The sequence below is a fragment of the Budorcas taxicolor genome, chromosome 1, assembly GCF_023091745.1.
Source record: "Budorcas taxicolor isolate Tak-1 chromosome 1, Takin1.1, whole genome shotgun sequence".
NCBI lineage: Eukaryota > Metazoa > Chordata > Mammalia > Artiodactyla > Bovidae > Budorcas > Budorcas taxicolor.
In genome coordinates, this window is record NC_068910.1 from 176621436 (window position 1) to 176765614 (window position 144179).

Here is a 144179-nt window from a genome sequence, read left to right on the forward strand (position 1 = left end):
AGTGCCTACCTTTCTAGAGCTGTCTGTCATCAGCCAGCACTTAAGTAGCCTCGGGAAAAAAAAAAATTAAAAAAATAAAAATGAAGAAGCCCTAACCAATGCAAATATGAAACTTACAGGTATTGTACCTGAAAAAAATCAAGAATATGCTTGGCATTGCTACCAAGGGCAATAGCATTTGCCAGTGTAACTATCTCTTTAATGTTTGAGCACTGGGGTAATATATCTTTTTTATGACACACTTCTGAGGCTGAAGTACAGAAGTTCCTGAGAACATAGCAATTCATTAGCTTGCCTAAGGTAAAAATAATACCTATAAATAACCTTTCAGGAAAACGCAATGTGCCAAGTGCAGTAAAATTTCAAGGCTGTCTTATGATTAGTATTTCCTCAGTCCTGGGTTTCTATTTTCTCAAAGCTTTGACTAAACAATTTACATTTTAACTACTTTAGTGGATAAAGCTATAAATATTTTCCTGACATATTAGTGCTTATACAAGGAAGGTCCTCTTCATGGTTAATTAGTTTGCATGCTGAGATGAAAGGTGGGTGATAGGCAAAGCTCGTTAAGTGTCAAACACCTAACTTCTTTAAGATAGATTATGTTTATTTTATAAAGGCCAATGTTGGATTCTTTGCATGAGTGAATCAATTATGACTACACACATTAGTTGAGAATAATGGCAACTCATATCTAGTTATCTCAAGCTGGTGTTGTATCCATATACTTCACTATCTAATAACAGATAAGCGAAGAATAATAAATATCCTTTGACCAACCTTTTATAGTTGTATATATTTTGCTATTAGAAGATAATAGTGAATATCGTGCATTTTCTGTAGCTGCTGCAACAAATTAACACAAAGTTATGACTTAAAACAACATAAATTCATTACATTACAGTTCTGTAGATCAGAAATCGAAGAGTGGTTTCCCTCAGCCAAAATAGTCCCTGCTTGTCCAGTCCCTCCTGAAGGTGTGTGGGAAGAATCCACTCCCTCACCTTTTCCAGCTTCTAGAAAAGGGTAAGGGTCACCCCTTACCTCATGACCCTCTTTGTTTATCTTCAATCATCTACAGCTGGTCATTTTCTCATATTGCCTGGCTCTGAATTCTACCTCTAGCTTCCCTTTTAAGAACTCAGGTGATTACACTGGACCTACCTGTAATCCAGGTTACTCTCACCTTAAGATCAGCTGATCAGCAAAGTTAATTGCATCTGCAAATTTTAATTCACCTTTACCCCACGCCCTCACATCTTTACACGTTCTAGAAATTAGGATGTGCATCTCTTTAAGTGGGGAGAGGGGTGTTATTCTGCCTACCACAGAATCACAGGACAAAAATACATTTACATTTTTACACTTTACTTCTGAGCAAACTAAGCTTCAAAGGAGTTAAATAGCTTTCCCAAGATTTCTGTGCCAATGCCATTTTCCAAGCAAAGTAAAGGTACTTGCATAACTGTTTTCCCCCAGATTATCATTTCACTCAAAACTTTAATTTTGTTTTGAGTGTGCTACTTTTGCTTTTTTTTTTTTTTTTTTACTTTTGAAGAAATCTTTTGCTATTTAAAGGATGCACGTTTTTTGCCTTTTCTGTTTCAAGAGAGTCTAGAGAGAAAAATGATTCGACAGGGATTAAGTAAGCGACTCACCTAGAGCAACAGAACAAACAATACGGTAAAAATAAAAATCTAGTCTTTAAGCCAAAAGCCCTCATGTTTTTAAAGACCTACAGGTTTAATCAAGATATTAAATTTCAATGTAGTTGAAAACACAATTTGCTGGCAACTGGTACAGTAATCTTTCCATAGAGGTATGTGTAATTATGACCATTTTGAAGAATAAATTGAAGCTTAGAGGAGTCAAATGTTTGCTGTGTCAGCATTTGGCTAGTCCTTGCCCTGTGTGTCCCTGGGTCTATATAGAGCAATCTGGATTAAAATTTTTCCACAACACTGTGACCTAGTTCTTCTGCACTGTAATATCTTTAGCCATCTCCAAAAGGTTCGATTTGGAAAACATTCAATCTGCCTGACTTCTGGTTTAGAAAAGGCCTTGATCTTTACTGATTTTAATTCTGAGTTGATGGAAATGCAGAGAAATTATTTGCTTAATGCAGTGATTTAGCAACAGAACTGGAATGAGTAGTATTCTAAATTCCCAGTAGTAGAAACAAATGTTATCTTTATCACACAAATTCTGGCAAATGCAAGAAACGCACAGAACTTCTTTCAAAGTAAAATGATAGTCAATAAACTTTGAGAATAGTTTAAGATTCTTGGGGGAAAAAAAGCCCTTTTCTTGGTACAAGACATGTCAAGAGCTGTGAATAATGAACAATTGTGTCAGAATGCATACTCTCCTTGGCTGTGTCCTTCTAGAATTAGCATTGCTGCCTAGAGTAATTGGGTTCTCATGTACTTTAGTTGCCTAATTTTGTATGAGGTGTGTGTGCGGAGTTGCTCAGTCATGTCGAACTCCTTGTGACCCCATGGACTGTAGCCCACTAGGCTCCTCTGTCCATGGAATTTTCCAGGCAAGAATACTTCAGTGGGTTGACATTGCCTACTCCGGGGTCACAGAGCAATATTCTTTATCTCATTTTCCAACTGTCAAAACTCCATCCATCCTGTCAAATACAACATATTACTTCTAACAGAATGTCTTTGCCATACTAGGAAAATCCCTTGAATTCTCAAGTTGTGTTTTCTCTGTATTTCTTGGCACATGACACATTCAGCTGCATAAGTATTTGTGTACATTTTAATGTCTGTACTAAAAGTCCAGCTGTTTTCATTTATTTTTATCTTCTAATGATCCTACTAGAAGGTAATCTTCTAAGGACTCTTTTATATGCAATATACTGCATCACACATAAAAGGTGGTCGATACTTGGTCAAAGAATAAGTGAATGTGTGTAATGGACAACTGCAATGCCCACCAAAGAGTATCACTTTATCTTGCTTTTTTTCTTATTTTTATTTTGTTTATAATAGAGTACCTTGAATATAGCATATGCTCAATAAGTATTTACTGCTATAACTGTTTAAAGCACTGAATATTCCTTTAAAAATAACAAAGGCTTATATAAAGTAATAAATTGGAAACTATATTGTTTCCTATAAAAGATAATTGTTTTGCCAAGACATGGCAAAAGATAGAATCCTGATGAAAACTAATGAATAAAATTACTTAAGCTTTAAAAAAAAAAAGATACATTTTGGGAATTTAGCTATAAGTGAGTTGATATTGATAGACTAAAATGCATTTTAGAGTGACATAGAAAACTGATAGCAAATTTATATAGATTTTAGACTTCAACATATCTTGATTTGGTCCCTGGCCTTGTCATTTACTATCTTTGTGAATTTGGGCAAATTAGTTAAACTCTCAAACTCAAATTCACCATCTCTAAAATATGAGTATTAACATTAACTCACAGGGAAGTTACAGTAAATGGAAACTTCATACAAACAACCTAAATCATAGACCTTACTCATAATAAAATATATTCTCTGCCTTCCCACCCTCTTATTGAAAATGTATTTAAATATTGTATCTAGGTAAAATGCATGTCTTCATTTGACACATTCAGAATATAATATGCACAGTATAATCCAAACTGAGGCATTTTGCAAAGTTTTAAAGAAATATCTAGTATAACTGGCATTTGGGACATCTGTGTCTTCCTTTGTCTTCTAGGGACAGTGCTTTTCTTCTTTTGGGAAACTGCCCTTCTCCTACTCTGTAGGGAATCAATGATCATAATTTCTATAACCTCCTCACTTCCCCATGACCTATTCACATGGGTAGGCATGTTTCCAAAATGGGCCAATTGGTTTTCTCCAGGATTTGTCAAGTGTATTGTAGCTAGAGGCTGTACTTCCCCTGGGAAGGAAGCAGAGACTCTTTGAGCCTGTCATGGTTGACCAGCAAGGTTTCCTTTTGGCAAAGTTGACTGGCAATCATAAAGTAAACCACATGGAAAGAAGCCCCAGTTATTCTTGTTATTTAGCTGCTTAGCCATGTACAACTCTTTTGCGACCCCATTCACTGAAGCCCACTGGGCTCCTCCATCAGTGGGATTTCTCAGGTAAGAATAATGGAGTCGGTTGCCATTTCCTACTCCAGGGGATCCTCCCGACCCAGGGATCAAACCCACATCTCCTGTACTGACAGGCAGATTCTTTAACACGGAGTCACCTGGTACTCCTAACTATCCCAAATTTGATTATGGGATCAACACAATCTCCAGTTTTGGCTAAAGTAGAATTTGAATTTCACATTTATGACTAAAGTCAAATAAAAGCAGTGGCTCACCTAGAATTAGCTGTATCCTGGTGTTTCCTCCTGCTCAGTCTCTACACATTAGCACTGACCCCTGGTAAAGCATTTAAGTCTGATCACTGTATAGTTTACTGCCTTCTGTTTCAGTCCTAGGCTGCATCCTTTCCTTTGGTCAGTGTTTGGCAAATGACAGCATTTTGTATGGAGGGAGACCAACGGGAGAGTGTGGCCAGATCAGTCCTTTAGTATTTTCAGGGGAAAAAAAAACCAAGCAGACCTTCCTCGAGTACATCTCTGTTCTCACAGAACCACTTCAAGTAGTCAGTGGGAAGTCCATCAAAATCTCCTGCCCTATGTCAGGCAGCGTGTGTAGAAGCCACTTTGTAAATCTGAGAATTAGCCTGTTTTGTGTGTGCTTGTGTTGCAAGGCAGGTGAAGATGAGGGAAGGAAGCTCCTGACCCAGATTTTCTGCACTGAATTCCTTGAATCTAAGTAGACTGAGATACCAAACTGACTAGCTTCTTAAATAAATCAACATAGCTTAAATCCAGGGGAATTATATTTCTCTTTTCTGATCATCCCTCCCCTCCATCATTCTTTCCCTACCATCTTTGCTCCCATACTTCCTCCTTTCTTCCAAATGGAAAAATGTACCATTTTCACATTATAGAAATATTAAAAGGCAAGAAAAAAAGGAAATAAGAACCACCTGCAATATCATCAACTGGAGATACTCCCTACTAATTTCTGCCATATATTCTTCCATCTCTTTTCCTCTGCAACTGTATTTAAACATGATTGAAATCATAATGCATACTCAGCACTGTGTCCTTTTCATATTTTCTTTGAACAAATCTAAACATTTTCTGCTGTTTATTTTTTCCTTCAGTATCATGGATAAAGTTGTGACCACCATTTTAGCATTCACTGCATCTTTGACAACATATTGTAGGGAACAGAGAGCTTGGTGAGCATATGTGTTGAAGGATTAACACCAAGGTAATCAATATTCTTGCCTGAAAGATGCCACGGACTAAGGAGACTAGCAGCCCAGAGGGTCACAAAAAGTCGGACAAGACTGAGTGACTTCACTTTCAATCAATAATTCAGGTATGTGACAAAATCAATAATCCATTTTTGTCTTCGTGGATGTAGAGTAGATTTTCAGGATACATTACAATTTGAGATGATCAGGTCAGAAATGACAGCAAATGCATTTACCAAAGTTGAATCAGATGTGACCTGAAAAAATGATTGTTAGTTTTGGCAAGAAGTATAAAAATTAGTCATAATGGCTAGATGTCATCTTTCTTTACTCCCCAAGCTGAGAGTCCATCCTTGTTTCCAGCAAGAGCCAATGTCCATTCTTCTGCTAGACTTCACTTGTACAACCTAGAGGATGTGCTTTATCAAACAAAATAGAAGCAGTTTGGCCATGAGGTTGAAAGTGCTAGTAGTATTTCTCACTGTTTTAGAGGAAATGCAAAAACAAACAATCCCCCTCCTCCAAACAAATAAACAAAGGAGTTGAAATGAAGACAGCATTGTTAAAGACTAGAATGTAATAAACACGTGCCACTTGGACACCAGTCACATGTGGCTTCTCTCTTCTCTTGATCAACCAAAAGTCAAGTCTCAGTCCTGGTACACTGCACAAAAACACTTTGGTTCCTGCCTAAGTCATCTGATTATACCTGTAATTCTCTATAGCATTTGGCAACCTTTTTTCTTAAGTTCTGAAAACAAATCAGATCAGAAAACTATGGTATCTTTGCAAGATACGTGTGGTGAAAACAAGAAAATACAAGTCAAATAGCATCTGTCATTCATTTTTAAAAGATTCAATTTGAAGCTAGCAGGAAGAATAAGATTAGAGTGACAAATGCTCTGTTTGGCCTTAATGTTTTTCAGGCATAAATGCTGTGAGTGTTTACATGAGGGGTGGTGGGAGGCTGGAACAGAGAGCAGAAATAAGAGCAATAGTATGAAATATATGTGTTTTCACTGTATATTTTTGAGACTGGAACCTGATAACAAAGGACTCCTCTCCCAGGATAGCATCCTTTCCACTTTGCTCCTAGAATTTATGTAGACAGTGCAGCATGGAGCAGGCACTTCACCAAAGTTATTGCCAAGAACTTTTCCCTATTTTCATTCCTGAGTAACATCAGCCTTCAGTCCTTAGTGTCTCAGCTTATGAACTCTTTTCTTGACCAGGATTCAAGCGTGGTTAGACTTATCTGTGGGATCATTACAGATAGCTTTTAACTGATGGGATAATACCAAGTGATTGGGCATGGGTAAGAGAGATCATATCATCCCATACAACTCAGCACAGTGCCATATACAATGAATGATGTCCACATGTGTGAGGGTAGGGAGGTACTGGTATTCTGACTTTGGTCTATCCAGTAGTCTTCTATTTCTAGAGATAAAAAGATCCGCTTGACAGTTGGGAGAAGGGGCTTCTCAGGCACTGGTAATGTTAAGTTTCTCAGAGTCCTAGGCTACAGGATGTGTTCAGCTGAAGAAAGTTCACTGAGTTGTACACTTATACTTTGTGAAATTTTGGTATATGTATTTCAATACCATTAAAAAATGTAAACAGTCATTTTTCAAGAGGTAGGAAAACCAACACTTGTATTTTAGATATTCCATTTTCATGTTTCACTAGGAAAAATAAGGATTTTGGACCCCTTCTGTAAAATATTACTCAAGTAATGAACTGAACTAGCCAACAGGACAGGAAAAGAGAACAGAAAAGCCTCAAGAACTGAACTGCTATCAGGGACTAGATCCCTGCTCCCAGAACTCTAAGTGAGTTAGAATTTTAGAAACAAGCCCACTGGATATGCAAGAAGCCTCTTATTTCTATTCAGAAATGCACTTCCAAAGCTGGACGGCTGGCACAATAAGCTTAGTGAATAATGGGTTCACAATTTCAATTTATTATCAAAATATTTCCATCATGACAAATCTGAAAAGACAGGAGACGCAGAGCTACATAAATGCAGTTGTGCCCTTTTATCATAGCCACCCTCAGAGAAGATTTCATTTTGAAAATCCTGCTTATAAACTACAACTCTTATGTACCTCTAGCCAACTGTCCCGGGGCAGTTTTTAACCCAAAGTTTGTGCTTAAAGCTGTTCATCAATATGATTTATAAGTTTAAAAAGTCTCAAATTTTTATCTGTACATCACTTTACAGACCTTGTTGGTTCATTAACTATTTATCTTGGTCTGAAGCTTCAATATTCAATGGTTACTTATAATAACAATTATTTAGTCATAAATGTAGTTAACAATTAAATATAAAAATTATTATTTATACATTACTACAAATCTCTTAAAAAGACCAAGTTTTGAGAGAGAACAAGAAACTGCTTAGAAAATTGCAGGGAGCCTCAAGAATCTCATTATCAGTGGAAACAGGTACAACAAAAAACAGTTTTAGACATTCATTTTAGCCCTAAGAGTGCTTAGAACACTCTCAGAATGAATAACTGATAACTGGTAAAATTAGATTAAAACTATGTTGAGTCCCAAGGCCCCAATATGTATAAGATTTCTTTGGAAGAGTTCTGAAGGAGTGTAAATGTTGCAAATAAAGGTAAAAATAGGTACACAGGCTTCATGTTTTTAGCTCTTATGCTACTGCTGTACTTTTGGAGCCAAGTGAATTATTCTACCTTTTCTTTCTCCCTTTGATTAGAAATTCCGGTCCACATCAAAAGACAACATCAAATTAGCAGATCATATGGGAAACCGAGATGAATGGTAATATTCTGTCTAGAGATTAAGCATAATTTACACAGTGAGAATGAGTGATTTGATAGACCCCTCCTCCCTCCACACCTTTTCCAGAATAACCTAACTTCATTTTTATTGCCATGTTCTCACCCCTGTGAACTACCTCCATATCATCAGTGACCTCTCTGACCCCTTCTCTCTCGGAAAGAGTTCCCCATTTCTGTGATTTGGGCAAGCTTAGCCAAGGGCTGCACCACTTCTGAAGATTACCAAACCCGGCATTTCTTTTCTGGATTCATGTATGAATTCTTGCGACAATGGAAGGCTTCTGAAAACTGAGGAGAGTTCTGCAAAGTCCCAATAATCCTGAGAAACAAACAAAAATCACCATCAGCATTTGACACTCATGTCCATACCATGTAAGAGCTCTACAGAATTTATGTAGATCAACTGAGTGAGTTTGGAACTTTCAGTTTAAAAGGAAATTAAAACAAAACAAAACAAAAGTGGTAGAATGAGCACACTCCTTTTCATTAACAGAATGTTTAAATAGGGAGATGGCAAACTACAGGGGTTAAGTGCACAGATTTTGAAGACAGACCACATGCTCTGAATCCCAGTTATGAGCTGTTTTTATTTAGCCTGTCTGTGCCTCAGTTTCCTTTTCTGTAAAGTGCGTATAATAATATTACCTGCATTTTAAGCTTGGTTTGGGGAGTTAATTTACAAATACTCTATATATTTTGGTAGGATAAATGAATAATTCAAGTTTGGAAGTGCAGTTATTTTAAGAAGAATTTGGTCAAAGAATAAAATTATGATTTCTTAAAAAGCAGAGACATTACTTTGTCAACAAAGGTCCATCTAGTCAAGGCTATGGTTTTTCCAGTAGTCGTGTATGGATGTGAGAGTTGGACCATAAAGAAAGCTAACTGCCAAAGAATTGATGCTTTTGAACTGTGGTGTTGGAGAAGACTCTTGAGAGTCCCTTCGATTGCAAGGAGATCTAAGCAGTCCATCCTAAAGGAGATCAGTCCTGGGTGTTCATTGGAAGGACTGATGCTGAAGCTGAAACTCCAATACTTTGGCCACCTGATGCGAATAACTGACTCATTGGAAAAGACCCTGATGTTGGGAAAGATTGAAGGCAGGAGGGGAAGGGGATGACAGAGGATGAGATGGTTGGATGGCATCACTGACTCAATGGACATGCTGCTACTGCTGCTGCTGCTAAGTCACTTTGAGTAAACTCCGGGAGTTGGTGATGGACAGGGAGGCCTGGCGGAGTTGGACATGACTGAGTGACTGAACTGAACTGAATATATCTTGAAAGGTATCTCAGTGTAACTTTATGATAGACTTTAAATAGGTATCTGTTGATTTAATAGGGAAAATAACAATTATTTTCCCTTCCCCCTCAAAGAACCCCATAGACATCAGAAATTGGATTTAGCCTGAGAAACTGGGAAGGGTTGGCAAAATGCCAATTTCCTCTTATCTTTGAACCCCAATAGGCAAAACAACACTGTCCAACTCACTATTGGCACCAAACATTATTTGAAGGACACGGGTCAGTACAGTGATGGAGAGGTGATGTTTTCCCATCAACCATGAACCAGCTCCTTCCCTTCTCTTTCCACTGGGACCATCCCACCTCAGCCACCTTGGGTTGGGGGCATGGGGTTAAGAGACAAGCTAACTGGACTGGTCAGAAGACTATGAACATGTTCTAACTTGCTGAGACCTCCCTACATGGGCAGATATACAAACTGCATGACTGCTGTTTCGTTACTAAGTTGTGTCCGACTCTTTGAGACCTGTGGATTGCAGCCCATCAGGCTCCTCTGTCCATGAGATTTCCCAGGCAAGAATACTGGAGTGGGTTGCCATTTCCTTTTTTGAACTGTATACATCCCAACATTTCTCTCCCCCTCTAACCAATTTTCCACACAGCAGTCAGAGTGATGCTGTAAGTCAGAAAGAGAAAAACAAATATTGTAAATTAATGTATATATGTGGAATCTAGAAAAATGGTACAGGTGAATCTATTTGCAAAGCAGAAATAGGGATACAGATGTGGAGAACAAACCTATGGACACCAGGCAGGAAAAGGAGGGGTCAAGTGAATTGGGAGACTAGGATTGACATATATACACTACTATGTATAAAACAGATGATTAATGAGAACCTACTGTATAACACAGGGAGCTCTACTTAATGCTCTGTGGTGACCTAAATGGGAAGGAAATTCAAAAAAGAGGGGATATATGTATGACAGATTCACTTGGCTGTACAGCAGAAAATAATACAACATTGTAAATCAACTATACCGCAATAAAAATTTTAAAAGTATTTAAATTAGTAATTTTTTACTTATAACCTTCTAGAGACTTGAAGAAAATCCATCCTCCCTTCCATCATCTCCAATGTCCTGATGGCTCCAGCCTACCTTCCAGCCTCCTCATGATCTGTTTCCCCTATTCCTCATTAGGCTCAAACTACATGGATCCACCTTCCATTATGCAAACTGGCTAAGCTCTTGCCCTTGTCTGGCATTGTGCCTGCCGACCCCACTCCCTGCAAAGTTACTCCCCAATGATGATGCAGCTAACTCCCCATTGACTATGCGGCTAACTCCTCAACCCCTGCTTCAACACATCATCTTAGAGGGCTTCTTGGAATACTGTCCATGTGAGACCCTCTCACCTGTACCAGCCCCATCACAGCACTTATCATGAAATGTGATCACTTTTTTCTCCTTCTTTCCTTCCTGACATACTCTCGACACTGTAATCTCTATAAGGACAACATATGGAGTATACTTTGCTCCCTGCCACTCCACCACAGGTTAGCACAGTCCTTGTTTATTGCAGAACTCCAGAAATAACAAATGAGCCCGTCACCTGGTCATGGTGATTATATGTAGAGAGTAACAGGATATTATGAAGAAAAACAAAACTCAGTGTTTTCGGTTTATTTATTACAATGAACCAACAGGAGGGAAAAAAGAAAGCATTTCCTCCCCCTGTTTCATTTCACATCGAATTTGTAAAAGTCCTACTTCCTAATGTGTAACCCATCACCATATCAGTTATTTCTCAAATTTTCCATTCAGGGAAGATGTAAACTTTTTTGGTTGTATGTTTTTGAGGACTCCTAGAGCAATCTTGGGGCTACCCTAGTGGCTTAGACAGTAAAGAACCCGCCTGCAATTCAGGAGATGCAGAAGACACAGGTTTGATCTCTGGGTTGGGAAGATCCCCTGTAGGAAGGCATGGCAACCCACTCCAGTATTCTTGCCTGGAGAATGCCATGGACAGAGGAACCTGAGCCCATGGGACTGCAAAGAGTCAGACACGACTGAGTGATCTGTCATGCATGAACTCAGAGCAGTATTAAAGATCAAAAGGAATCTTGCCAGCATGAAGTGGAGTAGGGGAGAGGGGTAGAGCAGAAGAATTTACATCTATCTGTTCACTGGCTGAAGAGGAAGGTCTCCTCAAGCCTGAAGAGGGGCCCAGTAAAGGCAGGTTGTGTGAATGACAAGGATGTGTCTGCCTCTCTGAGCAGGGTCCAGAGAGGACCCCTGATATGATGGTACATGGCTGTCAGTGAGGCTGAACATCAAGAGTAGTGGTTGCTGTCTAGCTTCACCATGACCAACGGGAGGAAATGGAGCCACTTGACTTCACATAGGACGAGAGGACTGCAAGGATGCCAGCACCCATGGCAGGCCAGAGAAAGAGCTAATTCCCTTATTTCTAGGCTCATGAGATGCCTTTGGATTCCTGTAGGACCCTAAGAAGGAGTACACTGAAAATGACTGAAACTGAATTTTTCACCTCCTGGCTTAGGGTGGGAGCTTAGAGTTTGAATTAATTTGATTAATAATAATAAAAATGTCCATGATGTCATTTCTTACACTTGAAAGTTCATGAACAAAATTACTCGATACCTGGTTAAAGTGATCATACATATAGCAATAAGAAAATTTCAGACATCAGGGATTTACAGTAGGTTCTAGGCTCATAGACTCGGAGTTAGAGAAAGGCTTTGGTTCATTTAATCTGATCCTTTTCCTTCATTAGAAACCCTAAGTGCTTGCTGAGGGACAGTATGCTGGTGGTCTGACTATTCTTCTAACTGAGGAGCGAGCTCCCTGATGGATGGGGTCATGAGCATTTGAGCATCACTGGCTGGAAGAGCTGCTCTCTTTGCTCTTATTTTATTAATATTTTTTCAAGAGATAGTTATCTTAGATATCACCACATGGGGATAAGTACTTCAGTAAAAATGTCCAAACCCAAGACTTAATTCTACCTTTCTCTTAAAAATATTAAAGACATTTAAAGGAATATACCTCAAAACAAGAAAGCCCACAAAACACCAGTGGGAGTTGGCCATGCAATGACACCCAAAGTAAGGAACACTCAGCCCTCCATTTCCATTCCAGTTCCTTTCTTTCCATCCAAAACTTCAGATAATCTGATTCTGAAAAATTAGGTCAACAATGTACCAGGGCTTCACTTACTTTCCTAGGACTCTGATTAATGCTTGGTGGTTTATAACATCAGCTCTTTGGATGGATGACATAAATAGTATATTTCAAAAAGTAGATACATTATTGATTAACATAAATTTCTTCTCCAAGAATGGGATCATATTTCATAATTTTTTAACACTATATGAAGACTATGCAATGTTTATGTTTATAATAACAGGAGACAATAACATCTTTTATTATTTCCTAAAGTAATTTTCTTGAAAATTTTAGTTTATTCTACAAAATATATATTACTGCTATTTTATCATATTCCTACTGTTTATTACCTTGGCAAATAATCACTTCTACTGAAAATATCTAAGAGATGTGGAGTTGAACATCATGTAATCAAGAATGAACTTTATCTATCACATATCTGACTACTCCTGCTTAAAATTAACTGTTTTTTTAATGACTGAATGAGCTTTTAACAATTTATGAGTTCTCTGAAAATCTTTTGCTACTTTTTTAAAACAGACAACAGGGCTACAAGGTTAACTAGCTTCATTCATGAATAAACTTTTCAAAATTTATCATTAACTAACGTTCGTGATTCTTTTAAGGTAAGGTCACATTGGTCCACATGTGTTCCACTATAAATTCATCAAGAAATGAATGTGTGAATAGATTCGCAGGCATTGGCTAAAGATAAGTAAGTGCTAAAAGAAATTCTACAAGACCCACTAAAATCCACACCATGTATAAATACCAGAAATGAATCCTACTATTTAAAGTAAATGGAGGAAACATCAGTATATCAAGGAGGGTTTAGCTTAGGCATGCTACATCATAGACTGTACTGTGCTGTGCTTAGTCACTCAGTCCTGTCTGACTCTGCGACCCCGTGGACTGTAGCCCACCAGGCTCCTCTGTCCATGGAGATTCTCCAGGCAAGAATACTGGAGTGGGTTGCCATGCCCTCCTCCAGGGGATCTTCCCAACCCAGGGATCAAACCCAGGTCTCCCACATCGCAGGCAGATTCGTTACCATCTGAGCCACCAGGGAAGCCCAAATCATGGAATAATAAGGAACAAAATAGCCACATTACTTTAAAATGTCTATTCATTTTAAATATTCATTAGAAAGAATATTCTTTAAAAAAATATTAGATATTAAGCTGTGGTAAACATTTCTAGCATTAATAGTGGTGTAGGATCTATCTAAGAAAAAGAAATGCAAAAAAGCAAAATGGCTGCCTGAAGAGGCCTTACAAATAGCTGTGAAGAGAAGTGAAAACAAAGGAGAAAAGGAAAGATATAGCCATTTGAATGCAGAGTTCCAAAGAATAGCAAGGAGAGATAAGAAAGCCTTCCTCAGTGATCAATGCAAAGAAATAGAGGAAAACAATAGAATGGGAAAGACTAGTGATTTCTTTAAGAAAATCAGAGATGCCAAGGGAACATTTCATGCAAAGATGGGCTCAAAGGACAGAAATGGTATGTACCTAACAGAAGCAGATGATATTAAGAAGAGGTGGCGAGAATACACAGAAGAACTATACAAAAAAGATCTTCACAACCCAGATAATCACAATGTATGATCAATCACCTACAGCTAGACATCCTGGAATGTGAAGTCAAGTGGACCTTAGGAAGCATCACTAAGAACAAAGCTAGTGGAGGTGATGGAATTCCAGTTGAGCTGTTTCAAATCCTAAAAGATGATGCTGTGAAAGTGCTGCACTCAATATGCCAGCAAATTTGGAAAACTCAGCAGTGGCCGCAGGACTGGAAAAGGTCAGTTTCCATTCCAATCTCAAAGAAAGGCAATGCCAAAGAATGCTCAAACTACTGCACAATTGCACTCATCTCACACACTAGCAAAGTAATGCTCAAAATTCTCCAAGCCAGGCTTCTTCAGCAATACGTGAACCGTGAACTTCCAGATGTTCAAGCTGGTTTTAGAAAAGGCAGAGGAACCAGAGATCAAATTGCCAACACCTGCTGGATCATCAAAAAATCAAAAGAGTTCCAGAAAAACATCTATTTCTGCTTTATTGACTATGTCAAAGCCTTTGACCATGTGGATCACAATAAACTGTGGAAAATTCATTAAGAGATGGGAATACCAGACCACCTGACCTGTCTCTTGAGAAACCTGTATGCAGGTCAGGAAGCAACAGTTAGAACTGGACATGGAACAACAGACTGGTTCCAAATAGGAAAAGGAGTACATCAAGGTTGTATATTGTCACCTTGCTTATTTAACTTATATGCAGAGTAGATCATGAGAAATGCTGCGCTGGATGATGCACAAGCTGGAATCAAGATTGCTGGGAGAAATATCAATAACCTCGCATATGGAGATGATACCACCCTTATGGCAGAAAGTGAAGAAGAGCTAAAGAGCCTCTTGATGAAAGTGAAAGCAGAGAGTGAAAAAGTTGGCTTAAAGCTCAACATTCAGAAAACTAAGACCATGGCATGTGGTCCCATCACTTCATGGCAAACACATGGGGAAATCGTGTCAGACTTTATTTTTTGGGGCTCCAAATCACTGCAGATGGTAATTGCAGCCATGAAATTAAAAGATGCTTGCTCCTTGGAAGGAAAGTTATAACCAACCTAGACAGCATATTAAAAAGCAGAGACATTACTTTGCCAACAAAGGTCCATCTAGTCAAGGCTATGGTTGTTCTAGTGGTCATGTATGGATGTGAGAGTCGGACTATAAAGAAAGCTGAGTGCCAAAGAATTGATGCTTTTGAACTGTAGTGTTGGAGGAGAATCTTGAGAGTCCCTTGGACTGCAAGGAGATCAGTCCTGAGTGTTCACTGGAAGGACTGATGCTGAAGCTGAAACTCCAATACTTTGGCCACCTGATGCGAGGAGCTGACTCAATTGTACAGACCCTGATGCTGGGAAAGATTGAGGGCAGGAGGAGAAGCGGACGACAGAAGTTGAGATGGTAGGATGGCATCACTGACTCAATGGACATGAGTTTGGGTAAATTCTGGGAGTTGGTGATGGACAAGGAAGCCTGGCATGCTGCAGTCCACGGGGTCGCAAAGAGCTGGACATGACCGAGTGACTGAACTACTACTACTAGGATCTATAAAATATACTTTATTCTGGTTGGAGGATGATCTCAAGCAATCTAAGTATCTAGATTAGCACCCATACTATTTAGGAAGCAGACATGGGTATCGTTTTTGTCTATTTGGATTTACTTTAAAAAATGATCAGACCCTTATATCTTATATAGAAATATTATATCTGAATACCCTTAGAAACATATTTATAGATTGTATAATAAATAGTATCATAGCAACCATTCCCTGAAGTGAGTGTAAAGAGCTAACAAAAACTAGATTTCAAAATGCAGTCATTTAAATTTCTAGAATATCAGGAGGAAAGGTTTTTACTTTAAATACTAAATTTTAAAGTACATAAGACTTTAGTTAGGAGGAATAACATTAATTATAGCCTAAACCTAGTGTTGTGTGTGAGCTTCCCAGGTGGCTCAGTGGTAAAGAATCCACCTTTAATGCAAGAGATGCAGATTTGATCTGTGGGTCGGGTAGATCCCCTAGCGTATAAAATGGCAACTGGCTCCAGTATTCTTGCCTGAAAAATCCCATACACATAGGATTCTGGCGGGCTACAGTCCATGGGTTACAACAACTCAAACACAACAAAGCAACTGAATGCGCATGCACACGCACACGCACACGCACACACACACACACACACACACACACACACACACACACACACACAATGTGGTTCTATAGATTCAACTTTATAAAAACTATACTTGGCCTTATACTTTTGATAGTGTGGTTATGTAAGCATAAAGTTACAAAATCTCCCTTCATTTTAGGAATATTTCTACAGAAACCACTACACACAATTTTTCAATAGCAACTCAGTGTCTATTAGTTTTTAAGATTCTTTAAAAAAAATGTATTTTACTTTGTACAGCCAGGAAGCAGCCTGTTTCCAAAACTAAATGTGACCTCAACCTTTTGCCAAGGAAATCCCTTTACCTCCAGAGAAAATAATAATTTTCCTGGAAAAAAGATTACCATTCCATTTACCCTTTTATAAAAAATCAACACATACTTCTCTTATTATGAATGAAAAATAGTCAAAGAGGCATCTTTGGGCCAGAACAAAGAAACTAAAAGTTACAAATAATTTTGCATATTTATAACAAAATACTATTTTCAGTTTAAAATTAGAGGTGGAAAAAAATTCCTTGTTTACATATATGATCACTTACTGGTGATCAGTTATTGACATTTTGAACTATGCAGACATAAGAAATGAGAAAAGAAACCCCCAAAACCCTTGACTGTCAGCTAATAGGGAATGTCTGCAAAGTCCATATGCTTTATTCAGAGGAACTCTTATTCTGTTCACATTTCTCTCACATAGAAGTAATTCAGGTACTAATTTTCAAGCACATATATGCAATAGAGATTTTATATACATTAACATTAAACCCCCAAGCAACTGTCATTATAATTTACTTCTCATTTTATATATCAAGAAACTGAAACCCAGAGGTTAAGAAACAGCTCATAAATGGCAGAGCCCTGAATGGAACTCAGCGTTTTTCTTAATTTAAGGCTTGCATTCATTTTCTACCATAACCTGTAGGATATGTTTTTTGAGCCAACAGGAATGGAGAAGTGGGATGGCTGAAGGCAGGCAATTTCATAATAAGAAAAAAAATACTAGGGAAGAGACAAGTAAAAATCCTAATAAAAAACCTTAACTGAAAAGTCAAAAAAATCACTATAATGGCTCTATAGTGTAAGAGTAACTCCACACATTACAGCCTCTGAGGCCTTCACTAACCTAATAAACAGTGAAACCGTAAGTATTACTCATAACAAAATCTGCATCATCAAAAAAGAAAGCTGAGGTTTTCTTCGGGATACTGTGTTAATAAGGCAGGAAGTTGGAAAATTTATTTTAAACACAGAAATTTTAATCCACTGGTTAAAATGAAAATGATAATAATAAAGAGACAAACATTAGCTGTCAAAAAATTAATATGCTACCCCTTGTTCTTTGAGGATGCTGTACATACAAAGTACTGGATTAAAATTATTTAAATTAACCTTGACTTTTTATGGATATATGCTTTGGTTCATGGTGATATATAGGGCAGAGCTTTGACAGATTAGTTATGATCATTTGTGTGAGCTTATAAATACTCTGTTATCCCCGGATTGTTAGACCTTAAGTTCTAAAGACTTCAGTAAGGAAAAAGACAACCTTAAAACATTAAAGCTATTGAATCACTGTTTTGCAGCAGGAATTAACGTGGTATTGTAAGTCATTTATACTCGACGTATGATACAGGATGCTCGGGGCTGGTGCACTGGGATGACCCAGAGGGATGGCATGGGGAGGGAGGTGGGGGGGAGGGGTTCAGGATGGGGAACATGTGTACACCCGTGGCGGATTCATGTTGACATATGGCAAAACCAATACAATATTGTAAAGTAATTAGCCTCCAATTAAAATAAATTTATATTAAAAAAATTAAATAAAGAAACACACTCAGGAAAATCTATCAGATTTGTGGTTATCAGGGGGAGGGGAATTGGATGAAGGTAGTTGAAAGGTATAAACTTCTGGTTATAAAATAAATAAGTACTAGGGATGCGATGCACAACATGACAGATAAAACTAATACTTCTGTATGTTACACATGACAGTTAAGAGAGTAAGACGGAAGAGTTCCCATAATAAGGAAAAAGTATTGTTTTGTTTAATTTTGTATCTATTTGAGATGACAGAAGTTCAATAAAGTTATTAATGTTATGGTAATCACTTCATGATGTATGCAATTTGAACCACCATGCTATACATCTGAAACTTATATTGTGCTGTATGCTAATTATATCTCAATAAAACTGGAAGTAAAATTTTAAAAATAAAAATAAAAAAAAAACTAAAAATTACAAAACCATAATGAGAATTGGTCCAGGGATTATGCTGCTCATGGCTCAGACAGTAAAGGATCTGCCTGCAATGCAAGAGACCGGGGTTCGATCCCTGGGTTGGGAAGATCCCCTGGAGAAGAGAACGGCTACTCACTCCAGTATTCTTGCCTGGAGAATTCTATGAACAGAGGAGCCTGGCGGGCTGCAGTCTGTGGGGTTGCAAAGAGTTGGAGTGACTAAGCGACCAGCACTTCACTTTTTTATGTAAAAAAGAACCTAATTTGTACATCCTAGCAAGGATAAATTCAGTTTGCACTAAACATATAATAGGCATACAATAGTCAATTGTTGAATAAATTTGAAAAAACTGTTAGGACAAATATTAAATGGTGATGATGATACAAGAATAAGATGAGTAAATTCTTTAATTTTAAATATGCTTTTTTATTATTTCACAATTGAATGTGTATTTTTTTCAGGAGTGAATGATCTGGGTAGTATGTTTATGTTTGTTTTAGGAGAAGCTTTTAAAATTAGCCCATGAGTTTTCTTTTGTTCTCAAACTGTTTCCCAATAAGCCTACAGAAATTTTAATTTGTTTTTCACACATTCATGCCTGAGAGGTGCTGCTGCTGATCAGTAAGTCGGTGATGAAGAGTTTAGTACCCAAGGAAGGGGTGGGAATTAAGAACTCAGCCCTAAAACAGACACACAGGGATTTACAGTTTAACATTCAAATGACAGTTGGTTGATCTTCTTTCAATCTGGTGTTCTATTAGGTTTTCTGAATTGGGAAGGACTTTGCTGCTGCTGCTGCTAAGTCGCTTTAGTCGTGTCCAACTCTGTGCGATCCCATAGACAACAGCCCATCAGGCTCCCCCGTCCCTGGGATTCTTCCAGGCAAGAACACTGGAGTGGGTTGCCACTTCCTTCTCCAATGCAAGAAAGTGAAAAGTGAAAGTGCAGTCGTTCAGTCGTGTCCGACTCTTTGCGACCCCATGGACTGCAGCCCACCAGGCTCCTCCGTCCATGGGATTTTCCAGGCAAGAGTACTGGAGTGGGGTGCCATTGCCTTCTCCAGGGAAGGACTTTAGATACCTTATAATTCAACCTTCTACTCTGCACAGAGTAGAATTTTCCTCCAGCCTCCCTGCCAGGCTGTTCTCTGACCTCTGCTTCATCATACTCTTTCCTGGAGTTTTGGGAACAACTTTACTCCAAGTTGGGACCTTTTAATTACTAGAAAATTTTCCTCTGTGTTGAATGGAAATCTTTTTGGAACAGCTACTCACTGGTAGCTGGTTCTAGACCTGGTTCTAGACCTGGTTCTAGACCTTTGCCTTTTGTAGCCTCTTAGAAATGTCTCTGCTAGCTTTAAATAGAGCCGCTGTTCTGAGGTGACATCTTTGTTGGAATTCATTAACAACTGGGCCTGGGTCATATACAGTCTGAGCATAAGAGCAGTCCAGGCTATGCTTATGTAAACATGACATTTATCTTGATGTGTTTGGTTAATTCTTTCTGAGACCCTCAAAAAACAAAAAGAAAAAAAAAAAAGGAAAAAGAAAAGCACTGGATTTCCAAATTGTACAGAATCAGAGTCAAAAACAACCCTCCAAATCTGAAATCATGGAGCCAATATTGGAGCACTTTGACACTATTGATATCCACACACCTGAAATTGCCTGGACTGTGCACGTCTGTTTTAATGGAGTTGAGTGCATACTCTGTCCTGTAGGTTCCACACCACACCTAGGGATAGAAATAGACAAAGGAAAGCAGTGAGCTCAGGTTGCATCAAGGATTATTTGTTTGGGCAGTTTGGAAGAAAAGCAAACTTCCTATTGCAAAAATTAAATAGAAATTCTGCATTCCACAACCAATTACTCTTCAAATAATGTTTAATAATAGGCAACCAGAAACATAATTATCATTAATATGGTCTGACAGACTATTACACACAATGAAAGTCAGTCAATCAAATGCTCTGCCACAACTGATTAAAATAAGAAGACTCAGTATGCAATATCTAACTTAGTATGAAATTATAACTCAAAATGATTTTCATATCTATCAATCAAGAAAGATAACAATACCTGGGCAAAATTCAGGAAGAACAGTTGTCTGTGATTTAGGTCAAGTCCAGGAAGTAATTTTTCTTCACCATGCTTTTTAACATAGTTTTGATAGGCCTAGGCAGTTAATGAAATAGAAACATGATGTTTATAATTTCTAAATTTATACATAAACCTATTTGAAGATCATATGACCAAGTAATTAATATCAGAATCACCATAATAATACATTTAGTTATGGCAACCTTCAAGTATTTAATGGATTAGAAAGAAATCTAGAATTTATTTACAAATACTCTGAAAAGAATAAGATTAATGATTAACAGATGATAAAAGCCTAGCTAATGTCAGAAAATCAACAAATGCTAACTGAATGAAAGGATGGATTTACATAAGTGATGGAAAACTTATCTAAATGTTGTTCTATAGATGAGTAAGTCTAGCCAGTTGGAAGAAAGAGTAGCCAAGAGAATCTGTAATTGCTATACTTGACTGGGTTATCACTCTCAGTAAAAAGATTCACAACAGATTTCATTTGAGAGATTCTTGAGAAAAGTTAAGGGAGTCTCCTGAGATTCCTTAGAGGTTTAGCACCATATGATTCTAAGAATCAGTTCAGTTCAGTTCAGTCGCTAAATTGTGTCCGACTCTTTGTGACCCCATGAATCGCAGCACGCCAGGCCTCCCTGTCCATCACCAACTCCCAGAGTTCACTCAGACTCACGTCCATCCAGTCAGTGATGCCATCCAGCCATCTCATCCTCTGTCATTCCCTTCTCTCCTACCCCCAATCCCTCCCAGCATCAGTGTCTTTTCCAATGAGTCAACTCTTCGCATGAGGTGGCCAAAGTACTGGAGTTTCAGCTTTAGCATCAATCCTTCCAAAGAAACCCCAGGACTGATCTCCTTCAGAATGGACTGGCTGGATCTCCTTGCAGTCCAAGGGACTCTCAAGAGTCTTCTCCAACACCACAGTTCAAAAGCATCAATTCTTTGGCACTCAGCCTTCTTCACAGTCCAACTCTCACATCCATACATGACCACAGGAAAAACCATAGCCTTGACTAGACAGACCTTAGTTGGCAAAGTAATGTCTCTGCTTTTGAATATGCTATCTAGGTTGGTCATAACTTTTCTTCCAAGAAGTAAGCGTCTTTTAATTTCATGGCTGCAATCACCATCTGCAGTGATTTTAGAGCCCCCCCCCCCCCAAAAGTCTGACACTGTTTCCACTGTTTCCCCATCTATTTCCCATGAAGTGATGGGACCGGATGCCATGATTTTAGTTATCTGAATGTTGAGCTTTAAGCCAACTTTTTCACTATCCTCTTTCACTTTCATCAAGAGGCTTTTTAGTTCCTCCTCACTTTCTGCCATAAGGATGGTGTCATCTGCACATCTGAGGTTACTGATATTTCTCTTGGCAATCTTGATTCCAGCTTGTGCTTCTTCCAGCCCAGCGTTTCCCATGATGTACTCTGCATATGAGTTAAATAAGCAGGGTGACCGATTAAGGACAGGAGGAGAAGCAGACGACAGAGGATGAGATGGCTGGATGGCATCACCAACTTGATACACTGAGTTTGGGTGAACTCTGGGAGTTGGTGATGGACAGGGAGGCCTGGCATGCTGTGATTCATGGGGTCACAAAGAGTCAGACACGACTGAGCGACTGAACTGAACTGAACTGAACTGAATGTGCAAAGATGCCAGGGATATAGAAAAGACATGAACCTACTCCTCTGAGGGAGTTCACAATCTACCAAGAAGTATTACAAGTCAAGACTTCATATATAATAATATATTTGCACAATTGTAATTTGCTTTGTTATTATAAACCTGTACTTGTTCTACATGAGGATCTCCATGGAAGTACCCTTAACCCAGACTTTGGCTGAATTTTTACAGCAGTGATTCTCAATCTGGTTGTGTATTAGAATCACCAAGGACTAATAAAAGGGTCAGTGCCTTCTACTTCCAGGCAAGATGGAGTGACTGAGACTGAATTTATGCTTCCACTGAAACAACGAAATGATAGACAAAATATATTAAACAATGGTTTGCATGACGCTAGACATCAGGCAAAATCTGATCTCTAGGAGACGGTAAACAAGAGGAGCCCTATGACTGCCCTAGCTTATAACTTGAGCACTCTGGACAACAAAATAGAGCAGGAAACCCCAGTGGAGCCTGGTAGACTTCTTGAATGGGTGAGGAAAAGGCATTGAGAATTCAAGGACCCCAAGGACAGGTTGAAGAGGAGAAAATGCAGAGAAAAAGACTCTCAGAAATCAAACATCCCCTCAATAATCAGCTAAGTACCTGAGTATACATGCGGGCAAACTATCCAAGGCTAGGGAAGGGACTGCAGAAAAGGATTAGAGATAAAATGTCTGGTACTCACACAATACAAGAATAGCAGACCTCTAGGTTCACACAGTATACCTAACACAATGCAAAAGCAAGATATAAAAGGATCTAGCCATTTCTGAGGGATTTAACTGCACCCTAAAATAAAGCTCAAGAATATTAACAGGAGAACAAAAATTTTCTCCACCCAAAGATGCAAAATGCACAATGTCTGGCATCCAGTTTAAAAAAGAAAAAAAGATCAAATATTCAAAGAAGCAGTAATCTACCATCCCCCAAGGTCTTGGCTGAGATTCATTCTTTTGGAAAATTTTCAGCCAGATTTATCTCCCAAGCCTCACACTTTGATCATCCTGGGTCACTGCCAATTTACAGGCCTCAGTCACCTCTCCCACATTGTTCTGATAATTCCTTTTTCCTGACCCAACCACCAAGTCTCTTCTCCCCTCCAACCCAAACATCTCTGTGGTGAACAAATAACACTACATCTTCATCCACTACAATGAATATTCCATCCATCTTATGTCAGTAGCCTGATTCGATCCTGTGGACACCTTGTCCCCTGTGTCCTCTCACGTAACCTCTGCCTTTTTCTCCTACGTGTGGGCTATCTCAGGGTTGGGAAAACAACTCAAAATCATACTCACTCCATATTTACTTCCAAGACCATTATTCCCCCACTATTTTGTGAAAAACTCTACTTTTTCCTGTGCACGTAGCATCCACTAGGCCATCTTTAATCCTGGTTCAAATCATCAAATAATGGCATTTTATGAAGGGTTTGAAGCTGGATCTCTAGCACCAAGAATAGTGCCCAAAACAGAGTGAAGGCCTCAGAAAGTATTGTTGAATGCAAACCTAAATGAGATTCTAAGGGATATTCCAACAAAATACTCCTCTGCGTTTACAGTATGGACCATTACAAGGCCACATGCAGGAACCATATCACTTCAGTCCTTCACTTATCACTGTAATTGGACTGGGTTTATGTTATCATTCCCAAATACTGCTTCATCTGCCAAGAAACTGAGGGTCTTGTTCAGTACGTCAATGAATGATTCTATAATAAATCTTTTTGTAGACTATCTTTTCTGAAAAACTATCTCAGAGATTATTTCTTAGAAAAATGTTGCCTCCTCTATGGAACTTGCATACCTCCTCAATTCTGTCATTATAATATTTTGTTTCCTTTTCTCCTTAGTTTCTTTGAAGCTTAGAGAATGGTATTCAGCTCAATCCTATCAACTGCATTGCCCCCTCTTATTAGCATATATACAATCACCTTTCTCCTTGTGTATTTTCAATTTTCTATTGTTAAATGTATCTTTTGCAAAAGGCTTTAAAATGAATGATTAAATGTGATCAATATGCACTCTAACCACTAAAATGGAAAGAAAATATTACTCACTCTGTATGCTTGGCCAATACCACCATTATCAGCAATGTTTTCTCCCAGTGTATTAATTCCATTGAGCTGTTAAAAAAAACACACACACACTTAAAGATCCTTAACTATGTTTGGATTGTTAAGAAAGCATCAGTAATTCACTTAAGACTGAATACAACTTTTCAAGAGAATGCTGATGACATACATGCTCTCCATTTGCTAAGTCCCAGGAGAAGTTCCCATACTGGTACACCATGCATTGGGATAGGTCTTTAAAATTATTTGCAGACTGTTGAGTCCACCAGTCAACGAGGTCTCCATCCTTGTTAAAATTTCTGCCTGGAATATATATTTATCTAAGTAAAATGAGAACTCATTACATCAAGAGCTGCAATAAGATATCTTTAATTCAAAGTGCAAGGACTGAAATACCAAGTATGCAAGAGAACATTAACCTGGACAGATGAGTAGATAAACTGTTCTGCTTTCTCATCTAGAGTTGATAAAAACCAGACCATTGGGGCTTTCTTTGCTGATATGCCCTAGTATTAATCCAGATTAATCCAATTTTACCCACTTGGTTGTTGATGTCTCAGCCAAGGCTACCAGATAATTACTCCTGAAATCATGACTTGTTTCTGTTGGATGATTTTTGCCTGAACCAAGTCTGTTTGCTTTGATGTTTTAAGATTTTTAAAGAGGTCAGTATTTCACTATGGCATTCATTTGCTATGAATTCATTTCCATTTACTAACCTTTCATTAGTAATTGTGGACTCATAGTTTTGCCCTACTTCAAGCACAAACAAAAAGTCACCTTTAGTCTTGGAGCTTTCTTGTTGATCCTAACTACTTTGATCTTTCTCCTTCTTGAGCTTCAGCAGCATTTATATACATTATATGTTTGACACTTGATTTTGTCATCTTTTAAACAGTTATCTATGATGTAGTGAATAAGGTAAGGGCTATAAAGACAGACTACCTGAACCCATATCCTGGTTCCACCAACTCCCAGTTTTGTAACTTTAACCAAGTCTTATGAGTCTATATTTTTCTGTTTGAAAAATGAAAACAGTATTAATACCTACCTGTGAAGATTGCTATATAGTTTAATTGAGTTAACAGACCCTTAGTATATCCCTCCTGTCTCCTTTTCTTCCTCTGACTTTCTGAAGTTGGGTTAAGGCTTATTTATTTTCTCTCTACTGTTCTTATTTTCTTTCCAATTATAAACTGATCTTTGCTACAGCTTCAACCCCTACCTCTTTACATGTCTCATGTCTTTACTTCCATTCCTCTCAACTTTCACTGAAACTTGAAATCTATGTTGCTATTTGGGGCAGCATGTAAACATTTAATTTCCTACTGTTTGCAAGGCTGTGAACTAGATAGTAGGTGTGAGATGCAGTCAAAAAAAAAAAGTCTCTGACCACAGGAAGTTTAAAAGTCCTGGGGGCACCTTACTTTCTGAGCTTACGTTTAATTTTAAGACATGGACTCTGCCCTCTAAAATTCTGGAGAGATAAGACATAATCATGAAATAAGAACAAATATTATCATCGGTGTTGACAAATATCAATGTCTTCTCAATGTGGATATTGTTTTATTCTGTCAGAGTGAAAAGCACACATTGCTAAACCTCACTATTAGAAAATTCTGATCTTCTAAAGCAACAATTTAAAAGGAACATTAAAAGTGCAGTGATTGTTAGGCTGATGAATAAATGTGTTTTATATTGATACATTATTAAAACTCTTAATTAAGTTTACTAGGGTATATCTCAGGCAAATAAAAGCATCAGTTGTACTTTACCATTGTCATCGAAGCCATGGGTGATTTCATGTCCTATGACCATGCCAATGCCCCCATAGTTCAATGACTTAGGCTGCTGGGCACTGAAAAAGGGTGGCTGCAGAATGCCAGCTGGGAAGACTATAAGCAAAGAAGATGGTTAAAGATTGAGTGTAGTTTTTTTCTGTAATGACAGGCGTTGGATTGGCTGTTTGCCTGCTAAGCTGCTTTCCAGTATGTCGGTTTCACTTAATTGTATACAAAAGTCTTCTGTGACAAAAACAAATGCAGGTCATCTATTGGTAAGATGCTGTTATTTCTTTATATTTTATTTTATTTATTTTGGGTGCACCACCAAGGCAAGCGGGATCTTAGTTTCCCAACCAGGGATCGAACCCATGCTCCTTGTAGTGAAAGAGCAGATTCTTAACCACTGGGCCACCAGGGAAGTCCCCAGGTCATTTATTGTTGATGACAGTAAAGAGTTTATCCCAGAATGCACCATATCTGTGATTTATAATCACAACTGACTGTATAACATCTGTTAAGATAGTTTTCATGCTATAAGGAATTTAGAGCAAGGGAAAATTATTATCTCATTCAGAAGGTCTTTTCTCCACTGCAAATATTTGGGAGAAATAGTTAATAACAGAAGTATTGTTTTAACATGTCTAATAGTTTATACATCTACAATAGCTTAGTAAATAAACAGAGACAATCAAAAGTACCCCCTAATCACATAACCTCTTTAAAATTTCATTAAGGCATGTGACTATTTATTTATTTATGGTTGTTTAGTCCTTCATTTTTCATGTCTTCCTCAAAGCACCTCAAGTATTAGCTCTTTGAGAGCATGGGTTTGTTTGCACGTACATGTATTTGTTTATTTGTTTTTGAGTCCATTTGAATTTTTAATTATCTCTAGCACCTTAAATTGGATAGTGCCTGGAACATAACAGGTAATAAATCAATAACTGATGAAGAAATGAGTGAATTTCTTACAGTGTCTTAAAGACATAAATAAATGAATTGTAATTTTTATATCTACCCTGAAATCTGTCTTAACTAGCTAATTTTCTATACTTAGACATTTCACACTGTTTAAGTTTCATGTGTCACACATCAAACTCCTCATTTCCCTTCTAAGCGATCTGAGTTTTATTATTTCTGCTAATAGCATGTGAAGAGTCTCAATCACCCAAAGTGAACATTTTTCTGTTTATCTTTCATGTCTCCTTTCTTTTTACAAAGTCCTTACATGATCTAGTAAGGAAAAAATCAGGTCCTGTACCTTCTTTCCAGTAGCATTTCTTCTGTTTATCTCCTCCCATCAGTCCTACTGGCCACCTTCTAAGTTCACACTCTCATTTCTTACCTGAAGAATTACTTAATTTCCTAATTGGCTTTCTTAGGTCTTCTTCCAGTCTCCCCAAATTTCAATCTATCCTAAATCTACTCTACCCTGCTTGCCAACTAAAGTGCCACTGTGGTCATTATCACTATCCTGCTAAAACACCTTGGATGGCTTATCATTGTTCCCTAACTAAAGACAGCATATTCTTCCTGGTCTTTGTCTCTATGGTGTTCTACTTCTCCACCTCCCCTATGCCCTCCCCTTCCCTCATAACATTCATAGTTTTGAGATTTTATCTTTCACATTGTAAAATTCTAGTATCCACTGAAGCATTATGTTCTGTAAGCAAAAATAAAAAATCATTAGTATCAACATCTACTACATGTAAAGGCCTGGGCTATTGCTGCATGGAACATCAAGAGCACAAAAGAAAGGCCCTTATTTTAAGAAACATAAGACCTAGTTAATACAGAGTAGCAAACATTGTTTTTTGTCATTCAGTTGGGGTGAGTATCACCTTAACTTGTAAGTGTTTCGGGGATAAAAACGAGCTATTTACAGAGCAGACTTTAAGATATACACTGGGCAATTTAAGTGCTCTTTAGATGTTTAAAAAATATCTGGAAAGTTGTTTTAACAATCAAAATGACTAAGTTAAAAAAAAAACACACACACAAAATTTTTGTCCTTGGAGAATTCTGATGAACATTATACGTCACATGTAGCTGCCTGAGCTATCAACAGTGCCAAGAAATTATTTTTAGCTTGAAATATAAAAATTATGTGCAGTACTTTATTAACTTAAAGTGAGGACTATCTCCCACACTATGTACTTTGATTAAAATCCATCCATTACATAAAATGCTCTTATGAAACACAATATTAAGACTAAACATTAACTATAAAGATCCTGCTGCTTTAATTATACCCTGATATACTTTTTCAGGCAAGTGATAAGATTTTTACGGCTCATATTAAATACTAGTCTTCAAGTTCAACTTTGCAAATCATGATTTCTCCTTCTACTCTGTCAGCTAAATATTTATGAGGATTTTACTGATTAGTCTTATCATTGTTACTAGAAGACATCCCAACTGTTGATAATTACCAACTGCTGAGTTGTGCATTTTTATGTTCATGACTGTCAACAAGTTAGTTAGTTAAATACACCACTGGTCCATGAAACAAAAGACAGTGTTTCTCCTCATGCCTATCCCCTCACTTTCCTGGTTTATTTTTTTAAGACTGCAAGCAACTCAATTTTAGAATCTTTGATATAAAGCTCAAGAGTGCAATCAGATAAAATCAATTTTGGTGGAAAAATTAAACATTGCTTTGTCTAGAAAAATTTACTCTTAATTCTCAAGTCTGAAAATAAGAATCCTAATGACACCACTCTTATGGCAGAAAGTGAAGTGGAACTAAAAAGCTTCTTGTTGAAAGTGAAAGAGGAGAGTGAAAAAGTTGGCTTAAAGCTCAACATTCAGAAAACGAAGACCATGGCATCTGATCCCACCACTTCATGGGAAATAGATGGGGAAACAGTGGAAACAATGTCAGACTTTATTTTGGGGGGCTCCAAAATCACTGCAGATGTTGACTGCAGCCATGAAATTAAAAGACGCTTACTCCTTGGAAGGAAAGTTATAACCAACCTAGGTAGCATATTCAAAAGCAGAAACATTACTTTGCCAACAAAGGTCCCTCTAGTCAAGGCTATGGTTTTTCCTGTGGTCATGTATGGATGTGAGAATTGGACTGTGAAGAAAGCTGAGGGCTGAAGAATTGATGTTTTTGAACTGTGGTGTTGGAGAAGACTCTTGAGAGTCCCTTGGACTGCAAGGAGATCCAAACAGTCAATTCTAAAGGAGATTAGTCCTGGGTGTTCACTGGAAGGACTGATGCTAAAGCGAAACTCCAATACTTTGGCCACCTCATGCGAAGAGTTGACTCATTGGAAAAGACACTGATGCTGGGAGGGATTGGGGGCAGGAGGAGAAGGGGACGACAGAGGATGAGATGGCTGGATGGCATCACCAACTCGATGGACATGAATTTGAGTAAACTCCGGGAGTTGGTGATGGACAGGAAGGCCTGGTGTGCTGCGATTCATGGGGTCGGAAAGAGTCAGACACGACTGAGTGACTGAACTGAACTGAAGGATGAGTAAGACAATTTTACAAAGTTTAATTATGTCAAGGTAGTCACAGATCACTCAGGCTGAATATATTATAAATTACCTAAAATTGGAAAAGAATTTTGTTGTTATTGAAAAAGGAGAATGCAGCAGTAGTAAGACTTCTCAAATGACTTGTCATTTCCTTGGATAAGACTTGAAAGTTTAATAAGATGATTGGATAGTGCCTGAAATTTACAGAGAAACACTTGACAAAACATTCAAGTGCAGCTTTTCTAATGACATGAAAGGTCCCTAAAGCTCTATGGTACAATTATACAAGGAAGAGGAACAAGTCAATTTACCACTTTCCGCATGCCTGCCTGTCCTGAAAGTTGACTTTTTGTTTTTGAGAAGGGGCAAGGGTGCATGAAAATTGGAATGTAGCCTACATGTGTGAGTTATGACAAAAAGTGGTGGGAACTGAATTAAAAAGTAGAAATTATTAATATGAATAACTCCCTATATAATAATAAAAGAAGTTCTTTTTTTACCATAACATAAAAAGATCAATCCCACAAGAAATTGCATGTGATATAGTTTATGGGGTTTGTGTGAAGGTGGGAGGGTCATTTATGAGACATGTTATTCTATACTAGTTCTAATTCTGTGATGCACATGATATCAACTCCATTAAGAGAGTGTTGCAAAAGCCATATATCTAGGTATGGATGGCCATGGATAGGCACACAAATACACTTTTATGAAGAAAATGAGAGATCAGGATCTTCAATTGTTTTTAGTTAAGACAATCCCCATTTTGGAGATTTAAATGGATTGTCAAGGAGAAAATGTACACGTCAAAGCGTTCTCATGCATGACACTTTCCCTTTCTCTGAACGCTGTTATTAGCAGATAAGCATATGAAAAGAGGTTAGCAATTTTTCAGATTTCTTATTTCCATCAAAGGAATTTATATTAAGCATCTTTTTTTTTATATTAAGCATCTTTAAGAGGTCTTTCTTATACATTAAGAATGCTTATTACAGCCAGTTCTTGATTATTCAGATGATAATTGTCTGCTTTGTGAGATTTCAGGCCACTTTTAACTTCTTTTTCCTTTTGCTGTAGCTTGTTTGGTTTGAGGGTATTAAATTCAAAATGAGAACATACCCAGGTCTTCTCTGCTCAGGGAATCTCTGAGGCAGACCAATTTTGAGTCAGCTTCAGGAACAAGGGGTAATTTAGAGTCTTGAATTGCTCTAGAGGATTGAGAGGATGAACATGCCAGAGTGGTCTCTTGGGAGTGCTTCAGCACTAGGTCTGATAGGATCCTGAGCTGGATGAATATAAAGCAGTATCCTTTAGTCTGCCCTAATGCGCAATTGAAGTTGAGGCTGCCTCACTTTGCCTTGGGAATCCTTTAAAAGTCAATTATCCTATTTAGTCTAAGTCTTGAATGAACGAGGAGCTTCCCAGATGGCTCAATAGTGAAGAATCCACCTGCCAAGCAGGAGATGTGGGTTCAATCCCTGGGTTGGGAAGATCCCCTGGAGAAGGAAATGGCAACCCACTCCAGTATTCTTGCCTGGAGAATCCCATGGACAAAGGAGCCTGGCAGGTTATAGTCCATGGGGTTGCAAAGGGTTGGACATGACTTAGTTGACTAAACAGCAGCAGCAGCAGAATGAACTAGACTTTACACCGACAGACCTACTGAATATCAAAGAGGTCTCCAAAGTAAAGACTCTCCAGAGAAAAAGCAAAGGTCTTTAATGATAAAGAGTTTCCCTGGTGGCTCAGATGGTAAAGAATCTGCCTGTAAGGCAGAACTGGGTTCAATCTCTGGGTCAGGAAAATCTCCTAGAAAAGGGAACAGCTACCCAGTCCAGTACTCTTGCCTAGAGAACTCCATGGAAAGAGGAGCCTGGCGGGCTACAGTCCATGTGGTTACAAACAGTTGGACGCGACTGAGCAACTTTCAGGAAAAGGTCTGAATGGTTTCTAGGAATACTTTACAAAGGATAGACTGCATGGGTTCTGAGTTGATCATTAAACAGGCTCTGACCTAGGTTCAGGTAATCATTTTACTAGCTGGGAGATGTATCAGACTACTTTTAAAAGCAATGGTAAAAAGTATCATCAAACTTTACCTTCCCACCTGATTTTTGACTATGCATAGAAATGAAGGGCTGGACTGAACAAACCTGGAGAAGCTGGCTATACTGTTTAGAATACTTCCACTGAAGTACTAAATCAGTTGGTTGTCTTTCTTCATACTAAAACCCTTGGGGCAGGGGGAATGTGTCTATTTGTAAGATACTTAAGAGAGAGCTTCAAGATGTCAAGGTATTCCCAGGAAGAGAAAAAATATATCTTTGTTTTATTAAGCTATTTCATTATTCATAGTATTATTCACTAAGGTATTAATTTCTATGCTTATTTATGTGATATTACTACTAGTGAACATAAATTTCTGGGGGGATCAAAAGTGGTTAAGTAAACACAATTCCACATGGTTCAACCTAGTAAAACCAACTTTGCGGCTTTCTGAGCCTCTCTCTTGGAACATTCTAGGAGAAAACAATGATACAGAGCAGGACCATCTCTACCAATGCCTGCATACAGAACTGAGAAAACAATTGGATTTCTGAAACTTTGGTTCTTGAAACTTAAACCACTTAAGATGCTGATGCTTAGAAAGTCCTAAAGTTAACATAACTTTATGGAGATATAAGGGGATTTTTTTAAAAAGAAGGTTGAAATAAAAGTACTTAGCAATAAGATAAACCATTTAGCTATAAATGAGAATGTTATAAAAGAAACAAAACCACTTGATGTGACCTATACTGATTTAAATTTTGCTATTATAGTGAAAAGAGGTACATGGATACATTTACTTCCAAGGAGGATATTCAATAAATCAGTAACTCGGCCTCAACAGTGCTTTTATAGGGAATATAATAAATTGGTCATGCAAAGCACTAAAGCGTGGGACCAACAGAGAAATATTATACAATTATTTAAGAACAGACCTTACCTATCTGATTTCTGCCTGAAGAGTAGAATGCATTGACTACAGCTGCTCCGCTTATCCACCTATAGAAAACATAAGAACTTGTTACAAAAGATACTAAATTATCTGATTCAATCTGTTCACCACCATAAAAGCATTATCACTATTCCAAGATGAATTTTAATTTTCTGTTTGAAATATGATCAACAAATTAAAATTAATTCACTAGATGAGAGCATTCATTTAAAAATATTTCCACTTCTTGAAAAATGAGACTGTACACAGGTCTGCAATCTGTTATTTAATTTGCAAAAATTTTTAATGATGGCATCTCACAGTGCAAAACCCATTCTAACGCATCTCTTTGGAAACTGCAATGGATTAAAATTATATTGAAATTTATTTAGTTCTGTGTTCCTGATACTAGGTGACTATGCCAACAATTCTGGAACAGTTGACAGAATATAGAAATAATGCTAAAATTTCAATTCAGCAAATTTCAAGTTGCTAAAAGTACATTTAAACTTTTTAAATTCTTGGTTTACAAAGAGCCTTTTTGGGGACTAAGAGATCCCCTTGACAGGTATTTATCTTTGGGTAGTGAGCCTACTCTGATTATTGTCACTTAAATTTTTTTTAAAAAAACATGACAGGTAAGTGAGCAAAGGTATATTTTTGCATAATGACTGCAAAATGAAATCCAGGTGATTTAAAAAAAAATCTGTCTGTATATGCCATGAATTAGGCTCTATATTGGACCTAGGGATTTTATAAAATACAATTCTTGACTTCAGAAGACCCTAGTTGAGGAGATGATAAAGAAGCATAAATAACTTATACAAGAGTGAGTGAGAAAAAAACCAACAATCCAGTTCCCCAAACAACAATCTGAGAGCAGCGGTAAGGTAAAGGATGGAGCCAGTGTTCCCATATCTTTCTGCGAAGATGTTATGAAGACTGCATATCAACAATCACTGTTAAGCACTTTTGTGCAACAGGAGTAATATTGTCTTGATAGGCTGCATTCTTATATACTCATTAATAGGCACATATTCTTATATTGAAAGTGTCAATTAAAAAATTGACACTACTTGAATTCCGATACCTTCCTAAATGTCAGCACACACATATACACACACTCAAAACAACCATATATTGTTATCTAATAGCCACATAGTTACCCCACTTTTAGGGCAACAATTCAAGTGACAATTATTATCCTACTCATGAAACGAGTTTACAATAATTAGCACAATGAGGTTAAATCAGAACTGTTTCCAGACCCTGATTTGCAAGGTAAGCAGTCCAAAGTCAGCTGCCCAAATCAGCATTTTAGTTAAAATTTCAGTCTACACTGGGATGTCAGATGTAAGTCCTATTTTGATCTATTAAAAGTAACTCAGACAGGGTCACATATAACAACTGTTGGATAAATTCTAATAAGCATGAGTTTTACCTCCAATAATAAGTCTAAAACACTCATATGAAGGATATATGCCTTTAAAAAAATCCAGATAGAGTTTCTGTAGATAAAAACAATTCAGATAGAATTTCTGGGAATTTTTCTTTAGGAAGAAAATAAGTTTGGAGGGTTTGGGCCGGGGGATGGTCAATCAATGTGTTTCTTCTTTAGTTTTATTTTGTTGTTTCAAACAGAGAAAAACATTTTCACACAGGATGGTATGACCAATATTTCAGTCCTCCCTAATTTCACCACAGCTGAGTCATCAATATTTTAATTTCTTGCAGGTTAATGATTATAAGCATACAATTTTATTTATTTTAATTAAACTTGACTTGCTTCCCACGTGCTTTGTAGTGACTCACAACAAAAACACGTATTTGTAAACCCAAGGATGTTAGACTAAAATCTTGATATCAGAAGCTACATAGAAAAAGTTGATTTTGTGTGACCCTAAAGTATTATGAAAGAAAATACATAAATAAAACTCATGATTAGGAAAAATGATGCATTAGGACTATGTTTAAATAAATTCACCAGAACCACATGAGTCACATATGGTTCAAGGCTATCTGGCAGGAGCAGAAAATAGGAAACATGCTCACCCCACTCCTGAGGAGAAACACTGTTCCTTGTGGTGACTTTAGAGATATTTCTGATGTGTCATCAACATTCTGAAAGTGTAAGACAGCAAAACTTGCCACCCCCAAAAAGTCTCTTTGGCATGAATATAATTTTGAGATGAAAACAAATCTCCCAAAAGACTTAGGAAGAAACTTTGACCTGCCCCATAACTGCCTAAAAAATTTAGATAGAGGAGGCCTGTTCCTGAAAAAGAGCCATCACCAGAGGGATCTTCAGAGAATATGGGCCAGATGTGGTGGGGGAACTATTCAGAGCCTAGAGATCAGAGTCCACTCTGTATCCCATTGTGACAGCATGACGCACTGAATAAGCGTTTCCTGAACATTTGATTTTCCATCTTCATGTGAATTGCCTTCCTCCCCTTTGAGGTCCCAAACCACTATTCCCAACATCCTCTTTTGTCTTTAGCTGAAGATGGTATTTAGGGTTAGGGGTTCAGCCTTCTTGGCAAGTTACTCAGTTTTCCTGGGTCTCTCTTGTGTATACATGGTATTAAACCTTGATTTTTCTCCTGTTAATCTGTCTCATGTCAATTTAATTCATAGACCAACCAGAAGATCCTGGAAGGGTAGAAGAAAATTTCTTCCTCACTGATAAGAGCCAACATAACAGATTTTATGCATAAATAGCTTATACTTATTAGAATTTCAATTGTTGAAAAATTACTTTAACATATTTCTAGGCCTCAGTTGTTCAGTTGAACTTCTGATTTAGTGATAATATACTCTGCATGGACATTAGTGGGTAATCACAGATAATATACAAATTGCTGGTTTTGCACTCAGGCACAGGACTAATAATGAAACACAAAAGGTGCCAATTCAACATGTTTTCTGTTTTAAATTAGTATATTAGAGAGGAATAGAACTAGATACAGGAATCTGATGTTGCAGATAGCAACAGATCTCAAAAGTCGGACATAGGCGAATGGAGTTTATATTATCCATCTCATGTTTATTGCTTTTTGTAAAAATAAATGTCCCACCTGGTGTTTTAATGATTTTTTCCCTGCTCTTCTGTTTAAAATTACACTTTGATCAATGTTTGTAACTTCTTAGCAGGGAAAGTTTTACATATTAAAATGTCCATTGTGAATTACACCTTCAAGAAAATAGGTAGCTATTTATGACCACAAAATACTCACATAAAATTAGAATCATAGTGGTTAGTTTCACAGAGCACAAGTGTGTAGTGTTTGCCTTTTCTTCCTTGAGACCTTTCACCGTGCATCCTCAGGCTACCCGTGGGTAATTATCCAGATCCAAAAGCACAGGGCACTTTGTCCCTGGGAATGACCAGAACTTAAGGTACAGTAATTGGATCATTTCATCTTAAACTGATGATAGCAGTTACAGACTCAATGTCTAATATTTGTGGTCAATCATGAAATATCTCACTATGTTACAACAAAAGCTAAATTAAAGGACAAAGAATATAGTTTTTAAAGTAAATGGTGATATAACAAAAACTGTAAGATCTTCTGATTTGGATGCAGCCTCAGAGTTTCAGGAGAAGCTTTCATTTATGGAAAACAGACAAATGTGACCCTGAATAGCAGCACAGAAAAGAGAAAATGCTCAACTAACGAGAGAACGAAGCATCCAGTAACAAAATGGATAGTGCAGGTTATCTGAAGATACCTTTAAAGTATGGAGGCCAGACACTAGCATCTCCTACAGCAAGTATTGGACCTGAGAGAGAGTGCATATCACTCTGTTCTTTGACTTCTCTTCCTGCCTCCACTATTTGGTTGCAGAAGAATGGGTATGTGTGGTATAAAGTGAAGGGTGGGGAAGCAAGAAGTAAGCAAACTTTACTTTCCATTTCTGAGAAACAATCTTGTCAGGTAATCTTATTCTGGTTTGGGGGCATTTACAGTAGAACAAAGGGCCACTATAAGCAGCAGGGCCCTCAAAGCTGAACTAACAATGTAGTTGGGAAATACAACTGAAATCTCCTGGAGAGGCAGACCAGGTGCGTTTCTCTTCCACCTCTTAATTACCCTGAGGAACCTAAGTGGTGATAAGATGAGAGCACAGGACATTGTTTTACCCAGGGCACTGAAAACAGAAGTCTACAGCCTGATCCTATAGCCTCTTGGATATAATAAACCCACTGGATTGCAAAGACATATGGAATAAAACTTCTTTCACTTATTCGTGCGTAACTTTAAAACAAACTTCTTTAAACAACAAAATCATGAATGCTTCTTTCCCTGAAAACATTTAATTTCCCAGCATCTAGTGGCTTTGAAGCAATTCCTTTGAAATCAGCAGTACAATACAATGGTTTTCTATGTCTTCCTCAAATAGTTCTGGAAAGGAGAATTCTCATTTGTAATGGTAATTACCACTGTAATTCTTTATGTTTATTAATATCCTCTCAGCAAGACTTCAAAGTTTTCTATATATTTTCATTCATCTTTCAAACCACCCATATAAGATAGATGATACCTCAATTTTCATGTATAGAAACTAAGGTACATCATAGATCAAACTCTTTTTCCTAATTTATTTATAGAGTTAGTGATACAACTGGCAAAAGAATATATAAACTATGGAGAAATATGACACCCTCATCTTCCAATCAATCCCCTACTTCTAACATGTAGATCTGTACCATGCATAAAATTTCATTACAAAAATCAATACCATTTCCTTGCTAACCTCTTTAAAAATGAAGGTGTTCACATTTTTAATCTTTTTTAAAGATTTATTTTATTTTTTGGCTATACTGTGCTTAGGATCTTAGTCCCCCAACCAGGGATCAAAACCATGGCCCCTGCATTGGAATTGGAGAGTCCCAGTGCTCATTTTTACATTACTTTATATTTAGGGCTGCCCCTTACCCTAACAAGCTTTAGGATGCTGGCTTATACACCACCCTGAAGTCTCATCATGACCCAGTCATAATGATGGCTACTGTTTAATGAACACCTAAGTTATGTGGCACGCACACTACACAGTACACAACAATGACCTCACAAAGCAAAAGTAAATGCTATTATCCTCAGTTTATAAAGGGACCATTGAGGCTCAGAGGTATCATGGGGGTTGTCTAACTTCACACAGTTAATAAGTGGCAGAGCAGGAATCTTAACTCATGGTTGCTCACTCTCTCTACCATCCACCTCAGCCCCCTGGTTCCGGAGTACAGGCTCTTTCCACTGCTGCATAAAGTGCAATATTTTATCCAAAGGCAAAAGCACAATATGACCAAAGAGCCTCAATCAACTGGTCCTTTAAGAGTTGTTAACAAGCACTCTGAGTGATTCACCTGATCCTCGGAGGTGAGAGCCAAGGCTCCCACTCTAACAGCACAATAAGAAAATTGACTTCTCTTTAAACAACAACAAAAAAAACCCCCAAATCACTGATTTTCTTCCTAGAAGTCATCAGTCGGTAGTGTATGGTTATAAGTTGGCAACAAGACCCAATCGCTTTAGTCTTCAGTAACTCTACATGGGTGTACATGCATGATATGTGTACTCATGCGAACGAAATGTCACATTCAGAGAAATTCACAATTTGGAACATATAGGGGTGGGTGGATTTTTTCTGTTAGAATTTTCTTGTGGTATTTGTTCTCCTGACTGAGAATAATCTTGTGATCTTTCAGGAAAGAACTGAAAGCTCTTACATCCTATATACCCCTTAGCAAGGACATAACATTACAAGTCTATCATCTGTGTAGCTCATGAAATAGTGACTCCATGAAGGCAGCAATGTTTCATGTTTTGTCCTTTTTCTAAATTGTGGCAATAACACTTACCACGAGATCTACCCATTTAATATATTTTAAGTATCTAGTACATTATGGTTGACACTAGGCACAATGCTGTAACTTATTCATCTTGCTTAACTGGAAATTTTTTGCCTGTTGATTAATAACTCATTTCCTTCTCCCCCCAGCTTTTGGTAATAATGATTCCCTCCTTTGATTTTATGAAATTTGACTATTTTAGAAACCTCAAGTGGGTTTGAGGTTTATAAGTGGAATATAAGTGGAATCAGGCAGTACTTATCTTTCTGGGCTTATTTCAATTAGCACATTTTCTTAAGTTCATCAATGCATATTGCATAATTTCCTTCTTTTTAGATACTGAGTAGTGTTCCACTGTATACACAGATATTTTTTTTCCCAACCATTCATCTGTTGAGGGAAAGAGGTTGCCCCCACATCTGAGCAATTGTGAATGGAACCGCTATGAACACGGGACTGCTAATGTCTCTGAGATCCTGAGTTCAATTAGTTTGGCTATAGGCCCAGAATTACTGGGTCTTATGGCAGTTCTATTTCTAACTTTTTAAGGAATGTCTATGTTGTTTTCCATAACTTTTACACCCTTTTGCATTCCCACCAATTGTGTTCCAATTTCTCCACATCCTTGCCAATACTTGTTGTCTTTTTATTTATTTATTTTTTAACAATATGTCATCCTGACTGGAGTGATGTGATATCTCACTAGGGTTTTGATTTGCATTTCCTTGATGATTAGTGGGGCTTCCCAGGTAGCACTAGTGGCAGGTAGACCCAAGAGATGTAGGTTTGACCCTCTGATGGTTGGGAAGATCCGTTGGACTAGGGCACACCAACCCACTCCAGTATTCTTGCCTGGAGAATTTCGTGAACAGAGGAGCCTGGTAGGCTATGGTCCATTGGGTCACAGAGTCGCACATGGCTAAAGTGACTTAGCACACATGCATGATGATTAGTGATGCTGAGTATCTTTCCATCTATCTGGTGGCCCTTTGTACGTCTTTGGAGAAATGTCTATCCAAATCCTTGTGTGCGTGCTCAGTTGCTAAGTCGTGTCTGACTCTCAGTGATCCAATGGACTGTAGCCCACCAGGCTCCTCTGTTCATGGGTCATTTTAAATTGGTTATTAGGATTTTTTTTTCTGCTATTGAATTATAGGAGTGCCTTATATATATTGGAGATTAATCCCTTACCAGACATGTGATTGGCAAATATTTTCTCCCATTTCTTAGGTTACCTTTAAATTTTTTTTTTTTGCTGGGCAGAAACTTTTAAGTTCCAAGGAGTCCCACTCCCACTTATTTATCTTATGCTTTGTTCTTAAAGCATCTCTAGGGTTTAGCACAATATTGAGAACATGAAAGGCATGCACACACATATAGGTCTTGGGATACCAATGAGTCCTTCAAGCCCCAAGAGTACTGACTCTTTTCATCCTGGAAGGGTGATGGGTGGTAAGCCTAGGTGAGGCACTGCTGCCATGGAGACTGTGGAGGGTCATGACAACCAAAAACCACGCACTATCTGGGCATTGTCCTCTCAAGAGGGCACACTGGTATCAAGTTCTAGACTTCTTTTGCAAAGCTCTTCAGTTTAAACCTTTAACTTATTAGCCTTCCTTCTCTATCTCTTCTTTCCCCTCTGAAACAAACATTCCCTGGGTGCTAATTAAAATGCTTTTTTTTTTTACTGATAAGATATATTTTGCTTATAATCCAAAAATGTGTTGAAAAATCAGTCTGTTATCATAATGGGAATCTATATAGATGGGACTTAATATTTTAATATATGATAATAGGTGTAGAACATGAGCACATCAGGGCAGATACTGCCACAGGAAATCAGAGTGACTTGTCCAGGTTTAGTCTGTTAGTCTTTCTGACTAACTAGTACTTGATGAGTGAAACTATCTGCATTACATATCTTCCCATACATCTACACCACGGAGAGTCACTTGTGGCCCAAGTCTCCAGCACTCTAAATGCCCACCCTGCGTGAGTCTTACCAATTTTCCACCTCTGGGCCATCTCACTTCTTCACAGCAATCCTCTATAGCTATTCTTTTGAAATTCAAGTTCAATGATACAAGACTTAATTAGAAAACGGGGTCTGAAAACATCACTGAAGGGGAAATAGCAGAAGAGATACTTTAGAAAGAAGTGAGGTACATCCCTACCTTACAAGACTATGGTCTTTCTCTCTTGGGTCACTTGTGGAAAAGCCAAGGACTAAAACATCTTGACTCTTATCAAAACTTCACAGTAAGGGCCCTAACATTTCAGTGCTGGAAAGAACCTTAAAGATGCTATACAGTCTAAATCAACCTGCTCATTTAACAAATGCCAAAACTTCAAGGCTTTTAAAAGGCTACAGATAGTAACCAGCAGAACTGAGACACTGAAAAAGGGGTAGCAACTCACTGCAGTGGGCAAAACGACAGTGGTACCAGCCACCCTGTCTTTTTGGTGCTCTTGGTCTTTCAAGAAGAACTACACAGAGCCACAGCTGTTGGCCGCCAACCTCTGTAGCACCACTTATCTCAGGGACTAGCAAACATTCAGTTGGTCCAGATTAGAAAAAACAGCAGACTTGAAGCAATAAAGGAGAAGAAATGAATCAATCATTTTGTTTGTTTTGCTCTAGTTCACCTCAACGTTAATTTAAATGCTGACATGTTCCTTCCAGAGAATGTTTTACTAATAAGTAAAGGTTTAATTGCGGTTTTAAAAAAGTGCTATCCTAGCACCTTGCTGTCTTGTAATCGCAACAGCCAACTCGGCCTTTCATCGGCTTTCATTGTTACATACCTGCCTCTCCCATTAGATTGCTAGCTCTGAGTCTTACTCATCTCTATATCCTCTACAGCGTAGCACAGTACTTTGCACACTGTAGCTATTTGGCAAAATGTTTATTGAGTTGGCTGCTGTTACTGTCAGCTTGTTTTGATTTTGATGTACAATGGCAAGAAAGATGCAACAGTGAAATAAGTCATTGTAGTTCATGAAATGCAACTCCACGTGCTCAACAGTCATAACTTACCAAGGCTGGCACTACCTGTCCAAATTATATTACAGAAAATTCTGTCTTGAGAAACTAACAAAATAATGTCAAGTCTAAAATTAAGGAATTCACTTTATTTTGTCCTAGTACATTGTTTCTTTTTAGAGGTTTATGTTTGTTCCATGGAGTCTAAGTGAATAATCATGTTACTGAAAGTAAATTATTTCAGATACTTCGCCAAGTAATTTTGCCAATGGATATTACATTTTCAATCTAACATTATTACTATTTGATAACATGATGTGCTTGAAATTATTTCCAAACTGTCATTAAGTCTCCAGAGAACATGATGTTTGAGGTAATTTTGGGAACATAAGCTAGGTACTCAGAAACCACATGAACCAACAGCCTTTTAAATTTAAATCTTTGTCCTTTGCAGTTGCCAGCTGCTTGAATGGGCAGAAGGAGGTTCTTTTAGCCAAATGACTAACAGGCATGTCACACTCAAACTTTCTGACTTTCTCAATTTTTTGAATTCTTAAGCAGAGAAAACAGAGATCATGTTGGACATAGTGACCAATGATGATGGCGAAATGCTTGGATATATCAGTACTTATTTTAGTGGCTGAGTTCACTTTATCAGCACTGTTACAAATTGACAATTTTATCAATCATTCACTCTATCATCACTGAAGGAAGGTCCACATTCTACTCATCAAAGTTCAGTCTCTGGTGACACAAATACCTGACCTCTGCTTTCTTTCAACAAGGGCTATTCCAGCTAAATGTAACATAATATACTGGCGCTCTGACTAATATATGTGTAAGGTATCATACAAGCACAAGGTGAAGAGAAAAATGTAAGGGATGCATGAGTAAGGAGGTAACACTCAAGAAGAATCACACTAAGTGCAGGGTTTTGTTAAATGAACAAGGGTAGAAAGAGTGGTCCAAGGTAAGGGATAGGAGGAAGAGATGGAGCAGTGATTTTAAAATAATTCCTATGGCTGGAGATTTGGGACAATGCTGTGGGGTAGGGTGACTCTGAAGGGATTCTGGAGTGTGAGCGGGAGATTTCAGAGCTTTGTACAGGCTTCATGAGATGGGCAAAACACATTGAAATGTTTTCATTAGGAAACAACATGACTCAATCTGTGTCTTTAAAAGCTCTCTAAGGTGGTAGCCTGGAGAATTAGCTCAAGATTGACTGCGAGATGATTGAGAAGATGAGGAAAAATATTGTAATCACTCTGGTGAACAATGAGAAATGTCCGAATAAGGCATGACAATGGAGATGTAAGATGGATCCACATGTCCTCATGCCAGTAAAATAGCTAGTGAGCAGCTGGTGGATATAAACATTTTTTAAGATAGGATTTGTAGCGAACATCACAGCAATTGCAGAGATGATAGAAAAGAATTGCTCTGGAATGATGAACCCATGTGTGTGTGTGTGTGAGTGTGTGTGTGTGTGTGTGCGCGTGCGCATGTGTGTGCGCGCATGTGTGTGTACGTGTGTGTGCATGCGCGCACGTGTGTGTACGTGTGGGGGTGTGTGTGTGTGGGTGTGTGGGTATGTGTGTGGGTGTGTGGGTGTGTGTGAGTGCGTGCGTGCGTGTACGTGTGTGTACTGTGTGTGTGTGTGTACGTGTGTGTGTGCGTGGGTGTGTGTGTGTGTGTGTACTTGGGTGTGTGTTAGTCGTTCAGTCATGTCCAACTCTTTGTGACCCACGGACTGTAACCCACCAGGCTCCTCTGTCCACGAGTTCCTCCAGGCAACAATACTGGAGTGAAGTGCCATGCCCTTCTCCATGGGAATCTTTCTGACCCAGGGATAGAAAACAAACTCGTATTGGGACTTCCCTGGTAGTCTAGTTTCTAACACACTGTGCTCCCAGTGCAGGGGGCTTGGATTCCAACCCTGATCAGGGAACTAGCTCTCACATGCCATGGCTAGGACCCAGTGCAGCCAAATAAATAAATAAACATATTAAAAAAAAAAAAGGAAAGCAAACTTATAGTTACCAAAAGGAAAAGGGGGAGGGGGATAAACTGGGAGTTTAGGATTGACATATACATACTGCTCTATTTAAGGTAGATAACCAACAAAGGCCTAGAGTATAGTACAGGGAACTTTACTCATTATTCTGTAATAACCTAAATAGGAAAAGAGTTTGAAAAAAGAATAGATATATGTATAACTGAATCACTTTGCTGTACACCTGAAACTAACACAGCATTGCAAATCAAGTAGAGTCCAATATAAATTTAAATTAAAAAAAAGATCAAAATTCCTAAACTAAGGGTATCATCTTGTAAAAATATCTCACAATATTGAATACAAGCAAGTATGATTCAATATAAAAAGGAATTAACATTAATGCAAAGATTCTGACTTGAGAAGGGGGTGTGGTCCTTAAAAGAATACCAGTACCTGAGACCCCACCTAGAGGCATGTACATCACAATCTCGGGTAGGAGAGCTGGGGAATCAGTCTATTTCAAATACTCTCCAGGTGAATCTAAAGTGGAGTCTAGAGTGTTGAACCCTTGTACTCAGCATACAGGTAGAAGATGAGGAAGGAAGAAAAACTAGCCTCATATGGTAGTGAAGACCTTAAAAGGCATATTGCACTTGTCACCGACTGTCAGAGGCTCATGGAAAGGATCCAAAAAGTACCACTGAGCTGTGCATGCTATTGAGAAAACACTCATTAAATCTTAGATACAGTCTTTGCTATTGATTATCTGTGGTAAAGAGAAAAGAACTCAGAGAAGATCAACACATATGATGAAAAGGAGCGAAAATTACATACTACATTACAAAATTATTATGGACCTGAGACTATATTAACTTCCAAAGAAAACATCAAGCAATAATTCAACAACGATTTTTTAAATTATGAAGAAATATTCTGATGTCAGGTGGATGCAGCTTATATTAGCTCTTTTCAGAAAGAATATTTGATGATAATTGTATACAGGTATTTTACAGAGTGCTAACAATTATTAAATGTAACTATATAGTATATAACTATATTTTGTAAAGAAATAAAAACATTCAGACTTGATTATAAATTTTTCCATAGGGTATTCTTTTTGATGACTTTCGGTCAATTTGTACAGCTAGGATTTGACAACTGAGTATGACAGAAGCCGTATGTACCCAATCTCTTTCTTTCCCACCTGGGACACTAAACATTCTCCGACATTTGCTGCCCTATTTTTAGTACCAGATAACATAACATTTGCGCCAGTGTAAACATAGAGGTCAGTAAAAGAAACTGGTCTCTTTTTCAGGGTTCAAAATGTTGTACAGGGATTGAAATGTATTGACATTTTCATACTGGGAATTTTGTCCAACCTGTACTTGGTTTACTGAGAATAGAATACTCTGTCATCAAATAGTCCTGCACTTTGTCCATTTCTTGGCACATTTCCCTCCTGGAGGCAGTTTATTATAACACATCTTTCCTACACTCTACTATTGTAATATAATGTAATTGAATCAAAGTTCACCTTTGATTTTTCCAGTTCCCACCTTGACTTGTTCAGTATTCCAAAATATTTGCTTAACAAATGTTGGTGAAAGAATAAAGGAATACAGGAGTGAACCATACACTTCACTAGCATGGTATTCGGAGAAGGCAGTGGCACCCCACTCCAGTACTCTTGCCTGGAAAATCCCATGGATAGAGAAGCCTGGTGGGCTGCAGTCCATGGGGTCCCTAAGAGTCGGACACAACTGAGTGACTTCACTTTCCCTTTTCACTTTCATGCATTGGAGAAGGAAATGGCAACCCACTCCAGTGTTCTTGCCTGGAAAATCCCAGGGATGGGGGAGCCTGGTGGGCTGCCATCTATGGGGTCGCACAGAGTCAGACACGACTGATGCGACTTAGCAGCAGCATGGTATTGTGTCCGTTACCACAAAGATCAAGTTAGTATATTTACTTTGCACTTGCTCACTCATTAATTTAATTGAAAATCTCCTATGTATCCAGCACTGTGCTGAACGATCTCCTATTCTCTTGGAGCTGTGTGGGGAAAAGTCCATACAGATAGTTCTGGGGATTTAAGTGCATAAAAACTTAACATTGATAAATACTTTAAACATACCCATTTAACTGAAAAATAAACATTAAGCTGATCATTACTATGATGTACTAACATCACTAATAAGCAGAGACTAAGATCATTTGAAAGCTATGAATGCAACTGAGTCTTGAGATCTCAGATTTGGTTCTCACAAGGTTGAGAGAAGTGTTACGTGGACAAACTAGGTAGGGGACAGAGTTGCAGGATGGCTGAACAATAGAAAGCTAGGTGGGGCTGAAGGTAGATGATAATTCTGAGTACAATAATAGACTCAAAGAAGGTTTGAAGGAGCTAAGGATTACTTAGACTAAAGTGTTCTAGGGAGCTCTGTCCACAAACAAAGTAGAAGAGACAGACAATAATATGAGAAGAAACCAAAGGTAGTCTGACACTTCAAGGAAAAAATTTATATTTTGATTAAATTCTCCTATATTCTTAGATGCTTTTAGAAATACTCAATAGAAAAAGAACATTCCACCTTTTAACGTTTATTCTAAGTCAGGTTCTTAATCCAACAAAGTCCCTCTTCTGAATGAACATATTAGAAAATTGAAATATACATACTCATCCTTGTCCACCTTTTCTCGAAGTTTCTTTAGTTGTCTATTTTGGCCAAACTTCAAGTTTTGAATTATATTCTCAAAGTATTCTTCTTCCTGGTAGCTCAACTATATTAATTTAAAAGAATTTTGAAAACAATATTAAAAACCTGTCTCCAAAGTTTTGCTAAATAGCATTAAGAGATTATCACTTAATAAAGTTAGCAGAGAGCATTAAAACTTGCCAAAGAAAAATCAAGTTCTAATTAACTCTATACAAGTCACTGCTGCTCTGGCTGAATCATTCCTTCAGTGTATTCTTTTCTAATTAATCAAACGAAACTAAGTGTCAAACAAGCTTTTCTATATTGATATCAATCCTTACATGACAGATAACAGCATTCTTATTTACTATGTTATAAGAACACTTATGCTTCTAATCCTCAAAATAATTTTATGAAGATGGGCTGTTATCACCATTTTAAAGTTGATGAAACTGAGGCAGACAAGTCACTTGTCCAAGTTCATTCGTGATGAAGTTGAGATTTGAACCCTAGGAGTCTGACTTTGAGTTGATGCTTTTAGTCAGTTAGTGTGTGGTAGAGCTGAGATCTGAACCCACGCAGTTCAGCTGTGAGGCTATGTGTTCAGCCACTAGACTCCTGCCACAAGGGCCCCGAGGACTCACATGCTACAGTGAGCTCATTTTTAAAAAAGTCAAGCTTTTCTGCAATAGAAAAAGAAATGAGGGCATGTGCCTTGCAAACTCTCTATTTAGGCTAGTAATAAACAATTAGAAATCATCATCCCCGGATCTAGGCAAGGACCACCTTGTCACCAAGGTGGCAAGTAGTCGTGGAGACTACAAGGTTAGCAATAAGCTCTTATCTGATCCTGAAAGCCATACTTCGATCAATTCTGGTTTCATCATTTACATTACACAAGGGGAATAAAACAGTTTCTCATTCTCAAATAATAGATGCTTTTTTTTTTTTCTAAACAGAGAAGACATGATCAGGTTAATCCAGTGGAGGAATAATTAGAAATTGGATAGAAATCTGAAGATTTGACTTTTCAGGCATGTATAAGAAGCCTGAGTACTGCCTGTTTATCACTTAAATATCTATGCTTTAATGCTCTTAAAAAAAAAAAAAACAAGTTTTTATTACTACTCTTAAAATGGACTATATGGAAAGCAAAATAAGAAAACCAAATATAGACCAGGCCAATGAAACAATAAGCTAACACTAAAACAGACAGTTCTGGCTTCAGCGTTAAAGGCTTAATATAATAAGAGCTCTGGTTGTATGCCCACATACGTTCTGCCCCCACCCCATAGCAAGAAACAACATTGCCCCCAGCCTCAGGCATCATCAGCGCAGAGTCTTTTTAAGACTTACCTCAAGGTACTCATTATTCAGTTTGTCGTCATTTGAAATAATGTCATCAGGATAGCCAATTCTTTCTTTAATTGCTAAGGCCTATGAAAATTATAATAGTGAATGTGAGCATGATTATGAACTTTTAAATGTAAACTTTACGATTATGCCCTTGACTGAATTGAATAACTTGATCCATACTGTTTACAAAATGAGTATTTGACCACACTTAACCAGAGATCTTTGCCATGGCTTCTTCCTGGAATTCAAAATAAAAGAGTCCTGAAATTTGGCTTCTAATACCCTATTCTCACAGTCTGAAGCTTGCCCAAGAAAATTAACACGAAAAACTGACAAGTCTTTGTTCCATAGGTATTGGAACAAAGGTATTACAAACACAGGTATTACTCTTATCAACTTTTCTCTGTAAGGCTTTTTTCTTCAATCTTACAGTCCATGGGGTCACAAGAGCCAGACCCAACTTATCGACTTAACTACTACTATGACTACTACTATAGGAGAAATAATATTTAGAACTCCCATTCTAGTAGCTTATCTTTCCACTTCACCAATGCAGCTGAGAAAACAGATGTGGGCTTACAGGTTCAGTGCTAAATATTCTTCTTGAATATTGGTTCCTGGAGTTTTGATGTTCTCTTTCGGTCTCCAGAGCTAGTGTACCCAACTTTCCACAGTTAAATGAATGATATTAGTTAAATGAGTAGAAAACAGGGTTTTCCTTGTTATACCATCTCATATTTACCACTTGCTTACTATTGTTTGTGGATATGCATGCTAAGTTGCTTCAGTTGTGACTGACTCTTTGCGACCCTATGGACTGTAGCCTTCCAGGCTCCTCTGTCCATGGGATTCTTTAGACAAGAATACTGGAGTGGGTTGCTATGCCTTCCTCTAGGGAATCTTCCCAATCCAGGGATCAAACCCGAGTCTCTTAAGTCTCCTGGATTGGCAGGCCAGTTCTTTACCACTGGCATCACATGGGCCGTCCTTAAAATTGTTTGCTTATAATTATTTCATTACCGCTTGCTTGTGGGTGCTAAGTCACTTCAGTTCAGTTCAGTTCAGTTCAGTTCAGTCGCTGTCGTGTCCGACTCTTTGTGACACAATGAATTGCAGCACGCCAGGCCTCCCTGTCCATCACCAAATCCCGGAGTTCACTCAGACTCGCATCCATCAAGTCAGTGATGCCATCCTCCCATCTCATCCTCTGTCGTCCCCTTCTTCTCCTGCCCCCAATCCCTCCCAGCATCAAAGTCTTTTCCAATGAGTCAACTCTTCACATGAGGTGGCCAAAGTACTGGAGTTTCAGCTTTAGCATCATTCCTTCCAAAGAAATCCCAGGGTTGATCTCCTTCAGAATGGACTGGTTGGATCTCCTTGCAGTTCGAGGGACTCTCAAGAGTCTTCTTCAACACCACAGTTCAAAAGCATCAATTCTTCAGCGCTCAGCCTTCTTCACAGTCCAACTCTCACATCCATACATGACTACTGGAAAAACCATAGCCTTGACTAGATGGACCTTAGTCAGCAAAGTAATGTCTCTGCTTTTGAATATATTATCTAGGTTGGTCACTTCAATTGTGCCCAATTCTAAGTGACACTATGAACCATAGCCCACCAGGCTCCTCTGTCCATGGGATTCTCCAGACAAGAATATTGGAGTGGGTTACCAAGCCCTCCTCCACGGAATCTTTCCAACCCAGGGATCGAACCTGCATCTCATGTCTCCTGCACTGGCAGGTGAGTTCTTTACCACTAGCGCCACCTGGGAAGCCCACTTGCTTACTACTTGGTATTTCTATTTTTTACTTCTCTCACTTTTTCTCAAAGATATTTGATTCAATCATACCACGTTGCTCTTAAATAATTTAACTAATTTACATTTTTCATGAGGTATTAAGCTTGCATCTCTGAGTTATTTGTTTTGCCATCAAATGGATGTGGTTTTGTTACAAATCTATTTCATGAGTCTAGGATTTCCCCCAGTGGATCAGACAGATGTGTCAGCTAATCTAACAGGCCCAGCCTATTTTCTTTCCATACTGTCAGCCCATAATAAATCACTCCCCTCTCAGTGGTATTTTATTTTCTAGAAGATGTTTCCCCAAAAGGTATTCTAAGGGATACAAAATCTACAGAAATGGGAGGTACTACATAAGAAAGGATATATTGTAAAATATTGGGGGTAAATACTGTGACCGCTTCCCAGGTGGTTCAGTAGGTAAAGAATCTGCCTTGCTGATGCAGAAGACTCAGGAGACATGGGTTCAGTCCTTGGGTTGGAAAGATCCTCTGGAGAAGGAAATGGCAACCCACTCCAGTATTCTTGCCTGGAAAATTCCATAGAGGAGCCTGGCAGGCTACAGTCCATGGGGTCGATAAGAGCTGGACATGTCTGAGCGACTGAGCATGCATGCACTATGACAGAAACGTGAAGCAGGCTCTTTCACTGAAGGACATCTTAGAGTCTACAATTAAGTAATTGCAAGTATCCAAGAGGATGAATTTGTTTGCCTATTTATTCATTCAATTTGTGTTCTAGGGTCTACAACAAACCAGGTACTTTGTAAGGGGTTAAGGATACAATGCAAAAATTTCTGCTCATGGAGAGTTTATTGTAAAGGTCAATGGTAGGCAATAAAATGAATATTAACTCTCAAGTGTGATGTATGATGCCATAAAATCATACCCTAGAGGCATGTAACCTAATCAAGGGTAGGATCAGGGAAGCCTTCCTTCAGGAAGTGTTGCCTAAACTTTTTGAGTATGGGAGTCTTTCACAAAACCACTTGTATATCCAGAGTTTTATATCACCTTGGGAAATTATTAAATCTAGAACAACTTAATTGGTTACATCAAAAAGAACCATGTTATGACAGCTAGAACATGAAAGGAGCAAATCCAGCCTGAACTTCTGAGGAGCTAGACAGAGTGCTGCAAAGATAGCTATACTGGGGTGCCAAATTCTAGATCTGAGTCATCCAGGGTTCTGTGGCCACTGAAGAAGATGATCCTTCTATGTGATCTAATCCTGAAAGAAAACTAGACTTCAGTTGGATTCTCTTATTATAAATAGATTTATGGACTCTTTCTGTGTTAATTTTAGAGAATGGTCTGGTCTTCCTGCTACTCTAACTACAGAGGAATAATCATGTTGCATGTGAATACTGCTTATAAACCACATGCAGTTTTCACTGGACGTGTTCCTTCTAGTTTTATATAGTTATCAAGACAATGGCATAGTAAATTTAAATTTGAGATTTTCTTAGAATTTCCATTTTGCTTACTCTATGCAAGATGTTAAAAATCTCAATAAAAGGTGAATAGTGGGGGTAAATAAGAATAGTTGATAAAGAGCTCCATCAGTATCTCTGTAACTGTAGGACATCTATAGAATTCAAATAACGTACTACCTCACTTTGGCTTAATAGAAACTTGGTATTATTTTCCCTAGGTTATATTAAAAAAAAATAGCACATTTACAAATTTTTAGCTAGAAATTTGCATTAAAGATTGTTGAATATTGGTAGAAGTCTTTTAAATATGTTTCATAAAAGGAGGAAAAATATGAACCACTGATAATATCTTTTAATGTTTTCTTATTCACTCAAGATTTTTCTTATTTTCTTGGTTTGTGAAGACTTGTTTTTTAAAGAAAAGGAGTTTTTTCTTTCAAAGTTTTGAGATGAACATGGAGAGTAGGAGCAAAGAGATAATAAGATGAAAATCATAGAAAAAAAGCTTCATCCATGAAAATTGTTCCTGTAAATGTTACATCTTGAAAGAGTATGTTTTTATTTTATACAATTCTTGATTACCATATTTTCCTCAAATATCTTAAAAGTTCATCTTTTCTTATGGATTTTTCTTTGGTAGTCAGCTCTGCTTTGCTCTTTACCTTTTCCTCAGCTTTCTTTTTTGTTTCAGCATCCATCCAGGTTAGGTCATCTAAAGTCTGAATAAAAACCTCCCGGATCTGGGCAATTAAATCCTCAACCTTAAACCAAAAGAACAGAGAGCAAATGTAAGCCATGAGATAATGTTTTGTAATAAATATTAAAAAAAATAGAATTATAAGCTGTGTTGATTTAATAATGTTAATAAATCTAAATTTATAAATGATCTAAACAAAGGGACAATTATATTTTTAAAGCAGCACTTCCATTATCAACACTAATGATTGAATAGATCTTAATGTATACATTAATAAAATTCTTCTTTAAAATGTATGGTTTCCATTAGCAAGAAAGAAGAACTAACACAAAATACTAGCTGTCATTAGTATTAATAGTTTAGTTAAGCATGACGTAGCATTCCAATAGATTCTTTCACCTTGCCTTTAAGTTCCTTTGTCTTCACTTCAGTAACAATAAAAAATATAGTACTTGGCTTACACTTCAAATGAACTCTGATTTACTTTCTGGTTTTTTAAGAAAAAATACTAATTCTTAGTCAATTTTGCTAATAGAAGAGACTATAAATGACTATATTATAAGAACATGTGACTAAGTATTGTGAATACACTGCTCCTGGAAAATGGACAATTGCTTTTGGGTTAAATAATATTAGGGTTAGAAACATATGCAGACCCTTGGGGGAGGGAGGATAAGATTTATTGGGAAATAATGGCAAATGGTAATTCAGAAGTTCTCAGCCAATCAGTAAAATTTTAGCAAAATCTTGGACTATTGTGACTGCCCATTGACACAAACTGATAGAGTACTGTGCTGAAAACATTACCACATGTTTACTATCTCCAGGAAATGCCGCTTCCACATAGAGCCTTCCCACGGCATTTTCCATATTCCCATTGACATAGTTTGCACAGCGTCTCCAAGCTGCTGTTTCTGATGTTGTGCCATAAAGAGCCTATGGGAGAGAGAAAGGAAATGGCGTTTGAGCAGGCGTAGACAGCCGAAGTGCAGCGAGAGCACACTTTTCATAGGACTCTACTCTTATGTCTCAAATTCTTTCAATATTCATTGCATCTCCTCACACGTCAGGATGTCCTTGCATAGGAAAAAATGCAATCCAATAGAATTATTACTTATATATGATCTGGAAATAAGGTATATTTTCAGTAGCAAGTCCTAGAAGAACTGTTGGCTACTGCAAGTTAATATCCTTCTGGACCACTTTAGGAAAAAAACTCTGCCCCACCAAATCTCAAAATAATGCTGTTGCCACTGCATAAACATAAACATGAAACAATATTCAATATATGTAACATGGGAGAGACCTGGTATACAAGAAAACACATTGCTGTTTTTCAATGCTTTTGCTGAACTTCCAGTACTTAGAACTGCATGTGTACACATTTAAGTACCAATAAAGGGATACATTTATGAAAGGAAAATTTAGCAAAACACAGCTTTTATCTTCTTTAATTTTTAAAATATCTACATTTTCTTTTAAAGGTAAAAAATTAAAAATTTCAATCAATCAGAATTATTCCCTTCCCATGACACCAACCAATACATTTGTGAGAATTTCTCCTTTTTCACATTAGGACTTTCTCACTCCTCTCACATTAGGACCAAAATGATGATTGTTTAAGTAATATGGGTACAGCCTAATAAAAGGTCTTAAGGGTATCTCCAGGTAGGTGTATTCTCAGTGGGTAGTCCACACAATGTAGTCCATCTGTGTGTATGTCTACTGTGCTGTGAGTACTAGAAAAATCAAATTAATTGAGGTAGATAGCCCTGAAATTACTTGGAACACAACACCAAACCAAGCCAGTACTCTATCATGAACTGTGCAAATAACCAAATGCCCTTCCTTCCAGGGCTATTCAATTATGGTGCCAAAGTAGACATAGGACAACAGAGCACCTGAAACCTGGCTTTCTTAGGGAACATGGCTTGAATACAGGCAAAGCAACCACATTTGGCCTTCTGCCTCTTCACAAAGTTTACCACATTCTAGCAATGGACATGGCAAGCCTTCATAACCATGGATCTCTTTATGCTTTAAGTCTTAAGAAAAGAGAGATTTTTTCTTCACCTTGCGGAAAGCATTTCTGGACTCCTTGTAGTTTCGGCTGAGGCTGCTTACAAGATCCATTATGAACCGCCAGGACATTAAATTTTGAAGATCTCTGTATAAAAAAACCCACCACCCAGCAACAGAAAAGATGAGGCTGCAAAGCTTCTAAAGAATGATATTAAATGCAAACTTTGGGGACATGGGCACGCTGACATACCTACCTGGCAGAATATTTGGCAAGAATGAGCTTAAGATTGGTTAAATATTCTGGAGCATAAACAATCACTTCTTCCTCATGTGGAATATTGATATTCACGGTTGACATGATTTCATTTGTGAAATTTGACCAGCTGAATGGCTGGAAAAAATCAGGCACAAAACATTCAGTAATTATGGACTTTTCTTCTTGGTTCCAAGAATCAGTTATGGTTACAGGATCAGACACGGTTACAGTATCAATTGTAGCACTATATAATCATCACAATGGTCAGTGTGATATTTGTTTGGACTTCTTCTTTAATTGCTTCTGTCAGTTTTTGAATAAAAATTAGTTCTATAGCATAATTATTTTAATGCAGAATTAAACCAACCATTTAAGAGCAATAACAAAGCCTCTAGGAGTCTTATGGTAGAAATCAGGCTCAATGTCATATTCTTGGTCTAGCCCATATGAGAGACAAAGAAATTTAGCTATAATGTTTTCTAGGTTTAAGCAAAATTTTAAATGGGTATAATATGCATATTCCTTAAAAGTGTATGCTAATAGACACTTCGTTTTAACACAGTAATCCATTTCAGTGGAGACTGTGTTGTTCATGAAAGTGAAAGCACTCTATTGCTCTAGCAGAGGTATAAGTAATGGTAATGATGCGACATACATGGTTTCGTGAAGATGGACAAAACGTATTTTATGCGATCAATGTCAGGTCTATATAGACATGCAGCTTTCACTCTTCAGAAGCTGGATTTGGAGTTACTGAAAGATAGAATCTTGTTTCTCTGCTATTCTTTCAGTGGGAATTGTGGTTATTCAACCTCCAATGCATATAAGGGAAGATAGCAAAAGTAAAGACTACGCAAATCTTGCTGAAATGCTACATTTCAATGCTTGAGAATGTTTAAGATTACTGATATATTAGGCTACCTAGAAGTACATAAATACATTGATCACTTAGTATGAGGTGCTATGGCTTTTCTTGATTTCCTTTTGTGGCTTGGACTATTTTCTCAAAACATTTATTAAACACATTATATTAAAAAGCTTTATGTAAGAAATTCCTGGTTTATTGCAATTAGACAATAAACAAAACAACTGCAACTGTTTATTGCAATTCCAAATAGAATTCCATCCCTGAATGTGGTAAGTTTGTAGATTTTATGAATGTTGCTTCATTATCCATTGTGTGCAACAGCTCACACACAGAATATATGCATAGCTTAGAAGAGATTATTAGATACTAGCTAAGGAATTACAACTAAGCAAAAAGATGTCAATTGACATTTATAAATGGTACCATTTATAGATTTATAGATCTTTCTGTTTCCTGTGTTCTATTTCTCCATTATTGCTTTGAACACCTCCATAGATGGCCCTGATGAGAACATGGCAAGTTCTATGAATAAATTATTCTTTTTTTTGGAGGTAAGAACTCTGGTACATATTATATGACTGTCCAAGTCCCATAGTTATATAATGACCTTTCAGAAGGATTTTCCCTTTTAATGTTTCCAAACCCTTTTTTATGATACTTCCTAATACTATTCTATAGCTGCTTTGAAAAGGCTTTTTATCTTTGAAATTCACTCTAATTAAATATAAATACAATGATTTAGAATAGTTTTTTTCAAGTCTTTTGCTAAAGTCAAATGGTTGGTATCATCTAAATTCATTTTGATGTTCAATTTATCTCAATAAACTAAAAAATCATTGACTTTTAACTGCATTTTAATATTAAGTTTGAAAATGACATAAGTACTTAAATCTTGCTACTTACCTTCCCATTGAATTCCAGTGAAAATTTATTTTGGACCTCAGCTAATGTCATTTTGTTATAAAGAAGCATTGGATCATTTCGATCTTCAGATTTAGTTGTAGCCTATGGATTTAATGTTTTATTATTATTTTAGACCAATAATTCTTTTGAAAAATATAACTATATACAAGGGGGAAAGAAATATGGCATTGGTACAACATAATTATATTTAAATTCTATTCTGTATTTGTTTCATAATTTATCTTGTCACATCAAGAAGAAAAGAGAAATTAAGAGATTTTAAGTATACTTAGTAACAATCATCGAGACTTGGTTAGTGTTAAGTATGCGGGCTTCTTTTGTGGCTCTGTCAGCAATGAATCTGCGTGCAGTGCAGGAGATTGCCTGCAATGCAAGAGACCTGGGTTTGATCCCTGGGTCAGGAAGATTCTCCTGGAGAAGGCAACAGATACCCATGCCAGTATTCTTGGCTAGGAAATCCCATGGACACAAGAGCCTGGCAGGCTACAGTCCATGGGGTCTTCAAAAATCTTTTTATATTTTTATAACAACAAACCACATCAGCAATATTTACAGCCCTCTTTCCTTCCATGGCTAATGGGCAGCTCAGTTGTGCCTGTGGCTATTTCATATAATGCTTTTCTTGAATAGTCATTTCCAATTAATCCCTCAAATACTCTGCTGCTGCAACTGCTGCTAAGTCGCTTCAGTCGTGTCCGACTCTATGCGACCCCATAGACGGCAGCCCACCAGGCTCCCCCGTCCCTAGGATTCTCCAGGCAAGAACACTGGAGTGGGCTGCCATTGCCTTCTCCCACTCTGTCTGCTACCCACCACCATTCAGTGTCCTAGTTAAAATTCAGACAGGAAAACACACATACACACACACAATGATTTCTGCCAAGAACTGAAGGCAAGTTGAGACCAAGAAAATCCCTAGTACACAGTGCAGGTAGGTGCCAAATTATCTGAGGAGAGTGCTAGCACTTACTTCTGTGACTGTCCGCTCATGTGGCCTAACGAGTTTAGTGCTATCATCAGCATCCAGTATTACTGTTTTCACTGACTGAAAAAAGAAAATTTCAATAACAACTCCCCAACTAGTGGTCGAAAGAAGTAGAAGCAATTTTAAGTGAAGAGAGACAAAAGGTAAAAATGGGAATTATTTCTCTAGTTAACAATGACTCGTGACTACAATTCACTGATTTATTTACTTCAAGAAAAATGCAAAAAGGCAAAATGGTTGTCTGAGGAGGCCTTACGAAGAGCTGAAAAAAGAAAAGTGAAAGGCAAAGGAGAAAAGGAAAGATATACCATTTGAACGCAGAGTTCCAAAGAATAGCAAAGAGAAGTAAGAAAGCCTTTCTAAGTGAACAAAGCAAAGAAATAGAGGAAATCAATAGAATGGGAAAGACTAGAGATCTCTTCAAGAAAATCAGATATCAAGGGAACATTTCATGCCAAGATGGGCACAATACAGGATAGAAACAATATGGACTTAACAGAAGCAGAAGATATTAAGAAGAGATGGCAAGAATACACAGAAGAGCTGTACCAAAAAGTCTTAATGACTCAGGTAACCACAATGGCCTGGTCACTCACTTAGAGCCAGACATCATGGAGTGTGAAGTCAAGTGGGCCTTAGGAAGCACTGCTATGAACAAAGCTAGTGGAGGTGATGGAATTCCAACTGAGCTATTTCACATCCTAAAAATTACGCCATTAAAGTGCTGTGCTCAACATGCCAGCAAATTTGGAAAACTCAGCAGCAGCCACAGGCCTGGAAAAGGTCAATTTTCATTCCAATCCCAAAGAAAGGCAATGCCAAAGAATGTTCAAACCTCACAATTGCTCTCATTTCACTTGCTACCAAAGTAAAGCTCAAAATCCTTCAAGCAAGTTATCAACAAAAGGTGAACTGAGAACTTCCAAATATACAAGCTGGATTTAGAAAAGGTAGAGGAATCAGAGATCAAATTGCCAGCATCTGTTGGACCATAGAAAAAGCAAGAGAATTCCAGAAAAAAGTCTACTTCTGCTTCATTGATTACACGAAAGCCTTTTACTGTACGAGTCACGACAAACTGTGGAAAATTCTTAAAGAGGTGGGAATACCAGACCACCTTGCCTGCCTCCTGAGAAGCTTGTATGTAGGTCAAGAAGCAACAGTTAGAACTGGATATGAAACAACCACCAGTTCAAAATTGGGCAAGGATTATGTCAAGGCTGTATATTGTTATCCTGATTATTTAACTTCTATGCTGAGTATGTCATACAAAATGCCAGGCTGGATGAAGCACAAGCTGGAATCAAGATTGCCAGGAGAAATATCAACAACCTAAGATAGCAGATGACACTACCCTAATGGCAGAAAGTAAAGAGAAACTTAAGAGCCCCTTGATCAAGGTGAAAGAGAGCGAAACAGCTGGCTTAAAACTCAACACTCAAAAAAAAAGGCATCTGGTCCCATCACTTCATGGCAAATAGATGAGGAAACAATGGAAACAGTGACAGACTTTATTTTCTGGGGCTCCAAAATCACTGCAGATGGTGACTGCAACCATGAAATTAAAAGACGCTTGTTCCCTGGAAGAAAAGCTATGACAAGCCTAGAAAGTATATGTATTAAAAAGCAGAGACATCACTTTGCTGACAAAGGTTCGTATAGTCAAAGCTATGGTTTTTCCAGTAATCATGTACGGATGTGAGAGTTGGACCATAAAGAAGGCTGAGTGCCAAAGAATTAATAGTTTCAAACTATGGTGCTGGAGAAGACTCTTGAGAGTTCCTTTGACAGCAAGGAGATCAAACCAGTTAATCCTAAAGAATCAACCCTGAATATTCACTGGAAGAACTGATGCTAAAGCTGAAACTCCAATACTTTGGCCACCTGATGCGAAGGGCTGACTCACTGAAAAAGACCCTGATGTTGTGAAAGACTGAGGGCAAGAGGAGAAGGGGGTGACAGAGGATCAGGTGGTTGGATGGCATCACTGACTCAATGGACATGAGTTTGAGCAAACCATCATTCCTGAGATAGTGAATGATAGAGAAGAAGCCTGGTATGCTATAGTCCTTTGGGTCACAAAAAGTTGGATATGACAGTAACTTGAACAACAACAACTTAAAGATTATGTTTGTAACATCTGCAGTGATATGCTGAACATTGCAGTGATACACTGAACATTGTTAAAGACACAAAGAATTTTGAAGTAAGATAACAGTAATATTACAGAGCTGAGGCTGATCAAAGCAGCACACAGTCTGATAAGGTACAAGTGGTAAAAACCCAGGGTAATAAACTATGCTTCTCTAAGAATTCTGTTTCCAACACAGAACCACATGTAACCTATCAAACTGCCATTCATCCAGCTGCAGCTCCAACCAATGTCTGGTTCTGATTCTAGACTTTTAGTTTCATGCGGCCCCAGGAAAGCTAAAATTGCCCTCCAAGATCTTTCATTTTCAAGATTCTGATGGCCGACTGCCAAGCAGATGGGGATTTAGGACTGTAGGTTGCTGATGGCAATGTCACAGCTCTGTGGATCCTAGACTGAAACTGACTATGAGATCAGTCAATAACCTGGATGCTGTTTAGATAGAGTTCACTTGCTTGAGACTGCAGATCCTATCAGAGGAATGTCAGAACAGAATGTGCCAACTCAGCCTCTAGGGGCTGACCCAGAACCAGAGGAGTTTCAGCAACAGACCCCTTTGGCTTTGCTGATAAACTCCTCCTGTTAGATCTCCCCTGAGCTAATAAGCAGCCTGACAGTCTGAACTCAGTGAATTTCACACAGCAGTGTGGCCATGTTAAGAGGCTAATACTTCTTTGCAAAGGGATAGAGACAATTTCTGTGGTCACCTTAAATTTTAAAACTTTAAAATAAAGCAAAATTGTATACATTAAAATTAAAAAAGCTTTGCTGAATAGTCATCACATGTGTCCTGAATCTCAAGGGCATCTCAACAACAGTGTGACTGTAAATAGTTAAGATCTTGACGTGATCCAGTTATAATAGGTCATTAAACAAATCTAGTTTAATATTTGTCAAAATTAGTATGTCTCCTGGATGTCTGGAACTTGGTTTACTGAAAAACTCCAGTTTCAAAGGTCCTCTTGAAGTCAATGATCCATTACTGAGCTGTACATTTTTATCACTTGGTTGAGGAGTTGTACATTTTACCCTTAAAATACAATAGAGAGGAGAAAGAAATAAAAAGCAGTTGACATTATTCATTGTATCAGAGAATATGTGTTTTACATTGGCAATTTCTTTTTCCAAATCCATAACTTTATTCATTTCCAAAGAAAGCTGGCTTTCATTTATGGGCAGTCCTCTTTCCTGACGAATCAATTTGGCCACAGAAATCATAAAATCCACATATGCCGTACAAGCCTGCAAGAAATAAATAACAGTACATTACTGAAGAACCTTCTAAATATTCATCATGGCACTTAAAATTAAAATTTATTTTCAATTCAATATTCATTTTTGGTAACAGATGAAGCACAAAATAGAAATTCGTTTCTGAATCTTAAAAGAAATGACCTGCACAGATTCTCAAACTCAGTGTGTCTTTGAATCATAACAGATTCTCAATGTACCTTTGAATTAGAACAGAATAATGAAGGATCGCTCTAAAAGTACTAAGTCATTTAAAACCATTTGGTTATGGAGATTTTATAATCTTCAACTTTTAACAGAGTTATACTGCTTTAATAATACACTCGCAAAACACTTGGTAAGCAGTAAACTAGTATTTTTTTCTTAAAAATACATTCTTTTGCCAAATTTCCTTTTATCAGGTTTTCTCTGCTCATATAAATGTTTTTTTCAACTATACATGAAGAGATGGCCACAAGCATATCACATTATCAAGACATCTTTTAATTGTCTCCTCTAGCCAAACAGTATTTTTTTAAAAAATGAGACTGTTTTCCCACGAGCTCCTCCAAGACAAATCTGTGGGCTTTAGTTAATTCCATAGCTGGTTCTTATTACTGTGAAATTTCTAATATGCCATTTTGACTATCAGCTTTCTTCCAAGAACTCAAATTTTTCCATTTTCTCTTCACACACATTTAACTGTATGAAGATAAGCTATAACCTAATTATGTTATTGACCTTTTACAGAATATATAAAAAGTTCTGACCGGCACTGAACCCAGGAAATTGAGTAACACTTTCATAAATCTCAGCCCATTGCTATTTAGTTATTATCTATCAGCAGTTTAACTAACTTAAAATTTACTCAAAATTTGAAGCCTCACATTAAAATTTACTCAAAATTTCAAGTTCCAGCATCAGTTTGGGAAGGGCTTCCCTGGTGGCTCAGTGGTAAAGAATCCACTTGCCAATGAAGGAGACTAGGGTTCAATCTCTGGGTCAGGAAGATCCCCTAGAGGAGGAAATGGCAATCCACTCTAATATTCTTGCCTGGGAAATCCCATGGATGGAAGAGCCTGATGGGCTGCAGTCCATGAGGTAGCAAAAAAATATCGGACACAACAGCAACTAGACGAATTAGGGAGGCCATACCACACGTTTGGGATCAATGGGTGGTTCTGAGCTTCAAATATATGTCCACACAGGATAAATATGAAGAAGAGCTGAAGAGTACTTAACCCTTTCACAGTTTCCAGGGGGTTTTATAACCCTACTGATTATCAGTGAAAGGGGCATCCTTCTTGTCACTTTGAACGAAAAGGCACATTTAAATTCACAGTGACTCAAGAGGATCACACAAAAAATTTGTAGGGAAATGGAAATATTTTATCAAATAAGAACCTAAGCAAAATGTAAGCTGTTATTAATTTGAAATTCAAGAGGACATCTTTAAGTAACATTTAGATACTGGTATTCCATGACCATTATTAAATGCTAAGTAAATAATTTCCTGTTTACTTAGAGAGAGAGAGAGGGCTCTCTCTTCCAAGGATACGCTGCAATTAGGAGGCTGTCTAACTAGCATCTCTATCCTGGATCTGCTGTTCAATAAAAATTTCATCTGTTTCTGTATTAAACACTTAATCACTAAGGTAACAGGGATAAAAGGATGTTTTTATGTATAGTCCTGCCAACTTCATTCTTTTCCTCTTAAAAAGTAATCAGAATTCTTGTTTCACTTTGAAGAAAACAAACATGTCTGAGTTCATACCTAATGGGACCAACTATTCCAAAGTACAAGCATGCGGTATTTTGAATTAACTGTATTTCAAATCATATAAATTCATCTGCATTCAGCAGGGAATTACTACTGACTGCAAAGAAATGGTAATTTGAATTTTCCAATATCAATCTCTAAGATTTTTTGTACACTATGGGATGCTTTTTTGTTAATGAAGTGAGAAAACAATAGCAAGAGTGCTCTTCTCCATTTCATTGACTCTGCAATGGTGTTACTCCAGTGTCTTCATCCCTAAAGATGTATTTAAAGGCTACAGAACTTGGCAAGCACAAAAACTTTGTACAATGCTTCCAACCTGCTGAACTGGTAAAGTTTCCCAGAAAGCTAGAAGTATATGATATCATGGACTTCTGGGATGCTTGAATATTAAATACAGTTAACATAGAATACACTCTTTCCTTTAATGAGCTCAATTACCTGGCAAAATTTTACAGTGTGACTGTTTAAAACCTGTTTCAGTATCTTTTTTTTTTTAACTGGAGGATAATTGCTTTACAATGTTGTATTAGTTTTTGCCAAACAACATGAATCAGCCATAAGTGTGTGTGTGTATATACATATATATATCCCTTCCCTCTTGAGCCTTCCACCCACCACCACCCCCATCCCACCCCTCTAGGCCATCACAGAGCACCAGGCTGAGCTCCCTGTGTTATACAGCAACTTCCCACTCGCTGTTTTATACATGGTAATGTATGTATTTCAATGCTACTCTCAATTTATCCCACTCTCTCCTTCTTTCACTGTGTCCACAAGTCCATTCTCAACTGCATCTCTATTCCTGCCCTATAAATAAGCCATTTTTTCTAGATTCCATATATATGCGTTAATATGGTATTTGTTTTTCTCTTTGGAGATTTCCTTCAAAAGCTAGGAATAAAACTGCCATATGACCCAGTAATCCCACAACTGGGCATAGATTCTGAGAAACCATAATTCAAAAAGACACATATATACCAAAGTGTTCATCACAACACTACCTACAATAGCCAGGACATGGAAGCAACCTAGATGTCTATTGATAGATAATTGGATAAAGAAGTTGTGGCACATTATGTACAGTGGAATATTGCATGCTCGGTTACTCAGTTTTGTCTGACTCTTTGTGACCCCCATGGACTATAGCCTGCCAGGCTTCTCTGTCTGTGGGATTTTCTAGGTAAGAACACTGGAGTGGGTTGCCATTTCCCCCTCCAGGGGATCTTCCTGACCTAGGGATCGAACCTACAACTCCTGTCTCTCCTGCAGCGGCAGGCAGATTCTTTACTACTGAGTCACCTGGGAAGCTGACAATGGAATGTTACTCAGCCGTAAAAAGGAACAAATTTGAGTCAGTTGAACTAAGATAGATGTCATAGTATCTTGATTTTATCTTCTTTGGATTCCAAATTTATCCAGTAGCTGTCAAAACCCAGGCTTACTGCTGCTGTTAAATCCTTTTTACAAGAGAGGTTTTCCTGGTAGCCCAGTGGTTAAAAATCCACCCTGCAATGCAAGGGACACTGGTTTGATCCTTGGTTCAGGAAGATCCCATATGTCACAGAATAGCTAAGCCTGTGTGCCACAACTACTGAGCCTGTGCTCAAGAGTCCTCAGACCACAACTACTGAGCCCCAGCACTGCAACTACCAAAGCCTGCAGCAGTAGAGCCTGTTCTCCACAAGAGAAGCCGCCTCACTGGGAAAACCACGCGGCAGCAAAGAGCAGGCCCTGCTCACCACAACTAGGGAAAGTCTCATACAGCCACAAAGACTCACCACAGTCCAAAAAAAAAAAAAAAAAACATTAAAAAGTCTTTTCTACAAGATATGATTCTACCTTAAAATATTAATTTTCTTCCTTGAGATACTTCTAGATATGTAAAATGCCAAATAATACCAATTATAATTTGGGGAGAAAGTAATCAACACGTATTTTAACCTTAAACAGTCTATTAGCCAGAATATCTTTTAAATCAAAAACTTAATTTTTATTTTCTGTCACTAATAGAGCAGCTAGATATTAGGACAAGGGTGAGAGGCAGCTATCTTCTTTGACAGTCATAAGATAGCCTAGTTGAAGCTTTGATACAGTGAATCCTTTACATGACCAAAAAAAAAAAAAAAACACACACACACAGAAAACCAAAAACCTAAATATCTATGTAGTCTTTCCTTTAAAAATAAAACATTATAAATCCCAATGCTTGTAGTAGCAAGTTCGAAGATTGGTTTTAAATGGTTGGGTAAAATCCACAATAGCAGTTTCGTGAGTTTTTAAGTTATACACTATTGCTGAGATATTTACCAATACCTAACACCAGGAACTGTTACTCTAATTCTTTAATTTGCAGGACCAGGCAATAATGTTTATATGTTGGCTGTGTTCAGAAATTGGACTCCTTTTGCTTAGAAAAAAAGCTGCTATTTGTTGGAGTTGCCAAAGAGCAAGAGAGCAATGTCATTCAACTATTGTCCTTCACACTTAATATCTTTGTTAATAAGTAACAGCAAGTCCCAGGGAGGAACAGAGAGCACTCTGGAAATACTGCCCAATATTTGTGCACCTTGGTATGCCAACAACCATGGACCAGAGGTTTCATTTCCCGGTTACCTCAGTCTTAGCAATTTTCTACCCTTCCCTTTCCCAGATATTATGTGGAGCATTAAGCAACTGAAAAGTCACAGAACTGTCTTATTCCTAGCCACTGATGCCAGGGGTGTTATTCAATAGTGTTACATGGGATGTTTTGTGAGGGAACACACAGGGCCCCCACCAGGAGAGATATGTTTCCTCTCAGAAGACTATGAAATTTTTTCCACTTGACAAAGCATGTCAGGGATCATGCAGCTGCCAGAACACAGAGGCTTGCTCCCCAAAGATGGATACAGACATACAGAATCACACAGCGATTCCTGGAGACAGGAAATGAGAAAGTCCCCAGATGCTAGCAGGACTCAGAAACAGGAGAAACATAGGACACAAGAGAATCCACTGTGGATAAACATGGGGATGGTCAGAGGCTTTTGTCAGGTTATTAATGAGAGCACCTGCAGATTCACATGAGAATTTATTGTGTAACTTCTAAGGTTTGTTGCTTATGTTTGGGAAGGTGCATGTACTTCTTTTTACAAACTGAGTTCAGTTGATCTAAAAAATTTCCCTTGACATATCCACTAAGTCCCAAGTTCAAAAGCTCCTTTATGTTTTGTTAAACACAGATACTTGGGTGAAACCTCCTGACTATTAGTCACCTGATGCCCAGAAAGAACAAAATGAGGTCAGCAGTTTCCCTTGCAGGATATGTTTTATCAAGTCAACCAAGCAGCAGTCAGAGCAATCCTTTTAAAAAACCAATCCAAATCACATCTAAATTATCCACTGATCCGGAACGCCAGTCATTCACCTTTTATAACACTGCCTCCATTCACCTATTTCCTTAAATTATTTTTTATCGTCTATCTCCTCTGATTAGAACATGAGAATTCTATGTGAATTAAAGACCATTTCTGCCTTGTTTCCTTGATATCCTTCCTGTCCAGAGGAGTATCTGTCACATAGTAGAAGCTCAATAAAAATATAGTTAAATTGTAAGTATACTGAGTAAATTTCCCTCACTGTGTCATCAGCCTCCTAATCGTAGTCCAAGTCCAGAGCAGTTTCTTTGAGCTTGCATTTTGGGTAAGCAGGCAAACAAAATCCTCTCTGGTTTACCCAAGTTCTAAATCCTGCTCATCTAAAGGACTGAAAATCTCAGTTTGTGCTATTTCCAGAGTAGGTACAGCTTAGAGAATTTCCCTGCAGTGTGATTTCTCTTATTCAGTACACAAGCCTTGGATCATCTCTTTTTGGCTTTTAACCATCTCAGCTGTATTCTAAGTCCTCTTTCTTCATCCCTAAAGTGTTTCCTTTTTACCTTTTTTTTTTTTTTTTAATGAACATCATTTTTTTCTAACTGCTCTAAATTTCTTCATAACTCTCACCTCTTCTTCCTACCCTGCCATGCCTCATAGCAATATACCATACAGCTTCTAATCTCAAACTCCTTTGCTACCTCCTCAGGTTTTCGTTAACTAGATGAGAGATTTTCTCACTTTTATTTTAGCCCTGAAATGCTCTATTCAGATGTTTTGTTAATGCATAAACAAGTAAAATGAATCTTTAAGAATGTATACATGAAGGTGTGGCTACACAGATCACTGTCACTGGCACATGCAAAGTGGTCCGAACATTCAGAAACCACTCTTGCGGCTTATTCTACCTTCTCAGACAAACATAGAACATAAACATAGCTACAATCCAATTAAGCTCCAATATGTTGGTCACCTAACCTGTAGATTTCCCTATGAAGGAGGACAAGATAACAATTAGCCTTGCAACACTAAGGAGGTAGAGAAAGAGAAGATTTGAAACCAATTCCATTCTCCCAAATAGAGTGTAAAAACTCTTCTGAAGTTGTGATTTTTCAAGAAAATTAAGGTTGCTATTCCTTTCGGTGAATCTTATGCAAGCACTTTCTCACACGAAGTAGCTGGTTGGTTCCATTTTAAAATTCTGTGAATGGGATGAGTATTTTTTATGGGCAATGGGTATCTCTCGTATTGTTTTCCTAGCATCGAAAAATGTATACTCTTGTACAGGATAGAGTTGTTTCAAATCTCATTACTTCTGTCCTCTGAGGTAGCAGTGTGTCATTAAGCGATGTCTTCAGATAATCAGAATACCTCTGAAATAAAGTTCTATCTCTCCAGCAAGAGACTTCCAGCATGAGTGGCTCCTTAATGAAACCATTTTGAGAGCACAATTAAATCCCAATTTTTTTAATAAATGTATTTATTTGTTCAGTGTCTACACAGATGTCTATGTGGCCTTTCGCCTAGTATTTGGCTGGAGGGACGCTGTGTTATCAGTTTTACACTATAAACTCTTGGAAAAAGACAGTGTTTGTCTAGTTTGGCACCTTGTGTCATCCACACGAGCCAGCTTAATTCACTATTTTCAATGAGAGCCGCTCTCCAGGTCTTTTTCTTTTTTTTAGAAATTTCACCATCTAGAAGTAAAACTAGTTGGGAATCAGAAGACAGGATCATGACAAGGGGAGCTACACAGAAGTTATTTCCCAACAACTTCTCACAACAGAACCCTCTGTTCTCTTTCTTCTTGGTGGAAAAGGGGTCTACTTTCCTGAGCCATTGAGATGGGTTGACAGTCAATCAAGGGATCTACTTTCCTGAGCCACTGAGATGGGTGGACAGTACCAAATAGCTATCCAGAGAGCCTGGTTCCCTGGACACAGTGCTTGGTCAAGAGAAGGGCAGGTGGCTCGGTCAGGATCAGAGCCCTTTCCTCAGAAATTGATAGAGAGTAACAGAGATGGGATTTCTTTTCTCTAGATTGCAAAGCTGCCAACGATTATCTTTGATGCTGCAATAGAAATAGCCTGCTAGAAAAGGACTCCAACACAGCAGAAAGTAGAGCCTTGAGAATGGGAAAAAGAGTTAAGATGATTCAGTTGAACCCCTGGAACTAATCATGCTTGATTCACCCCTGGAACTTTACAGTTAGTTAGGTGTGGCAAACAAACAGAAAACATTTTTTTACAGAATTTAAGTTAGAGTAGGTTTCTATTGCATATAATTAATGTTCCTGACATATGGATCTTCTAATCCATGACTTGAGCAAATCATTTTGCTTATTTGGGTCTCTATTTTCTTAGTTTTAAAATGAGGAGTTGAACTAAATTCTTTAATGTCCCATTTAGCTCTTAAAGTCTGTGCATAAGTAAATATAATATGAAAATATATGATACTACCATGTAAAAAATACAAGAATATATTTCTTTGAGTTGCTATTGCCTTTAAGGCCTATTCCCTCTTTAGGAGGGAAAGTACAGAAAACAAAAAGGAACTGAGGTATTTAAATTCAGAACAATAACGAGAGGAATACAATATGCATTTCTCAAAATATAACATTCAAAACTGCTGAATAAAAGCACACAAGTTTGAAAAGCAGCGAGTTTGTTTGTTTGTTTTTTTTAACAAGAGAAAAACAGGTTTTGTTTTAAGGAAGGAGGTTAGACATAGTTCTTGAAAAAAAAATGCATTACCTATTTTCATCACTTAGTGATATAATGACACATTTTACTATTTTGAATGCCAAACAAATATTAGAACACAAAAATTTCATTCCTAGAATATCAGAAGCCCCCAAATACTTCAGTGTAGTGGAATGGACCTCCTTGTAATTACAGGTGCTGTTTTCATTGCTCATAAGTCTGGTTGTAGAATTGTAAGATGATTCCCTAGAAAGAGGGATCAAAAAAGACCTGGGGGAGATGGCCTTAGGTAATGATTTGATCAAGGCAATCTATAATTAGAGTCCCTTTGATCAGAAAGGGATGCTTCCTCTTCCCCAGCCCCTGAGACATATCTGCAAACCAAATGCCATATCACAGTGTGAAAATCACTGGCTAGAGTGACAGACAAAGAAGCCAGTCTTCTCTAGTCAAAGATAAAGCACCTTTCCTGTCCTCCCTGACACCTTCCCTCTCAACCATTCATCCATAGATTCTGCAATAGACATTAAATAGAGTATATAGAAATCTGCATGCTATGAGAACATATATGTTCTTCATCTAGACAAAAGCTCCAGGAAAGGCCTTCATGAGTAAATAAAATTCAAACTTAGACTAAAGGGATTAGGAGAAAAAGAGGAGGGCTGGCCAGATGGCATGCACATGTATATGTGTGTGTGTGTGTGTGTGTGTGTGTGTGTGTGTGTGTGTGTGTGTGTGTGTAGTGTTCTTGGCAAAGGAAACAGCATACATAAAAGTATATAAGTGAGCAACCTAGAGAGGTGGGATGGGGTTGAGGGTAGGATGGAGGTTCAAGAGGAAGGGGACATAAGTATACCTATGGCTGTTTCATGTTATATATATGTCAGAAACCAACACAGTACTGTACAGCAATTATCTGCTAATTAAAAATAAATAAATTATAGAAAGAAATAAAAAAGAATATAAGTGAAAAAATCAGTGAAAACCATTGTTATGCTGATACAATGATATTGAGATTTAGTCTAGCTTTATAAATTCTCTACTAGTGTTATTTTGTTACCCTATCCTTTTCACTATTTTTTCTCCATGAATGATAAAACCCTAAAAACAAAGTACTTGAAGGGACAGAATTCTTTCAGAGATAGCAGAGTAGTGGAAAAACTAGAATGAACTTTTATTTGATAGCTGGCTGGGGATGCAGATGAAACCAAGTGAGGGATTACAGGTAGTAATGACTGGGAAAGAGTAGCAATAATCATGAGGGAAATAAGTAGAAAATTAGAATTTTCTCCATATATACTCTTCCCCCTACTCCTAACACTCCAAAAGAATGGATTTTAAGATGAGAAGAGTACAGAAATGTTCTAGCAATTACCCATTTTCAGATGACAGAATTTCATCTCATAAAAAAAAAAGAATTCCATATTATATGTAGACTCCTCGCAACTGGAAGGACATTGCTTGGAGCTTGGAGCACTAAGCTGAGGCATATTCTGAGGTCAGAGATTAGGAGGAAAGAGTGAAGTGACCATATAGCCATAGTTATGGAAGCGGGGCAAGGCAGCCAGCATGCTGTGTTTGCTTCTCTTATCCAGATCACGAGAGGGCACCTAATTTGAGCCAATAATAACTTTCTAGCTGAAAGTGCTAGTGCTACTGAGTTTTCTAAATCATTTGTTCATGTAAAGAATTCTACTACTATGGAATACTACCCTTAGGAAGTTGGAATGAGGTGATGGATGAACAGAAGATAGGGACTAAAGTTCCAACTCTGGTTCTACTATTGTTGACTGAGCGTTCTGACAAAGACTGACAACCTCTCGGCCTTGGATTTCTCACTTATAAACTCTAATCACATTACTAATTCCAGATTTAATCTCCACTCCATTGCTTGACTATAAATATTTTGACTATAAGTATTTTCCCAACCAGTGGATGCAATGGGTAGTAGAGACTGCCAAATATAAATATCTTTGGTCTGAGCTCCTCTTCTTTTCAGTAATAGAACCTTGTTCCCATTAACTAAATTGTAATAAGGCATACACATGGCCACTTGTTTAATACTACATTTCTCAGCCTCACTGATACTTAGCTGTGTCCACATGACAATATTCTAAGCAGTGGAATGTATACAACTTCTGCATCACTTAAAAACAAGAAATTGCTTGTCTATCACTACCTCTTTTTTTTTTCCTATGAACTGAAATGTGAACAGGGCACTGATGAACCAACTTTGACCAAACGGACTACAAATAAAACACCTGAGGAGGTTGATATTAGAGCAATAGGTCAAAGAAAACAGTGCTCCTGGCCATTCCCATGAAGAGAGCTTCCTATCTCTCGAGACAGAACTGAACTTCTCTCTTGCTTTAAGATCCCAACTAATTTACAAACTCAAATGTCTAGAGAAACCACAAAGTCAATAAAAATCAGTGAATTATCTTGATGAGGACTGCCCAAGTCTGGAGAACAAAGGCCCTATCTGAAGGAACAACCATAAAAAAACTCTGTCCCACAACCACATGGGGATGTAGGTCTAGGGTTTCCAATCCTGGTAATTTATCAGGAGATCTGGATTCTCAAGTAACATCTTCAATTTGTATAAAATCTTGGCAACTAATATAAAATTTTTTAAAAATTAGCCACAGGTTAAACAAAATGCCTCTCTATGACTCAAACCTATGACCTAGATTATGACATTCTATTAATTATGAGACAATATTGAATACAAAATGCACAAACACACCATCCTCTTAACAACAGGATCCTTTCCAAATGAAAAAAATGCAAAAAGGAAACTTTATCACATTACGTGTATACACTGACTGCCAGGTATACCTTGATATCAGGAATGTTAAAATACAAAAAATATGTATCCTTTTAGTTGTTGTTTAGTTGCTAAGTCATGTCTGACTTTTTTGAGTCCCCATTGACTGGAGCCCGCCAGTCTCCTCTGTCCACAGGATTTCCCAGGCAAGAATACTGGAGTGGGCAGCCATTTCCTTCTCCAGGGGATCATCCTGGACCAGGGACTGAACTGACATCTCCTGGATTGGCAGGCAAATTTTTTGCCGCTGAGTTACCAGGGAAGTCCTCACATATCTTTATAAGGTTGGATAAATTCAGTATGTTTTTAGGATAAAATCCTAAATTTGAAAAACATTCCAGTTAATAACAATGAAAATGTAGTATAATGAACCAAAATTCTTCAGTCACCCTCAACTCTGCAATAGGAAGCAGCTAGATAGCTTGTAAAGCCAACAACTGCAACCCACACGATACCTGCATTGTCAAGAACTCAAATATCCCACACCCATTTGATTGTCTATGACATTAATTGTGGACTTTTATATATATCTTTGTATATATATCTTTTTCTTCATTTCACTGCTGTGTAGCCACTCATAAAGAGTGGCTTTAAATAAATTCACTTTTATATATATCTTTTATATTTATCTTATATATATATATCTTTTTATATATATCTTTTTCTTCATTTCAATGCTGTGTAGCCACTCATAAAGAGTGGCTTTAAATAAATTCACTTTATAGTGAATTTATTCCATGGCTTTTGAACTTAATAATGAGGCAAAATGCACACTCAGTATGAACATATAGAGTTAATCATTTTAATTAAGAAGTAATTTCAGCCACACCACCTCTGACCCCTTAGAATAAAAGGTAACTAAACGTACTTCTGAGCCTCAAATTAGGAGAGAAAACATTTATGGAACCAAACCTTCCCCAAATACTTAATACATTACACTGCTAAGTTTATCTTCTGTGGTTCCTTTGTATCAACAAGCAAGTGCACACCAACACCAGCTTGAGCAAGGCAAGGCTGTGAGACAATAAGAAGCAGTGTTGTGGGGTGTGAACAGAGTCAGAAGGTGGCCACAAAGGTTTGTCTGAACCCAATGCTCCTATGTGGATAGCCCTCTGAAAGTCAAATAGGAAGGCTCTAGAAGAATGGTGCTGAGTACAATGTATGTACTTACTGGACCATTCCCCTGTCTTCACTGGCACTGACCTAGACCATGATTCATCTGTTCATTTTTTAAATCATTTGAATTTATAGAGAAAATAAGACATTTAAAATTGGCTTTTCAGGGAGAATGGATACACCATGATATGGTTGCTGATACGCAGATGACACCACTTTAATGGCAGAAAGTGAAGAACTAAAGAGCCTCTTAATGATGGTGAAAGAGGAGAGTAAAAGAACTGGCTTAAAACTTAACATTCAAAAACTGAAGATCATAGCATCTGGTCCCATTACTTCATGGCAAACAGATGCGAAAAAAGTGGAAACACAACAGATTTTATTTTCTTGGGCTCCAAAATCACTGTGACTGCAGCCATGAAAGTAAAAGACGCTTGCTCCTTGGAAAAAAAGCTATGACAAACCTAGACAGAGTATTAAAAAGCAGAGACATTATTTTGCCAACAAAGGTTCGTATAGTCAAAGTTGTAGTTTTTCTAGTAGTCATGTACGGATGTGAGGGTTGGACCATAAAGAAAGCTAAGCACCAAAGAACTGATGTTTTTGAACTGTGGTACTAGAGAAGACTCTTAGGAGTCCCTTGGACAGCACGATCAAATCAGTCAATCCTAAGGGAAATCAGTCATGAATATTCATTGGAATGACTGATGCTGAAGCTGAAGCTCCAATACTCTGGCTACCTGATGTGAAGACATGACTCATTAGAAAAGACCCTGATGCTGGAAAAGATTAAAGACAGGAGGAGAGGAGTGCGACAGAGGATGAGATAGTTGGAAGGCATCATTGACTCAATGGACATGAGTTTAAGTAAATTGTGGGAGATAGTGAGGGACAGGGAAGCCTGGTGTGTTGCAGTTCATGGGGTCACAAAGGGTAGGACACGGCTTTCACAAAGGGAAGGACAGAGCTTAGCGACTGAACAACAGATGTATGCTGAGCCCCTTCATTGTTCCCCTGAAACTATTACAACTATAGCCCACTGTTAATGGGCTAAACTCCAATATAAAATTAAAAGTTAAAAATAAATAAGTAAATAATGGGCCACATGACTTAAATACTAAGAATCAAGACACAAACAAGGAATTTCAAGTTTATTTGTTTCTTAAAAGATCTTCATTTGTTCTGTTGAGAATACTCAGTCAAACGAAGCTCACTATTACGTATGAGTTTCAGTATCTGCCTGAGTGCAGAAGATAGAGGGTTAAGTTTAAATTATGTAGTTTAGTTTTGTTGGGTTTTTGGTTTACCTCTTTATATGCTGCAGTGCACTCATAGTAGTCTCTGGAAGGCAGGCCAAGTTGAGGTTGGTCAATCTATAAAAAATGTTCAAAGAAGAAAATATTCAGTTGACAAATTATGAGCATGCCTACCTATGTGTAAGCAAGATCTTAATGCTCTCGCTCTATATAACAAGATAACACTGAATGAATACACAATTAAGAAATGGTTTCCATAATACTTCTCAGTGTTAAACTGATGGGTAGGTGAGACAATCTGGAAGATCATATTACAGATATTTGAGAGAAACCAGGGAAATCTTAAACCCACAAAAACCATATGGGGAAGGAGTTTAATGTATAACAATGGGAGAGATAAACAAATACACATTAGAATCTAGGGCTGGAGAGTTTTATACTTTTATAGGACATTTCAGGTCCCTGAGTTTCTAATATACTCCCTTGCTGGATGTTTTCTTCTGCCCCTACCCTTAACTGTAATGGAAATAAATAAATAAATAAATAAATAAAAGGTAGAAAACCTTTATGGTGACTCAAGAAATTCTAAGCTAGCAGAAATCTTGCCAGAGATTTTTTTGAGACTCTCTACCCTAAGAGGGGGCTTCCTTGGTAGCTCAGTTGGTAAAAATCTGCCTGCAATGCAGGAGATCGGGGTTCAATCCCTGGGTCGGGAAGATTCCATGGAGAAGGGAATGTGTTAGTATTCTTGCCTGGAGAATCCCTACAGAAGAGGAGCCTGGTGGGTTATAATCCATGAGATGACAAAGAGTCGGACATGACTGAGCAACAAACACACACACACACAACACCCTAAGAGGACAGAGGAGACTCCTCTTCAGTTCTCTTCAGAGCTGCCCCGCTCAGGACATCAGCAGAACCAGCTGCCAGCTAAGCATATGAAAGAGGTAAACTATCTCTGCTCCAGCATGTCCACTCCACCCTGGATACCTCACGAAAGCTCCTAGACATCCTCGCAGCTTTGTGAGATTCTCTTCTACATGCTGCACGGTAAGTGGGTAAAGTAAACTAGAGCATTTATGGATGGAAGTGAGAAACCTAGCAGTGTAAAGAAACAGGGCAATATAAAAGAAACAGAACCCAGAAGACTGGCGGGGAAAGAACCAGAAGACATCCCCACAGGAGGGGTCCTGTTCCTTCTCTAACCTTCCGAGCCTCCTTAGCAACCCTCATATGGTGATCAAGCAGGATGCTGGCATTCCACAGCCAAAGGAGAGACTCTAGGAAGGCAGAAAGGATCCATTGCAGACGAGTCAGGTTCAATTGTTTTCATGGTTTTAATAAAAATGACCATAAGGATTTATATAACTGTGACATACATAAGCTTCTGTGACCTGTAACTTTTGGTAGTTTCTTTTACAGGAGACTAAAGAAAAGTTCTGTAAATGTTTTACTCCATTCCAAACATACTTATTAAGTACTAATCTCATCTTAAGCGATGTCTTAGGTTAACCTAAATGAATGGTTTATACTCTAAAAAAAATCAAATAAAGCCCTTTAAAAAGAATGACATTTTGCTTACTTTAACTGGGGAAAAAAAAGTACAGATGTAGCAAGCATCAAAATTATGTTCAAAATCCCATTTTTATGATCTTGTTGGAGTCAATTAGGAATTTCTGATTTCTAACCTATATTACTTATACAGACTAGACCATGCTCCTTTCATGAACATACAGAGAAATCAAGTGCTTTTTCTAAATTGTTGTTGTTTAGTCACTAAGTTGTGTCCAACTCTTTGTGACTCCGTGGACTGTAGCCCACCAGGCTCCTCTGCCCCTGGGATTCCCCAAGCCAAGAATACTGGAGTGGATTGCCATGCCTGCCTCCAGGGGATCTTCCTGCCCCAGGGATCAAACTCAAGTCTCCTGTATTGGCAGGTGGGTTCTTTACCACTGAGCCACCAGGGAAGCCCCTTTTCTAAACAGGAGAGACCTAAAGTCTTTCATTTCTTATCATTTATTTTTATAAAGGGAGAACTGTCTAAACAAAGATAGCAGAAAGGAGAGTTGAATGTCTAAAACACAGCATCAAGAAAACAGTTTCAAAATTGGAAATCCAGGTATCTGTCCTTGAATTTATTACCACTTTGTTCCTACAATTCAAATAAAAATAGGCCTTATTTCAAAATATCAATAACAACAATGCATGTGAATGTTTTGTCACAATTTAAAGATAACTCTGGCTGTTGGCCATACAAACTTACATGAATTATATGATTCGTAGAGTTTTTATCATCAGTGCCAACAAAAAAATTAATAATGACTTTTTTTCCATATTTAGAATTCAGTTGCGCAATAGATTTCTCAGCTGTCCACGAAGAACCTAAAGAAATGAAAGGTGAAGTATATTATTAGATGCTTAATGCATTAATACGATACTATAGTATAATAATAACAGATTTTATACAGAAATAATTTTTTTTAAAGGGAAAACTGTCTTACCATATTTTTGCTCCCAGTTTTCTAGCGCCACTGGCCAATCATATATATCTGGCAACAGTCTGAGCAGAGGTTCTCCGCCTCTGCTCTCAATAGCAGCTTTAAAAAATAATGAATATAAATATATTATGAAGTCTATACATATTTTGGCATACTCCTAGTAAAATAAAATAAAGAGCACTTACTTTCATTTATACAAGATCTATATAACATTTTTGCTTTCTGCACTGCTATTATATCTTCAGTTTTGGGTTCCTGAAGGACATCTGAAATGGAGTGTTGGTAAAACACATCAGTATAATTGTTCATTTGCAGCTCTAAATAATATTTTCAATGCAAGTTTGGTTAAAAAACAAAACAAAACACAGCAACTTGTATGTGTTCATACCTCTCCCATTCCAGGAGAGGCAGATGGCAACTCCTGGAACGGGAGAGGGAGTTGCCATCTTATGAGATCATTATTCCTGGTAGAGAAGGAGGAGTTACTTTCATTAGCCAACTTAAATGAAAGTCTTTTTGACTAGATTATTAGTTTCTGGTGAACAGTGATATGTACTGCTCTGCCGTACAGAAGTTACTTTTTCTGGTATTGAGATTAAAAAGAAAACAAATTTGTTTTGGAATTTTGAATTTAATATGATAGTGTTCTTGATGGTTGGAGGGTAATTATTTTTGTGTGATCATACTGTTCATGCTCCAAATGAAATGTTCTACTTGCTTGGATATTAAAAAATAGTAAAAAAAAAAAAAAAAAAAGTTTTTATTTTTACAAAGTAACTTCTAAACGAGAACACAGAATGTAGGATAACAAAGGGCTAGACACAACTTCCTCAACTTCCCAGGGAGAATGTCTTGATTATATCTGGATTAGAACAGATATACCTAGTCTGGAAGGCAAATCTTGGTAATATCTTATAGCAACTTCAACACAGGGCCAGGGTAGAAAGAACATGCATGTCCTGTTTAACAGAAATCATTTAATTTCTCCTGCAAAATGCATAAAGATGCCACCTTCATGGATAATACAGCATTTATCATGTTATATTCAAATGAAAGCAGGAATGCTGAAATGCCAACATATTCATTTTAGTGTCTTCCATCCTTAGAGTGACTCAGCAATGGTCCACAAAACTTGGAGGGATTATCAACTTTTAATTTTGTGTGACACTCCCTGTAATGGCTTTTACACTCCCAAGTAAAATCTTGAAAATGGATGTTATTAGTTGCTAAGTTGTGCCTGACTCTTTTGTGACCCCATAGAGTATGGCCCACCAGGCTCTTCTGTCCATGGGATTTCCCAGGCAAGAATAGTGGAGTGGGCTGCCATTTCCTTCTTCAGGGGATCTTCCTGACCCCGGGGGACCGAACCCACATCTCCTGCACTGGCAGGCAGATTCTCTACCACTGAGCCACCTGGGAAGGCCTTAAAATGGATATATTAAGACAGAAATCCTTGATACATAGACTTAAACTTCACTAACCTTTCAAAACGACTTCTAATTCATCTCTTAAAATGTCAAAGTTACTGTAACGAGAGCTGGTCTCAGGAATGACGTTACGTTTCAACCAGCCTCCGCAAGCATATTTGAAAAAGTCCGCACAAGGCTCAACAGTGGCATCCATGTTCTGGATCAGTCGAGCGGCTGAAAGACCAGAGAAAGGATGAGATACAGTGAAGGGTTTGTTTCATAAGTAGTTTGGAAGGGGAAAAAAAGAGACACGTTACTTCTTTATGATCAAGTCAACTGGACTGATGCTCTTCTTTTTACTTGTGCAACTGTGGACTCAGGTTGAGTGATGAATATTACCTGTGTATACTCCTTCTTCCTTTTCTATAGTTGGTTGGTTTTATTCTTGAGAGGTCTGGGTCCTCCTATCCTGCATCTTATCTCTTTCTTTAAATAACCAAGTGTCTTGCTAGTTTCTACCTCAGATGAAAGAAAGAATGAAGGCCTGCCTTAGCCGTCCTGGGCCTGGAGTCACTCTGCACTCTGATAACTTTGGCTGCTGACTTTGTTTTTCAAGGTGCTGTGACCTTTGACCATCTACGAGGATCTAAGGCATGTGGGATTGTTAATGAATTTTATTGTTTCAGTAAAGATCTGAAGCTATAGTTAGTACTTCTTGGACTCTGTTTACAATATTTCTGCAATTCATACTGGATATCCAATTTGCATTTGTTTATGTAGAGTCTGACATTATAAAATTAGCTGTAAGCTTGTTAGTTTTTCTTTCATCCACGATTTTATCTTTGAGAATTATGATGAAAAAACAAATCAACCAATGTTGAGTATTTACAATGTGCAAAACACTGACTGTACTAGGTGTCTCAATTAATAAAGAGATGCATGAAGAGAAAAATATTATATTATGTACAAGACTCCTGTGCTCACAATTTCTACACCTGAAATAGTGAGAAAACCCTACCATTGCCCTCCCCACATTCTTTCTCATACAAGTTGAACTGTTTTGCAAGGAAAACAAAAGAGCAATTGAGAATTCATCTGCATCAAGAAAGTATAAGTTCTCAAGTGAGCTTTTGAAAATACTTTGCCTTCTGAATAAATTAATTAATTAAACACTTTTAAAGAACTGCTGAGCTGTGTGGATTTTTCCAGCTTGGAATAGTAAATCTGTCTTCCAGCTGAGCCTCGAGCCCCTGCTTCTGACCCTTTCTGGACACGTTTGCCTGGCTCTCGTCTCAGTCTCCATCTTTTTAAGACTAAACTCTGGGTCGCCTCCAAACCAGTCCTCTCTGGATGTCTGTACTTAGGCAAGCTGTTCAATTGTTATCACAGCCTCGTAGGTTTGAAATCTTGAGTAGAATTCTGTGTCTCATGCTCTCTCTTGGGCTATCAGTAACCCTTTAGCCTTTTTCCTATACTCTAGACAATCAATGTCAACCTAATTTACATCTTCATCCCTTTGGACTAGACATCACCCAACTACTCCTCTTGCTCTTCATAGTACTATCTCTCTACTTCTATACATATGTTGCATATCTTTCACAAGTTAAACTTCCCCAAAGACCCTTTTGCTCTAGCTACTCCCTTGCTCAGAAATGTCAGTGGCTTGACACTGCCCAGGTTAAATTATGAACTCCTGAACTTGGCTAATCAAAAGTGTCTACCTTCTCTCTTTTTTCCTGTCTATGTGAAGTCACTCAGTCGTATCCGACTCTTTGCGACCCCATGGACTGTAGCCTCCATCCATGGGATTTCCCAGGCAAGAGTGCTGGCGTGGGTTGCCATTTCCTTCTCCAGGGGATCTCCCTGAGCCAGGAATCGAACCCGGGTCTCCCGCATTGCAGGTAAATGCTTTACCGTCTGAGCCACCAGGGAAACCCTTTTTCCTCTCTGGGTTTTCACAAAAACACTGTACTTTGGCCAGGTGGGTTTTGCCGCATGGAACAAACACTCCTGTGCTTCTCTACCCTGCATCTTTGTTTCTCTCCTCCTCACTCCACCCTTGTTTAAAAAAACAGTTTTATTGGAGTACAGTTCCTTTGTAAGGTTGTGTGAGTTTCTCCTGTACAGAAAAGTGAATCAGCTATACATAAATATATATTCCCTCTTTGTCACCACAGAGCAACGAGTAGAGTTCCCTGTGCCATGCAGTAGGTTCCTGTTAGTTATTTATTTTATACATAGTAGCATAAACATGTCAATCCCAGTCTCCCAGTTCATCCCACCTTCTCTTTCCTCGCCTTGGTATCCGTATGTTTGTGTCTTTATTTCTGCTTTGCAAATAGGTTCATCTGTACCATTTTCCTAGATTCCACATATATGTGTTAATATACGATTTTTTTTTCCTCCTTCTGACTTACTTCCCACCATATGACATGCTCAAGGTCTACCCATGTCTCTGTAAATGGCACAATTTTGTTCCTTTTTATGGCTGAGTAGAAACTTGACCCTTTTAACTTCTCCCATTCTTTCCAAATTCTACCCACTATTCAAGGTTCAGTTTCTGTCCCATCTCTTCCAAACCATAGGGAAAATTTCTTTCTCTGAACTCCTGGGAGGTCACTGTCTCACTCAGTCTTAAATGCTCTAGATTAGGCTATTTTGAATTTCTCCTGTGAATACCTGCTGAGTCTTCCTAACCATTCTGTTGATGAACTCAACCTCTTTGTATTCCTGTCACCTGGAATGTTCAGTAAAATGCGTTGTTTGTATGATGACATTACTGAATCATCAATGAGTCCTTTACTTGTTCCTCCTACACATCTCCTTCCCCAGTTCCTGCAGGTCAGACCAGTTCTCATTTCACAGCCTCCAGAGTCAATCCCACACTTCCAGTTCCCACAGTTCCCATTCTTTCTTGGGCCTTCCTCTCTAAGGCTCTATTCATGTCCTTTCACCAAAGTATGGCCCCAGGCCTCTCCCCATGCCATCCATCCCACGTGTCAAATGGATTCACACTATCCTAGCATTTCAGTATGAGATTTTCCACTCCAAACTATTCAATATTCCACTACAAAGTACTCAATCGTCTCGCATTCATAATAAAATCCAGATTCATAGCATAATCTAACCTTAATATACCTAGTGAAGCTTCTCTCACCACTTTCTTACATGAGCCATCTGCCCCAATTAAATGAATGTATTCATTTTATGCTATGAAACATCTTACATTTCTCCATTCCTGTAACTTTGACTATGTTGGCTCAACCCTTGTCAAAATATCCTTTTTTACTTTTTCACATTCAGAAATTTTAGGCTTGTTCAAGGCCCAGTTCAAATCCTTTTTCTTCATGAAGGACGGTCCCTACAAAGCCCATACTGGCTGACATCCATTTTTCTGTTGGAAAATCCATTGCCTCTTCACCTGGATTGTGGTTCCCGTAAAGGTAGAGATACAATTTCCAGTTTTCTCTCAGAGCCTAACATTGTGCTTGATCAAGACTTGTCAGTAAAAATTCTAACTTGAAACTTCGGTAAAGATTAAGAAATAGATCCTAAAAAGGAGAAAATGAAAATCTCTTAAACTTTTAAGGAAATGAAGATAGGATGACAGGGGAAATAAAAATAAAGACCTTAAATAATAGAAGATTATTATGTAAAGTGAAAAGCCAGAAAGCTGGAACCTGAAAGGACTACTATCTAAAGACATTCTCAGCACACATTTTTTAGCAATTTATACAACTCCTGTCTTTCAACATACTTTAAAAAGTGTAAGCTGAATGTTGTAAAGGCAACCACCATTTTGAAAGTACTTCTACTTTCTTCTATTCTCTAGATGGCTTCTATCCTAACACCACAAAGAGCCATAGACTCCTAGTTAGGAGGGCATCATGCTCAGAGGTTAAAACGTCTGCCTCCAATGTGGGAGACCTGGGTTCAATCCCTGGGTCGGGAAGTTCCCCTGGAGAAGGAAATGGTAACCCACTCCAGTATTCTTGCCTGGAGAATCCCAGGGATGGAGAAGCCTGGTAGCCTACAGTCCACGGGGTCGCAGAGTCGGACACGACTGAGTGACTTCACTTTCACTTTCTTTCAGGAGGGCATCGAACACATACTGACCCACCCTGAATGAAAAGGAGGAGCAGTGGCTGAAGTTCCACATTCATGAGCGCAAATGAGCGCAAATACATGCCACGTTCACACAGTCTCACCTCCCACAACGAAAAAGACGATCCTTCCCATCTTAGGCTGAATTCCTCACTTGATACCCAGTGAAACTACTTATGTCTGGACAACAAACCAAAGAAGCAGCATTCAAGCAATTTGTGAGGTATGTGCAGATGAGAGAGAGAGAGAGAGAGAGAGAGAGAGAGAGAGAGGGCGAGAGCGAGCACATCTCTGCCAACCCTTTCGGTGCCACTTTTAAAGTTTCCCTTTGACCAGAGAGCTCATCGGAGCGCAGGAGCTTCCAATCACATCAAAGAAAGTTCTGTTCTGATGAATATTTTGGGGCCATGGGCCAAGGCAAGTCATGGGCTAGCACTTTCATGCTGGGGCTTTGATCAACCTTCCTTTAATCTCTTATTGTGGGTTTTGATTCCCGTTTTGCACCTTATCCTCTGGACCTCCTCTGTGCTGGCTTTCCTTTGAAGTCAGCAGTAGACTCACGGGTAGGAGGGCCATAGGAAACAGACCCACCACTGTCAAGCTGATTGTAATTGTTTTTATACTTTGCGCTTTGTTTTGAATTACTCAACCTCTCCACAAAGCCACACCTGGGGCTCTTCAGATGTTTCCTAATCTGTGAGTTTCTGACTTCTGAGTAAACAAATGTGTTTTAAAAACAAACAAAATTATTTTACTTTCATAAACAGGCACAAAAATGATGTAGCAAATGCCTATGTATTGACATGAAATGATGTTGACCAGATGTTTATAAAGGTGAAAAAATGTGTATATTATGATTTTTTGAAAATCTGCATAAAAACAGAGACAGTCTAAAGGTCTTTACAACAATTATATTCCGGTAGAGGGATTATGAGTGTGTTTAATTTTGTGTTATTTGCTTATCTCTATTTTCCAATTTGTATTAGATGAACATGCTTTGCTTTTACAATAAGAAAAGAGTTTATTTTTAATTTAAGAAAATAGTCACACAAAGACAAGAAAAGTAATCTTTTATTAATAATGAGCTTATTTCTCATGAATGACAATTCTGAATGTTCTAGGCTGATAATAAATGGCACACTGTTTTTTTCTCCAACTAATCTTTTTGTAACATTTGCCCAACTTATTTGACCATAGGAATTTAAAAACAAGCTCAACTACCATCTGGGACATTATTAATTGCTGTATTCATTACCAGGGTCTATCATATGGGTATGGATTAAAAGATGCTACATAAGTTGAGAAAATGTTTAGAGTCCTTAAGTTAGTCAAACTTGTTCTGAATCCCTGAGCTTCCCCACTTTCTAGTTGTAAAAGAATAAGTAGTTCCTGGACATCCCTGGTAGTCCAGTGGTTAAGAATCTGCCTTCCATTTAAGAAAAAAAAAAAAAAGAATCTGCCTTCCAACGCAGGGGACACAGGTTTGATCTCTAGTCAGGGAAGTAAGATCCCACATGCTGCAAAGCAACTAAGCCTGCACTCAGACACCGCAACTACTGAAGCCCACATTCTGTGAGCTTGTGGGTCATGTGGTCCACAGCTAGAGAAAGCCTGTGCACCACAAGAAAGACCCAGGCCAGCCAAAAAGAAAACCAGCCAAAAAAGTAGCTTCCCCGAGATTCAGAAGCTAGTAAGTAAAGGAGACCCAGAACTTACACTTGGGTGTGTGTGGCTCCCCACTCACACTCTCCCCTCCACACTCTGGCCATAGCCGGAGTGTGTGAGAAGCAGTGAGCGTGTGCCATCCCTCTCTCCTCCTGCACTTCTTCCCAATTACCCTTTATTCTCTCCTTGCCCTGCCCTCTTCTTCACCTCCTCTCCTCCCCTCAATGTTGAGCTTATCACCAGAAACTAGCGCAGAGTCCAAGAAAGGAGAAGGCATCAGAATTTGGAGTCTGTAAGGGGCCAGGAAGAAGGACAGGGAAAGAAACAGATAAATTCTTCACAGAGGAACAAGCAGACAGAGGCACACCCAGGAGAGCTCTTCTTGAGGTAGACACGTAGCAGGGCTCTTGTCTAACCCTCTTCTAGATAGAGCAGGATGGATGATGGAGAGAGATTTTCCATGATATATTTAACAGCAACAACTTTCAACTCTGGTTAACCATGTGAATCACCTTAGAAGCCTTTTAAACATAAAGATGCAAAGTATAGATCCCTGATCAATCAAAACCTTTGAGGTGGTTCCAGCATCTTTTAATGCTTCCTGAGTGATTCTAATGTCCATCCAAGGGAAGAACTACCAGATTAGACAATAGAGAAACATGGAAAATGAAAACAAGAGAACTCAGTATCAGCAAGTAAAGACAGTACTATGCTTAGAGGTGTGTGTGTGTGTGTGCTCAGTTGTGTCCAACGTTTTGCGACCCGACTGACCCATGGACTCTAGCCTGTCAGGCTCTGCTGTCAATGAAACTTTCAAGGGAAGAATACTGGAGTGGGTTGCCCTTTCCTACTCCAGGCATACCTGGATGGATCAGGCCTATTCCTTCTCGTCTTTCCAGCCTATAAGTGTGAATGGCCTTGTGTCATGACAACCCATATTTCTAAGTGCACTGATCCTTTCCAAGTCCCTGGCACAGTATGGAAGGTAACCACACACGTGTCTTCTGTACAGGCCCACTCTCCTTAGGCCTCCAATATACTGGGTTTGCCTCCACAGCCTCCTTTCCTGGATCCCATCCACAACCTCTGGTGCAGGGAACATGCTCTCTTCCATCAGTCACTGTCTTAAAGGAGTCCCAAGAGGGCTCATAGTCCCTCCAGGTGAGCTCTCTTGATTTTATCTCCATGCCTTCCTCTACCAAGAACCACAAGGACCAGTGAGCCTGGTTTGGGGGGAGAGCCACAATAGCAAAAACTGGACTGCATACAGAATCACTTCTCCGATGGGAAAGGTTTTCTTCAACAGACATTTGTGTTGAGCTTGACTTTTTATTCCTCTGAGATGAGCTCTATCTATCTCGGGAGGACCCTGGCCCTCTCAGCAAACAGACCCAAGACACAACCACTCCACTAGTTATCAGACATGATTAGGCATGGTGGAATTCTAGTTTCACTAGAAACCAGTTACTGGTCTACCTCAAGAAGAGGCAATCCATGGTCTGCCTTTGAATGCCAATAGCTTCCAATATCTTAGGATCCCCCTTTTTTATCTGTATGCCATACTTTCAAATAACATCAATGGTTTGCTGACTGAAAATGGAATTTGGGGCAATATCAAAAGAAAGATTTCTAAATTTATACATGTACATTCCATAGAGGCCAGTTTTCTGGTCCTGTGTGTATGAATGTGTATGTGTATTTTAAAGAGACTTCTTCAGGTGTCAAGTGCTCCTAGGAAGACTCTCAGGAAAATAATGTAATCTGAAATAAATGATTGCCACTGGATAGCAAGAAGCTTTGTGTTGTGGCACTTTGTTGTAAGTTTAATTTTCTTTAATGTTGATCCTTACTTAGTAGATCCCTGATACATTCCCGTGCAAATGAATTAACAGGAATTATGAACAGGATTCAGACTTAAACTGAAGAAAGTAGGGAAAACCACTAAAGCATTCAGGTATGACCTAAATCAAATCCCTTATTGATTATACAGTGGAAGTGAGAAATAGATCAAGGGATTAGATCTGTTAGACAGAGTGCCTGGTGAACTATGGACGGAGGTTCGTGACATTGTGCAGGAGGCAGTGATCAAACCATCCCCAAGAAAAAGAAATGCAAAAAGGCAAAATCGTGGTCTGAGGAGGCCTTACAAATAGCTGTGAAAAGAAGAGAAGCTAAAGGCAATGGAGAAAAGGAACGATATACCCAATTGAATGCAGAGTTCCAAAGAATAGCAAGGAGAGATAAGAAAGCCTTCCTCGGTGATCAGTGCAAAGAAATAGAGGAAAACAATAGAATGGGAAAGACTAGAGATCTCTTCAAGAGAATTAGAGATACCAAGAGAATACTTCATGTAAAGATGGGCACAATAAAGGACAGAAAAGGTATGGACCTAAGAGAAGCAGAAGATATTAAGAAGAAATGGCAAGAATACACAGAAGAACTATACAAAAAAGATCTTCATGACCCAGATAATCACAATGGTATGATCACTCACCTAGAGTTAGACATCCTGGAATGAGAAGTCAAGTGGGCCTTAGGGAGCATCACTACGATCAAAGCTAGTGGAGGTGATGGAATTCCAGTTGAGTATTTCAAATTCTAAAAGATGATGCTGTGAAAGTGCTGCACTCAATATACCAGCAAATTTGGAAAACTCAGCAGTGGCTGAAGGACTGGAAAAGGTCAGTTTTCATTCCAATGCCAAAGAAAGGCAATGCCAAAGAATGCTCAAACTACCACACAATTGCACTCATCTCAGTCAGTTCAGTTCAATCGCTCAGTCGTGTCTGACTCTTTGCGACCCCATGGACTGCAGCCCACCAGGCCACCCTGTCCATCACCAACTCCCAGGGTTTACCCAACTCATGTCCATCAAGTCGGTGATGCCATCCAACCATCTCATCCCTCTGTCGTCCCTTTCTCCTCCCGCCTTCAATCTTTCCCACCATCAGGGTCTTTCCCAATAAGTCAGTTCTTTGCATCAGGTGGCCAAAGTATTGGAGGTTCAGCTTCAAAGTCAGTCTTTCCAATGAACACCCAGGACTGATCTCCTTTAGGATGGACTGGTTGGATCTCCTTGCAGTCCAAGGGACTCTCAAAAGTCTTCTCCAACATCACAGTTCAAAAGCATCAGTTCTTCAGCGCTCAGCTTTCTTTATCGTCCAACTCTCACATCCATACTTGACTACTGAAAAAACAATAGCCTTGACTGGACAGACCTTTGTTGACAAAGTAATGTCTCTGCTTTTTAATATGCTGTCTAGGTTGGTCATAGCTTTTCTTCAAAGGAGTAAGCATCTTTTAATTTCATGGCTGCAATCACCATCTGCAGTGATTTTGGAGCTCCCCAAAATAAAGTCTGCCACTATTTGACTGTTTCCCCATCTATTTCCCATGAAGTGATGGGACCAGATACCATGATCTTAGTTTTGTGAATGTTGACCTTTAAGCCAACTTTTTCACTCTCCTCTTTCACTTTCATCAAGAGGCTCTTTAGCTATTCTTTACTTTCTGCCATAAGGGTGGTGTCATCTGCATATCTGAGGTTATTGATATTTCTCCTGGCAATCTTGATTCCAGCTTGTGCTTCTTCCAGCCCAACGTTTCTCATGATGTACTCTGCATATAAGTTAAATAAGCAGCGTGACAATATACAGCCTTGACGCACTCCTTTTCCTATTTGGAACAAGTCTGTTGTTCCATGTCCAGTTCTAACTATTGCTTCCTGACATGCATACAGATTTCTCAAGAGGAAGGTCAGATGGTCTGGTATTCCCATCTCCTTCAGAATTTTCCAGAGTTTGTTGTGATCCACGCAAAGGTTTTAGCATAGTCAATAAAGCAGAAATAGATGCTTTCTTGGAACTCTCTTGCTTTTTTGATGATCCAGCGGATTTTGGCAATTTGATCTCTGGTTCCTCTGCCTTTTCTAAAACCAGCTTGAACATCTGGAAGTTCACGGTTCCTACATGCTAGTAAAGTAATGCTCAAAATTCTCCAAGCCAGGCTTCAACAGTACGTGAACCATACTGTTCCAAACAGTGTTCCAAGTAGACTAGTTCCAAATAGGGAAAGGAGTATGTCAAGGCTGTATATTGTCACGCTGCTTATTTAACTTATATGCAGAGTACATCATGAGAAATGCTGGGCTGGAGGAAGCACAAGCCAGAATCAGGATTGCCAGGAGAAATATCAATAACCTCAGATATGCAGATGACATCACCCTTATGGCAGAAAGTGAAGAAGAACTAAAGAGCCTCTTGATGAAAGTGAAAGAGGAGAGTGAAAAAGTTGGCTTAAAGCTCAACATTCACAAAACTAAGATCATGGTATCTGGTCCTATCACTTCATGGCAAATAGATGGAGAAACAGTGGCAGACTATTTTGGGGGGTTCCAAAATCACTGCAGATGGTGACTGCAGCTATGAAATTAAAAGACGCTTGCTCTTTGGAAAAAAAGTTATGACCAACCTAGATAGCATATTCAAAAGCAGAGACATTACTTTGCCAACAAACGTCCGTTTAGTCAAACCTATGGTTTTTCCATGGCTTTGTGAGAGTTGGACTATAAAGAAAGCTGAGCACTGAAGAATTGATGTTTTTGACCTGTGGTGTTGGAGAAGACTTTTGAGGGTCCCCTGGACTGCAAGGAGATCCAACCAATCCATCCTAAAGGAGATCAGTCCTGAATATTCATTGGAAGGACTGATGCTGAAGCTAAAACTCTAATATTTTGGCCACCTGATGCGAAGAACTGACTCATTGGAAAAAACCTTGATGCTGGGAAAGATTGAAGGCAGGAGGAGAAGGGGATGACAGAGGATGAGATGATTGGATAGCATCACCGACTTGATGGACATTAGTTTGGGTAAACCCTGGGAGTTGGTGATGGACAGGGAGGCCTGGTGTGCTGCAGTTCATGGGGTCGCAAAGAGTCAGACATGACTGAACAACTGAACTCAACTGAACTGAACTGATGAATAGGGTGAATTTCTATTATTTGATGGATTTGTTCTAAAGTCAACAGTAACACTGAATTAACAAATATTGATTCTGTATAGCTCAGGAAACTCAGTGCCCTGTGGTGACCTTAATTGGAAGGAAATTGAAAAAAGAGGGGATATATAGCAGATATAGCGATATAGCGGATTCACTTTGCTGTACAGTAGAAACTAACACAAATTGAAAGCAACTATTCTCCAATAAAAATTCATTTAAAAAAATTCTGAAGCACTGACCCTTGGAAAATACAATGTTAAGTTCCTATGAGCCTCTGATCACACACCATTTTCATCAACTGATCAATACATAACCTTGTTTTATGTGTTCTTGTTTAATATCTGATTTAATATATACTCATCGATTCATTAACATTGAAGTCAGAGCCAACAGCACTACAACTCATACCTGAGTGAAGCTTATGTATCACATGTCTTTTCTCTGTAAGGCCCATCACAGCCTTCTTGCACTTAGGAACACTAGATAGCACTTCAGCACTAGGCCTGGGGACCATTTTAAACAATATAATAATTAACAAATTGTATAAAAAATGTGAAACATGTGGCAGTAAAAAGACCAAGAGAAGGACCCTCGTTTACAATCTCATTGGACATCATCAGGGTACACATATGCGGGTGACAGAAATCTTTCATCAATCTATAAATGATCTCAAAAGTGTGAAGACTGATTTGGAGGTTACAAATAAATTTTAGCCAGTAAGCAAATTAGCAAATATAAAATTTGTAAATGACTAGGGTCAACTACACTCTTGTCCATTTTTTTTCTTTCAGGCTTTTAAAAAATATCCAGGAAAATGTGCAAAACAAACAACTATATTACTTGGAAATGGACTTGAATAATTTCTTTCTCAGTTACTATCATATTAGTAAAAAATCCTGGCCACTATATGTTTTAGTGTTGAACATTTTTAATAGACTAGGCATCTATTTATTTACAACAAATATGAAACATTCCTAGCTTGGTGGCAAATCTTCTTCAGTGACTATTCTTTCCCTGCTTAAATCAGGTTTAAGGAAGCTGTTATGAGCAAAACTGTTTTCAGCTATTCTCTCTCAGTCGGCCTACGCCCTTGGTTTTTTGCTCTCAACCACATGACATTTTCATTTTGGTACCTTAAAAATTACTATAATCATCAGCCTGGTCTATGACCATTTTGGAAGTGTCCAGAAGACGTCAGAGAAATGCTGGGCATCTAGGAGCAAACGCTCCTGTGAAGACCAGAGGACATTCATTTCTGATTCAACCTCCTAACCTGTCTGCTTTATTAACAGATACCAAGCTTGATACTTGGGTTTCCCTGGTGGCTCAGTGGTAAAGAACCCACCTGTCAATGCAGGAGACACAAGAGATGCGGGTTCAATCCCTGGGTTGCAAAGATCCTCTGGAGAAGGAAATGGCAACCCACTCCAGTATTCTTGCCTGGGAAATCCCATAGACAGAGGAGCCTGGTGGGCTACAATCCAAAGGCTTGCAAAGAGTTGGACATGACTAAGCAACTAAACAACAAACCACAAAGCTTGCTATTGCTTACTAGGCAATTTTTGACAATTTAAAAATCTCCTTTGACAACATTCTGAAAGTACTGCTGACCTCATTCCCCTGCTGCCACCCTCCTCCCACCATCTCCCAACCAAAATTAAGGCAAAGTCAGAACGTTTTGAAAGAACACAAGGAAAATGCAATGTAATTACAACGGGTCACAAAGGACTCCATTCAGAAGGCAGCAATGTAGAAACTAGAATCTGGGGGACCATTCGTAAAGAGAAAATGACTGAAAATTAGCAAGCACACAGATAATGCTAATAAAACCAAACAGTTTTCATTATAAATGTTCAGATTCTTGCAAAATCCAACCCTCCTTTTTAAATGAAATCCCTGTTTCAAATGGCTTTTCTGATACCTTGGTTAAAGAAAGGTTGAGGGGAAGCAGGTGAGGGAATACCTGATGCTAGATGTAATCAGGATGTAATAAGAACTGCTAATCATTTAGTCAAACACTCCCTGTCAACCACTGGGTGAGTTCAAGCTAAGCCAAAGTCAAATCTTGCACTATTCCAACTGGTCAGTGCCAAAAGCCACCTCTATACCACTGTTCAGAAACTGTGGATTTACACAAGTAGATTTGAAGAAAGTTTCAAGATAGTGAATTTTCTCTGTAGAGTTGAAACTCCCAGGAAAGGAGATTTACTTTTCGTGTTTTAGCTTGAAGAGTAATTAGTTTAAAATTATATTTATATACGACATGCATGTGTGCTCAGCCATGTCTGACTCTTTGTGACCCCATCTGGCAATGTAGCCCGCCAGACTCCTCTGTCCAGGCAAGAATACTGGAGTGGGTTGCCATTTCCTCCTTCAGGGGATCTTCTCAACCCCGGGACTGAATTCTGCATATGGCACATCTCCTGCTTTGGGAGGCAGATTCTTTACCACTGTACCATGTGACCAATTTACCTTGAATGCATAAGCATAAACATACACTCAGAACCACGCCCCCTCAGGAGGCATACCCACATACACACAGACACAAGCTATATACATAGTTAACCTGGAATCCATTTGCTATCAGATTTACAGATAAACTCACTGTCACATTTATAGGTAAAATATAAACTATAGGATTTTAATTAAGGTTCAGCCAAAGATGCACATGTCATAATAACAATAAAAAGTCAGTGTTTGACACGTGTTAGGCACCAGGCACTTACTTCATGCATTTGCTTCAAACTTTAAGTTTGAAGTATGGCAACAATATTTTTGTCCCCACTTTGTGTGCCTGGTCGCTCAGTCACGTCCAACTCTTTGAGACCCCATGGACTGTAGCCCGCCAAGTTCCTCTGTCCATGGGGATTCTCCAGGCAAAATACTGGAGAGGTTTGCCATGCCTTCCTCCAGGGGATCTTCCCAATCCAGGGATCAAACTCAGGTCTCCTGCATTGCAGGCAGATTCTTTGCTGTCTGAGCCAACAGAGAAGCCCACTTTAGAGCTATAGTAATTGAGTCCCTACTTTAGAGCTAAAGAAATTTAAGATAAGGAATCTGTATGCGAAGTCACACTGTTGGTAAGTAGCAATGCTGAAGGTTTTAATTATTTTTCTTTCTTACAACATCTTCCCATTGCTCTATAAATAGGACATGTTATGTTTATTTTAAGGAAACCTAGGCATTGAATGATTACATGCTTGAAGTTATCAATATGACTTTAGAGAGAGCCTAGGTCTAACTTTAAGCTGATGTCTTTCTACAGAATCATCCTTCCATAGCTCCAAATAACACCAGAAAACATTTTGAAAGCTCCACAGAGAGAATCCAAATTAAATTATATAGCAGTCACTGTTTTTTTCATGCCCAATTAAGATTTTAATTGCTTCATAACATGAGTATAGCTACATAAAGTTTTCCACCTCGTTTGACCCTAGACTTTAGAACTTGTATAGATAATTACAGAAATCTCAAGTCTAATGGACCTACAGTAATAATACTTAGTTGGCATTTCCAAATTAGTGAAATTCTTCAGCCTTATCTTACAGCCAATTTAAATGAATGGCTCATAGCCAAGAGAGGATAGTCAATAATTTTCCAGTAGGGATTCCTTCAAAATTCACAACCCAAAACATCCTGTTAACGAATGGAAGCCCTGAAACTGTTACAATGAAGTTAAAGTGCCCTAAATCTAAAAATAAATTTTCCTTTTCAAGTCCAATTTGCATTTTAAATCCTAAAAGATTCTCTGCTGTTAAAAAGCTATTAAAGATTATACTGCAATTTAAATACAATATATCACTTAAAATAAGTTATCAAGGCTGCATGTTGATTATAATATTAATGAATAATAATATTCCTCATTTAAGGAAAGATGAAGGTTATGAAAAGGCTATATTGTTCCCTTTGTAACTTTATTAGGTAGATCTCAAACTCTGGACACTGGTGGGTATCTCTAAGGAGAAAGCAATGAGATTACATGGCCATGTTTCTCCCATTTAAAAATTTTGCTATTTTGGATCATGCTGTCAAACAAAGTGATCAGTCCAACTTCAGTGATATGTAATTACTGGGAGTAATTCAAAACATTCTGCCTTTGCATCAATTTTGGATAGGGAGTGGTGCAAGATCACAATAGAAGGATAAACTGGGTCATTGGTGCTTTAGAATGCTGCCTAAAATGAAGTCAAAATCATAAAAACAAAACAAAACTCTAGTGGGCACTATGACATGGAGTACATAATAACAAATTAGGCATTTAGTGAATACAAGGTAGTGTAAGCTCCATATGTTTATCTTTTTAAAACCTATCTCTCTTCTATTACAGAAGACCCAGAAGATTATGTTAAATCATTTGCCTTCTCCAAAAAAGATTTTTTTCGTTGTGGACCATGAAAAGACTCTGAAATTTTCAACAACTATTTTTGAGTACCCCCAGATGTCTGACATTATTGGGATCTGAATATATGTCATGGTGAATGTGTGTTGTGTGTTAGTCACTCAGTCGTGCCCAACTCTTTGCGACCCCATGGACTGCAATCCACCAGGTTCCTCTGTCCATGAGATTTTCCAGGCAAGGATACTGGAGTGGGTTCCCATTTCCTTCTCCAAACCCCTGCCCTCACAGAATCTGCAGGGTTTCCTCTGACACAAGACTATTTCTTTCATGATGTACATGAATTCCTACAAAGTAACTATATCTAGAAAGGAAGGGTTGTTATGCTCCACTCTCATTTCCAGTTCCTAAACTTCTCTAGTATTCAGTTGATAGGTAAAGCTCCTATTTTCTATAACTCAGAGATAAGGAGATACTTGCAGTGTGCTTCTATAAATGAGCTTATTTTGGGTGATTGTGCGGACTAACCAGGAGTCTGAATGAGCATACCATGAGTGAAACATATTCCTGGGATAGAGGAATCTTCAAGGATGATGGTCAAAAACCAGCCACACTTAGCCAAACAGAGACATTTAAGAGAAGGTGAGCACAGGATCTCACTAAAGGAGAGCAGAGATGAGTTATTGAGAAGGGAGAAGCTCTGAGAGAGCTGGTGTTGGAAAAGAAAGGACAGACTAGTGGAGATTTTGGTCATATGAAGCTGGAAATGCTAAAGTAAGTAGGAAATTAGTTACAAAATCTCCCTGAAAGAAGAAAATAGTGGGAGAGAAATACATACAGAAACTGTCTCCTTGTTGACCCAGTTCTAGCTTAGAAGGGTAGAATTAACAAGGAAAATTAAACCACCAAGAAGAGAATAATTGACTTTACTGCTAGCAAAAGAGATAGATGAGACGGAAAAGGGCTAAACTCGGGAAATTTGATGCGGAGATACAAAACTAAGAAATCTGATTTCAGTATGTGGAACAGTCAGAATGAGACCACTTCTTTGCTGCTGTATTTATATACCAGGTGCCCTGAAAACACCTTGCTTAGACAACAGTGGCTTTCTAACCAAGATAAGGAACCTGACAGAATAAATATAAACAAATATAAAATGTAAATAAAATATATAAATATAAAACAAAAAATATTCATATATGCAATCAGTATTTATTGGTGACTTACTATTTGCGATGCACCTTATTAGCTGCTAGAAACAGACTGATGAGTAAGATAGAAATAGTTATTATAGTGGGGCAAATCTAGACATTGGAGAACTAACTACAAGTATGATGTGAGTTATGGGTAAACATATAGGATGTGTTGGGAGCAAAGGTGGAGAAGGCGATGGCACCCCACTCCAGTACTCTTGCCTGGAAAATCCCATGGACGGAGAGGCCTGGTGGGCTGCAGTCCACGGGGTTGCAAAGAGTCGGACACGACTGAGCAACTTCACTTTCACTTTTCACTTTCATGCATTGGAGAAGGAAATGGCAACCCACTCCAGTGTTCTTGCCTGGAGAATCCCAGGGGCGGGGTGGCCTGGTGGGCTGCCATCTATGGGGTCACAGAGTCGGACACGACTGATGCGACTTAGCAGCAGCAGCAGGGAACAAAGGAGTTAGCTAGGCAAAGGTGAAAGAGGGAAGATATTTCATTCATTCATTCATTCAACAGATAGTGGAGTCAGGAACAGAGTTATGGTCCAGAGAGAAGGTGAGTGACGGGCTTGACAAAAGAGGCAACTGAAAGAGGACTGGAGTGTAGAGCAGCTCTCTGTGAGTACGGAAAGGTAGGTCATCCTCAGAAGGAAGGATACAGGATGGATAAAGAATGAAGGGCTAGATCCCCAGGGCTTCAAAATCCCCAGGGCAGAGCATCCCTGAAGAGGAGCCCTGCCTCTTCAGTTGGTGGAAAGAGATCTGTGGGAACCAACAAGCAGGGGCTTGGCCTTTGTCACCCTGTCCAGTTTAGGGAAGGGAGTTGATCACGGGAAAGGATTTCCTCTTGCTGAGGTTGCAGGAAATAGCCAGCTTTGTCCTAGAAGTCCTCATCATGTGCATCTAATAGAAATGGGCCTTTTGATCCTCAGTCTATCTGGATGGCTGGTCAGAAAGTTATAAACCATCTTTCAGCACATGCCCTTGCCCAGTCAACTTAGGTTTTCAGGAGCCCTTGCTTGGACAAGGCCTCCCCATGAATCCAGACAGAGTTCTCATGGATTACAGATATTAATCTGTAAGAAGAGTTGACCTCTTCTGTAAGATTTGTATACAAAGGCATCATTTGTATGACTGTATGGGCTAGGTTAGAGATGGAGCTTCAGACTATCAATCATGCAATAAGTTACCAGTACAAGATGTGCAGTTTCTAAGAATTAACTCAAGGTATATTTCCAGGTAATCCACAGACTATAAAAGCAATAATAATTACAAGTACACCGTTTACCCACAGCAACGATTTTAATTCCAATACCTTAAACAATGACTAGTCCATAAGAGACACTCCCAAAGAACCCTTCCTTCTTGTCTTCTGTTAGCAAATTATCACCACCTGTTATTTTAAAGCTATACTTTTACTGTATCAAAATCTTAAGATATTTTGATACTGGCTTCTTTTTTCCTGTTACTACAGTTAAATATGGCTTTTATTGTTCATTTAAACTCAGATAGGCAGTATCTGAAAAATTTTGAACTTTTGACACATAGATTTTCTTGTATTGAAGTAAAATAAGACAAAAAATTGATTCCTCCCTCTCTAAATTTTTAAAATTAACAGGCATGATTGGTTGATAGTTGAGAGAAAAGCCAGATCCTTGGCTTTCTGTATCAGCATACAACATCACTGAGCTGTTTCTTTGTCAGCAAATGAAGAAATATTTTCCTTTCATATAAAATGTTGTCATGTACATAAAGTGGGCTCAGGTAGAAGTAGTCTGAGCCAATCCTGGGAGACTGAATCCCAGTTTAGATAGACTATGAGGGATCAGCAACAGAGGAAGTTCCTGCCTAATAGCAATGGAAAGAAGCTACCCAGGGACAAGGAGCAGCAGGCAGCTGTGATGAGGGCACTGTAACCAGCAGACCGTGTGCAAAAGGCAATACAGTAGGTGCCAGTCCCAGAAGACAGGGAAGGAAAAACAGAAACTCAATTTCCAAAACCGGGGGATGACCCAGAAGTAAGATCCCAAGGGACAAGGTAGGAACCCAATCACTAGAGTGGGGTCAGAGGCAGTTCACCAGGCACAAGACTGACCAGACATGGGAGCCAGAGCCAATGACCTTGGCTTAGTAAGTGCCTGGGCCTGGAATGGAGCTGATCCTGCAACAAGGGCCTGCATGGAACTCAGCCAGTTTGTCAGCTTTGCAAATCTTTCCACTTCTTTCAGTTTATTACCATAGTTGTTGAAATATATCATGTTTCATAGCATCTGTAGCTGCTACCTTATATTCTCTTTTAGAGGTTCATATTTGCATGGATATGAGTTTAAGGAGACTTTCAAGGTTTCACTTGTACCATTTTTTCTCAACACATTGTCACTTCCTTGCTACAGAATATTATAAGCGGGGCTTAGAAAAACATTCTGTTCAATTAATGACTTTTTAAATATTGCTTTTTTCTTTGATTCACTTATACATAATTAAATTATTTCTCTGAACAAATATAATTTTAATACTTTGCTTCTTGGTTTCTAAGTTAGTGAAATCATTAATTGGTATATATATGTGTTTGGGGATAATGAATACATTCTGGCTTCAAAATGGCAAGAGGTATCAGAAACATCTTAATTTCACTCAATTAATTTCATTAAAGCAGAAAATTAAGCCCTTAGATTTAACAAAAACTTTCTTTTCTGGTAGTATTTTAAAATAACTACTAGATCCTCAACCATGTTTTATTATAAGTCTTTAATGATTTGCGAGTTCTTTAAAAAAGAAATTCTCGTGGCATCCAATCCCATCACTTCATGGCAAATAGATGGGTAAACAGTGGAAACTGGCTGACTTTGTTTTTCTGGGCTCCAAAATCACTGCAGATGGTGACTGCAGCAATGAAATTAAAAGACACTTACTGCTTAGAAGGAACGATATGACCAACCTAGACAGCATATTAAAAAGCAAAGATATTACTTTGCCAACAAAGGTCCATCTAGTCAAGGCTATGGTTTTTCCAGTGGTCATGTATGCATGTGAGAGTTGGACTATAAAGAAAGCTGAGCGCCGAAGAATTGATGCTTTTGAACTGTGGTGTTGGAGAAGACTCTTGAGAATCCCTTGGACTGCAAGGAGATCCAACCAGTCCATCCTAAAGGAGACCAGTCCTGGGTGTTCATTGGAAGGACTGATGTTGAAGCTGAAACTCCAATCCTTTGGCCACCTCATGCAAAGAGCTGACTCATTTGAAAAGACCCTAATGCTGGGAAAGATTGAGGGCAGGAGGAGAAGGGGACAACAGAGGATGAGATGGTTGGATGGCATCACCAACTTGATGGACATGGGTTTGGGTGGACTCTGGGAGTTGGTGATGGACAGGGAAGCCTGGCGTGCTGCAGTCCATGGGGTCACAAAGAGTCGGACACGACTGAGCAACTGAACTGAACTGAACTGAACTGAAGTTCAATAAAGTCTTAATTAACAAAGGAAGCTACTTACAAGATATGGCCTAAGCCATCTTCAACACTTTAAGGTTGGCTTCTTTATTTTTGCTTTAAGCATCAAACCCAAAGAAACAGAGGTACTGCTGGCTATTGGTTACCTGCTAATCAATTTCAATTTGATTTCCTAATCCACCTAGTCTGTGCTATGGACCAAACCCCTTTTTATTAGTTTCAGGCTAAGGTACTACTTTGAAGGTTTTTTTAAAGACACGTTGTGTCTAAAATGTGACAATTTTGTTTGGGCTTTTCTTTTCCTTTAAATTTTGAAAGAAGATTATGCCTCTGAAAAATGTTTAAACAAATATTTTGCTTTAAGAACTCACTGGTTCACTTTGAGTTTTCATCTAGGCAGATAAAAAAAAATAAAAATGAATTCATGACTAATTCTAATTCCATCAAATGGAGTTCCCACACAACATGCTGGACAGGTGGCCCTCCAGCATCTCCTCTTACCCACTGCTGCTGACCCACTGGGGTGATACAATAACTGATGACACACAGAAATTGAAAACCCTAACCAGAGTGGGTTAATTTCCAAAGGACAAATGATACATTTTATTTCATCTCTGAAAACCAAAGCAAAAATGTCCACATCTAATGAGAAACTGAACAACTATTCCAAACTTCACCTGGAAATGATATGTAAATAATTTCATCTCTGAAAACAAAAATGTCCACATCTAATGAGAAACTGAACAACTATTCCAAACTTCACCTGGAAATGATATGTAAATAATTTCTTCACAGTAAGGCAGGGTATAGAGAAGGATTTGGAAAGATACCTTTCATGAAATATTTTCCCATACTTACTTTAATAAAACATCATAATCATTGCTACTATGTCTGGCAGTGCTAACTTCTAGATCAGGTGGCCCATACTATGATTCTAGAATCTGATTCCTATCAGCAAACATTTACCTCCATTCAGATGGGTATCTCCTGCAAGTCTGCCTTTAGAGAGTGAAAGAAAGCATTTTGGGTTGTGTGAGGAAGCAGGATCAGAAGAGCATTTCTAGAATTATCTTGGACAAGAAGGCATGATTTATTAAGCCCTAAGCTTACTCACAGGTGGTAAAGAATCTGCCCACAATGCAAGAGACCCGGATTCGACCCCTGAGTTAGGAAGATCCTCTGGAGGAGGAAATGGCCACCCATTCCAGTATTCTTGCCTGAAGAAATCCATGGACAGAAGAGCCTGGTGGGCTACAGTCCATGGGGTCACAAAGAGTTGGACATGACTGAATGACTAACACACACACAGCCTACTCACAGGACGCTCCCCCAGCTCTGATTTAAGGGAAGCCCCTTTCCCTGAAGCTTTCTCTCCATCAGCACTCCACACACTGAAAAACAAAACCAGCCTCCTACGGTCCCTCTACGCAGCTTCAGATCATTCCTCTCCACTGGGTTTATTTAGGCTTCTGACAGCTGACCATCCCCACCTCATCTGCTTTATCTCTACTGTCTACTAAATTCCTAGACATTCATCTTTATTAAAGACTCGACATCTCGCTCAGTCTTCCCTACCACAAATGTTCTACCATGTTCCCAGATATCATCAGGGACTACGTGGACAATCTCTGCTACTATCTGACTTAAGAATTTCTTAACCTTACCAAGTCTCGTGACCTTCACCTCCATTCCACATTCATATCTGCATTTTCAGGGTGATGTTCTGATATTATGGAATAGTTACCTTTGAAATCTTTTACTTGCGTCATCTACACGTCAGCCTTCCTGAAGTCAGAAGCTTTTTCACTTTAGTCCCTCTGCAATTCTTACTTCAGGTCTACTCTGCTCTTCCTTGGCTTTTCTTTTACCTTCTATTAGGCTACATCCTCGGAGAAGGCAACGGCACCCCACTCCAGTACTCTTGCCTGGAAAATACTATGGACGGAGGAGCCTGGTGGGCTGCAGTCCATGGGGTCGCTAAGAGTCGGATACGACTGAGCGACTTCACTTTCACTTTTCACTTTCATGCATTGGAGAAGGAAATGGCAACCCACTCCACTGTTCTTGCCTGGAGAATCCCAGGGGCGGGGGAGCCTAGTGGGCTGCCGTCTATAGGGTCGCACTGAGTCGGACACGACTGAAGTGACTTAGCAGTAGCAGTAGCAGGCGACATTCTATGGTGCCATCATTTAAACTGTCATCTCCCAGAGAATTTCATTCCCTTCCCCTTGCAAATGAGCCCATCCTGAATGTTCCCCGCCACCTACCTTGTCCCTTCCAACTTTAGGTTAAGGTATTTCAGGATATTTGTATAGAATTATTGATTGACTTGTGTATTGTCAGTCTCCCTTTTTACTGCATGCTCATTAGGAGCAGAGACTTTGTGTTGTTTACGTCTACCTCTGCAGCAGCTGGAACAATGTTCAGTAAATATCTGTGGAAGACATTATCTGTGAGGCTGGGAAAACCCTGTAACTGCTTAGTTTAATGCCATTTCAAATAAGAAAACTTCAACAGGGCCATTAATTCCGTGCAAAGCCTTTCTACACGGCCCTGGTTAGTCTTTCCTTTCACTCCACACACTGGCCCTTTCCAGCCTTCAAAACCCTTAATTCCTCTTACAAAGAGAAACTGAAGTAACTGGGTGATGTATCACACAGATTCCCATCCTTGCCAGCCTCTAACCATACTAGCATTCATACTATCATTGCCACTTTCCCCCTGGTGAGACAGGAAGAGAGGTTCCTCCTCTGTTTAATAGCAGCCCTGCTGTCTTTTCTCTGAATGTATCCTCTCTTATGTCCCCAGGAACAAGATCCGTCATTTTTCCCATCTTCCGATGGAATCTTCAATCTCTTCCTTCATTAAAAAAAAAAAAATTTTTTTTAAGTGGACCATTCTTTAAAGTCTTTATTGAATTTGTTACATTTTGCTTCTGCTTCATGTTTTGGCTTTTTGGCCATGAGGCATGTAGGATCTTAGCTCTCAGACGAGGGATCAAACCCACACCCCCTGCGTTGGAAGGCAAAGTCTTCACCATTGGACCACCAGGGAAATCCCAACCTCTTCCTTTGTGCTTTCATTTCTATCTTATCAACCTCTCAGCTGCATTTAACGCCAATGATCAGACTCTAGCTTTTAACATACTCTCTAATTTCTTCCCCCGTGTCCCCTGGCTGAGTGACTGGCAACACTTATCACCCAGTTTCCCAAGCCAGAAACGTCAGTTACATTTTACTCACTTCTTTTTCACAACCTCACATATTTACTTTATGCCTTATATTTACTCCTAAAGATCTCTCAAGTCCATCTATTCTCTCCACCCCGTTACCATCAAATCCAGGCAACCATTAGGGCTATGGTTAAAGGGTAGTAGACTAATTCCCCGCCCCCGGCCCTTCTTTAGTTACAGTCAGTGAACCTTCTCAACAATTGTGATCTTCACTGAAAACTTCATTTCATAACTTTTCATTGGTATTAGTAGAAGGTTCAAACACTTTACCGTGGAATTTACCATGGACTACAAAATCCTGTGCCAATGCTGACATACCCTTATCACCCCTACTCTCACATCCATCCACACACACGTCCTCTGTGACTTAGCCCTAGAGTCATTATTCTAGTTCTTTGATCTTGCTAAGCTCTCCCTCATAACCAAGACACAGAAATAGTATTCCCTTGTATGGGGGTACAGCTCTGTCTCTGCTCTACCAGGTTGGCATGAACTAGCAGGCAAGCTTGACAATGCCCTACCTCTGCTTAAAATCCTTTAGATGCTCCCTATAATGCATTTTCTATAGACTTGAAGAGGAATTACAACCCAGTGCATTCCACATTACACCCCAGTCATCGTGAACTCTTTGCAGACCCTACACGTACCCAGGTTTCCCAGGCGTATTGCATCCAGCCTGCGCACATGCTGCCCTCTGTCCCACTGGCCTGCCAATCCCTGACTGGCCTTCTGAACCAGCAGGCGATGTTTCCTCTTGCAAATGCTTTCCTGGCCCTGTTACAATCACTCTAGCTGCCAAGCTATGTAAGAATTGATGCGATTTTAGGTGCTCCGTTCTCAGAGCGCCTGTGGCACACTCTGCTTCTCGCTGCTCTTACCCAAACCACATGGTAACTCTGTTTATTGGTCTGTCATGCTGACCAGACTGTCACTTTCCTGAGGGCAGGGTATATCTAAGTTCAAATCCCCAGTATCTAGAAAAGTGCTCAATATTTAGAAAGTGTTCAATTAATGTTTGGGGGAACTATAAATGAATGAAGAGAGGAACAGATGAGGAAAGATGTTGTTCTGAAGTCTCTATGGAAATATCCGTGCCTACATTATACTAGGAAATTATACTAGGGACAGTCCAGGTTCAGCTTCTCCATTATAATTAGTTTAAAAAAAAAAAAAAAACAGGGCCAGTGTCCCTCAGCGCTGACTTAGTTTTCACTGAGTAGCGCTGTCCAAAATTGCACCTTTTAAAGCAATCAGTTGGTTACATTGAACTTCTTGTAAAAATGCAAATGCCCAGGGAATTTCTATATACCTTAATGTCACTTTATTTACTTAAATTCCTTTTCTGCCAACACTCAGCAGAAATCACTCTGCTGAAGGACTGGGAACTTTGTGTGTCAGGGAAGAGAGATAGGCTGGCATGGGTATATTTGAAAAGTTTCCCCAATTATCGTAATAAGCAGCCATAGTCGAGAATCACTGTTGCTCAGTGCCTCTCAGTCCTTACTGTGCAGTGTCCTCTCCTGGCAATTTGACTAAAAATGCAGTTGCAGATTCAACAGGTCTGAGCTGGGATCTGAGAATTTGCATTTTTGCAAGTTCCCAGCTGATGCTGATGCTGCTAGTATGTGGACCACACTGCGAATAACAAGAATCTAGTTATTCTCCTCTTCCTGTAGCCCTCTGGCTTCTTTACTTTTAGAGTTTAATCACTGGGGAGGGAAGGGGTAACAGTGAGTGTCTGCAAGGGTGAGCACAGAAGAGCTATGTGTTCAAATCGAAGTGTGCCTGACTGATTTCACACACACCCCAAAATGTGGTTTGCTTTACAGGAAACATGGATGCACGTGCCTATTACTAATTTTGCTCATTTTACGTGATTTGCAGGCTGAACTGTCCCTCCTTGTGCTAAGATAGAACACAGTAGTCAAGGAAAATGTTAATAAGAGATGACATTTTTACCTGAGAGTATCTAAAATATACTACTTTCACTCTCTCTCCCCCTCCAACCCCTACCCTCTCTCTTTTTTAGATACACCTTCCACTTAAAAAATATGTTGACTGCCTTTTGATTCTCAATAAATAGATTTTTACCCTTCATAAATCAGCTTTAAATGGTGCATCTGCAACTTTCATGAAAGAACATATTAAATGGAATACATCTGTGCATTATACCTGTGGTGCATCTCCTTCAAGAATGCATAAAATGAAATGGGCTGTCATTAATCTTTGCTGTTTCTCTGTAAAATGAGACACTTTTAATTTTCAATTTTGTAGATAAGGAAAATGAAATGCAGAGAGCTAAACTGACTTAATTAAGATCACATACTAGCAACACAGGATGTGGCCCAAACTTACATCTCAGTTCTTTCATGCTGTTGGCTTTGTGGAAAAAGAAGCCATAATCTTTCAAAAGATTTTGCCTTAATTATTCATAACACATCTCTTCAAAATAAAGTTTACCCTTTAACAGTCTTTCTCATGCACGTATCTATTACTGGAATTTCTCTATATTCTAATCATCTAATTATTAACCTATGTGGTTAATTTTATGGTATATGGACCATATACCTATGGTCCATAAACCTATGTGGTTATAAAATAATTCAAAGTGGCCTTACAAGGATATATAAAATACAATCATATACATCAGCTGAGAAAGAAAAAGGAGGGCAGAGATAATGCTAATGAATCAAATGTATACAAAGAGGTCCTATAATTATAGGTTTAAGACAAATCTCTTGACATATTAGTAGTCAGGGTGAAAAGGGAAACAATTCACAGAACTCTTGGGAAAAACCAACACCTTTTCCCAGGAGCACGATTATCCCCAAGAACCACTCTGTGGTAGACCCTGTATCCTGCCTTTGATTAAGAGGTGGTTGATCTATCTGGCCTACCATACCACATATATCCCCGACTTCCTCTGAAAACGCAACTCCAACATATGCAAACAATGCTTCCCATGTCCAATTCTGAAATAATTTTAATTTCCTAGTTGATTTACTATTTCTGTAGACTTTTCATCAATATAATGTTAATGTAATCAAATAATAGGTACTCACTAAAACTGAGAAGCTTAAATTATTTAGTGATTTGGTAGGCATAGAAAATGACACATAATTGTTTTAAATTGTGGAAATGGGAATAAATGGACTCAACATTTACTAACGATAGCAAGTATAAGATCAAAACAGAAGATAATTACTTATAAATGGACACTGGAGAGACAGAAAAAAAGGGATAAGGGTGACTTTGCTGCTTTTAAATGATATACCATAAAATTCACCCAGTAACTTTTAATACATCTACGTATTTGTACAATGATCACCACAGTCCAACTCTAGAAACATTCCATCACCCCAGAATGTTTCCTTATGTCCATTTGTGGGAATCCTTATTCCAATCCCAGCCTGTAAGCAGTAGCTATTCTACTTTCTGCCCCTATAGTTTTGCCTTTTCTGTAAAATAAACCTTAAGACACCAAATGAACTTATCAGACATTGCCAATTTTTTTTTCCCTTTAGCCACTGAATCCAATTTATCTGTTTTCCATAACTTGACCATGTACTAAAAAGAGATGGTGCATGACTGCTTAAAATCTACCTAGAAGGTAAGAAAAATATGTTATGTTATATATGAGTGTACCTATCATATAATTGACTCCCTTTCTTGGAAAGGATCTGATTGACAGATGCTAATTTAGACTAGAGAATTTTTGAAGCAAGTATTTTTACACAATTGTCAGGAGAATGGTGTCAGGGAAGCCCAAAGCAAATTGCCACATGCCACATTTAAATTAACAAAGCTATGCTTCAGCAGTCTTCCCACTAAGATGCCTGCTGTGTTCTTATTGCCCGAAGGGTTTTTTTCAAGCTTAATTACGTAATGAAGTCGCCTCATCTTCCGCTCTGAAAGGCTGTTGCCTGGCCGGCAGCTCTCATGAGTCAGCCTAGAGTCCTCAGTGTTCTCATCTAGTTGTGCCATTTTTCTTCATGGAGGTTCCTCGGGTGTCAACAGACAAGGAAGGAGGGACCACGGCCTGTATCAGTGCAGATATTCCCTGCTGTTGTCAGGAAAAGGCCAGTTGCTAACAAGATGCTTCACTGAGGTTACTACCAGGATCTGGCCCTTGCAGAAATGATCAGATATTTGGAAGCTTCATTTACTTCAAAGATTATAGCTCCAGCCACACAAAAGTGATTATATATCAGAATATGAACACATTATCTCACCAAGCTGAATATATCTATCAAGTGAATAGAATGCCTCCTTTCCTGTATTAATATTTAATACTCATCAAAAGTTTGCTTGGTGAGTAGAGAATTAAAGTAAAGAAAATGGACAGTTGTGAGAGGTTCATCCAGGTCCTGGTGCTCCACAAATCCCTCAGGACTGCCACAATTGTGCAGTGTACAACCTGCACACCTGTATGGGTGGTCCTGCCGTCTTGAGAACTCGACTGATCATGTATCTGAACTTGGTTTCTCTATCCCCTGGAGAGTTGAGGACCAACTACTAATGTTTGCTTCTTTAAACTCCTCAATTCCAAGTTGAGTTTGATGTACTAAGGTCACGGATAAAGTTGCTTACTGTTCTCAGTAAAGTAGCTTGATTCTTGGTCAAAGAGATACTCATTCTTCTCCTTCTCAGTTTGGATTTAATTATTTCAGTTCTCTGAGAGGCACTTACATCCTTTAATTCCAAGCTCTAGCATGAGGGGAGGCAATTTGCTCTCAAATATGGTATGTACAAGTATAGAGCATTAAAAGTTTGACAGACGCCTAATTTTCTTTAAGGCAACATGGAGAAGTGGTCATGAATACAGGCTCTAGAGCCAAGCTGCCTGGAGTGCAATGCTAGCTCAAGTTTGTTCATCTGTGAAAAGAATGTATAATGGCACCTAATGCACAAGGTCACTATGAGGATCAAATGTAAACTGCCTGCAACAGGGTCAGACACACAAACATTCAGTAAGTGTTAGCTATTATTATTCTATTTTATTATCTCTTATTTTTACTTTATTATATTCTATTATTATTCTCCTGTATTATTATACCTCTCTATTAATCTATTTAACATTTCTTGCTTATTTTTATATGTTACACACAATTTTATAATAAAAGACTAGTTTAGCAAGAGACACTGTGTATGCATGTTTAACTCTTCAAAGACAGGCCTCAAATAAAGAAACTATAGAAGGGTATATTACTAGTTCCCTATTGCTACTACAACAAACTGTTGCAAACGCAGTGACTCAACAGAAATGTATTATCTTACGGCTCTGGAGGTCAACAGGGATACACTCCTTCTGGATACCCTAGAAGAACCATGCCTTTCCCTTTTCAGCTTCTAGAGGCTACACACTTTCTCTGGCTCATGGCTGTATTACTCCAATCTTGGCTTGCTCTGCTTCAGTTCTCACATCTCCCTCTCTGATTCTGACCCTCCTGTTCCCTTCCTCTTATACTGGGTTGGCCAAAAGGTTCATTTGGGGTTTTCTATAAATGGTACCTGAGTGGACATTCTAGCCAACCCAATAAGAACTTTTGTGGTCACATAAGACCATCCAGATAGCTCAGGATAATCTCCCTGAGTTATCCTTAACTTAATAATCACATCTGTAAAGTATCCTTTGCCTTATAAGGTAACACATTCACAGGATCCAAGGACAGGAAGTGGACATCTCTAGGGAAGCACTATTCTGCCTAGTACAAAGAGAAAGCATTAGATGATCTCCTGAGATTATTTAAGCCAGTGGTACTCAACTGGAGATGATTCTGCTGCCCCAAGGAGACATCTAGCAATGTCTGGAGACGTTTCTTGGCTGTCACAATTGGGAAATGGTGCTACTAGTCACCTAGTGGTAGAAGCCAGGGATGCTATTAAACATCCTGCGTTCACAGGACAGTCCCCTCCCCACAGTAAAGAATGATCCAGCCCAAAATGTCAAGTGATGAAACTGGAAAACCTTGATTTAAAGTTCATGATTCTTTGACATCTCAGTAAGGTTTCAGTGCAATGGAAGCCAGTTTCAAGATATAGATTTACAGAGACATTTGAGAAATCACATTCAGGCTCTAAAATTCCATGTTTTTTACAACCTTGTATGGTAAATATTACTCATACTTTAATAGGGTTTTGAACACTGCTATACCTTGTTAAATAGTGTTTGTTTCATTTTAGGTCTGGTGTAATCTTTCATAGTGATGCATTTTTTATACAAGCAAGTTAAAGTATGTACTATAAACATTATTTTTGTGTATATTATAAATATTGGGTTGGCTAAAAAGTTTTTCAGATTTTTCCATAACAGCTTATGGAAACCCTGAACTAACTTTTTGGCTAAACCAATATTTAAATTTATAGAGGTTTAAAGGACTTCCCTGGTGGCTCAGACGGTAAAGTGTCTGCCTACAATGCGGGAGACCCAGGTTCGATCCCTGGGTCAGGAAGATCTCCTGGAGAAGGAAATGGCAACCCACTCCAGTACTCTTGCCTGGAAAATTCCATGGACGGAGGAGCCTGGTAGGCTACAGTCCATGGGGTCACAAAAAGTCAGACACGACTGAACAACTTCGTAAAGGACAAACACTAAATTTCAAGATGATCCCCAGCCTTATGTAATATTTTATTTTTGCCTTAGTATGGCTTGACCTCCATCCCTTGACTTCATAGGATCAAAGAGAAGTGCACTTGCCATGACTTTCCCTTCCACGGGCAGAAAGATTTAAGCTAAAACCAACTTTTACTTAAAATAAACACCATGGGTATCAATACCTATACTTGCCAATGCTCAACAATTTCTGTGCTCAGATTTGAATCTTCCCAACCTTTTAAAGTAATCTATAGAATTGCTGGTGGGAGACTTTATATTTTTTTCAACATCCTTTTCTCCACCTTTCTTTTCTTTTCCATCCATTTCCCTCTTTCACTCTCTCACTTCTTTTTCTTTCCAAAATTTTCCCCGAGTTTTCTTAATTTATAGAAACTTCCAAAAGTGACAGTTGTATTTTCTGACACAGAAAATATTTTCTAACCAGTAGAGGACTCTGTGTGTGTGTGTGTGTGTGTGTGTGTGTGTGTGTGTGTGTGTGTGTGTGTGTGTGTGTAAGTAGAGCATGAAAACTCCATCCATAAGTTTAAGTTTCACCATTCTCCCCCCAGGGAGGAATAGTAACTAGGAATATAAAAGTATCCATAACAGCTTGTGAATCAACAAAGCAGAATAAAGAGAAACGTACCGCTATTCAGCAATCTTGTCTATCACTGAAGTTATTTCTATTGTATACGTTTCTCTGCCAAGATACAGTTCTGTGAGGTATTTTTTACATTTGGTATGATTTCTCAGCTACAATTAAAGGATCCAGTTTAAATACATTTTAATGAGTTAAGCCTGGCAACCACTATCAAAAAAAGCCAAAGCCTTCCCCCTAAACATTAAGTCACGTGTAAGATTTTGGATTCCAAATGTCACATTGCTCATTGGGTGGGTATCACTGAAGAAACCTGCTCAGATCTCTAGGGTACAATCACCTAGATTGTAGGTAATCCTACAAATCCTAGGAATCAAAGGATCTGGTTTCTTCAAAAATAAAATCCAAGAAAAAAAAGTGAGAGGGAAAAAAAGAGTGCCTGAGAGAATCTACAGATTAACAGACTTAATAGGTCTGTCAAGTGTATTGAAAAACAGAGAATTAGAAGTCAACACATAAGTGGGGTTTTTTCAAAACTGATAGCATGAGCATATAATAGGGAACTGGTAGAGAGAAAGGGGGGATGGGACTCAGGGAGAGGGCAAACAGTAGTTCAGACAAGTTGAGCACTACCAACTCTAGCACAGAGACCCTGGACACTACCCAGCCAAGGGACCTGTGTAGCCACTCCCCTGAAGAATAAGAAAACTCCTTGGTTTCTGGGAAGGCCTTTGGATGGGAAAGTACATGTTGTTATGCTGAGGAGCAAATGGCTGGTATCCTAATCAGGTTGCCCTTAAGCTACCCACATCATGTCCCAGAGTATCTATATGGCTAGTGCCCTTGAGATCCAGTGGTCTGGGACGGGTAGGCAAAAAGAGCACATATACACTCAGGACGTTAGACTCTAACCTATAACCCCACAGTTTTCCCATCATTATTCTGCACAAATCAGTAAATAACAAAAAAACACCTAAGACAGTCCAACAGAAAACATTTAAAACTTATTTTGACAGGTTATTTCTTAGAAGAAATGTAGACACTAGAAAGGAAGTTTAGAACCTCTTGCGAAAGGGCATATGTATTATGTCCATATCCAAGGTATTCACATATCTGCTACCACCTTTCTTCTCTTTGTCAAAATGTTCTTTTTTCACCACACTCTAATTGATATGACTTCTAAAAGCGTCATATTCTTCTGTTCCCTTTGCTGATTTTTGTTTTCCTTCTACTCTAATACTTGATGTCCTCTTAATTTCAACATTATACTTCTCCTTTTAAGAACTCAACTATTCCCAAGGCTTCAACCATCACCTCTTGGCTGACAGATCCTAAATCCACTCCATCTTTACTTTCTTGCTGTCAATCTTCACTTCGATATTACCCCTGACTTAGACCCAACAGGTCTAAATCCATATTAATCACACACACACACATACACCCCCTCCCCTACCAAAAACAAACTTACCTAACTTCGTTGTTTCTGTGTGAGCTGCCACAGTCTCCCAAGTCCCTTGAGGTTTCATGCTTGGTGTCATGTTCAAATTACTCATATCCTTCATTTAGCAAGTCAGTGCAATTGAGCCATCCAATTGTTTCATGGCTTTTTTATCCCATTGTAGGTAGCCCCCCTCAGCTCACACCTGAGCAGAAGCAGCCCCTACCTGCCTACTCTCCCTAGCTTCTCACTCAGCCCACCTACGCTAGCATTCCCGGAATCACCTTCCAACTTCTGCCTTATTGAGTTATCTGTTTAGGAAAATATCCTTTCCATGCCTACTACAAAATCAGGGCTAAACATGAATTTTCAATGCTCTCTGTACCTTTTATTTATCAAGTCTATAGTTTCACTGCTTCTCTACATGATTTATTCCTGTCCTCTCTCCTAGTTTAGAATTTTCTCTTCTATACTTCCACTTCCACATCCTAGCCCTGCTTTAAGACCCCTCCCAAATCTCAGTTTCTCTACCTTGCTTATGATCTGCATTGAGAAATTTAAAACTAAATGATACGACGTGTGTCATTTCAATGTGCTGATTTTCTTTCTCCAACTATAAGGCAAGCTTCATAAAGCTAGAGATACAGTTCTCCATCTCTACCCTACCATATACTCTGGCATTCAAATGAATGAATTCCTTTTTAGAATGAATAAATTAACTATCTACTACTTAAATATATTTTTATTTTCTTTGACTATAAATTAGTGATTTATAATAAATAAAAATATACACAAATACAGATATATTAGCATTTGATTTTTAAATATTTATACATTAATTATGAAACTATTCAATTTAAAAACCATATTCTTACCTGATTTTATGCACTCTGATGACTTGCAAATACCATCTAGAAAAAGGAGGATATTTGCATAAATATTTGCAATACATGTTTTCTATTTTTTCCCTACCTTTTCTTCTTTTGTAAACTATCAATTAAATAACCAATTCCTTAGAGCAAGAACTAAACCCTGAGTATTATATACCACTGACAGAAGTTAGAAGAAAATAAAGAGGAATAAAATAAGCAAATCCTAAATTTTTAAATGAAGAGAATGTATTTCCTATATCAGCTCTGTCCCCTAAGTCCTTAGTACAATTAAATTGCAGTATCAGTTGTTTTAGTCTGATAACCATACCATTTTTTTTCCCATTTGTGAAAAACTTTTAAGACTCAAATTAGACCTCTTAAATTCTTGTAAAGCTGTTTAGAATTTCAATGACACAATATAGTTGACCAAATGAAGTTGGTTTTAAAATTGTGAACATTTTCATTAAGTAAAATTATACATTAGAATCTTCATAAAATAAGTATGAGCACACTAACTATATTTGGCAATTAATAACTTAGTTCAAGCATAAAAAAACATTGTACTTTAGTCAAGTTAATTGCTTTGGCATATTGATATTACATTTTATAAATGAATCTTTATATCACACAGTCTTTAAGTGTCTCTCTCCTTAACCTGTTGTTTAATAGATGAGGCAAGTCTAAGATAAAGACTTCACTCTCTTCTGCATGTTTGTGGGCATGAGTGTGGGGATAACTCACCATCATAGGTTGCATAGAGAGCTATCATTGTCACTGCAATGATGGTGAGCAGCAGGACGAGGACGGAGAGACTGATCTCCAATGGGGTCCATCTCTGTTTCTTCTTTGGCTTTGGTGTGTTGATATCAGTTATATCCATCTGACTTTCTGATCTGCCCATTACCTAAAATCTGCAAAAACACTTTTTTTTTAATTTTTAAAAACTAGACATAACAAATAAATAGATAAAATGAAGAGATCTATACACAATTTTCTAAACGCCTAATGTGGCTGAATAAAAGTAAAAGGCTGCTGCTGCTGCTGCTAAGTCGCTTCAGTCGTGTCCGACTCTGTGCGACCCCAGAGACGGCAGCCCACCAGGCTCCCCTGTCCCTGGGATTCTCCAGGCAAGAACACTGGAGTGGGTCGCCATTTCCTTCTCCAATGCATGAAGGTGAAGAGTGAACGTGAAGTTGTTCAGTCGTGTCTGACTCTTAGCGACCCCATGGACTGCAGCCCATGAGGTTCCTCCGTCCATGGGATTGTCCCGGCAAGAGTACTGGAGTGGGTTGCCATTGCCTTCTTCAGTAAAAGGCTAACTTAGTATAAATTAGAAATAGAAATTTTTTTTCTGAAAGTCAAAATTTTGATTCTGAAAGCAAAGAGTATATAGTCATATAAATTAGACAGATCCTGGCCATAATCTTTTGAGTTTTTTGAGATATCACTAAAGATCCAAGCAAAATTAGACAAGGAAACTTGCTTAAATACTCACATAGAATTTTTTCAGCAGTTCATAAGCAAGTAACTTTTGTACCATTAAGGAAATTTTTAAACTCACCCTTCTGAATTTTGGACAACATCAGAGGTGAATTTTATATCTTGTTCCACTGTCTTCCTTTACAAGCTTGGAAATCAATGTCTAATGCTTTGTGGTTTTGACTACATAATACTTTGAAATATGAATACAGATAAAAACAAAAATGAACAAACATATGTGGTAGTTTTTTTCCATCTTAAAAAAATCTTTTATTTTTACAGTTCCAAATTACAACTGCTAACATGAGTATCTATTAACTGGTTAGACTGTCTTGGAAATGGTCACTCACTAGGCCAAAAGTCATGGTTTACAACCTGGGATGAGAGATATTAACCACAATCACAGCTTCCTTGTGCAACTAAAGAAGGAAAAAATATGATTTAAAAAAAATTTCAACCTTGCAGGTCAAGAGAACAAGATACTTATTTAACTTGTTTTTAAATTACTAATATTAATACTTCTACTAATAATAGCTGACATTTATTGAGTACTTCCCCTGTGTCATTCATAGTTCTAAGTGCTTTGCATGTGCTAATTCTCTGAATCTTTGAGGTGGATTTTAATATTCCAATTCTATACCTTAGGAAAGTGGGGCAAAGAAAAGCAGGGTAACTTGCCCAGAGCTACACAACTAAGCATACATTTACAATGAATACATTTCAAAGAACACAATTACAAAGAATACATTTTGAAATAAAATTGAATCACCATAGAAAGATAGCTACTTTAAACCTTATTGCAGAAGTCTAGGGGGTAAAATTAAGGGGATATAAGCCTAAATATTAAATTTCATTATGTTTCTTTTATAGGCCTAGTGACTCTTTATCAGCCATTCACCAAAGCTTAGAACAGACAACTTCAATTTTCCTGGCTGATTGCAGAAAAAAGGATCATAAACTAACAGATTAACTGTTTATAGCCTGATGCAAATCAAGCATATAATTTAGTTCCCAGATGAAGTGACTGCTCAGAGATGCTCTTGCTGTTAGAAATCTTTGTAATCTTTTGAGAGTGTGTTTTGTGGAAACTGAGGCACAGGATAAAGTACATAAGGATTTTGTGTTTAAAGGATGGCCTGGATGATCCAGCAGATAACTAGGAATTTAATATGTCTAGTAAGTTATTACTAAGTGAACCACAAATGGACTTTAAATTTCTGGATACATAGTTTTAAGTATGCTGTCCCCTTGATTACATGAGGCTATAACCAAGGACACTATTAAATAAAAATATTTTATTAGACCATGAAAACTGTGTCTACTCAATAAAAATGGAATGTAATGTACCTGAATGTTAAAATGTCTTAATGGTTATGTAACTCATGTTGGCTTCATCTCACAGCCTCTTTCTTGGGTTATGATATGGAATTGCATTGATAGTATTCTTTGGAGTTTTAACAGGGGAGGTAGGTGGGGAAAGAAAATAGGAAACAAAGTGAACACTTGTATGCTGTACAGAAAGGTAAACAATAAAAAGAATAATTTTCCCACTTCTCCCAAATGAATTCAAGACTGACTTCAAAAACATCTTAATATTAATCACATTTACTTGCATATTTCCCTTTCCTTAGTATTTCTCTCCCTTCTCTAATAATAGACCAGAAGACAATCTAGCGAAACATTCTCTGATATATTATGACCCACTTCTCTTTTTAGTTCATTCTTGGAAACGTCAGTTTCTCTAGCAAAACTTAGGACCAGGAACCAGGGCAGCCATGGGGTTAAATTAGAGGTGCTCTTTGGCGCCACCAGGCTTCCACTATACAGGAAAACTAGTAGGCATGTGTATCTTTCTGTCTTCTGGGGTACTTTTCCCAGGTATGTCCTCCTTACCGGTGAGATTGGGTTACTGAAGCAGTTGAGCTCTTAATGGCTCTGCACCTAAGGCAGCAGAAATTGTTACAGGGGTAAATGAATGCAGTGACTGAGGCTGTTTAGTCCTTCTACCTGCATCAAAAGAATATCACTTTTTAACTACATGCTGACTCTCCATCTGCCCCTCTTGTAAATGCCCAGTAAATTTGCAATCTTTGCTCCTAAGACACATTTTTCAACAGCACTTAGCAAAGCAAAAACGAGGCGGGCATGTTTAACCACCCAATTAACTTTGTCATTCATTTCCAGTCGATTCCAATGGAGTCACTATTTTCTTATATGAAAATAAGTGTCAATATCTTGAATTTCAGGAAGAAACTTACCACCCTCTCTTAGATACTTAGATGCCCAATGCAACCACACCTAATCCGTTTTAGAGAGGGGTAAAGGAGGCAATTATACAAAAGAATATAAAAATTATACAGCTGATACTTGTAGTCCCATATGAAGCAGGATATGCCAAAACATACCTACATCCTTAAAGTATTTCACCTCAATTGGAGATGTTGGCAACTTCAAGCAAAAAAGTAGATACTTCTACAAGAAGAGAAATAGAACATCTAACCTAACAAACTGCAGACTTCAGACAACATCTCCAAAAGAAAAAAATGATGATTTTGCCTAGGTAGAAACTGAGTTTCAAAGCAATATAAAGTAGCAATTTTTATACCAGTTGAGCATACATTACTTTTATCACATCATCAAATCAAAGAATCCAGAGGGTAACTGTTTTGTTAAAAAGAAGTCTATAAATCCAAGTAATGTTCATCTTCACAGTACATTAACATTTCTACTAGTCCCTGAGGTTAATCTATGCAATTACAGTTTGTATTATGGAAACTGAGGGATAGAAAGCAAGAGAAACAGGCTCCACCTATAGGGAAGCATAATCTGCAAAAATACTGACCCACTATGCTATACACCAGAAACTGACACATATTATAAATCAACTATACTTATATTCAAAAAAGATGGTAACAGGTCTCATATTTAGACGGCAGCACATATACTAGACGGTAGCTGCAGATCTGAGGAGGCACATATGCTAGAAAAATCACCTCCTTGTTTGCCCAGACATTAACTTGAAGGTGTTTCCAGGATCTATTAATAATATACGGAGTTCTGAACACCAAGTCCCAACCACATTACTCCCATATGCACTGTAGCAACTATACAACAAAAGACAGCATGGAGCGCAAGAAACTGTGGGACAATATTTCTCTAAGTGCTGAAACCCATCAATAATGCAAGGTAGATGCCTTCATAGCCGATTTGTGGATTAGCAACTTCCAAATGCTGACACTGCAAATCAAGGTACTACTTTTCAGTTTAATAAAATTATTATTTTCATCGTATATTGGGGAGGAGTAGGCTTGACCAAGTGGCCAGAGAGAACAGTTGGTTGCAATTACCCTTTTGTTCGAATAATACAAACTGGTTGAGACCGATTAAGAAAACTTTCATCTGCTAAAGAACTACCCACCCACTCCCACCAACCACCCCTCGAGAGATTTAAGCACTCTATCAGCATAAATTATGTAAGAGGAAACTAAGGTTCAAAGCAAGATGAAGAGGTGGGATAATAAAAAGATCTTCAGGTTAGGGAAAGTAAAAATAGAAAAGTGAGCTACAAAAAGGAAGAAAATCTGACAGAAACCAAAATGAAAACAAACCTTACTTTAAATATACAAAAACACTGTGTCTGTCCAGCGGAATGACAAATGCCCAGTCCCCAAATCAGCCCCGCTGCAATCTGGTACCGCTGAACTCAGTAACCAGACCTAACTCTCCGAGGAACAGGCTGCAAGAAAGCTATGGAAATGAACCTGAAGAGTCGACCTCACATCACTTGCAGAGCCTTCCACCAGGTTACCCTCTCTGCCCTGGTCCCTCACTCTTTTAAGTCTCAGTTTCGGCTTTTCCCAGGGCACGCCTCCCTCGCCCGCGGGGTCGCGGGCGCTCTGATCGCGCCGGACCTGAGTCGTCGACCCGGTTCCGTGCACCTCCCGGGCAGCCGCGCCCCGCGGCCAGCTCTGCCCTCGAGCTCCCGTCCCAACAGCTCCCACCGCCCCAGGGGAGATCTCACGCCCTTTGGACCCATCTCCCTCAGCTCCCAGGTGCCAGCTCGCTCTCCCGGGACTCACCCGTGGGATTCGGGGGAAGTTGGTGGCTGCTGAGCAGACACATCCCCGACCAATGAGCGCACGGGGCCGGCGGCCGGCGGGGCGTCCCGCAGAGCGCGGGTGGGTAGGTGCGTCTGCCCGGGCGCGCCCGGAGCAGCGCGGGCTCCCGGCAGCGGGCGGCAGCGCAGAGCCCAGGCCGGACTCCAGGGAGGTTCCGGGCCCGCCTCGGCCGGGGCCGGGGGGCGACGGGGAACCAGGGCATCTCTTGACCCGCATCCGGAGAGACTCACCGTGGCCTCTCAGCAGATCCCGCGCTGGGAGTTGGGCGGCTGCTCCCGCCTGCGCTGGGTCCAGCTTCGCCACTCGCACATCTCCGCGCCCCGCGCGTCTGGGCGCTCTCACCCCCCACCCCCCACCGCCCACCCCGCCTCACTACTGCAGGACCAGCGAGAGGAGCAGTTCCCTGAGTGACCTGAAGGTTTCCTCTAAGTCTCCCAAATCCTGCCACATCCCGTGATGGGGCCAGGGCTGCGGGCTAGGGGTATGAGAAAGTCGTCCCTACCCGTCCCCCACCTCACCCTTCTCAAAAGGTCTTTGCCAAACATTCTTGGAATTGCTTAGCTTCTGGGCTTTCAAGAAAACAATACATTGCCTCTTCGAGATTCTGTTGTGCTGATAAAGGTTCTATTTCTCTTCCTAATGGACCTGAGACAAAAACAATTCTCACACTCTTTCCCTTTTTCTCGCTCCCATCAGAAAAGCTTCTTTCCTTTCTCATTTTTAATTTATTTTCTTTCTCTCCTTCACTTATGTGTTTTCTTACTTTCTTTTCTTGCAATCCCTCGCTCCCTTTATTTCTTCTCTCCTTCTGTTCCTTTTCCTCTCTTCCTCTTTGCTTACCCTCTCGTCTCTTTCTTCCCTTCCTTTCTTTATCTTGGCGATGTCCAGAGCTACAATCTGTAGTGAAACTCTCCACTTCCATCTTCTGACTCTAGGGAATCTTGTAATGGGCATACCTGGGGGGCTGGAATGGGGAATGAGAAAAAGAAACTCAAGTGTGTCTGCTCTACCTATTAAAATTAGCTATAATGTGTCTGTTGGACCCTCATCATTTTAATGCAGTCAAGCAATATACCATTTTCATGTAAGACGTGGTTCTTTTTCAGGGGCACAAAAAACACTTTAGAAAAACTAAACCTCTTCTAATTTCTTTCTTTTTTCTTTTTGCTTCAGTAATTTTTGGTTCAGTCAATCAGTGCCAAGTACATAGGTAGCTTTAACATCGATCTCTTTTTCCTTATATGTTTGTCAACATATATACACACATATACACGCATGACACATCTTGGGGTATTCGTACTGGAATTCAGGCTGCGTTTTCCTGAATTTGCCATTACTGTTTTTAACATCACAATGACTCAGTGCTTGAGAGAAGTCCCTTGGCATTAACAAATTTTGAATCTTTCTCATAACAAAGAAAGCTGAAAAGCTAAGAGAAAAAGTGATACTTGCTAATAAAAGGGCAAATGGGATACAATGGAGAGACATTAAGAAAAAGAACAATCATTATATAATTAGATTATATAGCAAAATCAAAAGTACTCTCCTCAAACCTCTGTTCTCTACTCTTTCTTGATGCATGGTGCAGACACTACTTAATCCTCACAATATTATAATATGAATGTAATTATCCCAAAGCATAAGGAGCTCAGCTCAGGAATTTGAACCCAGTTCATTTTGACTCAAATAAGAGTTACTCTTATTCTCACTTTACAGAAAAGAGTGAAGCATAGAAAGGTGATTTACTCAATCTGTGAGAAATCTAGATTTTTCTAACACTCTAGTACTTAATTTTTATTACTTTTCAGCTAAATCATCAGAATGTTCTTTCAACCTTATATAATTAACAATAAATTAAAATGAGCTAGAAAAGTCTTTTTTTTTTTTTAATGTAGTCAGTCCTCAGTTTCTTCATAAGGAGCCATGTATGTTAAAAGTTTACTACATTTCTTCTGATTAATATGTGATGAAAGTTGGTGGTGGAGGGGGAATACCCTTGGCCAGAATAATCACCAAGTTTGCATATCAACAGGAAATATAACTAAAACTCAGTCCTGGTCCTAACATTTTTATTTGAATTTTTCAAGCTAGGTTCTGTTTTCAAATTTGCACAAAATTTTTAAAAAGAAAATTTTCCTTTGGAAGGTAATATTTATCCTTGCAGTTCAGGAATATCTTATTTCTGGTAGAAACAAAGATGGCCTGACTTGTTTATAGTGCCTCTAAACTTAGAGTTGAAACATTAAAAAAAAGGTAATTCATTTAAATTTTCTTTAAAATTAAGATTTGTTAATGAAAACTTTTCAGACTATTCTTAACAGAGCACATGTCATAGATTTAGGTCTATTCAATTGCAATTTAAAAAAAAAACTGCAGGAATCCAATTCAAAGATTCACTTTTGATAAGGTTGTTTCATAGAGAAAAAGACTGGATATAGAGTATACAGTTAACAAAAAAAGTGTCAAGTTATTTTTAGAATGAGACTTCTGGCTGTTGGTCAAGTGTGTGTTTCCTACAAGAAATCTTAATCTCATTAAAGTTCCCCCCAAATTTAAGGGTTATATCAAAAATGCCAAATCTCTTCCTAGAAAGAGGTTAAACTGGGAAGATTTCTTTTATAATAGGTCTAATAAAGAGTCACTAGATAAGGAAACTCAGAAAACTGAGGTTTGTAGAGGTTTTCCAAAGTCAGGTAGTTTGGTGAGTTACAGAGATGGAGGAGAACATTTTAGGGAACTGTTGGCCAGGCATGAGTTGCTGCACAACAGAAGGTCAATAAGGAACACTATGCTGCTGCTAAAAACTAACAGAGAATTTGAAAGTGAAGTTGTTCAGTCATGTCCGACTCTTTGCGACCCCATGGACTGTAGCCTACCAGGTAAGAGTACTGGAGTGGGTTGCCATTTCCTTCACCAGGGGATCTTCCCAACCCAGGGATCAAACCCAGGTCTCCCACATTGGAGGCAGATGCTTTAACCTCTGAGCCACCAGGAGAATTTAGGAGGGGTCAAAAAGAGGTGGGAGATACCATCCCCCGATATGTCTTGTAAGACTAACTGGGAGAATTTGGGAGGGGACAAAAGGAGGGAGGGGATGCCAGCCCATAATATGTTCTGCCAACCTTCCAGAAACCCTTGTACTGGAAACCACTTTAATTAACAAATATGTGCACTTCCAGGAAGGGTTTTGAATCATTTTGCAGGGGCAAAATGATTGGCCAGAGGCAACCCAGAAAGAAAACCCCATCACCATAAAACCTAAGACTGCAAGCCTCATGACAGCACAGTTCTCTAGAGTTCCCTTACTCTCCGGCTCTCCACCTAGTGCCTATTCCCAATATATTCTTTTGCTTTGTTAGCATGTGTTTCTCCTTAGACAATTCATTTCTGAGTGGTAGACAAGAGCTCACTCTCAGGCCATGGAAGGGGTACCCTTTTGGTAACAAAAGTAGTCCTCCCAGCTGCTATGCATAAGTTATTATGAGCGGAACGCAAGTTCTAGAAGGATGCAGAGTAGACCCTTCAAAGCTGTCCTTGTATGTAGCACTTACAAATTCTTGATATTTTTAAAGGCCCTTTAAGTGCACCACTGAGCTAGCAAGAAATGAAAGGAAAATCTGAAAAGCCAAAAGCTAGGAATCCAGAAAGGCATTTGAGTGATGAAAGTGGTGTTGCCCTGGTGACATTTACCTATCTCAGAAGGTCTTATCAAACCTAGGTGATCTAGAGCTTCAATTTTAACAAAATCTGTGACTCCTTACAAAACCTAGTCCAGAACAAGGTGAAAGCCAGGTCAGATTCCTACATAAAGTCGAGATGACTAAAAAGGAACATCTGCAGTGAAAAGGTGAACTAGAAAAAAAGAAAAAAACTCAAATCCCACTTTCACTCTTTCCTACTCCCTAAACATAAATACATATATATATTTTTTAAGCCTCCACTTCAGGTAAGTAAATTTATACCAAAAAGCTTCCAGTGAAAATTCATGATCAGACCAGACCTCAGATGGATATAGGGCTGAGATTTATACTAATTGTGCAGCCTGAAAATTCCCAAGTTAAAAATTCTTAGTAAAGTGGTCCCAGCTAGACTATGCCAAACAAAAATTGAGAGAATTATCACTACCTACTCTCACTAAAGGAACTTGTTGAGAATGAATTTCTGAAACAAAATAATGCTAGATATGAGATCTTATATTCAAGAAGAAATAGTAAGCAAAGAAAATAGTAATAATATAGGTAAATCTAAGGAAACACTGATGAAAAAATGTATGGGAATAAAAAAAGATCACCTAAAATACTAGGCAATGGTGATGTGTAACTCAGGAAAGTATTAAATAGAGTTCAAACACTCTACAGCGCTTACTTAGGTTGTTGGAAAGGAGGATAATGATACTAATTTTAAACCTTGTTAAATTAATTACACATGTAAAAATTACTAATTAACCATAAAAAAATAAAGTGTTTAAAGTCAAGTTTTACATAAGGAAAATAACTAGAATTAAAAGCAATATAATTTTGAACTGTGGTGTTGGAGAATACTCTTGAGAGTCCCTTGAACTGCAAGGAGATCCAACTAGTCCATCCTAAACGAGATCAGTCCTGGGTGTTCTTTGGAAGGACTGATGCTGAAGCTGAAACTCCAATACTTTGGCCATCTCATGTGAAGAGTTGACTCATTTGGAAAAAACCCTGATGGTGCGAGGGATTGGGGGCAGGAGGAGAAGGGGACGACAGAGGATGAAATGGCTGGATGGCATCACCGACTCGATGGACATGAGTTTGAGTGAACTCCAGGAGTTGGTGATGCACAGGGAGGCCTGGTGTGCTGTGATTCATAGGGTCGCAAAGAGTCAGACATGACTGAGTGACTGAACTGAACTGAACTGAATGATAAGGAAAGAGAAAAAATGAAATTCTAGAAATAAAATTGTAAAAATTAATCCAAAGATGTTAATTATGGGCTTCGCTGTTGGCTCAGATGGAAAAGAATATATTAATTATAATAAATACAATTGGATCCGATTTTCCAATTATAGGACAAAGATTGTAATACAACAAATAAAAGCCAGCTATCTTATGTTTAAGAGACACGTGCGTGCTAGGTTGTTTCAGCCGTGTCCGACTCTTTGTGACCCTATGGACTGTAGCCTGCAGGCTCCTCTGTCCGTGTGATTCTCCAGGCAAGAATACTGGAGTGGGTTGCCATTCCCTACTCCAGGAGGTTTTCCTGATCCAGGGATCAAACCTGGGTCTCCTGCATTGCAGGCAGATTCTTTGCTGTCTCAACCACCAGGGAAGCCCAAGAGACACACTTACAACCTGATAATATAGAATGGTTGAAAGCCAAATGATGTTAAAAAAAGATACTTCAAACAAATGTTAACCAAAAGCGAGCTGGTATAGCTATATTGTAATCAGACAAAATAAATTTAAAACTTACCAAAGAAAGATAGTGATCAGTTCAGCAGGGTGATACAATTCTAAACTTGATTAGATCCAGTACTATAACGTTTAAATATGTACTGTAAAAAAAAAAAAAAAAAACACAGCAGAATTGCAAGAGGAAAATTATAATTGACCATGAGAATGGGTGATTTTACTACATCATTCATGATATTTGACAAATCATGTACATAGCAGTAATGATACAAAAGATCTAAATAACAATATTAAAAGCATGCCTAATGGAATATATTGAACATTTTACCCAAGAACTGGAGAAAACACATTTTTTTTAAGCACCCACTGAATATTTATAAATATTGATTACATATCAAATTGTTAAACAAATACCAATGAATTTCAAAGACTTTTCGTTATAAATAACATATTCTCGGAACTTAACACAAGTAAAGAAAGCTAAATCAAAATCACACGTACACTTAGAAATTGTTAAATGGTGCACACAAACACTTTTACATATGTTAAAGACAAGAATACAGGCCCCAAGTGGAGTGTAGCGTATGTTAATCCCCACAACACTTTAAACTGTGCCTGGACTTAATTATAGTTTAGGCTATTCCAGAAATGGAATTTTAAACTAGTCAATCAGGATTGCCTGATCAGCACTACTTAGCTAATCTGCCTGGTGGATTCCTGCCAAAGGAAAATAATCTTGCAATAACTAATCTGTCTTCTTTTTTATTTTGCCTAGTACAACTTCCGTGTTCCTCCTTCCTTTATACCTATAAAATCTCTTGCCCTGTCTAAATCTTCAGAACTCGTATCTACCTGCTTGGTTGAATGTTTCTGCTTTTAAGAATTGTTGATTTTTATATTTTACTCAATTGAATTGTTTTTAAATAAATAACACATGAATTAAAGATGAAAACTTAAAAAACAAAACTGGATGACAACGAAAACACTGCCTATCAATTGACTTATCTATAAGGAGACTTACAGTCTTAAATGTTTTTAATTTAAAAAGAAAAATGTTGAAACTTCATGAGTTGAGTATTCAACTTAAAAGTTAAGAAAAGAACAACAGGAAACGTTCTAACAAAATGAAAGGAAAGAAATAATTACCTTAAAATAATAAATTCATAAAATATAATAGAAAGTGAAAGTGAAGTTGCTCAGTTGTGGTCAACTCTTTGAGACCCCATGGACTGTAGCCTACCAGGCTTCTCTATCCATGGGATTTTCCAGGCAAGAATACTGGAGTGGGTTGCCATTTCCTTTCTCCAGGAGATCTTCCCAACCCAGAGATTGAACCCGGGTCTCCCGCATTATAGGCAGACACTTTACCATCTGAGCCACCATGAGCCACAAATCCGAAGCTGGATCTTACAAAAGACAAGTAAAACTGGCAAGGCTAAATGTAAGGTAAGGGAGTTAGAGAAGGTGAGGTTCAGAAAAAGGAGACTGGCACTTTACAGGAACAGATCACCTTTAATGAGGCGAGAAGGGGCAGCAATCAGATTTGCGAGCTGTTGCACTTATCCAAGAAAAGAGTAAGTATATATAGGCATGTATGTGGAAAGTTACCCACTGGAAACCGGGTGTAACCAACCTTAATGTACATTTTTTTCCTCTGGGTGAGCAAGTTCTTTGTTTTGCATAGAATGGTGGGGAGGATATGTAGGGGAGTTTTAACTCCAGGCTATTTTGAGCTGTGTAAATTTTCTTCACTAAAAAAGATGGATGAGTCAAGGTTACAATTGAACCTTGCATGGCTTGAATAAAAGAAAAAAAAACAGAAATTAAAAGATAATGAAAATATTATATGCTGTTATATCCAATATATTTAAGAAATTAGGTAAAATGAACAGATTCCTAGGACAATACAAATTATAAAAACTGTTTTGAGAATAAATAGAGAATCTAAATAATCTTATAATCATTAAATAAGTTTAACAGGAATCTTCCCATAAAGAAAAAAGAAATAGGCCTACACATTTTTTAAGGCAAATTCTACCTTATTAACGGGCAATTCCATTCTCATATAAACTTCCCTAGCAAATAAAGTAAGGAACAATATCTCCTAATTCATCTTATGAGATTAATATAACCTTGACACTATAACAGAAGAGTATCTGAAGAGAAAATTAAGATCAAACTCATCCATGAGTTTTGAAGCAAAACCAAAATAATGATAAACAGAATGCAGGCAGTATACAAAAATGATCCAAAAGCTAGAAATACAAATTTGTACAATAAGCATTGTATTTAGAGAACTGAGACAATACAGTTAGAAATTAATCAAAGAAAGAAAGAGAAAGAGAGGAGGCAGGAAAAAGGAGAAAAGAAAAAAAAAAGAAGGAAAGAATGAAGGAAATAATGTCAAACTGTCATTGTTTGAAAATAGTATGATTGTTACCAAGTCCAAGCTTGCCCTGCTCACTGGACAACAGGCCAAGAAGTTTACAAACAGGTGTTGAGGCAAGGAATAATGACTTTATTCAGAAAGCCAGCAGACAGAGAAGATAGCAGGTTGCTGTTGCTGCTAAGTCGCATCAGTAGTGTCCGACTCTGTGCGACCCCACAGACGGCAGCCCACCAGGCTCCCCCGTCCCTGGGATTCTCCAGGCAAGAACACCGAAGTGGGTTGCCATTTCCTTCTCCAATGCATGAAAGTGAAAAGTGAAAGTGAAGTCACTCAGTCGTGTCCGACTCTTAGTGACCCCATAGACTGCAGCCCACCAGGCTCCTCCACCCATGGGATTTTCCAGGCAAGAGTACTGGAGTGGGTTGCCATTGCCTTCTCCAGATAGCAGGTTATAGTTACAAAATAACCATCTCATCAGGGTCTGGATGTCAGTTCCTTTTTTAAAATCAGAGATCGGGAGGAGGTGAGGAAGTAAGGTAGAAAAAAGGCCATTTACCTCACCAAACAGGAGAAGATGTATTAATTTCTTCTTTTCGGTAGCCATTCACAGGTGGGCAGGGTTCTCTGAAGCAGGTCATTATGTAAGATTATATAACAAAAGCTATGGTTAAAGTCAAAACAACAGATCCAACATGGAGTCAAAATTGGCCCTTCCCTGCTACATGATCATCAATACAGGAAAATGAATGCAATCAATAAAAAATTGTTAGTATTTGTAAAAGTGTAATAACATCACTGAATATAAAGTCAGTATTAAAAAGCTAATTGTATCTTTATACAGCAGAAATAAAATTTTAGAAAGTGCAACCTTTAAAAGACCTGTCTACAGTAACAAAGATATATATATATATGAGAAATATTTCATGCCATATCAGTAAACAAGGATGTCCCAGTCATCAGTGATTGTAGCCCTTTAAGGTGAGCCCTAAGGGAAACTCTGGAAGAAGAATGTCTGTGAACTAGCAGCCATCAGGACTGCAGCCACTCCCTATGGTGAGCTCCAAGCAAGCTCAGGATGTGAAATACAGGATACTGACCCCAGATAGCTGAGATGCACATGAAAGGAATTATTTCCATGAACCCAGACTCTTGCATCTTCCCATAGCTTAGGATATCTGGTTTTCTTTAGTTAACAATAGTCTTTTGATGTTCAGACTATCTGCCCTTTGTTGCAAAACTTCTATATAATCTGCCTCCTCCCCTCATCTGCTTGGAGAAGTTCTCACAGGGTTACTTAAAATGCTGTCTCCCAAGCTTGAAGTCCTAATAATCCACAGCAAATAAAACACAACTCTCAACTTTTAGGTTGTGACTATTTTTTTTTAGGTTGATATATGTATAGATAGATAATGATATAATATAATGGACATAGAAAGATTTTTTTCCTAGAAGTAAATCTCATAAAAAACATACAAGCTATAAATCTTCCCAAAAGTTATGAAGAAAACCAGGTAAATTGAGAAACAAATCAAGAACTCAGATTTGAACATTTAATATTATAAGAATATCAATTCTTAATCTATAGATTAAATTAGATGTCAATCAAATGCTCAAAATATTTTTTGAAATATGATAAGGTGATTGTAAAATGATCATGAAAGAAACAGAAAATTATAGCTGAGACAATCCTGAAAATGAGCAAGGTAGGAGGAATTTAACCTTCTAGAAGATAAGACTTACAAATTAATTTTAATAGTAATTTACTAATTAGCAATAGTTTATGGTTCAAAGAAAATGTATCAAATCAAATAGGGATAGAAAATATAGACTCATTTTTTAAGAAAACTTGATATATCTGTAGAGTTGGCTTATAGATAGAGAAAGAATTTTAAATTATTTAAATAGTGATAAAACCTCAGATGGAAAATACATTGCATTTCTATACAGTACACAAAATTAGCTATATGTGAATTAGAAATTTAAATGTGGTAAGCAAAAATTTTTAAAGTGTTAAAAGTGTTAGAATAAATATAAAAGAGTATCTTATGAAATGGAATTATTTCAAAGCCCCAAAAGTTCAAAACCTAAAGAGACTGATAAATATAATTACAAATTGAATTCTATTTGCTTACAAAAAAAAAAAAGACAAACTTTAAAGAAAATTAAAAGGCAAGTAATGCACTAGGGAAAGATATCTCCAACTCATAAAAATGGAAAATTATTAGAGTATATAAAGATCTGCAAATAGAAGCCAAGTTAATCACTCCAAATGAATAAGAGACATAAACAGACATTAAATAGAAATGGGCTTCCCTGATAGCTCAATTGGTAAAGAATCTGCCAGCAATGCAGGAGACCCCAGTTCGATTTCTGGGTTGGGAAGATCTCTTGGAGAAGGGACAGGCTACCCATTGCAATATTCTTGGGCTTCCCTTGTGGCTCAGCTGGTAAAGAATCCATCTGCAATGTGGCAGACCTGGTTTCAATCCCTGGGTTGGGAAGATCCCCTGGAGAAGGGAAAGGTTTCCCATTCCAGTATTCTGGCCTAGAGAATTCCATGGACTATTCCATGGGGTCTCCAAAGAGTTGGACAAGACTAAGCGACTTTCACTTTCATTTTAAATAGAAATGACCATAACACATAATAAGATACACAATCTCATTAATTAACAGGTAAATATCAATTAAAACTCCAACATAAAACCAAATTTTACTCACCTGACTTCTTACATACCACTGATAAGAGTATTAATTTGTTCGGTCGCACAGGAGGAAAAAACAACTGTCCTTGCAAAGGACAAAAGAGATTATTTTTAATGGAATTGAGGGAATTGGCTAGCACAAAAGTAGGAAAACTTGTTCTGTAAAGGACCAGAAAGTTAATATTTTAGGGTTGCCCACATATGTTTGTTGCTTTTTTTTTTCTTTTTTAAAACTGTTTAAGAATGTAAAAAAATTGTGTGTGGGCTCTAAGAAGCAGGCTAACTGGATTTGGCTAGCCAGTGGTAGCTTGCAGATCCCTGGCTAGCAGATCCTGCAGGACTATCTGATTCTATTGGTCTGTACAACTTTGGCTGACTCTTTATTGGCCATGCTATTTTACAATTCTGCAAAGTTATCCATTTTTGGAAACTGATAGGGAAGTACATGTATTCAAATATTTAGTAATTTGTAGGAAACTGATAGGAATCAAAATAATTATTGCTTAAAACAATACAAATAAACTTTTTCTGACAGAAATTCTGTTAATTTCCATTGAAAAGATAACCCCAAACATTACACTTAACTGGCACTGGCCAAAAAAATATTTACTGGCCAATCAGTTCAGTTCAGTTCAGTTGCTCAGTTGTGTCCGACTCTTTGTGACCCCACGGACTGCAGCACACCAGGCTTCCCTGTACATCACCAACTCTCTGAGCTTGCCCAAACTGACATTCATCGAGTCATTGATGCCATCCAACCATCTAATCCTCTGTCATCCCCTTCTCCTCCCCCTTCAATCTTTCCAAGCATCAGGGTCTTTTCCAATGAGTCAGTTCTTCACATCAGGTGGCCAAAGGATTGGAGTTTCAACGTCAGTATAAGTCCTTCCAATGAATATTCAGGACTGATTGCCTTTAGGATCAACTGGTTGGATATCTTTGCAGTCCAAGGGAATTTCAAGAGTCTTTTCCAACACCACAGTTCAAAATCGTCAGTTTTTCAGTACTCAGCTTTCTTTATAGTCCAACTCTCACATCCATACATGACTACTGGAAAAATCATAGCTTGACTAGTCAGACCTTTGTTGGCAAAGTAATGTCTCTGCCTTTTAATATGGTGTCTAGGTTGGTCAGAGTTTTTCTTCCCAGAAGCAAGTATCTTTTAATTTCATGACTTCAGTCACCATCTGCAGTGATTTTGGAGCACAAAAAATAAAGTCTCTCACTGATTCCATTGTCCTATTACTGGCCAATAGAATTTTGAAAAAAAAAATTATACTGTAGAAAATCATTTAGAAAAATTTTTGCATTGTCTAGAAAAATTGAAGTACATGATTGACATTCCAGCAATTCTACCTTCAAATTCATACTTGTGCCCATGTGCATCTGGAGATGTGTGAAAGACTTCATGGCAACATTGTTTATAATAATAATAATAATATGCAAGAAACAAAAGTCAACTTATGGAAGACTGGATAAACTATTCTAATACATTCATAAAATGGAATCCTAGAATATTACACAGAATGTAAAATAACCAATTGATGCTAAACAAATCAATATGGATGACTCAGAAAGAAATTTTGAGTGAAAAAGCAAGCAAATCCTTTGCAGGATTGTGTAGATAAAAAGAAAACAAAAGATAAGATGATTAGGTAATCAAAGAAGTCATAGTTTAGTGGGTAAGACAAATACAAACAAACTTTTACAATAGAACATAGTAATTTTTATAATTGAATAATATACAAAGTTCATTTGAAATATGTGACAGGGCATTTTTTTTTTAATCATTGGGTGCATCAAAACACTTCATCACTTAATATATTTCTTATTTGATTTAAGGTATTTGGCAGATAAAAGAGAGGATAAGAGCAGTCAAGACAGAGAGAACATAGAGAACCTTTCTATGTCCTGAATATTGTATGAGATACCTTGCAATATTTTGATGACTTTGAGTAGTTAGTTATTGCTGAAGTGTAAAAGGCATAGGGAGGGAGGAGAGATGAGGAAGTTTCTCAAGAGAAGACTGAAGAGGTAGGAAACAGATAACGAAGAAATTTTTATGTGCTGCAAACAGTTTACATTTGGTTGCATGCAGTAGAAAGCTAGTGCAATAGTTCTTAAGAGAGGTGTCTTAAAAGCGAATGATCTAAGGCAATCAAAGGAGAGATTTTTGAGGTGGAATCATAGGACTTCGGATTTTTTTTAATATTAAAGGTACAGAAGAAGGAATCTACAGTGATTCCTGTAGTTTGGGGCAAGGAGATGGATCTATCACTTCATTGAGACAGGGAACATTTGGTGATGGTGAGCTGTAGAATGATAGGATACTGAAAGAGGAACTCCCAGGTCAGTAGGTGACTGGATGGACGCGAGTCTGAGTGAACTCCGGGAGTTGGTGATGGACAGGGAGGCCTGGCGTGCTGCGATTCATGGGGTCGCAAAGAGTCGGAGATGACTGAGCGACTGAACTGAACTGAACTGAACTGAGTTGTAGATAGAATGTAGAACAAATTGTTGAAATTGCCATATTTCTGTCAAATGACCGAACAACGTGAAGTTTGTTGTTTCTGACAAACTGGCAAAACATCTAAATATTTGTTATGCGCCAAAGGCAATCATTAATTGTGACAATGATACAAATAAGGCTCAGAAACATTGTAACACCAAGCTCCACTCATCAAGCAATTTTTTGACTATGAAAGTGAAAGTGAAAGTCGCTCAGTCGAGTCTGAATCTTTGCGACCCTGTGGACTGTAGCCCACCAGGCTCCTCCGTCCATGGGATTCTCCAGGCAAGAATACTAGAGTGGGTTGCCATTTCCTTCTCCAGGGGATCTTCCTGACCCAGGGATCAAACCCAGGTCTCCCGCATTGCAGGCAGATGCTTTAACCTCTGAGCCACTGAAAACTGCATTTTAAAACATGGAATCGAGCCTCTTCTCTTGGTAAACTGTTCCATATGCTCTGATATTGTGGGGTAGGAAAATCCGTCTGGGGACAGGCTGCACTCAACCCTCACCTGAGAACGTGACTAAGCTCAGTTACAAAGATGTGCTCATCCCTCACATCCCCAAGATGATTACATGTTTCATCTCAGCAACACTCTAACATTCCATCACTGACACTGTACTGAGAACGGGGAGGAGAGGAGGTTTTCCAGCACAGCTTGTGCAGACAGTCAGCATTCACAAGCCTGGAACCAATTCTGGCCTGAGGGAGCCCTGCCTGTGGCCAGCACTTTGAGGATGCCCATCACCACATACCAAGGAACATGTGCATCTGATTCACTCCCCTTAGACCTCGCGGATGCATTTCCTGTGGACATCTGTGGCCCTGGCTCTGGGGTAAGAGTGGGGAGTTGAATACTACACAGCAACAGCCACAGGAAGAATCCAGACTGTGGACAGCTGTTCAGCCTTGGCACAGTTTACCTTTAAATATCTGGTACTTTCTGAATGTGGAGGGGGAAGGGGGATGTTTACAAACAGTCAAAACTAGGAGAAGCACGATAAAGGCAAGAAATGTATCTTCTAAGCAAAACTGAAAAGGAAAGCTGGTATCTTACCTTGATATACTCATATTTTAAGTATAATTGATTCCCGACTACTTTTGAATGCCTAATGTTTCCAGGAAAAGTGCCAAATGAAATAGAAATATCTTGATTTTAGACTCATGTTTTCTGCTTTAGTTTCTACCAATTCATTTGCAAAGATAAAGCTGAACTTTAACCCCATCCATCTTAATCCTTTCCACCAGACAGTCATTTTTACCAATCAGATTATTACATTTACCTACACTCTCTAAGTTCAGTTGTAAAGAAAACTTAAAAAAAATTCAATCTGATCTGTACAAGCAGATGTATGTACCTAGTGGCTTTCAGTGTATATTTTTAATAATGTTCAAAATTTCTGAATGCCAATTCCTAAATAAAACCAACTGCTCATTGCTAGAAGATACTTTTTAATGTAAAAAATCTTTTCAAGTATAGTGATTTGGGAATATTATTTAACAAGTTTGTTCAATACACATTAATGCATTGTAACTTTCAAAACTGGGCCAGGAAAATTAAAGAAATTTCACTAGGGCAAAATTAATGTAATTGAAAGCTTCAGAAATATTACACTGTGTGGTCTGTCATGTTTTTTTTTTTACTTCTATCAAACTAATTGTATTTGTATAGACAAGTTATTTGGAGAAGGAAATGGCAACCCACTCCAGTATTCTTGCCTAGAGAATCCTGTCAGAGGAGCCTGGTGGGCTGCTATCCATACAGTTGCACAGAGTCAGACACGACTGAAGCAACTTAGCATGCATGCATGCATTGGAGAAAGAAATGGCAACCCACTCCAGTATTCTTGCCTGGAGAATCTTGGGGACAGGGGAGTCTGGGGGGCTGCCGTCTATGGGATCACACAGAGTTTGACACAACTGAAGTGACTTAGCAGCAGCAGCAGCAGACAAGTTATTGTCTCTTCCCCTAGTCCACGGATGATATCTGTTGGTTTTGGGTAGAGGTGGCAGTTACATTCCAAAGGGAAAATAATCTCTTCCTGTTCTCTATGGTTATGCTCATTTCCGCTGCTTCTGGAGCTGGGTAGGAAGGCAAATCCCAAAGAGGTGTTTTCGCTGGGGTTGCCTGACATCACAAAGATAAGGAATAGGTTCAGTCTCATTCTTGCTAAATTGAGTCAGTATCTGGGTATTAAAATAGCTGAAGGTAATGGAGCCTATTCTCAGTTTGTTAAGCTGATGGTATTGCTTCTTACTCATCTGAAACTCAATGAGTTCCTTTCTGCTAAGGAATTCAGGGCCAGATTAAGAACTCTTTGAAGTAGGTGTTAATATAAAAGTAAAAAAGATTTCTCCATAAAGTACAATTTTTCTCCTCTTTTAGTATCTTCAATAAATTGCTAAGGCACCATTTCACATTCTAGCAAGAAATTAATACTCCTCTAAAATGCCTCAGAGCAAAAGGGTCAGGTTAGTGCTCTTCATTTACAGGGATGTTCACCTTCCCTCTAGCCTTATCCTGGGCCTGGACAAAGCTCTCAACTCTGAGTTGTCCACTCTCTTACTGAAAGCCTTCAATTTTCTCGATTATTTCTTCTCCTGAAACCCTTGTTTCTTGAACTTTTAACTCAGCTTCTGCCATGCTATGCTAACACTGTGCCTGCACTGGCCTCCCCTGTCCTCTTTGCCCTCTGTGTGTCTAGTAAACAAAGCATCTTTTCTTCTCTTTTCATCTCTCTGCCGTTTCTTCCTTGATTATTTTTATCCATTCCCATTATCTCAGCTATGATCTCATGACAGACAACTACCAAACTGACATCAGACTGTCCAGTGTATTTCCTGAGTGGTAGACCCACCTTTCTTTCCGTCTGCAGGACACTCCACATACCCATGCTCTTATGAACCCATACATTTTATAGAATTACCATTGTCCCAGTGCAGCTAGGCTTTACACATTCAAGTGACCTTTAATGACTTCTTTATTACTAACCATACAATAGGTTTCCAAGTCCTAGTGTTTTCACCTCTATAGGATCTGCTGAATTCTTCCCCTATACCCCATTCCAAAGCTAACATTAACCAGCATGAATACTCTTACTTTTTCTGAATTATTATACTAACATTTTAACTATTATTCTTACAAATGCACAATTTCATCTTTTCTTTATGCCAATTTATTGTTCACTTTACTCTCTGGTAGATTGTTTTAAACAGAAGCTCAGATTTTTTCACTCCTCAACTGTTCAAAAACTTTTAATAATTCCCTACTGCTGTAGACTTCTGTGGTCTAAAATGTTACTCATGCTACACTAAATTTAGTAAAACTTGTTAAGTGTGTGGTGGGCCAATTAGAATGGGAAAGGTGTTTATAAGTACAGAGACTTCAAGCAAAGTAGTTGATAATAACACCAATGATACTGTATCAGGCAAGCTTACGGTATCAAAGTTTTGGGGGGAGATTATTTTGGCTTCAGCAGCTTTATTAATGTTTAATTGACATATATTTAAGTGTATAACTTGATACATTTTGGTATATCTACATATCGATGGAAGAATCATTGCAAGATAATAAATTTATCCATCACTCTCCAAAAATTCCTTCTGCCCCTTGATAATCTTTCTCTCCTGTCCCTCCTCTACCTTTCTCTTATCCTCAGGCAACATTTGATTGTCACTATATGATAGTTTTCACTTTCTAGAATTTTACGTAAATATAATCATATATATTGGAGAAGGAAATGGCAATCCACTCCAGTGTTCTCGCCTGGAGAATCCCAGGGATGGGGGAGCCCTGTGGGCTGCCATCTGTGGGGTCGCACAGAGTCAGACATGGCTGAAGCGACTTAGCAAGCAAGCAATCATATATATATATATATATATATATATATATATATATATTTATTTATTTATTTATATGTAGTTAGTTACTTAGATTTATAAAAGTGTACTCTTTTTTTGCCTGGCTTTTTCACTTAAAATAGTTATTCATCCATTTAATAGCAAAAGTCCATTCTTTTTTTTTTTAAATTGTTGAGTGGTGTTCCATCATATGGATACATTACAGCTTGCTTAGCCATTAGTCCTTGTGCTGTTTCCCATTTAGGCTACTACAAATAAAACTGCTATGAAAATTAATGTACAAGTCTTTGTACAAGCATATGAGCATATGCTTTCATTTCTCTTGGATAAATACCTAGGAGTTCAATGATTGGATATGGTAGTCATGTTTAACTTTTCAGCAAACTGCCAAACTGTTTTCCAAAGTGTCTGTAGCTTTCTTTCTTTTCACCAGGAATGCACAAGGGTTCTGTTTGGTCTACATCCTTGCCAACACTGTCATGGTCAATCTTTTAATTTTAGCCATTGGGTCAGATACATAGTAAAGCCTCATTGTGATTTCAATTTATATATTTTTTAATCACTAGTGACTTTGAATCTTTCCATGTGCCTGTTTTTTTATCCTTATATCTTGCTTGTTAAAGTGTCTATTAAAAAATAATTAAAAAAAATTTCAATAAGCTAAGTAATATTCAGTTGATACTCAAATATGCCAAACTCACTAACATAATATACAAATGTGGCTAGCAGAAAGCAGTTGTATAGCTCAGGGAACTCAGCTCAGTGCTCAGAGATGACCTAGAACCTAGAGGGGTGGGATGGGAGTGGATGGGAGGGGGGCTCAAAGGTGGGGATATTTATATACTTAGAGCTGTCTCATGTTGTTGTACAAGCAGAAACCAACACAACATTGTAAAGCAATTTTCCTCCAAATATACACACACACACACACACACTAATGTCTGAAATTTGGGGAAACCTGCTTTAATATTTATCCTAATTTCTTTAAAGCTAGGCTCCACAGGAAATGAGAGTTTACATGGGGATACTTTCACTATTGGCAATTGGTAAGCAAGGAGAGATGAGCAAACAAATTTAGGGTGCCCAACCTTGGGATCAGTCATAACAGCTCATATTATTTATTTATAGGAAATATGAAACATCAGAAAATGCAAAGAAGGCAATAATCATCTGTGTTCATTTGTGCTATCATTTCCTTTCAATGTACATCCTGTACTCTTTCTATGTCCATATGTATTATTTTGGGGCTTCCCTGGTGACTCAGTGGTAAAGAACCTGCCTCCCAATGCAGGAGACGCAGGTTCAATCCCTGAGTTGCGAAGATCCCCTGGAGAAGGAAATGGCAACCCACTCTAGTCTTCTTGCCTGGGAAATCCCATGGAGAGAGGAACCTGGCGGGCTATAGTCTACGGAGTCTCAAAGAGTCAGACACAGCTTAGCGACTAAACAACAACAACATATTATTTTCTAAATAAGATTGTCATTATTTTATATATTTCTTTAAGAAATAAATACTGGAAAATGCTTATTTTCTGTCTTTGAAAGTTGATTTTTGAAACAGAGTACTTAAACTGTGAACCTCAGTTTCACTTCTACAAAATGAGAGGTGGACTATTTGATATCTAGCATACTTCCCTGCTCTAACACTCCTCGATTCATTAAGTGAATCAGCTAGAAGCTCCTGAGTGGCTTAAAAATATCAGTCCCTCCTTATTCATCCTGGAAGGCACTATACATATGGAGCTGCCCATGTAAAAGCAGTTCCATATACAGCAGTGATAGTAATTAGGAACATCAGCCCATATCAGTACAATTTGGGTTCATATTTAAACTTACTGTTCTTTTACAACCACAGTGTCTTATTATGTATGAAAAATTTCTTCTAGTTAATCTCTGACTTCTCACTTCACCTCAGCTTTGGTTGCTCCAGACAATGACTGCCTGTCTATTTAAGGCACCTCCTGGTGCTCTACACGGAGAAGGCAGTGGCACCCCACTCCAGTACTCTTGCCTGGAAAATCCCATGGACGTAGGAGCCTGGTGGGCTGCAGTCCATGGGGTCACCAAGAGTCAGACACGGCTGAGGGACTTCACTTTTCACTTTCATGCATTAGAGAAGGCAAAGGCAACCCACTCCAGTACTCTTGCCTGGAGAATCCCAGGGATGGGGGAGCCTTGTGGGCTGCCGTCTATGGGGTTGCACTGAGTCGGACACGACTGAAGCAACTTAGCTGCAGCAGTAGCAGTGTTCTACAAGGTAGATTGTGTTTATGTCATATAGCTCATATTTTAAGTTAGATAATACAAAACTCACCCTGATGAAAGAATGCCCAAAGTGGTCAACTGAAAAAAAAAAAAGAATTCACACAGATTATCTTTGAAGAAACTGCTGAACACTACTTTATTGGGCTTAATAGTGTTCCCACTCCAAGTTCATATCTTTTTAAAACCTCAGACTAAGAATGTATTTGGAAATAGGGTCATTGCAGGTGTAATTAATTAAGATGTGGCCCTATTGGAGTGCATGCATGCTGAGTCATTCGGTTGTATCTGTCTCTGTTACCCCATGGACCATAGCCCTCCAGGCTTCTCTGTCTAGGGGATTTCCCAGGCAAGAATACTAGAGTAGGAAGCCATTTCCTTCTCCAGGGGATCTTCCCAATCCATGGATTGAACCTGTATTTCCTGTGTCTCTTGCACTGTAAGTGGATTCTTTACCGCTGAGCCACGTGGGAAGTCTTGAAATAGAATGAGTCTTAATTTAGCATGCCTGATGTCCTTGAAGAGAAAAGACTCAGAGCAGAGTCACACAGGGAGAAGGTGACCAGGGAGAAGTCAAGGCGAGGATTAGAGTGGTGTTTCTACAAGCCGAGGGATGCTAAGGGCTGCTGACAAGCACCAGAAGCGAGAAGAGGCAAGAATGAATTCTCCCTTGCAGGCTTCACAGGGAGCCTGGCCCTATTTGCACTTGGCTTTTGAATTTCTAGCTTCAAGAGCTGTGATACAATGCATGTCATGATTGTTTTAAGCGGCCAGGGTGGTAACTTTGTTAAAAATGTCCTTGGGAAACTAGGACTAGGAGCTCACTGAGTACACTGAACGGAAAGATTTTCTAAGTAAAGGCGCCAGCATGTTCAAAGGCAAAAGAATAGCAGAGTCCCATCAACACAATTGAGTTATAATTCAACATGTTATGTGTAGTTAAATGAATAATAAATACAACCAGGGATGTTCCTCATCATGCTGTACAATTGAGCATATGCCACACAGAAAGAACACGAGAAATGAGACACAGACTTTAGCCTGTTTTTTTAAGCTGGTCACTATGCCTCTCATCATTGAGTATTTCACAAATTGGAGGGTTAACACAGTTGTTAAATATAGTTTTTAAAAAAACACCATGACCCCAAACACTTCATCTGGTACTTAACTGAAGAAACGGGTATCTATTCCAATATGAACTAAAACTGGATATCTTAATTATCAGAGATCATTAATAAGTTTCCAGTTTAGCAACTTCCTAATGGTTTACAAGAGTAATTTTGGCTCTACCTAATTTTTGTCTATCACTGGATTGACCTACAGATTCTAGTTCACTGTAAAATGTTATGTAATGACAAGTTTTCTGTTTCTATTCTCCTCAAAATTGGAGGGCAGGGTGTAGGTCATTAACAGGTAAGCAATTATTATTTTCTTCTTTATCAAGTCAATGAAATATTGAGAAAGTTTACAAAGCTATTTTTCACAGTTTGTTCATGTATGATCCTTTTAAGGATACTACGAACTGCCATATATATTAAATAGCTACATATATTTACCCACATTTATATAGCATATGAACATATATATGCATCTGTGTGTGCATGTGTACAGTGGGGAAGCTGAGATGGGAGAAATTAAGGAATTTTCTGAAGTTCATTGATTAATAATGATAAAATCTAGCATATTAAAGTGTTCTAATTTCAAATTTAGCATCTTTCCCACTTGAGTCTGATGACTAATTATATATACAAGATTTTAAAGCAAAGAGGTTCTCAACCAGGAATTTTTTGTTTTCTAGGCAATATTTGACAATGTCTAGAGACATGTTTAGTTGTCCCATTGAGGGGATACTGCTGGCATCTGATGAACAGAGGTAAAGATAACCTCTGAAAATTTTACTATATATAGGATATTTTCTCAGAGAAACTTATTCAGTCCAAAATGTCAAGAGCTAAGGTTGGAAAACTGTGATCTAGCATAATGGCTAATAATAAATATCTTTATTAAATATTTATCAGATACCAAGCATTGTGCTAAATAAATCATTTCTAAACAATGGTTTCTTTATCCTCAAGATATTCTTGATTTAGTATATAGTATTATGAATACCATTTTACAAATGAGGAAACTAAAGTTTGGAGAAATTAATCTGTCCCAGCAAATGATGGGCTACAAGTCAAGAATGGATGTTTTTGTTGCAGAAGACTCTACATTTAACTGCTACATTCTGCCTCGCTGGCAGAAAGGTCATCATATGACACTGTGTGATTCCAAGTAATTTTTGTTAACTATTATTTTATAGTTTGGCTGCCTTTGCCTGCTAACAACTATTGCATCTTTTGTGAGATGATGATATGGTGTAAAATTTGCTGAGATCAGTTGGTATAACAAAATCAATCACATAATGAACACAGGATCCTGTTATCTTGCCTTAAAAATAAATATTTCTTTCTGAATTATACCTTGAAAAGCTAGAAATACAATTTTTAAATCCTTTTGTACCTCTTTTAAGATAAAATTTATAAAGTAATTCTATGATCAGCAACTTCTATATAGCTATATTATGGTTAAGAAATTTAAAAAAAAAAATGACCAAAAGACCTTATGAGTTTGAATTAGAAAGGACTGGTTTATCTATAATAGCAGACTAAATGTGCTCAGTCACTTCAGTTGTGTCTGATACTTTGTGACCCTATGGACTGTAGCCTGCCAGGCTCCTCTGTCCATGGGATTCTCCAGGCAAGAATCCTGGAGTAGGTTGCCATGCCCTCCTCCAAAAGTGAAAGTCACTCAGTCGTTTCAGACTCTTTACGACCCCATGGACTATGCAGTCCATGGAATTCTCCAGGCCAGCATACTGGAGTGGGTAGACTTTCCTTTCTTCAGGTGATCCTCTCAACCCAGGGATCGAACCCAGGTCTCCTGCCTTGCAGGTGGATTCTTTACCAACTGAGCCATCAGGAGGATCTTCCCAACCCATGTGTCCTGTGTCTCCAGGCAAATTCTTTACCCACTGAGCCACCTAGGAAGCCCCAGCAGACTGTGTAATTCAGAACAAAATTTCTATTGTGAACAACAGAAAAAGCAAGGAAGATAATATAATAAAATAGTGGCACATCAAAGGGTCAAAATCCAGGAGAAAAAGATCACCTAGGAAGTGAGCCCTCAATTTGGAAAACTGTTCCTCCAGGGTCATACGCTCATGTTTGAAGACATATCTGAGAGCCTGAGATGGAGCAGTGCTTTTCACAGTTTTTCACAACTAGATTAAAAAAAAAAAAAAATTGAGTATAGCACCAGCCAACAGAAAACAAATGAAACAGTAAATGTCTCACTCCTTTGAGTTGAGACCACACCTTAAGAATTAAAGTGTTTGAAAATAACCTGTTTCTTCTAGGAACTGAAGTTCAGTGTAAAACATATCTATCCCTTAAATTGAATTAAGGTAACCCAGCATTGATAGCCCCTCACCAGTAAAGAAACCCGTTTCAGCAGTATTCTTGCCTGGAAAATTCCACAGACAGAGGATCCTGGTGGGCCCTCTGAGTCACAGAGAGTCAGCCACAACTGAGCATGAACACACCAGTAAAGAAGCAAATCTAAACCCTCCATGGTTTAGAAAATTATTCAAAAAATAATATTATACTATGCTTAGAATTGTTCCACAGTGTTTAATACACAATTTTTAGCACTCAGTCAAAAATAAACAGGCACATGAGCAAAAGAGAGAAAGGAAACAAAACACTGGATAAACAATATACAATAGAAGTGACTGAGAAGTAATGGATACTGGAATTATCAAAAATAGGTTTTAAAATAATTATGATTATTATGATCCAAGATATAAAAGGCAAGCTTGAATACTTTTTCATATAGCTGGAAACTTTAAAAAAGAAAGAACTAAATTGAAGATAAATATAGGATTATTTACCTTGAATCTAAGTCAGAAAAACAAATCAAAATAAAACAAAAATTACCCAGAACAAAACACTGGGAAACAAAGAGGTGGACAGTAAAGAAAAGAAGGTAAAACGCAGGAGGATACAATACAGAATACATTGAGAAGATCTAACATACTTGTAACTGAAGTCCCAGAGGAAGAGAGAAAGTGGGGCAGAAACATTGTTTGGAGATAGTGCCTAAGAATTTTCCAAAACTGATAAAAGGTATCAATGAACTAATTCAGAAAGCTGAAGCTAAATTTAAAAAGAAATGCATATGAAAGGAATGGTTTCAGTGAGCCCAGAGTCCTGTACCTTCCTATACACAGAAAAGATAAGTCCTTGAGGTCAGTAGATGTCCAGTATGATGGGGAAGAGCGGAGAAACACTCCAGAGGAAATGAAGAGGCTAGGCCAAAGTGGAAACAGCACTCAAATGTGGGTGTGTCTGATGGTGAAAGTAAAGTCAGATGCTGGAAAGAACAATATCGCAGAAGAACCTGGAACGTTAGATCCATAAATAAATCAAGGTAAACTGGAAACGTCAAGCAGGAAATGGCAAGACTGAACATTAAATTCTTAGGAATCAGTGAACTAAAATGGACAGGAATGGGTAAATTTAATTCAGATGACCATTACATCTTCTACTGTGGGCAAGAACCCCTTCTAAGAAATGGGGTAATCTTCAGAGTTGAAATAAGAGTCCAAAATGCAGTTCAGTTCAGTTCAGTTCCGTCGCTCAGTCGTGTCCAACTCTTTGCGACCCCATGAATCGCAGCACATCAGGCCTCCCTGTCCATCACCATCTCCCGGAGTTCACTCAGACTCACATCCATCGAGTCAGTGATGCCATCCAGCCATTTCATCCTGGGTCGTCCCCTTCTCCTCCTGCCCCCAATCTCTCCCAGCATCAGAATCTTTTCCAATGAGTCAACTCTTCACATGAGGTGGCCAAAGTACTGGAGCTTCAGCTTTAGCATCATTCCTTCCAAAGAAATCCCAGGGTTGATCCCCTTCAGAATGGACTGGAGTACTTGGGTGCAATCTCAAAAACAACAGCATGACCTTGGTTCATTTCCAAGGCAAACCATTCAACATCATAGTGATCAAAGTCTATGCTGTAACCGCTGATGCCGGAGAAGCCGAACTCAAATGGTTCTATGAAGATCTACAAGAACTTCTGGAACTAGCATCAAAAAATGGTGTCCTTTTCATCACAGGGGATTGGAATACAGAAGTAGGAAGTGATATGTGGAGTGATAGGCAAGTTTGGCATTGGAGTACAAAATGAAGCAGGGCAAAGACTAACAGAGCTTTGTCACAAAAACACACTGGTCACAGCAAATACACTCTTCCAACAACACCAAAGATGACACTACACATGGACATCACCAGATGGTCAATGCCACTCCCCTGGTGGCTCATGTGGTATAAAATCCGCCTGCAATGTAGGAGACCTCGGTTTGATCCCTGGGTCAGGAAGAACCCCCTGGAGAAGGGAATGGCTGCCCACTGCAATATTCTTGCTTGGAGAATGCCATGAATAGAGGAGCCTGGAAGACTACAGTTCATGGGGTGTCGAAGAGTCCGACACGACGGAGCAGCGAACACTTTTTCACACATACTTTGGCTTTGGAATACAGAATGAAGTAGGGCAAAGGCTAACAGAGTTTTGCCAAGAGAACATACTGGTCATAGAAAACATCCTCTTCCAACAACACAAGAGACGACTCTACAAATGGATGTCACCAGATGGTCAATACCGAAATCAGACTGATCATATTTTCTGCACCCAAATATAAAGAAGTTCTATATAGTCAGCAAAAAGTGAGCTGACTGTGGCTTAGATCAATGGCTCTTTATTGCAAAATTTTGGCTTAAATTGAAGAAAGTAGGGAAAACCACTAGGCCATTAAGGTAGGACATAAATCAAATCTCTTAGGATTATACAGTTAGAGTGATGAGTAGATTCAAGGGATTAGATCTGGTAGACGGAGTGACTTAAAAACTATTGATGCAGGTTCATAACGTTGTACAAGAGGTGGTGATCAAAGCCATCTCAAACAAAAAGGAATGTAAGGAGGCAACGTGGTTATCTGAGAAGTCTTTACAAATAGGTGAGAAAAGCAAAGAAGTGTAAGGGAAAGGAGAAAAGGAAAGATATACTCAGCTGAATGCACAATTCCAGAGAAGAGCAGGAGAGATAGGAAAGCCTTTGGTCTTTTCTGGTGGCTCAGACTGTAAAGAATCTGTCTGCAATTCAGGAGATCCAGGTTCTATCCCTGGGTTGGGAAGAGACCCTGGAGAAGGGAATGGCTACCCACTCCAGTATTCTTGTCTGGAGAATTCTGTGAATAGTGGAGACTCACAGAACAGATTCACAAAGAGTCTGACATGACTAAGCGACTAACACTTTCTTAAATGAACAATACAAAGAAATAGAGGAAAGCAATAAAATGGGGAAAACTAGGGACCTCTTCAAGAAAATTGGAGATACCAAGGAAACATTTCAGGCAAAGATGGGTACAAATAAAGGACAGAAATAGCAAGGACCTAACAGAAGCAGAAGCGATTAAGAAGAGGTGGCAAGAATACACAGAACTATACAAAAAAAGGTCTTAATGACCCATATAACCACAATAGGGTGGTCACTCACCTAGAGCCAGACATCATTTAGTGTGAAGTCAAGTGGGCCTTAGGAAGCATTACTATGAAAAAGTTAGTGAAGGTGATTGAATCCCAGTTGAGCTATTTCAAATCCTAAAAGATGATGCTGTGAAAGTGCTGCACTCAATATGCCAGCAAATTTGGAAAACTCAGCAGTGGCCACAGGACTAGAAAAGGTTGGTTTTCATTTCAATCCCGAAGAAAGGCAATGCCAAAGAAATGTTCAAACTACCACACAATTGTGCTTATTGGACATGATAGCAAGGTAATGCTCAAAATCCGTCAAGCTAAGCTTCAATAGTACATGAACCGAGAACTTCCAGATTTATAACCTGGGTTTAGAAAAGGCAGAGGAACCAGAGATCAAATTGCCAACATTTGCATCATAGAAAAGGCAGGGGAATTTCAAAAAGCATTTACTTCTGTTTCATTGGCTATGTGAAAGACTTTGACTGCATGGATCACAACAAATGGTGGAAAATTCTTAAAGAGATTGGAATACCAGATCATCTTATCTATCTCCTGAGAAACCTGTATGTGTGTCAAGAAACAAAAGTTGGAACTAGATATGGAACAAGTGACTAGTTCAAAACTGGGAAAGAAGTATGTCTGGGCTGTATATTGTCACCCTGCTTGTTTACCATATATAATAGAACATCATGAAAAATGCCAGGCTGGATGAATCTCAATCTGGAATCAAGATTGCTGGGAGAAATATCAACAACCTCAGATACTCAGATACCACTGTAATGTTAAAAAGTGAAGAGGAAATACAAATCCTCTTGATGAGGATAAAAGAGAAGAGTGAAAAATTTGGCTTAAAACTCAACGCTTAAAAAACTTAAGATCATGGCATCTGGTCCTATCTCTACATGGCAAATACATTGGGAGAAAATGAAACAGTGACAGATTTTATTTTCTTGTACTCCAAAATCACTGCAGATGGTAAGTGTAGCCATGAAATTAAAAGACACTTGCTCCTTGGAAGGAAAGTTTTCACAAACCTAGATAGCATATTGAAAAGGAGAGACATCACTTTGCCAACAAAGGTGCGTATAGTCAAAGCTATGGTTTTTTCCAGTAGCCATGTAGGTGAGAGTTGGACCACAAAGAAGGCTGAGTGTAGGAGACACAGGTTCCATCCCTGTGTCAGGAAGATACCCTGGAGAAGGAAATGCAACCTACTCCTGTATTCTTGCCTGGGAAATCCCATGAACAGAGGACCCTTGGGGGCTATTATCCATGGGGTCACAAACGAGTCAGACATGACTTCACAACTAAATAACAATATCATAATAACCATGTTGAGGGCTAAAGCCAAGGAGATAAATCCCAAAAGGAGTTAACAGAGAAACAGTGGGGGTTGGGGAAACAGGAATTTACCTTTAGTTTTGTCAGTATTGTTGACTGTTTCTCTAAAGTTTCATTTCTGTTCTCTTTTCTTCTCAGATGCCTGGTTACTTTAAATTGAGTGTCGGAGATTGTATACAAAAATTGTGTGATATAGCTCCAAGCCTGTAAGTATATTACCTTCCTCCATAAATATTTATGTTCATTTCTTAGAGGTAACTAGGGACAAACACTCTGGAACTCAAAGAACTAACAATTAGGGTAATAGCTGAATTTTCAACATGAAGAATGGAAGCCCAAAGGCAATGGAAAGATAGTCTTTAAAGTTTTGAACGAATTTTGTTGTTGCTTAGTCACTAAATCATACCCAGCTCTTTTGCAACCTGCAGTCTGGACTTTAGCCTGCTAAGCTCCTCTCTCTGCCCATAGGATTTCGCAGGCAAGAATACTGGGGTGGATTGTCATTTCCTTCTCCAGGAAGTTTTCTCAACCCAGAGACTGAATCTATCTCTCCTGGTTGGCAAGGGTATTCTTTGCACTGAGTCACCAAGGAAGCCTTTTTGAAAGAATAGTTTCTTCAAGAAAGAAGATAAATTAAAGGCATGCGTGCTTGCCAGGTTGCTTCAGTCATGTCCAACTCTTTGTGACCCTATAGACTGTAGCCTGCCAGGTTCCTCTGTCCTTGGGATTCTCCAGGCAAGAAGACTGGAGTGGATTGCCGTAGCCTCCTCCAGAGGATCTTCCTGACCCAGGGATCAAATCTGCATCTCTTATGTCTCCTGTACTGGCTGGTGGGTTCTTTACCACTAGCACCACCTGAAAAGCCCCTAAACTAAAGGTATTTGTTACCAAAAGATCCATACTTTGCCTATGGAAAAGGATGAAGGGTGAAAGTTCAAAAAGGCTGGAAGGAATGATGAGCAAGACGAAGGTATTTAGGTAAATCTATATAAATATTGTGTTTGAAAATTAACTCTAGAAAAAAATTACAATATATGACAAGGATGCCAACTACCACCATTTAAATTTAAAGCATGAAAGAAAATATTCTAACTAAGGCAATTAGTCAGAATGAAGAAATAAAGTGTTACAAGTTTTAGAAAGGAACAAATGTAACTGTTGTTATTCTCAAATGTAATGTTATGTACCTAGAAAATCTAAAAGAACCTATAGATAAATTGTTAGAATTAATAGATGTGCTTATTAAGGATAAAATATATACAAAGCAAATATAAAAAAATCAAATGCATTTCTATATACCTGTAACAAATACAAGTTTATAATTGTGATATTCTGATTTGTTTAGTAAGAAATACATATTTGATCTTTGTTTCTATCTGTCACAGAACTACTGAAACCCTCAGAATTTCCAAAGTGATGACCATAATAAAGGTGTCTTTGTTAATGAGGTGACTTTTGGAAAACCCCTAGTCATCTAACGGTGGGAGTTGGTTGCCTGAGAAACCAACTGGGGTTGGAACTTTCAGTCCCACTTCTATCTCTGGCCTCTGGGGAAGGGAGTAGGGCTGGAAACTGAGTTTAATAACCGAGGACCAAAAATTTCATTGATCACGCCTAGGTAATGCAGTCTCCATAAAAACTCAAAGTATCAGGGTTTGGAGAGTTTCTGGGTTGGTGAACACATAGAGATTTGGGGAGAGCGGTGCTCAAAGAAGGCATTGATGCTCCTCATCCTTTCTTCATATCTTGCCCTGGTAGACCTCTCCCACTGGGCTGTTCCTGAATTATATCCTTTTATGATAAACCAGGTTTGATCCCTGGGTCAGGAAGATCCCCTGGAGAAGGGAATGGCTACTCATTCCAGTATTCTTGCCTGCAAAATTTTATAGGCAGAGGAGCCTGACAGGCCACAGTCCATGGGGTTGCAAACAGACATGACTGAGCAACTAGCACTTTCACTTGTTTTTTATAAATAAATCAATAACCTTGTGAGTAAACTGGCTTCCTGAGTTCTGCGAATCGCTCTACTGAATTAACTGAAACCAAAGAGGGGGTCATGGGAAACTGACTGATAGCCAGTTTGTTAGTAGCACAGGTAATAATCTGGACTTGCTATTAGCACCTGAAATGGAGAGCAGTTTTGTAGGACTGAACTCTTAACCATGGAATCTGATGCTATCTGCAGGTAGATGTGTCAGAATTGAGTTAAATTTACAGACGCATAGCTGATGCCAGGGAATTATTTGGGAAAAAA

The 144179-nt window shown here is 38.5% G+C and overlaps 1 protein-coding gene across 1 annotated transcript; it reads right to left on the bottom strand.

Moving 5' to 3' along the window:
• Window positions 1-8291: 8291 nt before the first annotated feature.
• Window positions 8292-114438, bottom strand: MME (membrane metalloendopeptidase). Its single transcript, XM_052638668.1, has 24 exons — window positions 114398-114438; window positions 110047-110216; window positions 109309-109344; window positions 76889-77050; window positions 75593-75673; window positions 75411-75506; window positions 75173-75291; window positions 72961-73026; window positions 59750-59884; window positions 56476-56550; window positions 55485-55586; window positions 53712-53848; window positions 53509-53602; window positions 52243-52371; window positions 51401-51499; window positions 47503-47583; window positions 46128-46231; window positions 32624-32682; window positions 26135-26254; window positions 24529-24662; window positions 24345-24410; window positions 20588-20683; window positions 20167-20243; window positions 8292-8411 (listed from the first exon to the last, which is right to left on the bottom strand). Exons 2-24 carry the CDS (start codon window positions 110204-110206, stop codon window positions 8312-8314), a joined length of 2328 nt encoding a protein of 775 aa, XP_052494628.1. The 5' UTR covers window positions 110207-110216; window positions 114398-114438; the 3' UTR covers window positions 8292-8311.
• Between the last annotated feature and the right edge of the window lie 29741 nt (window positions 114439-144179).

What these genes read in the sequence shown, in the direction of transcription:
- MME (XM_052638668.1), bottom strand. Translation starts at nt 110,206, where the DNA reads ATGGGCAGATCAGAAAGTCAGATGGATATAACTGATATCAACACACCA. An exon ending in AAACTGGGAGCAAAAATATG is followed by an intron (nt 75,292 to 75,410) that starts GTAAGACAGTTT and finishes TCATTTCTTTAG; the next exon opens with GTTCTTCGTGGACAGCTGAG. An exon ending in ATGAGCGGACAGTCACAGAA is followed by an intron (nt 55,587 to 56,475) that starts GTAAGTGCTAGC and finishes TTAAATCCATAG; the next exon opens with GCTACAACTAAATCTGAAGA.